The sequence below is a fragment of the Ochotona curzoniae genome, unplaced genomic scaffold (genome assembly GCF_017591425.1).
Source record: "Ochotona curzoniae isolate NIBS_2020 unplaced genomic scaffold, NIBS_Ocur_1.0 scaffold_3890, whole genome shotgun sequence".
NCBI lineage: Eukaryota > Metazoa > Chordata > Mammalia > Lagomorpha > Ochotonidae > Ochotona > Ochotona curzoniae.
This window is the reverse complement of record NW_024467115.1, coordinates 27,069,559-27,213,737: the sequence shown is the minus strand read 5'-3', so window position 1 is coordinate 27,213,737 and position 144,179 is coordinate 27,069,559.

Below are 144,179 nucleotides of genomic sequence, written 5' to 3'. Positions count from 1 at the left end.
TCTAACAGAATACAGCAAAGTGATGCCACTCCCTCAATTACATTCTGGGTATGTAAGAATCCAGCTTGCTGTCAGCTTGTCCCTCCACCTACCACCTTGCGGGCTTTGAAGAACTCCATTGAATCACAGAGCTGCAACACAATGAATTCTGTGGACGACCGGGGAGGCTATTTCTTGACAGTGACATGTCTTACACAAATGTATAAATCACCCTTACCTAGACTTCACCCACAGAAAGACTTTGATAGCTCCAAATACACTGTTCTAGTCTCTGGGACCTGCACTATTCTTTCATCAGAGATACCTGCTCTCTGCTGATCTCTTCTCTCCTTAGAAGCACAGCTCCCGTGGTGCCACATTGGAAATCCTTCCTTGTTCCCATGAGACCTAGTGACCTCCCAGGTGATCCCTACCAACACAATCTTATAGGAATAGGCTTTGATTCACATACTTTTGGTAATGGCTGCTACAGCTTCATCTTAAACAAATGAACAAAGGATTTTAAAAAGCACTGCTTGGTATATGCTTGCAATGAAAGAATCTCAACTGAACTTGAACTGCAGCAATGCAGCAAGGTGGAGGAATCCACCATGGGGGCAGGGTTTGGGGAGGGGTGGGGGGAATCCCAGTACCTATAAAACTGTGTCACATAATGCAATGTAATTAATAAAAAAAAAAGCACTGTGGATAAATGGGACAGATATATCACAAAACTTGAGGCAAAGTTTAATGGCCATGTGTTGAGAAAGGTGGAAACTTACTCCACGGGCTGGGAAGCCATTAAGGGAAAAATGCTGCTTGATTTTCTTCCTTTATCTTTAAAATCTTGTGATACCTTACCATGATTTTTCTTTCTACGTCTCTTCTCTCAAAAAAAAAAAAAAAAAACAGAACAGAACAGAAAAAAAAAAACAGGGTTCTCTGTTAGGAATTTTTATGCCAAAGGAGACAGGCACATCTTTTATCTCCAGATTTCTGTTGCAAACCTTCTTACTCAGTGGAATTTCTTAGATGATAGGAAAGCGGTTTGTTCTAATGAGACTGCTCTTGTTAGGTCTCTAGATAACATCAGGATATGATTACCAGAAAGACGGAAGCATTGTTAAAAGCTTGGAATTTTCATATGACTTTCTCCCCCTCCCTTACTCTCAACCTCTGGGGAGGGGAAAGGGCTTAGAGAGTCAGTGAATCACCAGCAACCGATCATTTCAACAATCATGTCTGCTAATGCAAACAATACATAAAATCTACAGATCAGAGATCTTTGAGGAACATTCAGTGGGAGAATGGGCTCAGATAGAACAGCAGAGTGACCTGAACTTTGCCCCACACTATAAGCAGACTTTTCCAATTGGCCAAAACCATGGTGTTACTGCCAGTTTATAACACACAGCCACTCACGTGAATTATTCAAATTGATAAGGGACTCCAGCCAAGTCAGCCAGAAGTGTGAACACCTGGTATCCACCACCTATAACAGTATCTGTACTAGGGGCTGAGTGATGAGTCTCAGCCTTTAACTTATGGGGATAGTGTCAGAGCTTAGCTGAATTACAGGATGACCAGTTGGTATCCAGCTTGAGGATTGGTTAGACACCATACACTCATACGCCTCTGAGGTTCAGCAGGTGAAAACAGTTGAAGATCAGGACGACACCCACTGCATCCACCCGTTTGCCTTCTTCAAGCAGCCCTCTTGGTAACACTACTGAATTCTTCATCCCAATCTCAAAAGACAGGAAGATGATTCTCTCACTGGCTGAAATGGAGTGCTCTCTCCAGGAAGAATCTCTATGGTGAGGGGACACAGAACGTTGTAATTTGACATGGCACCCTGGGACTCTGGGCTGCTGTCAGACTAGGGAAGCTAAGGCATCAGATTATCATATTGCCCTCATATCTACTAATTTACAGATATACATATCTGTATATGCATATGCATAGATATATATATATATAAACATTGTTTCTTTATTTGAAAGGGAAATAGGGAAGAGACAAAATGAAATTTCCCACCCTATGGCTTACTTTCCAAATACCTACAACAACCCAGGACAGGCCAGATTGAAATCAGAACCCAGGAACTCATTCTGGGTCTTCCATGTGGGTGGCGGAGACTCAGCCACTTGAGCCATTACATGTTAATCCGAAGGATGCACATCAGCAGAAAGCTGGCCTTAGGATTGAATCCAGGTTCCAGTCCAGGCTCCAGGCACTGGGGTGGGTATCTCAGGAATGCCCAATCCTGCACCCTCAGGTGTGTTATCTGATAGTGTAGTCAGCACGACAGAGCTGCTCAGGAAATCGCAGTTGAAAAATGAGAAGCATTATCTTTTTACTTTGATTAATACACTTTTAAGACTGTTACAATAAGAGTTCTTTGATCCTTTAATGAAAGTATTAATCAAAAAGATGTTTCTCTTCCATTTTCTTCAAAAGAATTAGCTGGAGAATGAAAGACTGAAGCTTTGCCTAGCATACACTAGTGATGGGTGTGAGCGATTCACTCCTCCCTATCATGAGTTCCTTAATAAAGATTAATCTCTTACCTTACGCCAGTATTTCCTAGAAGTTGAGCAGCAGGCATAGGTTCATTAAAGAGTCAATCACCTCTTGAATTACAAAGAATTGTTACTTCCCTTGAAGCTCCATGATGTGACTCAACCAGTCATAAATTTTCGCACTGCTAAAATGTCTTAGAGAGCTTGAAGTACTATTTTTTCTAAGAGGATGATATGCTTAGGTGCGTTAAACACACATTTTGTATTTTGAGTTTTTTAAACTCACCACCTGAAAGACGTTCCAGGCAAAATTACAACTTTAAAGAGAAGACAGAGGATAATATCACATCTTCTTAAAGCTATGATGTGCAAAGGCTGGCGTTTTCAAACTTGCTTGTTAAGGGTCAGCAGTTTTGTTCCCAGACTGAAACACCTACTAATCTCCTCACCTAGACTTTTCTTGTTTCCCTGGCTTATAGGAACAAGTTTTCTGAATCCTGTAACAATATCACTTTTCTTTTCTCCTCTCTGCACACACACATACAATACAGTCCTTTGCCAAAGTCCATGTCATTTACAAAGGCCTGAATATCAGGACTGGTGCTGGGTCTGGTGCGATTGCTCAATGGCCACATCCTCACATTGCAAGCGCTGAAAAGCTGTATGTACAACAATTTATGTTTGGGCTGCTCCACTTCCCTTCCGTCTTCCTGCCTAAGACTTGGGAAAATAGTAGAGGATGTCCCAAAGCCTTGAAACTCTGTACCCTCATGGGAGACTAGGAAGAAGCTCCTGGCTCCTGGCTTTGGATTGCTCAGTTCTGGTTGCTGTGGCCATTTAGTGAGTGAACCAGCGAATGGAAGATCTTTCTGTCTCTTCCTATCTCTGTAAATATGCCTTTCCAATAAAATATTAATTAAAAATGGGTTGACATTAAGTCTAACACATTTAAAAATTTATTCATTTTAATTGGAAAGGCAAAGTTACACAGAGAGACGAGACACAAAGAAATCTTCCATCCACCAATTCACTCCCCTATTGGCTGCAACAACTGGAGCTGGACTTATTGATAGCAAGATGTCAGGAGCTTACTCCAGGTGTCCCGTGTGAATGCAGGTGCCCAAGGACTTGAGCCATCCTGTACTGTTTCCCTGGGCCAATAGCAGGGAAGTGGATCAGAAGTGGAGAACTAGGGGCTTAAGAAGACACATATGGCGTGCGGGAGCATCAGGTGGAGACTTAGCTCGCTACATCACCTTGTAGGCCTTCATGCAAAGTATTTCCTCAAACTACGGTAATTACCTAAATCAAAACTTGTCTTGGCATAGAGCTTGGTAGTGGTGAATGGAAAATAAAAGGATAAATTAAAGAGTAATTAATCATTTTTTTTTTTTACTTCAGAAGTTTGATATTTCCTTTCTTTGCTTATCCTACTGCTAGACAATCATCTCATTCCTTCTGTTTTCACTTTCACCATGGTAATCATGATTAGATTGGGGACATTAATGGACCAAATGCTTTCAGAACTTGTCCTACTTATTGGGGTTAGTGTCATGCCTCAACAGACTAATCCGGCACCCTGTGGCACCAGCATCCTGCGTGAACATCAGTTCTTATCCTGGCTGAGTAGCAAGAGGCTCCTGGCTCCTGGCTTTGGATCAGCTTGGCTCTGGCTTTTGTGGCTATTTTATGAGTAAACCAACAGATGGAAGATCTATTCTTTGTAATTTCTACCTTTCAAACAAAAATAAATAAATCTCAAAAAAAACCCTTGCCTTATTTATCACTAGGAAAGGACTCTCTCCTGTACATAGCAATTAACAGTAAGTCTGACTTTATTCTTTTATTATCCCCCTACTTGGCTGGCTCTGATTAATTTGACAAGGTCATCTGATTGGCAAGTTTAAGCAGCAGAATAGGGAAGAAAGAGGTCACTAGGGGTATTTCAACTTTATGTGTACATGTTCCATTGACTTTTTGTTTCCACCATTCTAATTTCCCCAAGTCTGAAAGAACCTGAATTTGGCCATTTGAATTGCCAGGCTCCAGGACACAAGGACTTAGAATATCAATCTGGCACAGAGCCTGGTAGACATCTTGGTGGTTTTCTTTCTACTAATTCATGAAGTACAAGACTTTGAGAATGCTGCCAGCTGGAATGCAGTTGGCGATGCAGCTGTATGCTTTTGTTATGAATATGGGCCTCTACCTCTTTAAAATAGTTTCATAAAAGGAAAACAATTTTGCATGTACTGATTCTTTTCTCGAAAAATTCATTCATGAGGATAACAATCTTTTAAAAAAACCCTGCTGTTTACATAGACACACTACCAGAAAGCCCATTCATATGATGTTAAGTAAGAATTCTACTCCATGAATTACAACTTTAACTACGAAATACACGGCTTTCCATGACTTCTGTTCTGCCACTGCTCAACAGCAGAGGCCAAACTGTCAGCCCCATTTGGAAGTGTCAGTGATGCCCGGCCTGAAGTCTGGGCAGACAACATTACACCTGCTGAAGGGTGAAATACAGACTTAGTGAGAGGGGAATTAGCCCCGCAAGAGTTCAGGATGAAATAAAATAAAATCCACAGCAGGCAATCATATATTGTCCAGTGTTTTATATCACCAGAAGCAGAGTTCTGGGTATACTACATAAAGATTTGAAGTTTTCCAAGATTGCAATATTACCTCATTAAAGAGTTCCTCTTACTAGAATGGATTCTCTACACAATTACTGTAGGTTAAACAAAAGCTCCCTTTTTAAAAAAAACAAATTGTCTCTCCTTCTTCCTCTTCCCACCCATGTTTTGTGTGCTATGCTTACAAGGATAAATACCTTTCCCACCAGACTTGGAATGGGTGTGAAGAGGACTGTGCCTCATTATGGAGTATGTTTTATGGGGAAGAAGTAAATCAGGGCCACATATTAGGGAGTGCCCAGGGGCATACCCCTTGGCGAAGACCTTTAAAGACCTTTAAAGGGCAGTATTACATTCCATGACAGCATAAGCAGCAGGTGAATGATCTCACCATGAAAGGTCACTCGTGACTGGAACAATATTTCCTATTTCAGCACAGAATCCGATACCTTTTGACATATTTCCCTTCCTCAGGATGACATGACGTCTGTAAAATAAATCAGATGAATTTTCCCTGCTTTCCAAAGAATCTGCCCACTTCACAAAGGATACCTGTAGTCATCCTTGTTGCTGTTGCGGTTTCTAATGTCAGGTATTCAAAACTGGTATTCGTACTACTATGGGTTATTTTGAGATGTTACAATTAGAATTGCCAAGGACCCCAGATGCACCTCAATCTGATTCACTCCTTTAGAAAGACACCCACATGGGAAGGAAGATACCCACTTGAGGTCACACAGCAAGAAAAAGGTAAAATCCCAACCCCCCTACTGCCCAGCCTGCTGCAAAGTCCACATTTACAAGGTGGGCAGTAAACATGTATCAGAATGGCTAGGCAGTACCTGATGTGAAGTGCCTTATTTAGGTCTCTTACTTTAACAATCTGACCATGTCATGTCTTTTTTCTGCTTTGCCAACTTCCCAGTGGGTTCCCAATATCCTAAGTGTTCACCCAGATGCCATGGTGATGTATGGCAGGCCACTCTTTCTGTATTCTAAGTTTGACTGGCTTTCTGTTTACCAGCTCTACTCCTTGTCCCGGTGATCATGACCATATCACACCTAACATCCTGGCTAGGGAGCTCACAGCTGCTTTTCCACCTGCGGTTCTGTGATGGGATTTTGTCCGATGCTGTTGCAAGAGGGGAAGTAGCTGGAAGCAAATTTGTGAACTATCCCATTGCCTGGGTTTGGTGAAAGACACCAGGGTAAACTAAAAGGCTAACTTTTACAAAGCTGGTTTGAATCTTGTCATCTTTACACTCATTAAAAAACTTTAAAAAAAATGAGTTCCTTTTTTCAGAGGTAGTTTAGAACACTTATTTTTCCACAGTCACAATAGTTCTGCTACAGAAATCAATTTATCACAGTTTAAGAGAAGCATGTCAGTCTCTGGATGATTATTTAGCTAATATTCAGCAAGCCAACTACCTACTTTTTCCTCCATCACAGACTTGGCCTAGGTATATAATATGAATCCTGAAGTTTGAGAGAAAACAATCTCTGGGACTCTAGTCACAGCAGGTACAGGTGTGCTGTGTTTCCATTCTTAAGATGTACCCACATCGTAACGCTCTCCCTCCACCTAGTACACACATACACACACCACCACCACCACCACCGCAATGCATTTTATTCCACAAGATTAGAAACAGCCTTATTTTCACTTCAAGAAGAAATAGAGAGGACTATAGGAAAAGAAAATAATTTTAACATTTGGTTGACTGAAATTATTATTTCTTTCAATTGTTAGGAATAGTTAAAACAACCCTTAACAATGTCTAATTACAAGCCTGCATGCCAATCTGCAAGGTATTTGAATACCTAATGAAGCACTTCCGGGCCCTCTAACCCATGGTAGGGTCTCCTTGTATGACGGTCAGATTCAAAACAGTCAGTCAAGACTCCCTACAAAGACTCATCTCTTTTGAAGTATTTCTTGCAGGTCTTGGCTCTTCCCCACTAATAGCTCTGAAATTTAGTGTGCCTATTTGTAACATACGAATAATGCTAGTCTTGCTACGTTAAACCATTTGAAGAAGTAGAAAAATGCTTAAGAAGTAGAAAATGCTTGTAGCATTCCAGAAAAAAAAAAGATGGATTTAACGCTATTACACAAGAAAATATTACATCCTCATATTTCTCTACCTCTTCATGTGGAGCAGAAATGAAAGACAGACATGGACGATTTCTTTGGAAAAAACATTTACGACTCCAGCGAAGCATTGCTTTAAGGCTTCTTTTCACTCAAAAATGCCGACCAAAACGCTTTGCTTGTTGAACTGTGTATTTTTTACGCTATATATTATGACATCATTGTTTATTTTTGATATGTAAATGTCTATAAAAACAAGAACACAGACGTTCCTCCCAGTGTCTGCCATGGGCTTTTGTATAATAAAGATAAACATGGTGAAGCAGCAGCTCAAAGAAGAATGCTCTTATCAGAAGGAACACAGGCAGCGTGCTTCCTCACTGCGCAACACAACAAAGTTTCCCGACATTCTGCAAGTTAAATACAAATTTATTGAGGTTTCCCATTTCTTATTCAGAATTATACATGGCTTCCAAGAGAGAAGTGCATTTGTCAATGTGAGTCAAACAATTAATAACAAATGCTAATTTCCAGAATGTTCCTTTTGAAGCCCAGCCAGTGTTACAAAAGATAACTGGAGAATTACTTGTAAGGATAGGATTGTCAAAACTTTGGTTGGGATCTTATCCAACTGGACTTAAGTTCTTCAAAAGAGAAGATAAAAATTATATACCTCATTTATGAAAAAATGAGGTTTTAGCACAAGGCATGGGTGTTTGAGTGAGGAGAGCTTGAGTCAGGAGGACACAGTATTTTACTCAAGAAATAAAGGAATTCTAAGATCCCCTTTTCATCACATCATCCTGTGCCTAATTTACTCATCTCATTTTCACTACTACATATAATATTATAACATGCTAGGAAGTCGTAGAGGATTTGTCTCACAAAGACAACCACTTTACTCCAGGAAGATCCAAGCCTCTCTCCAGGGAGCAGTGCCTGCAAGTCTCCCAGCTGCTTCACTTCCAGTCTAATTCCCTGCTCGTGGCCTGGGAAAGAAATAGAGCATATTCCCAAAGCCTGGGGTCCCTGCACTCACATGGGAGACCTCAATAGGCTATTGGCTCCTGGCTTTAGATTGGCTCAGCTCTTTTCATTGTGGTCATGTGGAGAGTAAATCAGTGGATGGAAAGTCTGTGTCTCTCTTTCAGTGAATCTGTCTTTCCAATATCAATAAATGCATCTTGAACAAACCAACCTGTCTCGAGAAGCCTCCATTCAACATGTCCTTTTGTTCTGGTAATGGGAAGCAATGTAACCTTGGACAGAGACTCTGTAAGAATACAGTCTAATGAATGCTTTTTAATGAGTGTGTGTGTATGTAGGAATATTCTAATAAGTATACAGAATATGTTCTAACGGAATATTTTGAAATGTGTGAGGACATGTCTTAGGTTGTCAAAATGACAGAGGGTCTCTGCTATTCCGTCGCAGGTGGCAGATACCCTGTGTAAGGCAGTGTGCAGAGAGCACTTCTCAGGAACACCTGCCTCTCACATAACGTGGAACATCCCACGGGACACTGATGCTTGTAGACAGCAGTTTACAATCACCCTGGGTCATGATCCAACTCTACTCCAAACACAAAGAGAAATTATTTTTGCCAAGGTTTTAAGCTAACTTGTTTTTTTTTTTAATTCTATTAGTGTGTTTATTAAAGGAAGATTTGTTTCCCTTAAAGGTTTATAAAGGTTCATTTATCAATCCAGAAAATTGTATCAACTTTAGCAATGCCACAAGTGGTCCATGAATTGCCACAATAACTAAGTGTATCAGTTTTAATTTGTAGTTGTCACATTTATGGTGATTTTTACATACAGCTATCACTAGTTGACATCACTTATCCCCGAGTGATATCATCACCAAGTATCATAGGTTGAAATTTCATGTCATTTAATTCTATTTTTCCTTTTATTTTTCATTATATTCAAGTATAGGCTTGTGAATTATAACATCTATGAGTTGTGTTGGAGGATAACAGGAGAGGGTGCAGTGTGTTAAGCTGCCCCATGATGTCAACATTCCACAGGAGTATTAGTCTTTCTAGTTCCAGCCTGACCTAGCTTCAATAGCAATGGCTACTTAGGGAGTGACCCAGTGGGGAGGAGATTGTCCCTCCCTCCATCTCTGTATTTCTTTCAAATAAATAAATCTAAAAAATAAAAGAAAAAGAAAGTAGAATATTCTTTTTTTTGAAAGTAGAATATTCTTAAAGAGTGCTGAGTACAACAGGGATGAGATCTGGCAACAACAAAATGGTGCATCAGGAGACCTGGACTCCACTAACTCGGCCATTAATTGTGGAACTGGCAAAGTCACATTAATGTCTGGACCCCATTTGTATAACACATTTATTGTTGAGCACCAGTGTCTTAATTTTGATGCCAGTTTAGGTTTCAAACCATTAAATTCCCTTGAAAAAAGGAAAAACGTTGAGAAGGCTGGCAAATGTCAAGCACAAGGAATTGATGTGATCCAGTTCTGACACATGTGTTGAATGCATTTGAGCCACTGCTGTACACAACTGGACTACTGTGGGTAACTGCAAAACCTGAGAGCCCCCTGTCGGGATTTTAATACAGAAATGCAGAAATGGTTGAATATATAAACTTTGTATAAATCATTAAAATTATATATGTGGCAATTGAAATCTGACAAGCAAATTTTGTAAACATGGAGAGTACTAATATGCTAAATAGAGTTTGTGAATTAAAAATTTGAATTTATTATAGAAAATGTACCTATACAAACCTAGAAAGCAAAAGCTTTTGGCACTAAAACTCCTGGATTAACAAAAGAGTGTTAAGTTGTCAATTTTCCACAATTCCTATAGGAAGTATTTATTACTTACTCAGGAAGATCTGAATGCTGCTATCACAAGGTATTAACTCAGTGCCTTCAGCAACACAACTCCATTTTATAAAGTTTTATGTTCTAGGAAGTTCAGGATCAAGGTGCTACTTGAGGTTTTTTCTGGTGAGGACCCGCTTTCTTGGTGTATATTCCCACAAGAGATAGCCCCATCTATGAAAGTTCCTACTCATGAGAATTCTACCACTTGACCTAATCTACTTCCTAAAAACCCCATTTTCTCACATCATTCTATTGTGGTTATAATTTCAAAACACAAATTTGTGGAGTGTGGGGGGAGAGAATACAAAGCTTTGGTTTATAACATTGATTTTGTTCCCAGATTAAGTGGTGTTTAGCCAGAAAATTTTGACCTCAAAAATTCTTGGTTAAAACTGCTTTTATAATATTATAATTTTATTCAATTTATTTTATTTATCCATGTGAGGAATTACAGTTGACTATTTTTAATGCTTAGATAGTTGTAATGTCTTAAGGTAATAAGTGCTATAGATTAACAGTATAGGACTTACAGACTCAAAAGAAAAACAGAATTGACTTATATACTTCAACTCCAGTACTGGAGGTTGACGTTTTTAAAAAAAACAATGATCTTTCAGATGCATAGATTTCTGTTTTAGATTTGTTCTGTTTGTCTATTTCTCATAAATATGAATGCTGGGGAAAACCCCAGATACTAGTTAATAAAGGATTTATGTATATGACTTTGAAAATCAGTTAAAAGTTGAAATTTCTCAGATTTCTAAGAAATTCAAGGCACATGCATTATTACAGACTATAAAAGTCAATTAACAGTAATGAGAAGGCTCTTTACAACTTGGTTAAAAATCATTAAATTAAAATGTTAGTGCCAGTGTACCCCATATCTGTTCATCACTGACAAGCTGAAAGTGCAGTAGCCACACGCTACAGGATACGTGTCCTTAGGTCTCACCGCAGTCTAAGAGGCTGGAGCAGACCCGCACCCCCACTGCCGTCTTAGTGCTGGCTGTGATCGCTTCCCAGAGGTGCCCTGTGTTGCACCTCTCAGCCTAAGGTTGACCAAGCACCTCATTCCCCAGGTTTTGTTTCCTTATCATGTCCCCTGACTCATAAACTGAAACTACCATGGAGACAGAAGTTAGCAAATGTCAGAACTTGGAAAAAGGAAAAACAGGTCAGCCTTTGAACTATTGACCATCTTCTCTTGCCAGGAAAACAGACATACTTCCTGCTTTGCTGTTGTAGGTGCCTACCCAGGCCCTTATCCCTAGAAAGGTAAAGATGTGAATCAATGTACCCACGCTCCAGGTCCCTGCAAATCGCAAGAAAGACCTGTGGGAAGCAGGAGCATCTGGCCCAGGCATGCAGCCTCTCTGCAGTGAGTAATGCTGCTGCCTGGGACTGGTCTTCACACAGGGCTGCTATTCCCCGCCACCAGGTGTTCCAGGTCCCAACTGTTGTGTCAACCTAGTGCTGTGTTGTATGCTGTGTTGAACTACCTAATTCCCAAGTACAATTCTGCAACCACATTATGTGCTGAGGTGGAGTTCTGCCCGATGAGCATCCCTTAAAGGAGGCTCCACCTCCCATGGATGCTTTCTGACCCGTAACCAGATGTAGAATCAGACCAGACTTCTTCATCTGAGTTTGTGGGGTTTTTTTTCACCTTGAGAATACAATTAATATCTACCCTAATCTATTTCTAGGAAACGAAAAACATTTAAAATTTTTTTAAATACTAAATGAATGTAGTCATAGTGTGTCTTTTTTTTTTCTCCATCCAAATGCATAGAACATGATAAGGCTTGGCACATTACCACTGATCACTTCCATAAAGTTATGACAAGTACTGATCTTTCTATTGGCAAGCTTGTCATTGTCTAAAATTGGCTGGTAGTGATTTGACATACACATAAAAATCCCTAATCTGAAATTCATGGCTAATTAGTAAAGATGATTTGTTCAACTTTCAAATATAGAGTAACAAATATACTCTTTTGCAATGTGTAGTTGTTATAACTTCACAATTTAAAGCTCCCTATTAGATTCAATTTATTTAACTTCACATGTGGTTGCAAACGCTGGTGGGCCTGTAAAAAATGGTCAAGACAGACGGCAACCCCAGTTGCTTCTCTATTGGTTTGTTTGCATGCTGAATTAAAAAAAAAAAAGACATCATTACTCTGCGATTTAACAGTAGGTGGCTAATGGAAATGTTCTTCATGGCAGTAGCAGGCTAAAACAGTGGGAAGTAAAGGGTTGAGGGGGAGAGTTGGGGGAATAAAGGAAATGTGTTTACACTTGAAGATGTCATATGAAACAGCTGGAGCTGTGAGCCCTTCATACTGGAACTGGCATGTTCTTTAACTCTTCTACATCATTGCACGCTCTTTCACACTTAAAAATCTATTAATTTACAATTAGTTGTATTGATTTTCTAGTAGATTTGTAATTTCTGTAATAATTTACAGGGTGCTGAAGAAATTAACTGTGCCCCTTGGAAAGATAAGCATTACTGAAAAATTAGATCCCATCACGAGTTACTGACATCATCAAAGACTGGATTTTTTGGCTTTAAATTCTAATTACAGTAGAACTGATTGGAGAATTCCACCTATCAGAAGATATCCTTCTTTATCCTCTCCCTACCCATGTCCATAAGACTTAAAAATAATTTTAACCTGAGATTTAAGTAAGGAATATAGGGATTCCTCCTAGGCTTGAAAAGAAGAGGGGAAATTTTCTTGTAACAATCCATACTTGTGCAGAACTGTAATTTCCCCCATATTACAAGATCAAAAAATAATATTAGTTTAAAAAAAACCCTGCAAGGTGTACCATTTTTGACTCGTGGCTAAATCTACACCTTATGTATGCCAGGATCCCATACAGGTGCCAGTTTGTTTCCCAACTGCTCAGCTTCCCATCCAGCTCCCTGCTTATGGCTTGGAAAAGCAGGAGAGAATGGTCCAAAGTGTTGGGACTCTGCACACATGTGGGAGAACTGTAAGAAACCCCCCCGAGATTTCTGGGTTTTGGATCAGCTCAGCTCTGACCATTGTAGCCATCTGGGGATCTACCAGCAGATGGAAGATCTTTCTGTTTTTCTTTTTCTCTGTAAATCTGCCTTTCCAATAAAAATAAATAAATTTTTAAAGCCTACAAGTGTTCTGTAGCTCTTTTAAATTATTTCATTTTCTGTGAAAGTTTTAGCAAGTACTTGGATGCATCAGGCTGATACACAGGATGCATCTGTCCATGCCTGGAGAGGGTTAGTCCAGTGAGACAGGCAGGCTGATGAAGTGACGATACTGGCACAGATTCTTGAGGACTGAGGCAGGACCTCAGGGCTCTTAGTGGGAAAACACAACCTCTAGGAGAATGAATGAAACTATCATGAAAGTGTCTAGAAGGAGGTAATTTTGTCTGGAAAAGAAATAAGAATGGAGTTGCTTAGATTTTGTAAGGCAGAAAGCAATTGAGTTTCTAAATGTGTTTTCCTTTGTGAGAGTCGCTGTAATTTTCAGGATAATTTCTGACCATTCTATGAACCATTTCTGTCTTATGTTCTGTGTTATTTCTCCTCGTATTGGTTTTCTCATCACAAATATCTTTTTAAGGTGATTTCTCCTTTGAAGAGTAAAAAATGTCATAAAAGTATTATTAGGTGGTCAGAGAGTTAAGCCTGAGGTCTCAGTTCACACAGGGTCAAAATGTAGGAGCACTGTAGGCAAAATGCTCAGCAGCCATTATCCCATGGCTTAAGATGTCAGTGATTATCATAGGATATGGTGGATCCAATACCACGACCCCCCAATGCACTCAAGCTCAGGACAACATGGGACTGAAGTCTGGCTACAGCACAATCATGTGCAGTCTCAGATCAGTCACACTATCACCAAGCTCCTCAATGGAAACTGATGGGCTAGACTCAATGTCTACAATCCGTTCCAATTATATACTTCAACTCTCTGACTTCCACACTAGTTCAGGTTGGAGAACAAATGAGAACATCTGAGGTGACACAAGGGCTGTTGTGGTGACACTGAGCGTTCACAGACTCCTAGGAAAATGGGAGTGCTCCAACACTGACACATGTCATTGGCTCTCTTCTGGTTATGATGGCCACTATATCTTGTTCTGGGTTGTGATTCCATTTGTTTCTGCATGTATGTCTCTGTGTGCATTTGTACTCCAACTTTTATTTCTAAAAACTATTCACAGGTATACTGATTGAATCAGGTTAATCAGGTTTTTAAAGAACCATAGATGATGTTTTATCCATTTGGTTGCAATTTATTTTTAAAAGGTTTTTTATACTTAAAAGGAAAGACACACACATAGGAGTGAATGAGGGAGGGAGGGAGAGAGGTAGAAGGAGGAAAGGAAAGAAAGGGGAAGGGAGGGAGGGAGGAGAGAGAAAGAGATTGAGAGATCTATCCACTCATTCACTTCCCAACTCCCAGCGCAGTGCCAGGGTGAAGTAAGGAGCTCAGCATTCCCTCCCAATTTCCAACATGGGTGACAGAGAAGTAAGCACTCAGGCCACCAACTACATCCTCCAGGGAAGGTGTTAGCAAGAAGCAATATCAGAAGTGGAGGACTCAATGCTAAAATTGAAACTCAATATGGGATGCAATCATTCTAAGAAGTGGCTTAATCTACAGGTGCCATATGTTGGTCCTGATTTTAATTCCTTGCTAGGCTGTCTTTCTTTTGAACCCTAAATTCTGCAGGGCATTGATTGGTCAACAGTATGCTTCTTTTGAGCATTATCTGAATCAGAACAGGTGCTCAATAAACAAATCCAAGTAGTACTGGGAAGTCTAAGGCATAAATGGAAGGAAGTGGTGTTTGATATTTATAAAGACATCTAGCAATTTTTTTCTAAGAAAATAACTGGTTAAGTCAATTCCAAAAGGATGAATATCATATGTTCTTTCTGTATAACTCAATATTAATGTAAAATACAAAACAAACACACACACACATAAATATTCACCTAGATGAAATGTATAATGGAGACTGGCATATTGGGAAGTGGAAATACATCTCAATATGCGTCTCTACTCCCAAATAAAAGGAGGACTCTCAATGAAACTGCTAAATATCCCTTGACAATATGACGCTAGACTTTCTACCATTGACTTTACGATGATACACTTAAACAGCAGAATGTTGGACTTGTGACTGTTGCTGAAGAACTGTACTACTGCATCAATATGAGGGAAAATAATAGAGGGGGAATAGGGAGAGAGGAAGGGGAGATGGAGGAAGGAATCCCTCTACCTAGAAAACCAATTCATGGGATGTAATAATAAAAATAAATAAAATATTAAAAAAAACAGAAAAAATAAGACGAGGGGAAACTAACAATAAATATATTCAGTATCATAAACAAAAATAAAAACAGCAGATGCTGTAGTTATAGGAGCATTCAAATCTCGGGTCGTGGGCAAGTTTGTGTCAACTTCTATCTGACACACTATTTCCCAGCAGTGATGTCTATTCACTGTTCCTGAGAAGGCGTTCTGGGAGACTCCAAGTGTCACTGCATGCATAATTATGCTCATCTTTCTGCACGTCATGGAACTAAACACCCTCATCATTCAAATATTCTGCTGATCAGCCTTAGCATGAACAATATGAGTTGTTTGAATTACTGATCACAGATCTTCTTGAGGGACACTGAAAGAGAAGTGTCTGGAGCAAGGACTAGCTCAGTTGCTAAGACGTTGCCCCATGCTCTGTCGGAGTGCCTGGGTTCAATCCCTGGCTGCTCTGCCTGATTCCAGCTCCCTGCCGATGCAGACCCTGCGAAGCAGCAGTGTTAGTGCAGGCAGTTAAGATCTCTGCTGCCCAAGCAGGAGATCTAGATTCAGTTCCATGCTCCTGGTTTGGCCTGGCCGAGCCCTGGTGGTCTAGAGTATTTGGGGCATAATCTGCAGACAGGAATTCTCAGTCCGCTTTTTTACAACAATGACAAAGTTGAATTAAAAAAATAATCTGCATTAAAATATCTATATGAAGGAAAACATAAGCATTTTTTTCATTTATTTGTTGCTAAATATATTGCTAAAGTGATTTTTAGGACTTTTATGGCAAATAATGAAAATTAAATCAAATAACAACTAAATGCTTGGCATAAAAGCAAATTAGCAAAAACCACCTAGAGTCTAAAAATAGTCAACAAAGGCACGAGATTCTTGGTGTGCTTCTGATGGTCAATTTTGAGTCCTTACGAGGTCACCTCCCCTTTGCAGCCTCAGAGGGTTGAGTGAGATGATCTGCTAGGTTTCTGCTAGCTGTGAAACTCTGCAGTCTTCCTCACTTGAAGGATATCCACGAAGATGAGGAAGAGGAGAAAAACAAAACACAGGCAACAAGTTTAAAAGTAAAGCAGGAGCTCAACTTGGAAATGGAGACTGATTCTCCAGTGTGTTCAGACAGCCCATCAGTCATGATGGTCAGGTACTCCCAGAAAAAGCAGTGTTTTTTTAATTTTTTACTTCCCAAAGAGCTGAAAACAGATGCTTAGTATGAAAGAGCAGAATCACATAGCTATTGTGACTCTGACGCCGATGGAATCATGCTGCATGTCGGGGCTGCAACTCCTGCTCTTCTTTCCCTCCATAAGTCAGCAGTGACTGCTGATGTTTGCTGTCTTCATATATATATATATATTTTTTCTGTTAGGCCTTTCAGAATTTAACGGCTGGGCATAATTACCTAATTCAAATGAAAAAGCAAAACCCACCATGGCCCCAAAGTTATAAAACTCGCATCCTAGAAGAATCAGAAAAACGTCACCTTGGGATGAGTATAGCCTCACTCTCCTGTGTAAAGTCTAGATGTTGGTGAAACAGAAATGTGCTGCGGCCAGCAGGTGGTGCCGTGATGGTGTAGCATGCTAACCCTCTGCCTGATAGCACTGGCATCACATGACATGCGTCCAAGAGAGACAAGAACAGTGATTCTTCTGCTGACAAAGGAGCTGAGATCAAAGAAGCTAAGAGTGTTGGGTTAGGGTTTCCGGTTCTCTGGTGTAGCAGGTTTAGCTGCTGCTTGCAGCACCAGCATCCCATACAGGCACAGGTCTACATCCCAGCTGCTCCACTTCCCATCGAGCTTCCTGTTAATATATGTAGGAAAGAAGTGGAAGATGGCCTAAGTCTATGGCCTTCTGCACCCACATGGGAAACCTGGAAGGCACTTCTGGTTCCTCGCTTTCCAGCCCCAGTGGTTGCAGCCATTTGGAGAGTGAACCAGTGGACAGAAGATCCTTACCTCTGTCTCTACTTCTCTCTTTAACTCTGCCTTTCAAATAAACAAATAAAGAAGCATTTCAAAAGAGTTAGGTGATACCATTAGTCGATGATGTCAAACTGTTTTTTTCTAAAAAGTAAATTTTAAATGTTTTAATGGAAAATAACTTCAAAGCTGGTGAAAAGTTGCGAAAGTAAAATTCACCTAGTAGTTACTCCATTTGCTTTATCGTTTGCAGTTGTCTTCCTTCTGTAAACACAGGACTTCTATATGACGGTGCTTCTAGAACCATTGGAGGATATGACATACACCGTAGCTCCTTTTCTTAAACACTGCAGCGTTTTTGAGAATAGAGATATTTTCTTACATAACCACAGAAGAATTTTAACTGTAGCATTTCTAATACCACAGTTTCACTTAATCTGCTGTCTATATCCCAATTTTAAACATGGACTCCACAATATCCTTTATCACATTCCTGGCCCTCCTGTCTTCCCCAGGGGTGACAGGAACCCAGTTGCTTAGGCTACCATCAGTGCCATTGCAGGCAGAGAGCAGGAGTCAGCAACTGGAGCCAGCAAACGATATCAGGCATTGCAAAGTGATGATGCTGGTATCTTAACTGGGAGGCAAAACACCTGATCCCTCATGCTTTAATTTGACTTCTGAGCATGCACCTCCTTATTAAACTCAGGATGAAAAGGACCAAGAGTTACACTTGTGAATTAGAAAGCTGCATAAAAGTTACACCCGGAGAAGCCATTCTTGTTACTGTATCCCATCCTTCTGTTCTCTCTCACTCCTGTAAGTCAGTCACTTCATTGTTTTCTGGTCCAGCCTTCCTGATTTTATTTCTGTAGAGATAAGCAGAAATACAAATATTTTTTTGCCACTTACAACTTCTCTTATTTCTTACATCGAAGGTAGAATTTGTTCCTTTGTGTATCACAGGCTTCCTCAATACCTTGTTCTGAAAGCTGTTCCTATCCATGTCTCTGACCATTTCCCAGCTGCATGCACTCACCCCACTTTTTCCACTCCCTCTCTGTGCTTGGACTATCTTGGTAATTTCCACAGGTATGCAATTACAAATAATGCTGCAATGACTAAGCCATACGTACATATTTCGCTATTATTAGAGATGCGCTCACAAGATAAATCCTAAAAGTGAGATTGTTGAAGAATAAGTGACTTGCTGTGTACAAATAGGCCTAAGGCTATTTTTCCCTTTGAATACTCTACCTTGAGGTTGGAATGCAGAACGGTTAAATCATCTGATTGGACCCTGGCACAAAGAAGACGCTTGGGAACTGCTTGTCGGATGGAGCTTTAGGTCCGTCATTTATAAATGAAAAGGGCTGGACTGGATGATATCTAAGAAATCCCCCAATTCATATGAACTAGTTTGTATGTTAGGGCCTTAATCCTACTTTCACGTACATTGAAAACAGGAAAGGTTGTTATTTCTGCAGTCTTTCCCATGGCTACATTATTTGCAATACTACTTTGTAGTTTATTGCACTAAGAGGTAGACTCTTTCCTCCTACCCTTGGGTCTGGACAGGCCTTCTGACCGATTTTGGCAAACAGAAGGCAGGAGAAGTGACAACATTCCAGTTCCAAGTTTAGACCTCTCTGATTAAGGCCTTACATGCTTCTCCTCTTTTGAAACCTTGTCTCAGCAATGGGAAAAACCCTGACCAGCATGACAGGTGTCTGGAGCAGTGGGGCCCAATTTCACCTACAGGCTTTGGCCAAGTCATCTCCATAGAGGTGAGTGAGACTTCTCTTTGGGCAACAGGTCCCAACCAACCCAGGGGCTGAAGGCTGTGCGGTACAGCTGCCATCACATCAACTCCAGATCCCTGCTGATCACCAACCGCAGACTCATGAACAATAATCAGCAGTCATGACACATATGTTAGGACACTGAGCTGGAGACTTGCTACCCAGAACCTGAACACAAGAGTCATCGCATCATCCTGAAGACAATTCTGTCTGTATCTTCTAGAATGTGTCACAGGAATAAGGTTCCTCTTGGGCTCGTATTAAGGCATAGTAGGTTTAACCTCTTTTTGCAGCTCCAGTATCTCATACTATAATGTTGTTTCAAGCCCAGAATTCTCCACTTCTAGTCTAGACTTCCACTATGCACCTAGGAAGACAGTGGGAGATGGCTTATGTATTTGAATCCCTGACACCCATTTGAGAGGCCTGGTTTGAGTTCCTGGCTCCTGGCTTCAGGCTGGCACAGGACTGGCTTTTGGAGCCATTTGGGAGTGAATCAGTGGATGGAACATCTCCTTTCTCTCTGGTTCCTGCCACTCGACCTTTCAGATACATACACACATACACATATGCACATGCACGTGTAAATAGAAATCTGTCATTGTATTCCTCAGGCAAGGTGTTGGCCCTAGAAAGCTAAGGTAAATTACTTCCCAGAGCTCAGCAGATTAAGGCACTAGGTCCTGACTTTGATAGCTCTGGATTTGTATTAATCTGTGACATGTGACTGACAAATCCTTGAGCTACTAAATCCTTATATGTAAAGGAGGGAGGGTGCTGAATGTTCAAAGTCCTGTCCTAGTCTCACTTGCCAGCTGATGTTTTAATTTAACATGGTCAGGGCCTAAAGTTCTTGGAAGCTGACCAATGAATCCCAACCTTCAGTAAGTGATGTATTTTTTTTAAATATATAAAATTTTATTTTGACAATCTTTACATAGTTAATTAGGGTATGTATTTTTATCTAAAAGACAGAGTTACACCCAGAGAGAGAGGGAGAGAGAGAAGAAGAGAGAGATTAAATGAGATCTTCCATACCCTGATTCACTCCACAAACAGCTGCAATGACCAGAGCTGAGCCAATCCGAAGTTAGGAGCTTCTTCCAGGTCTCCTACATTGGGTGCAGGTGTTCAAGGACTTGAGCCATCCTCTATTGCTTTCCCAGGCCATAAGCTATATCAGAAATGGAGCAGCTGGGGTACGAACTGGCACCCAGTTAGGATGCTGGTACCGTAGATGGAGGCTTAGGCTGTCACCACATCACAGTACCAACCATGTGAATCCCAACTTTTAAAGGCAGTGAGAGGCAGCAAAATAGTGACTCAGGTGAGGAGTGTTATCCAAGTGAGAAGTTCCTCCGGTAAATACGAGCATCCACATATTCCTCTGAAGCCCAAGGGGACACTTCCCACTCATTCTCTGATTTTATTTTAAAGTAAAGAGGCCATGGCAAAAATGCATTCTACAGTTTTCCCCTTTGTAAGTGTTTCTGTTCAGTTACAGGCAGGCTATTAAAAATTTTTGCCCAGAGATAACAAGCCAAGCCAAAGGGAGGTCACACTCACTCACATTGCAGAAACTTGTGTGGCATTCGACAGAACATTTGAGTCTTGAAAAATCATGATAAAGAGATGTATTCTGTGTCTGAAAATGTGACTAGCATGAGCGAGCAATACTGCCTGCCAAGAACTATCAGAAAAATTCAAGTTTCATTGATCCCCCATTGGTGTGTGAGTACACTGACCATTGAAAACACCCTAACAAAATATATTTATAAAGCTGCCCTGTCTGTGAAGAAAACGTAATTGGGCATTAATCACACACAATTTTTAGTTTGAAACATTTTTTTTCTTTTATTTTCCCTTTAAAAAATACTGGTAAACATAAATTATCAGGTGTAATCACATCCCATTTTAATATATATGCCAAAGATTTCACACAACTGTCTCTCCTAGTTATCTTCAGACATACATCTAGACCCTGGTTCATGAGTTATTTATAATATAAGCCACTGGGTCACACAACGAGAGCCTTCCCAGTAGGAAGTTTTCCAGTTACTATGAGCTCTGAGTTCTTCTTTGGCCACATGTAACACCTGCATCAGCCAGGTGACTAAAGCAATGGCTGAGAAGTAGACAGTGCACTGTTACACTTGGAACACGTAGGAGGGGAAGGCATGGCCATTGCCCTAGCAGAGCTCGGGGTCTAGTTCCTTCTAGTTTCTTTTCTTTTTTTTTTTCTTTTTTTTTTTATTTATTGTTGCTTACATTGTATTATGTAGTACAGTTTTATAGGCGCTGGGGATTCCCCCCACCCCTCCCATACCCCTCCCCCCATGGTGGATTCCTCCACCTTGTTGCATAACCATAGTTCAAGTTCAGTTGAGATTCATTGCTTGCAAACACATGCCTAGCATAAAGTTCAGCGTCTTATTGTCCAGATAAGTTCAGTGGCCTCTTGGGGAGACCTTCTATGGTCTGAAGATAGGTCTAACAGAGTAAAGATCCGGTCAGTTAAAAGCCCCAACAAGGCCTCAGTATCAATATACAACATTATGGAATTAATTGACATAGTATTGGGTAAACAATATGTTAAAAATAATGTAAGTTCCATTCTTCGAAACATCTGGGTTGAGACAGTATCAATGACAGGTTCAAAAAATAACAAACAACCAAACAAAAAATTACAGGTTAAATCAAGGCAAACATGTGGTATCTAATCTTTTGGGATTCGCTCATTTCCCTTAGCATTATAGTTTCCAGTTGTGCCCATTTAGCCACAAAGAACTGCATTTTGTTTTTTTTAATAGCTGAGTAGTATTCCATGGAGTAGATGAACCAAAGCTTTCTTATCCAATCTTCTGCTGATGGGCATTTTGGTTGCTTCCATGTTTTTGCAATTACTGATTGTGCTGCAATGAACATAGGGATGCATGTTGGTTTGTCGTAAAACAGGTGTTTTGGATATATTCCTAGGAGTGCTATTGCTGGGTCATATGGTATGCTGATTTTGAGTTGTTTGAGTGTTCTCCAGACTGATTTCCATAGAGGCTGTACCAATTTGCAGCTCCACCAGCAGTGGAGTAGGGTTCCCTTTTCCCCCGCATCCTCGCCAGCAGGCGTCGTTGGTGTTCTTGTTTATGTGGGCCAATCTTACTGGTGTTAGGTGGTACCTCATCGATGTTTTAATTTGGATTTCCCTTATTGCTAGGGAGCTGGAACATTTTTTCATATGTTTGTTTGCCGTTTGCTTCACGGACCTCTCCCTGCGGTTCCCTGCTGTTCCTCTTTGCTGCTTCTGTAGCGTTCTATCCCTCTCTCACTGGACGCTCCCTCACAGCCTTCCTCCTACGTCGGCCATCTTAAAACCTCTCTCTAGTTTCTTTTCTAACCCTTGATGAGTCAAGGCACCCTGCTCAGTCCCTTGGTGAGTGAGAACAGTTCCATTTCAGGATACTTCTCAACCACTGCGACACCACTCATCAAAAGCCCTGTCAGCAAGCTTGCAAGAAAAGCATCGTGTTGGGATGAAGATGGATGCCAGCAAGGTGCCATCCATGTTGGTAGGAAAGCAAGTTCTGTTCAAGAATAAATATATCATTCAAGGGTGGTAACTGATAACTTTAGAAAAAGAGAAAGCCAACCTCATGGACCACACTCTTTAGGAAACCGAGGAATAGTTCTTGAGAGATGAAATGACTGTCTTCCTAAAATAGAGTTTTCCCAAGCTTTTTCTTGCTTTTCTACAAAACAGTCACTGCACATCCAGGTAAGATGCTTTCAGATGGCAGCCATGAGAGCCCGGCACATGGGCTCTGGCTCCCCAGCTGTGCCATGAGCTGACTCCGTCACCTGAACGGGCAAGGGTGGGATATCTGTGTGTAGCTCAGGGTTTAGCTAACATTTTCATCATTTAACTAATCATAACAACATTATAACTGATAATAACATTATTTGGGCCTTTAAAGGCCGTGTTGCTGTCACAAGCACTCAACATTACCATGGCAGAGCCACAGAAGATATGGAAACAAACAAGGGTGGCCTTTCTGCCTAAAGGTCCAATAAAACTTCATCAGAACAGATGGAACACGCACGATAGGGAAGAAGACAGTCATAGTTTGCCATTATCTACCCTAGTTCATTAATCACTAAAAAAATGCATGATTTAATTTGCTTCCATCTATCTGCTCTTATATCAAGTTTTTTTTATTTCCGGGGGAGTTTTCACAGAGGCCATGTCAGCATTTTCAAAGGTGTCTAGTCTCAGACAACAGAAGCAGTTTTCATGATTCCCGAGATCAACATTCTGGAGATGGACCCTGCAGATTGTTGGAGGGGGTTGGTGAACCAAACAGCCCTTGAGGCCAACTGAACAGCATAGCTACAGCTTGATAGCTCCTGTCTGCGTACGTCCAGTCCTAGCTCAGCTGCACTGCACCTGGTATTGAAATTATATACTTGCTCTTCGGAGCTATTTCAGACCAGCATATTTCTCCCTCAGTACTTCTTCCTCAGTCCTAGGGTGTGAATTTAGTAAACAAATCTCAGCATCCTATTAATAGACTTTCTTGTCAATGACTGATTTCTGGTAAGTTACTCCTCTTTTCCAAAGTTTGTGACTTTGCTGAAGATATATATATATATACGTATATATATACATATATATCTCTATATATATCCAATATATATATATCCTATATATATATATATTGGATAAGCCCATATCTGTCAATATATGCAATACATATGCTTCTTTCTTCTCTGCTACAGAGTGCTAAAAACCCCATGGAGACCCAGTGACCCAGCTTGTGACTGTTCAACCTAACAGGCAATGAGCCAGGGGAGGATAGCAAAAATCACACATGTACACCCATGTCAAGTTCATTACCTTAGTCCTGCCAGTGGAAGGAAAGGCATAAAAACCCCACAAAAAAAACCACAGCTCACAGCTAGCATGGCACGTGGCACAGGTTTGTGGCATCCCCTGCACAAGTGCACGCCCACTTTTTCTTTCCTGTTTCCCAACTCTTACTGGCTGGTCTCTGCCAGGACAGCTCAGGACACAGAGCCCACCCTTGGACCAAATGTATTTTTGGAAATTTTGAAACAAGCAGTTGTTAAATAGAGGTTTGGTAATAGATTCAAATTCAGCTGTAACCTGCTGCTCTGTTTTGCACTATTAAGTGCAGGAATACAGAAACATTTTAAGCAGCTTAGGGGTAAAAATAATGGAGAACTAGTGATTTGGGTAATTTACATATTTATAGCAGCCATGCAGATTTCTGTCAGGAAACAATGAAGCAAACAGAATTGTCAGTGATCAAATGCTGCCTGCCACTAAGCTAAACCCAGCAATTTACAGCTCAGCTCAGTTGCACCTTCAAAATTACTGCAAAAATGAAAACTAGAATATCAAGAATGTGCATTTTGGGCTCAAGTTATCAGCTTTAAAGCTCAATAAAATAAATGCATCTAAACCTGTGGCATTTCATCCACATAAAGAAGCACCATTGTAGAGGGTAACAGCACGACTGAAGAACACACGGATGGATGAGGAGGTTTCATGTGCAACCGTCTCAGGAATGTCTCCAATGTACAGGCACAAAGGCTTTAGTCCAAGGAATAGATCTCTGATGATATAATCTGAAGTATCAATGGGGGTGGAAAAGGTCCCCCTCCCATCTCATTCCACCCTCTCTGGGTCTTGGCTGATATCCCCACCATGTCACATATCAGTCAGTGGTCATCTGCCATTTCCAGTTTCCTCCTTATTCACATTATGTGGCTCGAAAGATGAGCTAAGTTTTCAAATTACCTGCCAGGCACAGTGCCCATGTGAATACAAAGATACTTCCAGCGTAAACAACATGGAAAACCATTCCCTTTACCGTTCTGTGATCTGTAGACAGGTTTCCCCTCCCCTCTTGAGAATTGCTTTGAAGTCTGGGAGAAACAATCAAAGAGATACTTTTTACCTTATGACAGAGACATAATTCAATCCAACTTACTTATAGAGGAAATTAGTTCACAGGGAACTTGTCTGTGAAGCCAGGGTGGGTGAGTGACACCTAGATCTCATTTTCAGTGTCATGGTCATGTTGCTTTATGAGAACTTTTCATGGCAATTCCTTGAAGGTTGAAGGCTGGAGCTGAGAAACCAGCCCAGGTTCAGGAGTGGAGACAGATCTAGACAACCATGTTCATTTATTGTCTAAATTTATGTAGTCAGCATCCAGTTTTGGGGTAAAAGGGTTTATAGATTTACTTTAACCTCAAGCATTAATTATTATTATTATCACTATTATAAAAGCAAAAACAGATGCCTGCTGTTCTGTTTATTACATGCAGATAACTTTGAATAATCTGTTAGCATGGAGCCATCTAATTCTCAGGCTACAATCCACAGCCCAACATTGGAAGCTTTTTTGTTATTATTATCACTAAAGTTAAGGCTATTCTCCCATGAAATGTCAAAGGAAATCTGTTGAAGCAATGTTAGGGAAAGATTCAGTGTTACTGGTTGCAAGACTTTGCTGAAGTCTTGCACTGCCTGCTGTTTGATTTATTCCTAAGGTCATTTAAAGATGCGGTATATTATGTGTACTCACTTCACACAATTGAAAGCACTGATTCCTGATATCCTACCCCAAATGACTTACACAGCATTTTTCCAAAGCCTTTCCCAGCAACAGTCCCTGATATCTGCCACTGACTGGGAAGTATTCTTCAAGAAGGGGCGGGGACTCCGAGTCCTTGTTGACTGCCATCAGCAGAGGAGTTTATTTTTCAGCTCTGGCCCTCATTATGCTGATGTCCCAGGGGTGTTCTGCATGGCAGAAAGCCTCTGTGGGGTTCTGAGTGTAGAAGGCTGAAGGACAGCCTGGTGAAGGCCCCTGAATTCAGCCCCTCACTTCATCGTACAGGGATAAGAGGACAGTAAGTCTATCTTTACAAGTGTAAGTAAAAATCAATGTGAAATCTAACTTCCAATCTGTGGATGAGCTGGAGGCCCTGCCAATATTGCCAGAGGGCAGAAAAGAAGTTAAATGGAATCAAAAGGGAGGAAAAAAATCAACAGAGAGACAAGGATAATCAAGACAGACATGTTCTCCAGAAATGCTTGTTCCTTCCCTTTTCATTAAAAGTATTTTCAAATTGTGGTCAATTTAATACAGGATGCTACATTAAGGCTTTCCCAGCAAATATTTGGGGACAGGATTTATAAGCCATTCATGGCCAATCTAAACATATTTTCCCACATGCTGAAAGCATTGTTGAGATACCAATGGAAACGGGTCCCACACTGCCCTCCAATTCCTCCTAGTCCACTAGGCTTTGCAGAATGGAGTTGTGCAAGAGACCTGTATGTAACTGTCTGCCTTTGGATTAATGAGAGCCATGTCACAGGATTAGAGACCTTGAGGTAGGGTAGGGTCTAGTGGAAATGCACAAGAAAATTGTCTGGTGAATCCATAAACTCATCTACAATTTGATAAATACCCTGGTTGGAAATCAATTTACTTCATAGGGCTTCCTGGTAGATTTCATTCATGTGAGAATTGGGAGATCTGTGGTAGGCCTTAGTTTTCATTTTCAATCTCACTCTTTTCCATATGGCCAGCAGCCACATACCAGAACTTTCACAATGATTAGCCCTAAACAGTGTAATTGGAAGTAATTGCATTTTTATCTTTGTTTCTCCATATTTTCTAAAATTTTTATGATGAATGCATATGACATTTGAACTAATGATACTAATAAAACCATGAAAAGTCTATGTTTAAATCACTGCACTCCTTGAGTATGGTACTAATACAGAATGCTTGCAAATGGGTGATATGAAAGCCTGGAAGAAAAAGGAAGAATTTCTCCCAACTAGGAGTACCTGATAATGGAAAGAGAAGTTTAGAATTGGTGGCTACAAGTAAGAAACAGCAACCAGAGTCCCAAGCCCTTTAGTGTAACTTGGAAAGACCATAAGTAATGATGAGAAAGGGAAGATACGTCCAGGTAAACAGGTGTGAGACAAGGCACAGACTCTAATGGCACAGGAACCTTGCAGGGGAAAAGGAATCAGAAATCTGCATGGCATCCTTGAACATTTGTAACAGATCCAAACAGGCACCGTGCCACTTAGTTCTTTAGAGACACTGGCGAAGTGCTAGCTGACTCACCCGTTCTTAATGCAAACTCAGGAACTGTTGTGTGTGGTCTAGTGACACACCTCACTAAAATGAAGCCCATGTCCATATAGTGGCTGTAATATGGAGATGGGCAGTCATGGAGTAGTGAGACATATGAGGGCATTTCAGGCAGCTATGGACTGCACATACCAGTGGTCCTCTAAGATGACAAGGGAGCAGAGAAATTCCACTATAATTTCTCTGAGCAATGCATTTCTCACGGGTTTGTGATGATGCTGGTATAAATAACCGACTGCATTGCTAGCAGTATAAAATGCAGCACATACATCACATTATGTACAATACAGTACATTAAGACTTGATAGTGATAATAAATGGCTGTGTTACTGGTCTGTGTATTTACTATACTCTATTTTTAATCATTATTTCAGAATGCACTCCTTCCAGTAATAAAACATTTACCACAAACATATACCATGCTATGCCAACAGTAGCGTCATGCATCCCACATGTATTATGTCTATTACTGCGCTTGATTTAATTTTGTGCTGTTTTATTCAGCATGGCCACTGGAGTAATAGGCTATCATAAAAAGCAAGTATTATACACTTGAGGCATACTGTAGTTGTACCATCTAGGTTTGTCTGCACAATGACAAAATTGCTAGGTGACATATTTCTCTGAACATATCCCTCCATGATGCACGAATGTGAATGAAGCTGCTCTGAAGAAGTAGCGAACCAATGTTGATGAATATTAGAAAGTTATTGACATGAAAGGATGGACTGAAGGTTGAGCAAGAGGCCCCAAGCAGGGCAGTACATAAGGTGAAGAATGGGAGAATTTCACAACATTGTGCATCATACATAAAGAAATCTGGAAAGACTTCTAGTGCCACCTTGGAAATTCACAATCACTATTAACATAGAATTTCTGCAAAACTATAAATCTAATCTTTGTTGAAATATCTTCTTCAGCTCCTCAGTACTTCCTATACTCACAAAAATACTTCAAAATCTTCACGAAAAATGTGAGCAAGAGAAGTTGATTGTGGTGCAAAACAATTTTGAAATCCATGCAATGTAAGGAGTCTGCTGAAGGGCAAAGAAACACAGTATGAAAAAAGTAGGCGTCAAGTTCAAAATAGTTTTGCACCAAAATAAAATGTTTTCTGATGCCATTTATTTTATAAAATTTTTGAAGTTCCTTTGTATAGGCCAGCAAGTCATATTCCATCTGTGGATCATTTCACCACATTGAAAATGATGACAACTTAAAAAACACCATTATCTATGCATCGCACTTAAATACACACAGGGTAGTATTTACTGATATTTAGTTCCCATTGTTACAATCAGAAGATGTCAAGTGCGTTAGAAATGGTATAGGATCAGCTTTTATTTGGTTTTATCATCACCATAAAGTATAACCTTCAGACAGTCAATCACATCAACATTTTATGTCTTCTTTACTCAGCTCTATAAGAAGGACCAGGATATTGACCTATCTTGTAATGCATTTTGCAAAATCAACATAAAGGTTTATATTAATGTTATTAATCAAATTAGCATTCAAATGACTAATAAGTAATTAGCCATGGAACACTGAATCCACTATAATTGTATGCTCAAAGATTTGTTACCTATCGTGAAGGCCTGACCTTAGAGAGGAAATGATTAGCCCCACTCTTCATCTTTGCATGTTATAGATGGCAAACAAGGCTGTAGCCTTAAAAGATCATTTTTGGATAATGATTCCTTAGGAGGCTTATAAAAGCTGTTACCTCACAAGTCAAATTATTACTGAACATAATGCATTTTCTTTAAAACTAGCTATATGAAATATCTTGTTCCATTTTGAATTTCTATATAAAACAGGTGGGCATGGCTTGGCTCAATCGCTAAGTGCTCATCTTGTAAGCGCCAGAATTCCATACGAGTGCTGCTTTGTGTTCTGGCTACTACACGCCACACCCAGCTCCATGCTTGTGGCCTGGGAAAGCAATGGAAGACAATCCAAAACCTCGGGACCCTGCATTTGCATGGGAGACCTGGAAGAAGCTCCTGGCTTCTGATTTTGAATCTGCTCCGCTCTGGCCATTGGCAGCAACTTGGGGAGTGAACCAGCAGATACATGATCTTTTTTGTCTTTCACTCCATAAATCTGATCTGTCTTTACAATAAAAATAATTCTTAAAAAAAAAAAAAACAGGGCCTGGTGTGGTGGCCTAGCCTAGTTCCTAGCTCCTGGCTTCAGATAGGTGCTGCACCAGCCATTGTGGTCACTTGGGGAGTGAACCACTGGACAGAAGATCTTCCTTTCTGTCTCTCCTCCTCTGTGTAGATCTGCCTTTCCAATAAAAATAAGTAACTCTTAAAAAAAAACCTGAACAAGTGGTGAGAGATTTATGGTAAAAATCACGTTGTGATGTGAGGGCTGTAAAAAAATCACTTTTAGGTTTGCTGAAGGAGATAAAAGAAAAAAAATATGAAGAAGAGAGTAAGGTATCATTTAGAGATTGGGTAAAAATGTAGTGGTCAAGCTTGGAATGGGAGATACAAAATACAAGATCAGAGACTATTTCCTACAAATAAAGTTATACAAAGAGAATTAAATCTTTTTATAAACATATATTATTAGTGACAACTCTAAGAAACCAGTCAACTTTTTAGTTTTATTTTCCCAAAGTGAGTGCAGATAATTTGATGCCATATTAATGCAAAGTCTAAGAAAAATAACATTCCCATGGTCTATGCTAAGTCAGAGAAACATTAAGTTAAATAAGGTTAAGCTTATTTCATTACCATATACTTCTCAGGGCAAAAGGATTTGCAAATGAGCTCGGTGAATTTCTAAGAGGAAGATATAGAGCAAGGACTTTTCAAAACTAAATCAAGCTCTGAACCTTCTAGGTGTGTGTTCTTTCACATTATACCTTGGGGGTGGTTTAAACTTCAACTGAATTCTACAAAATGGTTCTTATACTTAGGCATTTTTTTAAATCAACTACCATGCAGACTGTTGTAACAAGTGCTTAGCATCAAGTCTGAGAGACATGTGGAGTCATTTGGATCCAAAAGGATCAATTTTTCGCTTGATTGTTACATTAAGTTTTACGCTGAAAGTTACAACAAAAAAAAAGCAATAAAGCACTAGAAATTATTCAGGCCTTATGCCATCATGGGAAAAGAGTATTGATTGAGAAGTAGAAGCAATATTTGAGCCAGCGAAGAAGAGAGTGTGCCATTTTGGATGTCTGGCATATCATGAAGCATCACATAGGGGCTGAGAGTCTTTAGTACCCAGAAGCAGGTTTGTATGGCGAAGACAGAATTAGGTTACAGATCACTGGTAGGGGATTCTAAATGAAGTACAGAGGATCAACGGGAATAAATGAGCGGGAAGTTTGAAAATCAATATTCTATATACACAAGACACATCACGAAGTCTCAGCAATACTTAAATGTGAAATCAGTAGAATTTGATTCTTTCCCACTTCTTTGATAAGCAACCCAATCCTTAGACCCTGAGTTCTGGATGCGGGGCAAAAGATTTGTCACTACCCCAAACGTACTAGAAACTGTTACATAGAGTCTAAATACAATGAATTTATAAGATCCAGTATGGGGAAAATTACTTTAGAAAGAGCACAGAGGAAAAAAAAAAAACACGTGACCATGAACAAGTTCAGAAAGAACATAAGGAGAAGACAGCGTGGGCAAACTGCCATTGTTAATCCTCAAGAATGATATCTGATGAGCTCTCTTGTTTGTACAAAATTACCTTCTACCTCCTCATAATTAAGACAAATACAGTTTTAATAAATCACTTTTTCAATTAACTTTCATATGTCTATATGAACATGTGGGTCTGTACAGACACGGAACTGTAAATAAGCTGACATATGCTGAGTAAGCATTAAGGGCCAGATAGGATTTAGAGTTCTTTTTATAGAGAGTGACCTATTTAATATTTGAAACATTTCCATCATGTCGGTACCATCATTATTCCATTTGAATGATCCAAGACAAAGAGATGTTAAGACTTGCTCAGAGTGGCAAAATTAACAGTTGGGGAAGCTACAATTTGAACCCTTATCAATTCCCTCCTAAACTATTAATGCCTTTTCTTCTGTGTCTATGGAATTTTTTTTTCCAGAAAAATGTGGTTCTGGGCACCTACCCAGATTTAAACATAGTTATGTTTCTGAAAGAAATTCTTTTTCTCTAACAGAGAAAAATAGACTAGGCAAAGAATTCACAATAACTTCCTTGCTGGTTATTAATTACATCCTTTTAAAAATAACAAAATATGACAAGTGGTATTTGCATGTAATCTTGGGGTTCCCCAGCCTTGTTCCTTTTTTTAGACCTATCAGTCACAGGTTGGTGGTTGTGTCTGCCTATACCCCCAAATTATACTGATAACTGACAAAATAGTGAGGAAAGTAGTTTTAGTTATTTTTCAGTGTTACCCCTCACTTCATTTCAGCACATGAGCTGCTGACCCAACACTCATTAGCCACATTTCTCATCTTTCACCTGCTCCAACACTGCAGTCCAGGGCAGTCCTGTTCATGACCACGGCTGGTTTTACTCCCACAGCAATGCTCCTAACGGATGACCTGTGTGTATACTTTTGCACTTCCAGGAAAATGACAAAAGACAAAGCAGCAGAACTGGTTCATTTCCCAGCGAGCTCTTGCAAATCCCTTGCATGTTTCAGAGACTATATCATGGTTGATAAGCCTTTATCAACTAAGTATCAAGGAAATCATGATAATTGCTGTTCCCTGTGGGTTGTCTTGGTATACAGAAGCAATGTGTCACAAGTTTCCCCTCTTCTTTCATCACTGTTTATGGGGCCTGATGGGTATGGAAACAGTCCTCACTCTGCTCTAAGCCTATGGTTATGACATTGGCCTGGTACAAAGCTGTGCTGGCTCAGAGCAACAGCACACAGTTGTTGGTGGAGCTGCAAGGAACTGCAGGTGAGAGCTTTTCGTTCAAGACTTTATGAGGACCAGCTCTGTCCTAAAGGAGATGACGATGAGCAAAATGGGAACAGAGGATGCCTGCAAAGGCTCTCCGAGAAATGGGATTGTAAGATATGTCTACTTGGGTGTCAAAAAGATTGTATCATTGTTTCCAAAACATTCATTTCCCAAGGAGTTTGTGGAGAATCCTTATAGGCACAGATTTCAAAAAGTTTGTATCAAGGTAAGTTTCTTCCAACTCCATATTCCAGATTTTTGAAGCACCTTTGTAGATGTAGGTGTGCTTTGTCACTCACCTGCCCTCATGCTGCCCTATTCCAGCTCTCTCTGGAAACACTCAGTGGGATCTTTTCAGAATGTACATATAGTGTTCTCCAAGCCCATCCAAAACTCATCCAGGAAGGGGTTCAAATCAATAATGTTACAACTTTAATTTCTCCCTCGGTGATGCGAGCTTTTTTTGCAAATTATCTCTGGTTTTCAGAAATGCCTTTCATTCACTAGGCAGGTTTTGGAGAGGGAGAGATTTTCTAGGATATCTGAAAATCATTCTACATCAATAATCACAAAAATAGCTTGGTAATATAAATGACATTAAAGCTGATGTCTCTATTATTACGCAAGAATGCAAGCCCAACCTTATGTAATGGCTAAAATATTTTTTCCTAATTTTTTTTTATTAATTACATTGCATTATGTGACACAGTTTCATAGGCTCTGGGATTCCCCCAACAACTCCCCGTACCCTCCCCCCATGGTGGATTCCTCCACTCTGTTGCAGTATTACAGTTCAAATTCAGTCAAGATTCTTTCATTGCAAGCATATACCAAGCATAGAGACCAGCCTCTTATTGTCCAGATAAATTCAATGGTTTCTTGGGGAGACCATCTCTGGTCTGAAGGCAGAGCTGGCAGAATATCATCCGGATCAATTAAAAGCCACAACATAACATGAAAAAAATTAAAGAAATTAAATTTATTTACTTGAGAGAGAGAGACAAAGAAAGAGCTCCCAACAACGTACTTACTCCCTAAATGTTTGTGATACCTGGTGCTGTATAATGCCAAAGTTGGGGGCTGGGAGCTAAGAACCTGGTTCACATAACCCATGTGAGTGGAAAGATGAGTTACTTGGACCAACCAAGCCACCTCACAGGGACTGCATTATCAGGTAGACAAGATCAGCACTGAATCCAGGTACTCTGATATGTGATGAAGGCAACTCCATTAGCACCTTAACCATAAGCTTAAACACCTGTTCCCCAAATACAATTTACTAAAAAGTTGGCTATAAAATCATATACAGTATTCAAAGGACACAAAGATGCTGATTTTTTCACAGTGAGGTTGTTGGTGAGTCTGATAAACAGAATCGTGTATTTACGAGGAAGTGCCTGTCTAGGTACCAGCAGAGTACGATTCTGTCCTAAACGCATCCCTGCCAGGTCCTGTCTTACAAGGTGGCATCAATGACTGCCAGAAGGGGAACCCACCGGTTTGCTGGAGCCTAGGCTCTCTTCTTGCATGTCAGAGCTCACTGGTAGCATTCTGGTATAGCCGGATACTTGATAGTAGAAGTTTACTTATTTATTTATTTTTATTCCTTTGAAGAGCAGATGAATTGGCTGGAATGAATATAGCCTAACATTTCTTGGTGTAACTGTAGAAAATGCTAACCTGGCATACAAGTCAAAGTTCTGCGCGAACGCTTAGAGGCAGCCCCAGTGGGAGTGTTAGCACACGAGGAGAGTAGACCAGAGCCTGGCAAGCCAAAGGCTGGGCCTTCTTCTGCAATAGACCAGCCTCAGTCAATAACACCTTCCTGGAAATCCTGACAGCCAGCAGCTGGCATCCTAACCACTTTCCCTCTTGTTACTTTGTGATCCAAAATCCCACTCCCCAAGATCAGTCCTACTTCTGTGTATTCCAATGACTGTCTCCACAGTTGTTATGGGCTACAGGAAGGCAGGGGTCAGGCCTTCATCATCTTTCTCCTCATTTGCCTTCACCTTCCACACAGTGCAAATGTGTTGTAAATTGAATTTTAGGGTGCAGGAAAAAACATCCGAACATGATACATTGGTGTATTGATTCTTTTAAATGAAGGACACTTGGGGACCAGCAGATGCCAGATGAGGCTTTCCCCTCAAGTTCCCTTATCTAGTTAAAGTTGAGATCCAATGAAGAGAAACACAATTGTCTTTAATCTTATTGAAATTTCACCAACAAGTGAGATTATGCTTGTGTCCTGGAGGAAGAAACTAGAAAGCAAACACCATCCCCAGAACCTTGAAGAACTTTGTCCCAGGCTACTGTCTGTTCTTCACACGCATTCATTTCTTCTAAAAATAATTTACTTCTTCTGTAGTAGCTGTATTCTTCTGGCCATTTCCCTCTTCCCTATAAAATTGGATGTATACATTTTTAAGTTCTGTTGGACTATTGGAGCCTCATCTCCCTGTGATGCCCACACACGCGCAGATACATGTATGTTCCAACTCTCTTTTAATCTATTGCCATTTCATTAAAGCAGACACAAGTTTTTAGAGCAGGAAGACAGAAATTTCCTTTGCCCCATTCAGAAAACAAAAGACAAAACACTAATGTGATCTTTTGGGGGGGTGTATATCATACAGTGACAGGGTAATAAAGTCCCCCCAGAACCTTAGCTGCACAGACTCTCTGCAGAACAACTGGCTCACAGAGAAGCAGCAGAAATTGAATGAGACATTTGGGAAAACAAAGTTTGCTGAAGCACTAACCATGTGCTACCCAGTCTCTTGTGTCTTTACTCAACAGCTATTAATGCCTAATGCCATCTCCTTGTGGCTAGAACCCTATTTTTGAAAAACACTCTTTGAGGATACTGTTTCAAGTGTGCTTGAACTAGCATAGATGGTTTAGATATCTCTGTCCATTTGCAAAGGCTTTAACCTTGACAGAATCTGGTTGCAGTGGAAGTCTTAGTGGAATACTTGCATCTAATGTGGTCAGGGTCAATGCACTGGCCATCTATTTGCGGTTTTCATCCCCAGTGTTGAGGGATCATGATTTTTTTAAATGCTTATTGTCATCTATTAGAATGGCATAGAAAGAGAGAGAGAGAGAGAGAGAGAGAGAGAGAGATTGCAATCTCCCATCTGCTGGTTCACTCTCAAATGTCCGCAGCACCAAGGGACTAGGCCTGGGGACAAAGTTGAGAGCTTGGAGCTCGGCCCAGATGTGCCATGCAAAAGGCAGAGGTCCAAGCACCTGAACTATCACCCATTGCCTCTCAGGATGCATTAGCAGGAAACTAAACAGGATCTAAACAGGAGGCATCAGAACCCTATCGTGGCCTTGAGACACCATTTGTTATAGGAGGAAGGTGTCCCAGGCAGTGGTTTAACCCACCGGCCCACACACCCACCCTTATCATGTGATTTTCATAATTATTTGGGATGTATGATTGTCACTGAAATTAAGGCAGAGTAGTGAAATCAAGCCCTTCCTTTCTCTCCTTTGCTCCATTTCACAACATGTGGATTTGAGGAAGCAGCAATGGATGCCCTAGGATCCTGTGTCTGGGGTTCACTTTTCTGCCTTGGACTGTCTCCCTCACTCTGATTCCTTCTGACAAATGTGTCAGCACCTGATTCTACTTTCACTTCCAGTCTCATATTTCACTCTGGGAGCCTGATACGTGGCTAAACCCATCAAGAATAAATTTACAAGGATGCAAGCTACAGCGAGCCTTGAATATATGCCACTTAAAGGTCCATCGGGGCAACAAAAAAATCATCTCTAAGTCATTTTTTTGGAGCACTGTAACAAGGGCATTTTCCAGGGAAGGAAAATCATATTTTATTGTTGTACTTGTAGTGTTCACAGCTGTTAAGGACTCGGCTACCTCCAAATGACAATGTATTATGGAGAGCATCTTAGCATCTACAAGGAAAGGCAGGACCAGTGCTCAGAGCATGCCTGGGCTCCTTCCGACAGTTGTGCTTTACACTTAACAAAAGCTATTACTGTGTGTTTTGCTGCTGAAGGTAGGCAAGTATTTTTTTTTAACTACTCAAGTTTTACAGCAAATTTTTTCCTGCTAAATAATTTTTCTTAATGAGAAGTGAGATGAGAAAACTTCACTTTGCCTTCAGCAGCCTACTGAGGTGCTAATGCCCCCTGTGGCTGGCAGGCTAATGAAGCAAGACTTAATCCTTATGCAGAAAGAAGGGAGCAGATTCCTAGGACTCAGGGAAATAAATAATCTCTCTGTTACTCATTAGGCAGGTGATTTGGGGAAAAAATGGCCATCAGTTACTGTGTTGATAAAATGTTTTTTTTTTCTTGAGGATTAAATAAGATTGTATGTCTTGTATATGGTAAAATAAACTTCAAATAGTAATTACATGTAAATATAAAGCTGGCTGCCTAAATTGATTTGCACATTCAGAGCCTCCAACCTAAGTGGGGTCTGTGTTTGTAATAATAGTTGTGGGATTTCCCAAACTTAGCCTAGGTGGGAATATAAATTCTACTCAGTGGAGCTTTTCCCTCTGGAGTTTCCACAGCTGGACTTTTGGTATCTTTGAGTCACCGCATCAGAGTAAGTCTGAGAGCTACTTCATGAGGCGGGACACAAAGTTTCTTGCCTCGATGACCAAACAGTCTGTATGAAAAACATAGTGTTAGATGTTGATGCTGTGGTGCGGTGAGTTAAGCCACTTGTGGCAATGCCAACATTTCATTTCAAAGTGCTGGTTCAATTGTCAGAGGCTTCACTTCAGATGATGACCCTGGTTTTGGCATGAAGATGGAAGAAATTCCCTTCCCCTCTTTTGTGGATGGAAAGTCCTCTCTCTCTTTCTGACTTGTGAATAAATAAATAAATCATTAAAACCTTGTAGCAAATTGTGTATACAAGTCCACCAAAGGATGATGGGTTCAATAAAAGAATATGTGTGTAACTAACAGAATACCTTGAAACCTTTGAAAATCATGATTTGGAAGGATCTTCAATGTTGTGGAGAAAAACTCCTGAACTATGCATTGAGAAATTTTAGTTGGCTATTAAATTGCAATGAATGTTTACATTTTCTATAGATATATAAATGTAATTTTATGTCTCAAGTAATATTTGAAAGGGAAACATCAAACTAACTTCTATGCATGTATAAAAGAACAGATCTGCTTGATAAAGTTATTTTAAATGAATTATGAATTGAAGAGCAGGGTGAACAAAATCAAGCCACTTATCAGTACAATAGATGTATACTAAATGAGTAGATCAAATAGAGGTCTTAACAGATTTTGTGTTGCTCAGATCTTATCTGGTAGATGCTATCACGTTTTAAGAGGGAAGCTGAATGGAGTTCATCTAGAGAAAGGAAATGAACAGCAAGGTAACTTTGCATGCCATTTACTGCTTCTGACTGCCTTGTGGCTCTAGGTGCCGAGGTGTAAGGTTTATTATTATTATTATTATTATTATTATTATTATTATTATTATTGTTATTGTTAAGCAGTAAGTGACAGCAAAGTACAGTGACTAAGAACATGAGCTCTGGAGTCAGAGTCTGGCTTCATAGTTGATTACCAAATGCCTGAGACTAAGCCTATGATTTCTCTTTTCCTCAATTGCCTCTGTGATCGATTGATAAGACCACCCAGCTTTAGGCGTGGATGTGAGGAGAAAAAACATGGCTCCTACACAGAATGAGTGCTTCCATCAAGCACGTGGAGGAGCGCAAGTGATTGATGTGATGTAGGGAGTTTTTAAAAGAATCTCAGAAAGAGGTATCAGCATGAGGACAACAGATTCTGGACAGCATTCAAACATAACTTAAAGGAATTTCAGCACACGTGAGTGAACGGCCTATGCCTGCAAGGGGGACCAACCTAGATTTCACTTGTCCTGCTTCAGCCATGATCTCTCCCAGCCCATCTATTACCCAAGTTCTATGATAACTTCATTTTTACTTCATTAGTGACTAGATCCATCCATGGAGGGTGTTTTGGGGGGTGCCTAAGCATTTGAGATGTAAGAAGAAGTTGCTATTGACAGAGCCAACCAGGATAGAGCCTCCTGGGAAGCATAATGCTATGTGAAATGGTTAGATGTACAGGTGCCACCCTCTGATTTTTGTCAAAGCAAACAGAAATTCTGTCCAGGGAGTTTAACTTGTCTTAAGTAAACTAACGAAGCCTTGGTTTGATAAGCAAAATGTTAATACATGGACTACAAACAGCTTTAGAAAATAAATTGAGAAATTCACAATTGGTGAATTAAGATTACACTCTCTCAGGGGCCCAGCTTGATAGCCTAGTGGCTGAAATCCTCGCCTTGCATATGCTGGGATCCCATATGGGTGCTGGTTCTATTCCCAGTGGCCTTGCTTCTCATCCAGCTCCCTGCTTGTGGGTGGGAAGGCAGTTGGGAATGGCCCAAAGCCTTGGGGCCCTGCACCCAGCTGGCAGATCCAGAAGCTCCTGGCTCCCAGTTTTGTATTGGCTCAGCTCTGGTGATTGCGGCCACTTGGGGAGTGAATCATTGGATGGAATATCCTCTTCTCTGTCTCTCCTTCTCTCTGTATATCTAACTTTCCAATAAAAATAAAATAAATCCTAAAAAAGAGATTATGCTCTCCCAGACAGGAAGGTCAGCTTTTATATTCAAAAACCTGTTTTCTGAAAATAGACTAAGAATAAAGGAGTGGCAGCCACAAAGTCTTTCCCTTTGTTGTATTCACTGTTGTTTCCAGGACCTCCTTTAGAAAAAAAGCCTGACATAGTAACTGCTTCATGAATTATTATTGAATTGAGTGAAATAATGAAAGGAAGGAAGGATGGAGGGTAGGAGTGAAGAAGAGGACAGAGAAGGATGCTCTTTAGTATCATCCACTCATGGAGAGTATGACTCCTGTACCACCATCGCCTTAAGACTTGTCATGCAAGGTGACCAGACTCGCTCAGACATCTGTGCTGTGCATCTTGGTGACTAGATGGGGACGAACTGTTGTTTAAACACACATATCCCACAGATCCAGATTCAAAAGAGGGTTGGAGCCAGGAGAAAGGGGAAATGATACAGGCTCTGCCTCCCTCTCCAGCTATGTCTGAGAAAGCTCACAGGAGCCACTGTTTTCCTAGACACTCCATATTGTTTTGTTTTAATTTAAGATCTCTGTCATGGTGGTAATCACTGAGTATTTGCAACTTGATAAACGTTCATCTTGAATCTGGGGAAGAGAAAGCTTAAATGAATTCAGAAATAGATTTCTCCTTTTCAACTCTATTTTCTGGCACTGGATTTTATATTACCTGTCTGTCTTTAACACTCAGTTGAAGGATTGAAAACCTCTGCCTTCCTTTCTTCCCAAATAGAATTGTGCCTATTATATATTTAATGTCAGCATTCAGCCCCAAATCTATCTACAAATGAATTATGGCCAACAACAACCTTAAGATTCTATTATGTTCCTCTATACTCCAAGCCCCCAAAACAGACCACAAATGTATAAGCCAACTTTCAATATTTCAGATACCATGCACCTCTTGTCATAACTACGAATGCTGCATGTTTATCCTTTCCATTCATTCTTTTTCTTCCCTTCCCCTCCCCTCAAAAAGGATTTATTTATTTATTTATTTGAAAATCAGAGTTACAGAGAATGAAGAGAGATATATTCCATCCACTGGTTTGTTCCCCAAATGATTTCCGATTCAAGCAAATCTCCCCAAGCAGGACACCCGGGTCTACCAAGGGGGTGGGAGGAACCAAAATTCTTGGACCATTCATGAACTGGATTGGAAGTAAAACAGCCAAGACTAGAACTAGTGCCCACATATGATACTGGAGTCACAGCTGGCAGCTTTACCAGCTATCATACAACACTGGTCGCATTGGTTGTTGTTGTTTTTTTCTCCTTTCCTCCTTGATTCATCCAACCATGTTTTAATTTTGTAATTACACAAACAATACAGTAGTCTCCCTCCACCCTGCCCCTACTTATAGAGGGGAAGTATTCTAAGACCTCCAGTGGATGCCCGAAAACACAGGTAATCCTCTGTTTATACTTACACATACATCTCTGTGATAAACCTGAATGTATGAGTTACGCAGAGTAAGAGATAACAACTAACAGCAAACAGAACAATTACAAATACTTTCTCTAATAAAAGTTATGTGACTGTGCTCTTTCTCAAAATATCTTACAGTACAGACATCATAAGATGTGGGCATGTGCTTCAAGGATCAGCTTTGTGGCTTTCCTCTGGCATACCTTAATGTATAGTCACTACTCTTTAGAGTTATTTGAACCAAAGCACTGCTACATGGCGACAATAGATCTGGTAACTGAGAGGGGATAAGCCACTCATGGGTGGGTAGCACGTTTGTCAGGGATATACTGGACAATGGGATGAGTCATATCTCAGGAGTAACAAAGGAAGAGACAATATTTCATGGCATACAATTTAAAAATGATCTTGTTATTTCTAGAATTTTCTATCAAATACTTTTGGACCTTAGGTAATTGAAGTCACAGAAAATATGAGGAAGTTATCATAGAAATATTATTTGTTACAATAATTCCAGCCATATGGAAGCTAGGTAGAATATAAACATCTCCCTTTGATTGATTCCATTCTTTCTTTCCTGATATGATTATGGGGAAGCATTGAATTCATAGTCTTTCAATCTTTTAAAAATAACTACATACATAATTAAAATATATACCTTTATGGTAGGTTACTTTAAAAAGTGAAATATTAGTACATGTGTTACTTTATAAGTCTTTGCGTGTCATAGTATATATGTCCTAAAGGTACTCTTAGTTCCTTCAGATCATACAGAGCTGCAACATCCTTTGAGTAGGTCTATAGTTCTGTACCATGTGAGTACAGCCTAATGTACTATAATATTTGCTATATATTATATGTATTTGCTGTATATATATATATAATAGTAATCACTGAGGTTTGCAATATTTTAAAATTTTCTAATTTTATTGATTGCTTGAAAAGTAGTATGCACAAATGCATTAAGAGGTATAATTATGAGACAAATTGCCAGACCTGGATCATTGGGTCATAAAGCATATTTGCATTTTAATAGAAACTGCTAAATTTCCTCTCAGAGATGCTGTGCAAATAGTCATATTTATAATATTATCAAGTATTTATTTTTATTATTATTTTTAATAATCTTACTTTGTTGATTAGGGTACAAAGGGTCAAGGGCTACAGGGTGAATGTGGGTAATACCATTGCTTCCACACTAATATAATCATTTTTTTCCCTGTATCTGGGGTTAGGGGAGAAACAAAGGGAAAAGCCCCCCCCCACCCATCCATCCCAGATCCCCAAAAGGAGGCACACTCCAAGGGTCCTGCTCAAATAGTTTTGATAGTTCATCAGTTCTGGATTGCTGCCAATCTCGCAGTTCCAATCGCAATGAAACCTATTCAGAGTCCACTGGCTGACAGTCTCTTCATGGTTGAGGTTCTAAGATCAGCAGTTTAGTTGGAGGGATCCCCAAAGAAACTTCATCTGAGATGATTCCAGACCTGATTCTTGTGTGAGTTTGCTAGTACAGAGTCCAACACCGTCCGTCACACCAATCAGCTTATGCACATGCTGGTCATTGCGATTGCTGGGTCAGTTCGCTTTCCAGCCCTGTGTAGTCCAGCTCAGTCCCACCCACTTCATACTCTGTCCTCATGCAAACCAGTTGGAGCTGCAGCCTAGTTGGGGCGACTCCCCATAACCCCCACCAGTTCTGCCCCCTACCCTGGTTCCCATGCTTGCCAGTATGTACCACAGGCTTGTCCAGTCTGTCCCACATCCCATTTAGCTTTCGCAATGTCAGTGGGCATTGAAGCATAGTCCAACCCAACCAACCTACTATCCATCCCATACACCTACTGGCAGGTGCCTTTCTGTCTAGCCACCCCTGCCCCTGTCCTGGTTTTTGTGCTGTCCAGTGAGAGTGATAACCCCAAGGGAGGTGCCCACTATTTCCCTTCTAGGCCACACCCACTCCCAGATTATGCACTCTCCAGGTGGTTCTGGCATTTGATTTGACAGAATTAGCTCCCAGTGCCAGCCTCTGCTAGCTAATGCTGTGGCTAAGCCCAACCAACCCTCACCCATTCTAATTTTTGCAGGGACCAGTCAGAACAGTCAGCCCACCGTGGCCCTTCCCTTATCTAGCTCACATGAGGCCCACAGGTGTTATAGCCCTGCCTAGTCTGATCTGCCCCCATCTCAACTCATGCTTTCCAATGAAAGTAATTGTCCAGCAGGGGAGCCCACATTCTGACGGCTTTGCTCCCCCTGGTTATCACATGTGCTGTTTGGGTGCTGCAACCACATCTGATACAGCTCATAACACCTTGGCATTCCTTAAAGTGTACTGGTATGTGTCGCAACTGAACCTAGCTCGACCCACACTCTGTTCTGGTGCTCGGATTCGCCAGCGGGTGACATGAATAGGTTCAGCCTGGTCTGCCCCAACCCATGCCATGTGTATGCCAGTGGGATAATTTCCATGGCCTGTTCTGGGCTGTTTTCTACTGTGCTTCTTGCGCTTACCTGCAGGGACTATGTCCGGTCAGAGGAGTTGTCCAGGCTCCTCCATCACAAACTCTTCCAGTGCCAGATTTCACGCATACCGGTGGGTCCATGAGCCAGCTCTACTCAGTTCACCTCCTGTCCTAGCAGGAACAGTGGCTTTTCCTGACTGGCCTTCAACCCAATCTGGTTCTTACTGTTGGATGTTTCAACCCAGCCACAGCTCTTCCATACCCCCATACAGCTCACACAAAGTTCAGTAAGGGCTGAGACCTAGCCTAGTCTGTCCCACATCTACCCTGGTCCACCAACACCAGTTGGTGGAGTCTTGCCCAGCTTGGTGCTTCCAGCCCCAGTCCACACCTGTGCCAAGTAAGATTACAACCATATCCTGATCAGAATGCAGCCTCAATTCCAGCCCATACATTCCTTGGTGGGAAACCCACCCCAGCGAGGGTGTCCCCTTAGCTCCTCAACCGGGCCTAGTCCCAGCCTTAGATCACATGCAGGCCAGTGGTTGCTCTGACTCAGCTTGGCAGAGCCCCTCACTTGTTCTGGCCCCTTAGATGCTGTGGCTTAGCATCCCTGTCTCACGCAGATCAGTAGATGCAAGGGCCTACTTGGCATGACCTGTTCTCCAATCTGATTTCTGTTGTTTCTTGTGAGTTAAGGTTTATTTGGCCCTGCCCATTCTGCCCCATTCTGGTGGCAGCCCGGCCCACCCCACATCCTGTTTCAGGATGCACATTCAGGTGCTGCTGCCTTGGCCTGCCCTGACTGTTGAGTTCCTTTACCTATGAGTGATGACAGGAGGCATGGTCAAAACTAGCTTAGTCTATTGCAACCCCAGCTTGCAAGCTAAGCAGGGGGATTTGTATTTCCACAGGGTTGGGCCCACACAACCCCAGAGTCTACCCCCAGGCCAAGTTCTCTCACGTGCTGGATAGTGTCTTTTTTTTTTTTTTTAAAGATTTATTTTTATTATTTTTTATTGGAAAGGCAGATATACAGAGAGGAGAGACAGAGAGGAAGATCTTCCGTCTGATGATTCACTCCCCAAGTGAGCCGCAACGGGCCGATACTATGCCGATCCGAAGCCAGGAGCCTCTTCCGGGTCTCCCACGCGGGTGCAGGTTCCCAAAGCCTTGGGCCGTCCTCGACTGCTTTCCCGGGCCACAGGCAGGGAGCTGGAAGGGAAGCGGGGCTGCCGGGATTAGAACCGGCGCCCATATGGGATCCCGGGCGTGCAAGGCGAGGACTTAACCACTTGCGCCACCGCGCCGGGCCCCGGATAGTGTCTTGACCCTGCCAAATGTGACCACACCACCACTCCACCATCCAGTCCGGTAATGGTACCCAACACTGCCAAAGAGGCCCCATCCATAGCTTTTGTGTGGGCTGGTATGTGGCACTTACTGATGTTCTAGGCTAACAGCCCATCTCTGGATTCCTAATTGGGCTGATGAATCTGTCTAACCCAAATTATCTTCTGGATTCTTCCCTTCAAATCACCAGGTTTCAGTCCCCACACATGCCTGAAACTTTCACGACCCTGTCACTGGGAATCACCCAAAATTCACTTCCTACCTACAGTAAAACTGGCCTTAGTCATGGATGTCCCCAGGCAGCAACCACATATCTTAAAAACCCCAGAGTTTGTCGAAGAACGGCTAGCAGGCAAAGCCTGGCACCACTTGGTGTACTGGCTGCCCTGGGAGAGGCCAAGGACTCATTCACTGCCTTCCTGCAGTCTTTGGCATGAGTCCCCAGCATTGGGTCTGACCCAGCAGGGGCACCCCACACAGTTGCCACACTGCAGGGAGTAGCAGTTGCCCCCAGCCCCAAGGCCCGAACCTCAAGTACTTATTTTTATGCATCACTGCCAACACTGATACTTATTGATCTGCTTGTTACTTAGCTGAAAAAAGTATATCTCATTTGCATTACCTTCGTGATAAATTAGATCATTTGTACACACTTTAGTCATCCGTATTTCTGATGTTAATCTGACCATTACTATCTTGTACCATTGTTTAGTTTTATGATTTTATTTTGTACATTAAGAACGTTAATTTCTCAACTACACATGTAATGAATGTTTTCTCTCAATCTTAGACTACCTCTAAATTTGCTTATGCTATATTTTCTTGGATCAGAAAATTAATATTTTTATATTATAAAGGAGAACACATTGCAACTGGCTAGACAAAGTTTCTAAGCCACAATGCAGAGAGGTGAAATCCAGGAACAACACAGAAGATTGTCCTGTGTTAAGGTGATGAAGTTGGTACCCCAGGGAAGCCAAGATGACTGTATTGGAGGTCAGTTTATCAAACAGGAAAGAGCTGCACAGAGGCACAATTTCAGAGGCATACAGAGGGCTCTGTTTGAACATCCAGTTGAATGAATCCAAAACATGTGTTTGAGGAAACAGAATATGAAAAAAACATTACCCTAGAGGCTTAGAGCAAACAGTAACTAGAGCTAAGAGGCAACACCAGTGTGTGTTCTCAACGGCCAGATTACTGCTGGCTCATAACCACTTCGTAATTAGTAGCATGATTAGGATAGAATGGATAATTGCATATGATTCTTTCACCCAAAGTTATCTTATAAAGCTCAAGAATATTTCTATAAATATAGAAACACATCAGTGAAAAGGGCAAGATTTTAAAAGTGTACTATCTAAAAACAAATTATGTGGAATGTGAAGGTACAGGAAAGAAATGTGGTCCTTGAGTCGGATCAAAGTCAATCCATAAAACCTAAGAAATAACCAAAATTGCAGAATGTAGATAAGGACATTGAAGCTGTTGCCACAATGGTATTCCACATGTTCAAAAGGACTTGTCTATATTAAGTAGAGATAGGGAGAAGATTAAACTGACATATAATTTCTATAGCTTAAAAACAGGTATGCAGGGCCCGACGGTGTGGCCTAGTGGCTGGGGTCCTTGTCTTGAGCGCGCCGGAATCCCATATGGGTGCTGGTTCTAATCTCCACTTCCCATCCAGCTCCTTGCTTGTGGCCTGGGAAAGCAGTCAGGGACGGCCCAAAGCTTTGGGACCCTGCACCCACGTGGGATGCCCGGAAGAGGTTTCTGGATCCTAGCTTCAGATCAGCATAGCATCAGCATTGCACTCCCTTGGGGAGTGAATCATCAGACGGAAGATCTTCCTTTCTGTCTCTCCTCCTCTCTGTATATCTGACTTTCCAATAAATAAATAAACCTTAAAAACAAGAGAAAAAAAAACAGGTATGTAATGTGAAAACCATGGTGAATGGGATTAATGAAAGTTTAAGCATTACAGAAGAAAAAACAATAACAAACATGATGAGAGAATAATAAAAAGTTAGAAATGGAAGAAAAGGTGAATGAGTGCAAGGCATGAACACATGTCCATGAACATGAACATGTGGTTCAGATGAGGCGTGTGTCCCGTGGGTTCACGTGTTGCAGGCTTGGGCCTCAGTGCAGTAATTCACTTAAGAAGTGAAGCCCAGCAGAAGGTATTTATGTTACTGGAAGCACTCTCTCACTGATGGGATCAAGTAGTCCTCAGTGGACCCCGGTTATTTCCCACGAGAGTAGCTGTCTCAGCAGAGTGACACTGGCCCCTTTTCACTCTCAGGCTTCTTATCTGGCCATGTGATCCCTGCCTCTCCCGTGCATCCCCATCAGCAAGCCATCTGTCATAATGTGACATAGCTGATGGGGTTTCATCAGAGGCTAAACCAACAGTGTCATCTCATCTTGGACTTTCAGCAGTCCAAGCACCAGCCATTTAAACTTTGCTTCTTTATAATAACAAAAAAAAATCATCTTCAAGGACTTTGACATAGCAACAGAAAATACATGATTATATTTAGTGAACTGGGGACAATTTCAAATAACTATATATATTATGTATATTACATATATAATTTGAATACACAAAGGAAAACAAACAGTGGGGAACTAAAAAACCACATGTTTGAGGAAAAATGACTAAAATCTTTCCAAGTTTAGGACATATTTATAGTTTTACAGATTACAGATCCAACAAGGTCAAAAGTTCGCAGGCATTAAAATATATATGTCAAAAAGTTATACTAAGGTACATTAAATCAAAAGGCTTAAAGGAAAACATAAAACTTGAGGTTCTTAAAGCTGGAAATCCTGATCTACAAAAATTCATAAATTTTATTAGAGAAAATCTTTTTGTCATTCAGTTTGACAAAGATTTCCTAGGCAAAATACCAAAGGCATGATTCATAAAGGGAAAAAAAAACAAATTAAATTTCATTAAAAGAACTTATGCTTTGAGAGAAGAATAAAAAATAACCCAATATATGAGTTGTAGAAACTATAAATCATATATTGGATAAAATTTTTATCCAGATTTTATCAAAACCCTCAAAACTTGGTAATAAAGCAATCCTTCATAAAATGAGAAAGATAAAGAAAAATAGCTGAATATTGAGAAGAACCACTGAACTTAACCTCAGAAAATCAAAGAAGCAAACGCCATCTCAAGAGGTCTGACACAAATTTTTTGTGGAAATACGACAAAACTGAAGGAAGATGCCACTTGACAGAAGAAAGCAGAAAGAGATGTTAATGTAAGCAGCTGCTTAGCTCGGCTAGCTGCCAGCTGAGAGCCGCCATCTTCCCCAATCAAGACAGAGAGAAGTTGCCACGTGCTGTGCCACTGGCAGTTTTAGATAAAGACAACTTACACACACACACACATACACACACACACACACACACACACACACACACACACACACGATGACTTTGACTCCAGCCCAGGAAACTGACTGGGTTCTTGGTCTGGCTCCAAGAACCAAAAACAGAAGCCATGTGCCTCTCCACACCATTCCCCTCACCCCACCTCCCCAACAGCAGAGTGATATATTAGAATGGCTGTGGGCAGTCATACAGCTGAATTCTGTTCCATTGCTACCTGAGTGACCAGAGATGAGTCAGGGCAGCTTGCAGGACAGAGAACAGGCTCCTTGCTTCCTCTAACTGTGGGAGTTCTGAACACAAGCCATGAACCTGGGCTCATTCACACAATCCAGGTGGGTTACCCTCAGCTTCTCAGGGCTAGTACCAGCAGAAGTTCATAAAATTCCAGAGCTGAGCTGGGAAAGTTCTTTTCCCACTTCTAGGCCATGGTGCTGGGAACCCTGGGTACAAATGCCAGTAATACCCTTGCACAGCCTGTGATAACTGGGTGAAGTTTCACGTGTGTCTTGAAGAACTGGAAATGTTGATGTCAATATTATAATCTTGGTATTGTAACCTTTGGCATAATTCAACAGCACGATAGATCAAGTAGAGGAAAGACTTTTTGATCTGGAAGACAAGACTCTTGAAATAAACCAGACACAAAGAGCAAAAAAAAAAAAAAAAAAAAAACAAGAAGGAAGAAAGTCTACCTGAAAGATTGGGTACCAATGAACAATCATGTATCCATATTATAATGATTCCTGAAGAAGAGGTAAAAAAAATGGCACTGAAAACCTGCTAAATGAAATATTATGTAAAAATTCCCAGGTCTTGCAGGAGACAGGTACATGCAGGTACAGCAAGCTCATAAGACTCCAAGAAGACTCAGCCCAAAAACATTTTCTTCAAGGAATACTTTAGAAAAACTGTCAAAAATTAAAGACACGGAAAGAGCCCTAAGGACAAGAAGACGAAAGCATCGAGCTACATATAAAAGAAAACCATAAGATTAACCGCAGACTTCTCAGAATCTCCACAGTCCAGAAGAGTATGCAATAATATATTCAAGATCTTAAATAATTTCCAGCCAGTAATACTGTATCCAGTAAAGGTAACCTTTAGAAGTGAAAAAGAAATAAGGGATTTTCCAGTTAAGCAAAAACTGAGAGAATCTGCCACCACCAGACCAGTCTCACAAGAAAATCTATTCTTCTCTTCATACATCGGATCTGCCTTTCAAATTAAAATAAATCTTTAAAAAAAGGAGAAAATCCAAAGCGAGTCCTATATTTACGAGTAAACACTATGAAAACATGTGACACTGCTGAATTCACTAACAGATAAGGTAGAATCAATATGCATCAGCAAAATGACAGGTCTTAGTTCTTATCCATCAATACTAATTCTGAATACAACTGAATTAAATTCTACAGTCTTAAAGACTTGGGTTGGCTGAGCGATAAAAACAAAACACCAAGATCCCAGACTAAATGCTGTCAGCAATCAGCTCACTTCACTTCATAAGACAAGACACATAAACTGAAAGGGAAGGGCTGGAAAGAGATCTATATAGAGAGAATGAAATTAGATCCTCAACTTTCACCATATATAAAAATCAACCTAAAGTGAATCAAATAACTGAATTTAGTCGCAAAGACTATGACGTTGTTAGAAGAAAATGTAGAGGAGACTCTTCAAGACATTGGTGTAGGTGACGGTTTCTTGGATAATACCCCTCAAAGTCCGGATAACAAAAATAAAACTAGACAAATGGGATTATATAAAATTCAGGAACTTCTGCATAGCAAGGCAAACAATTAACAGAGTAAAGAGGAAGACAACAGAATCGGAAAATATTTTGCAAGATAGGTATCTCGTGTCAGAAATATATTGAAATCTTAACAACAAAATCAACCAACCCATTAAGAAATGGACCAAGAACCTCAATAGAGGATTCTCAACAGAAGGAACACAAATGATCACGAATACAAGAAAAAACATGATTAAAACCACAATGCGTTATCACCTCTCACGGCACTCTGTTAGCATGCCCTCTGTCTGAATGGCAGCCACAAATGCTGGTGAAAAGGTTGAGAAGGGAGCACTCTTAGACAGTGCTGGTAGGAATGTAAATTACTGCAGCCATTGTGGAAAACAATATGGAAATTCCTTAAAAAACAAGAAATAGACTGGCTATATAATCCAGCAATCCAATCATTATATATATATGTATATATATGAATATACACATATATGCTATATATGTATATATGAATATATTGTATATATATGCAATACATTCAGAATATATATACACATATAGTATATATATACATATATTCAGTATATATACACATATATATGGATACATATGTATTCAGTGTGTGTGTATATATATATACTGAAAACTCATGAATACATTGTATCAAAGAAATGCCACACCACCATGTGTACAACAGCAGACAGCATATAGAATCAACCAAAGTGGTCATCTTCAGATGAATTTGGTATATATTTATATAACCGCACATGCAGTGGGATACTCTTTGCTTATAAAAAAGAATGGTTGGAGTACTGATTGCTCCATTTCCAATTAGTTCCCTGCAAATGCATCTGAGAAAATCAGCAGAAGATGGCTCAAATGGTTGTGCTCCTGCTTCATGTGGGGGTCCAGAAGAAGCTCCTAGCTCCTGACTTTATAATAAAGGGAAAAACCCTTTAAAACCAGAAAGGAATGCCTATACATATCAGTATTGCTAGAAATACTGTTTTGTCAAATTCTATTTAATGTCTGCCGAAGCAATTCAGATAGGATAGCATGGTTTTAATAATCTGTAATAATTTATCACATAGGAGTAAATAGACTTTTCATTTGATGGTTTTCATAGGTTAACCCATATTCTTGTTGAATATGGGTTTTTTCTTTGTTGAACCCTCTATTAAACTTTTGAATGTAAATTAAAATATGTTGCTTCAAAATTCTTTTTAAAAAATGAAGGAAGCAGGCAAGGAAAGAGGGTGGGGCTCTGAGAGAATACTGTAGGAATCATTATATTTTTGGAATTCTACCTATGGAATACATAGAATCTGTTCTCTTTGTGCTAACATAACCTTAGCGTGAGAACTGATTTGTATTGTAGTAATTATTATGTGTTTGCTAAGAATTTAATGCATTAATAAGCTTAAAAACAAACGGCATGTAAAGTAAAAATAACATGGTCAGAAGAATTTGGATAAATGATACATGGATAGAGCATGAAAACAATAAAAGAAAATGCTCTACATTATTCATCATCAGAGGTAGCAACACCAAAAATCACAGCTGCCTGAATCCTGTGATGGTTATGAGACTGACTCTACCAAGGGTTGGCAAAGAGGCAGTGAAAACAAATGATAACTGAGTAACAGTTTGCTGTTTCATTAAAATTAAAAAAAAAATTCATATGGCCCACTTATTCTACATCTTGGTAATTTCTCTAAGTAATAAAAAGCTTTCGTCTAAATAAAAGGATGATTACAGAGCTTTCTTTGTTATAACGCTGACCTGGAATCCACCCAAATGTCTAACAACTGGTGAAAGAGAGAAGAGATGGTGGCATATCTATTTCTTTATGAAAATAAACCATCAAGGTATGTTTTCATGCAAATGAATTTCAAACAGTTATTCCATGTGAAGGAAAGCAGACAGTACACACTAATAGAAAGCAAACTGCAGAAAGCGCAAGCTATAGACAACAAATCAGTGGCTGGCTGGCCATGAGGGCTAGGAACAGCAAGGGGCACAGAGGCAATGACAAACTCTGGGAGGCACAGTTATGGTCTTTGTCTTAATTATTACTTTCTAGTCATCTATATATATGCAAATTCACTAAATATATATATATATATATATATATATATAACAAAACATGTATATCCTAATGCACATCTCAAATTTGTTACCTATTAGACATTTTAAAATAATTTCAGTGACATTATTTAAACTTCATATATATTTTTTCTTTCACGCACTATCTTCCATCTACTGGTCCACATTTCAGTTTTTAAAAAAATTTTGTGATACTGTTCCATAGGTTCTAGGATTCCACATCCCCGCCCCCTGTCCACCCCAAATACCCTCTCTGCACTGCTTTTCCCTATGTTACTGCAATAGTGCAGTCTTTAAGTCCATAATTCAGCTATTTAAACGTATCCTGACATTACAGAGAATATAAAGCCCAACATTGTAGAGTCGAGATATATTTAACAGTTTCACTGGCAGTTCATCTTTGATTCGGACGTAGAGAGGCATACTGCATTGTATCTTCACATCTTGATATGATAGTCTCAGATTTTTAAAAATTGATGTTGCTAATAGGCTGTATCAGCTATCTATTGCTGCAGAGCCAATGCCAGCCTAGCAGCTTAGGTGTGCTTTCTCACAGCCCTGTGTGTGAGAAGCTGTTGCTTCAGAGTAGGTTCTCTGTTTTGAGGGTTCGGGTAGCACAGCAGCCACACCATCCTTGGCTGGCTCAGCTGGAGGAAAGAAACTTCCGAGCTCATGAAAGCTGTTGGCAGAATTCACTTCCTTGGGAAGTTAGGGCTGAAAGTTCTAGGATCTTTTTCTCTTGAGCAGATCCCCCTCCCCCACTGCCCTAACAGTCCACCCACTGCTCCCGGTCATGTGGTCCTCTTCATAATCTGGTCACAGGGGTACAGCTTTTTTTTCTCTTGAGATCACCAGGAGAGATAGAGAGAATGAGTCTGCCGGGGAGATGGAGCCTTTTGTCACATGATATAACCAGGAATGCATGGCCATCATCTCCACCATGGTCTGTGGCATTGAAGCAGCTGCGCAGTGCCACCCACACTCAACAAGAGGAAGGCCCTCAAGGTGTGAACACCAGAGGCAGTGACCATGGATGGTGTCTATTCATCTCTAATAAACTTCAATGGTACTTCATTAAAAAAAAACAGGTTGCTTTTTATAGAAAGACAGAAAGACAGATGCCTGTTAGTAAGTTTTCCCTCCATCCTGAGTGTGCTTTGAGTAGTATTCTGTTTTAAATTTGTTTCTTTTTCCTTTCACTGCGTTGGCATTGAATTATACCAAATACAATTCTGGCATCTCTAGAGATGAACATATGGATTAAATCTTAAAAATCGAAGTCCCAGGTTATTACTTTCCAATATATTACAATGCATGAAGAATCAATGATACGTCATGATTGTCTCCCCGGGAAATACTTTTTTTCTTTAATATACCGTGGATTTCATTTCCAACTATTTTATTTAGGGTTTTTGCGTCTGAGTTCAGAAACAAGCTTGGACCACAGCTTGCTTTTTTACATGGCACTTCATTCTGTTTGGCTAGTCTTAAAGAATGAGTTGGAAAACTTTCTAACATTTTCTCCCCATTGGAATTGTTTATATAATATGGGAAATATTTGTTCTTTAAACATATAGTGGAATTTCCCCTTGAAACCAAGGCTTTTGTGCCTGCCCACAGAGGATAACAAAAGCCAGCACTGAATCAGGGCTCCTCAGCTGGGCAGCTCCCAATTGCCGTCTAATTACCACAACCACTGCCCCACAGCTCTTTCCCAGTACTTAGCATTGTTCTTGTACCTGAAGCAGTCCTGGAAAATTTCCCCTCAGTAATAATCCTTGTGCATAGTTGATCTGGATCTGCGTTAGTATTTTTTATTTATTTTTTTATTTTGCTATTTTTCCTTTTACTTCATTTCTCTGTGGATCTGAATCAACTTGTTTTTCAATTGTCTGTTCTTCAAAATTTCTGGCTTCCTAATGACACACTTAGTTGTCGACCAGGATGTTTAATTCTTACTAATCTTATTTTGCTATTTGAAGAAACAAATTAGGAGAAAGAAGAAAATGTTGTGCTGCAACTTTTGCCTTGACTCAGCCTTCAATTTTTATTGTTAGGAACAAAAGGGCTCAGTTTAACTTTGGTGATGAAATTTGGTTTATAAGTAAAAACCCTAAAACTTTGGATGTATATTTGCACTTACTGAATATTTACCAGCGTTATGTAATATTACGAAGGCTGTCTGAAAATTCCCTTGAGAGATAAACATAATAGTGGCAGTGCAGCACAGTTTTTGGAAGAAAATTGTTGGTATGAAGACTTAATTACCTGCACAGCTTATGACTCTCTACGCAGTTATTTGAGAAGCAGGGACACAGAGGGAAAGAGGTTGCAGCCAATGGTCATTTCCTAAACTCCTGCAATGGTTAGGCAGGAGCCAGAACAGTACATCCAATGCATTATGGAGAATAAGGATGGGTCGAATAAAACCCACACACACTGTGAAGGAAACAAGCATGGAGTTGAAAGTGTTTTCATTTGTTTGATATTCTTTCCTGTATTTTGGAGTAAATGGTTCACTGCGCCATGCCACAACTACTTTTGCTCTACAGAATTTGAAATTAGTTCAAATTAAATCTGTGCTGGAGGGATTATTTGATGGTGGGAGGCATTATGGTTCTTAGGCACACAGGCACCATCCTAGACACTGGAACACCACGTTCCCAGCCCGACACCACCAGCCCTTTCTGAAGCCACCGTCGCTGCAGGTGTGCTCAGCAGTGGCTTAAGTCTACTTGTGGGGCAATTGTGCTCCCTTTAATGTCCCACTGCAAAGCCAGGTAAAGGAGGCATCTTGGTGGATGCAAATGAAGGAAGCGTATTATATGCCTGCTGGTCTCCACCCAACCATGGACCAAAACTATATAAACGTGCTAAGCCTCACTGGAGAACAGTAGGCCATCTGCTGTCTTTGTCAGGAATAATCTTGGGCAAGATGCCTATCCCCACCTCTTGTCCCAAGACTCTATTCTAAATCAGGGAGGAATTCTACCATCATCTTCCAAGATGGTAAAAGGGAAAAAAGGACCAGAAGCAAACCACACATAATGTGGAAATAACATACTTCAGATGTAAACATGCCTTCTAAAGAAGCTGTAAAGAGACTAAAAGCTTAGAACTGGCTGGTCTCTATGATCTGTGCTTATTCAGTATCAGTTAGACATCTTGTGCTGCGGATTTAATAACACGGACAAAAAAGAAATCTTGAGGTTCTAACTTTGCAAGCAGCAAATAATTCACACAGATTTCCATATTTCATTGGCCTTCATTTTTAGTGATAGGACAATAAAGTTAGAATAAAAATATGCATTTGCAGCCAACTTACATCAATATGTCACATCCTTTTTACAAGCACTAAGCAGACTAAGAGCTGGTTATTTAAAGATTTTGATAGTAAGAGAGAAGAGACAGAATCAATTGATACCTTTAAAATTCACTGGATTTTCAAATAAAAATTTTTTAAAGGCTGCATCATCTTAGAAATGAAGGAAAGAAGACATGGAAATGACTTACTGAACAGGTTTGTTTATATAGGAAAAAGAGACTGCGGGCTCAAATGCATTATTGAGAGAAAAGGGAGATGTTTAGTATTGTATATATCCATATCTATATATACACACACATATATTAGTTACTTACATTTCTGAGAGTTTCATCTGTTTTTTTCTAGAAGGTTGGCTTTTAGGCCTGTGTCGTTACAGAATGATAACGCCAAATTACAGGATTCTGATTTGCTCTTAGGGGCAGCTCTGAACCCAGCTTAGAAATGGCACACTAATCCTTGGCTTTTTATTATAATTTTATTTTATTTTTAAGTAGCACTTACATTATAACAAAATGCCCCTTGTGTCTGCTAGACTCTGGTATAAATGAAGTGGAAATTAGATACACATGCGTGCATCTTACATTCAATCACGGAGAAAACCTTCATTCTTGTGTAAATTAAAATGATCCTCTGCACAGATGCAAAAGAACTCATCCAAGTAAAAACATTTACATGTAATTTACAGAATGTTTTCTCCCTTGGAAGCAATTGCTTCCTCCAGAATCATAAAAACCTACATTTTAAATGTTGACTAATGTTCAAAGACACTGAACCAAGCTAATAAACTGCAGAAATTGAAAGAGATCCAAATGGGAAAATGTACAATAACTATATATTTTGATCTTCTCAAGAAATGCTTATCTGGCAGTAATTTTAGGTACTGAATTAAGCAAATTATTTAAATTATAATTACTTGTCTTTTAAATTTTGCATCCTAATAATAGGGTGAAACACAGATACACATGATCTATATCTTTTAATGTGGATGCTCAAATTTTATAGCAAGGTTTTGCTTTGAGCATTTTCTTGGCCCTCACACTGGCGTGTGCACAGTAGTGAGTCAGCTGACACTAGAAGGCTGTTCTGCGGAACAAATACCCTGTGAGTACAGTGAGTGCTCTGCCTGGGCCATACAACACAGCCATGACAAGAACATTTTACTTAGAGCAGTAGGTGCTAGGATGACATGCCATTATTTCTTCCATTCCCTTGATTGTTGTTTATAATTAACAGAGTCCCATGGGACTCTGTCAGCATGGGCTAATCACTTAATCTTCCCCTCCCTTGCTTTTCTTTATCCATGGCATAAGGATAACAAATATACTCAGGTGTGGCTGTGAGAATAGACAAGATAATGTCTAATATTGTTATCTGAGAAAATGAGAGGGGTAGAGAATGGGCTAATTATATCTTAAGCTTAAGTAAAAGTAAGTTGTTGCTATGAGAAGAAATTTTAGCCCTAGGCTTTCGCAAATTAGAGGGGAGGGGGAAGGAAGGAGGGAGGAGAGGACAGTGTATGCACTGAAGAGTTGTCATTGACTTATAAATACATGCAAATTAGAAAAATAATCATTAAAGAAAACTCTTCATTTGAGCCCTGAACTCCAAGAGGACATTTTCATGTTTTGATTGATCAATGCCATATACAAAACCCTCCAGAGCAGCTATATAAAATGATGTGTCACTCTTCAAGGGCTTATTTCTCCATGGACCTGAGATCAAAGCCAAGTGCCCCAAGTGGTGGCAGTGGTGGGTACTGCTGTGGAAAGCTGTGTGCAGTCGAAGGAGGTAACTTTCTGAGACCCAGTCTCCCCAGAAGTCAGAAATTTGCCAGGAGATGTTTTGGCAGCTCCCTTGAGCTGTTGCTTTCTGCTGGGCTTTGATGGGAACGGATAGTGTGGAAGAGAAATGCAGACACAGCTGGCAGTGATGCCTGTGTGTTGTCTGGGAGAAGGTCTCTGACAAGCAAGAGTTAGGCTGGCACTTTGCTAGGAAAATCCAGTGCTGGAGAGACACCTCCCCAGTGTGAAGGCTTACAGCAGGATGACAGGGAAGCAGGGGCTCTGATTTTGATGCTGCAGAATGCTGGATGGTGTCCCCAGGGAGGATATGACAGGGCCACTGAAAAGCAGGAGGGCCTGATATTCCACTTATGTACCTGTGCCACAGCAAGTCCTGATGGGAAGCTTGGAAAAAAGCTTTATTTTGAACAGGGCAGCCCATAAATGAACCTGTTAAAACAACTCAGTTGCCCAAGTTACCCCTAGATAATGAAGAGTCCCTCCCTGTCATGCAGCCGCCCATCATGCTCTCACTGTGAATGCTCAAAGTTTCTGCCAAAAACAAAGATCTTGCTTTCCCATAATTGCTACAGAGCTGTCAGTTCTGAAAATAACTAGCCGAAGGGTTCTGTTGCTTGTTAGGGCCACTCCTGGGCTGTGATGGTAGAATTAGGTCATCCATATGGAAGAGGGTGCTCATCAGCCTACTTGCTGTGGCAGGTGCATGCGCTTCTTGGTTCATTGCAAACCTGTGTCAAGCTGCCGAAGTACAAGCTGCAAGGGCAGTATAAATCCAGAGAGTGTCTGCTGCATTCAGGCTGCAAACTGACATCTTTGCCAACAGATGAGAGGAGTGGAAATCAAGTCAAGGGTTATTTCAAAATCAAATATTTTTTTTTTCCCAGAGTCAAGTACAATTCCACAAGTGATACGTCATACATTTTTTAAAATTTCCATAGGAAATGTGTTCCTAGCATTCAAAGGAAAATGTGTCTTATTTAAAAACCCATACACAGGATTCAAAAACGTTTTCATCAAAGTAAACTGATCTATCAAATCCATTTTCCATAAACTTTCTGAAGTTCTCTCCTACTAAGAATCTGATCAACATTTTGATTCCTCTTCTATAATTGCCTTCAGAAAAGTCTTTGGTGACTGGGGGTGGGAGGCAGGATGCCGGCTCTTTAGAGCGGTAAAGAACATCTGATGTTTGAACCCACACGGGGAGTTGAGGTTGAGGTAGAGGTCTCTAGGCTCTTGAATGGGATTATCCTGGGGGTTCAGAGAAAGCTTCAGCACAAAACTACATTAACTACATTCTCTGGTTTTTGAAAATTCTTTAAGTAAGTCATTTTTTGTACTAAGCTATACCTTGTATATTAAAATGCTCACTGAGGGTGAGCATGGGATTCATGGTTAAGAAAATGATGTCAAATATTAGTATTCCTGGCACCCGAATATCTATGTTCAACTCCTGGCTTTAGGTCCTGACTCCAGCTTCCTGCTGATGCAGATGCTAGCATAAGGCCATGTTGACTCAACCAACTGTTTGGCCCACTCACACAAGACAACTATTTGGAGTTCCCAGTTCCCATGTGGCCTCTGCCAATCCTGGCCATTGTAGGTGTTTTGGAAATGAACTAGCAGATGAAAGCTCTCCCTCCAACTGTCTGAATTAGCTTCTCAAATAATACTAATTAAAATGAATCTATTAGAGGCACAATATGCAAGGGCACTTTTAGAAGATAATGAATGCCAGGGTTGGTAGGTCATGACTTTACCCACTATGCACAGGTTATACAAGTATTCTCATAGATAAATTGTATAATGGAGTCTAGCATGCTGGAAAGAGAAGATACCTTGCAGTATGTATCTCTACTCCTAAATAAGAGGAGGATTCCCAGTGAAATGGTTAAATAAGCTTCAATAATATACTAGATTTTCCATTTTTTGTCTACACCTACAATGCCATGATGTACTTAAACAGCAGAATGTTAAACTTGTAACTGTTACTAAATGAGTAGACTACTGTAATAAGATGAGGGAAAATGGTGGGAGGGGAAAGTCGGGAACGGGATTGTGGAAGAAAGGGGGCAATCCCTATGCCTACAAGACTGTAGCATGGAAAATAAATTTTACATAATTTTTAAAAAGTTAATAGAAAATGGAATCAAAGCATAAGTTTATTTTGGTGCTAGAAAATTTTGAAATCCTTGCACTGAATTTTCATAATATTTTCACAATACACACTTTCAATGAACTTTTTGAAGATCCCTCAACTTGCTCTCTAGCAATGGAGTGTAAATGAGTTTGTCAGATGTTTTCACCCAATACACCGGGGATCTGGAAGTACAGAAGGGGACAGAAGATTTATATGGTGAGTGAGTTGGGGGAGAGAGGTTTGCAGAGAAATAGTGAGAGGAGAGAGAGGAAGAAAGAGAGAAGGAGGGAGGGAAGGAGAGAGACTGATTACTATACTTGTAGAAGAGGAGATAAAATGAAGAGAAAAAGTGGCTCATACTTGAATTGTGTGGACAACCTAGATTTAGAGTCCCAGTTGCTTCCAGAGTGAAACAATACAACACAAACAAACAAACAAACAAACAAAAAAACTAACAGAATTTAAAAAGTCTCCTTCTTCCATATTTTGTTGGATTTTTTTAAAAGAGTGAATAAAATAACACATGTAAGACACTTGGCTTGAATGTGTCTTCTAAATATTCTGTAATGTTTTTATTCCATGCCTGTTTCCAACTTCATTCTTTTGCCTAGGATTTGTCCGTCTAAAAAGAAAACCCGGAAGAAGGAACAGTGGGGTGGTCCTGAGCTGGGGCAAACCAAAGTTCGTTTTCTATTACTTAAGGTTCCAGTGCATAAAACCAAACAAATCACCTCTAGCTGTCCAACACCATGAGTTAGAACAAGCTAATTTATATTTACATACAATGTTCCATCAGGGACCCAAAAATCCAGTTGGTTTCTAGGAGAACGTGCTTATTTGCACACCATTATTCTTTAAACATTTGCTGAGCGCTAGCTGGTAAATGGTCCTTTAGGACATGCATTTAGAAAAACAATCCCCTCATGCTTTTTGTTCACGGTTTTCAAAAGCCTCCGCTAATAACCACATTTCGATCAGATCTCTTCGTACAAATGAACCTCCCATCAAAGCTCTAAGGGCAACCCATGATATCATCTTTACCAATTGAAATTCTCCAGGCGGAATACCTACGTGCTGTAATTGGCACCTTTGAAACATCATTTTCCCATGGAAAGCTTTCGGAGTTGCTGCCAGCAAATGCAGCCTGGCAGGTCCAGGAAGGTGAGGTCTGAGCATGAATGCATCATTACCAGCATGGTTTTACCCAGGTGACAGCATTTCAGCTGCCTGCCAATCATGCCCATCGCTGGGCTTGCAGGAATCCACAGGCCCTAAGCTGGAGGCCTCAGCTTGTGCAGATACATAATTACTCGAGCTGAGGCTTTTCATGGAAAGGCAAAAGTCTTTATTAATATTGCCCGCCCAGAAGCAGTTGTGAAATCTGCAGCCTGGAGAGCCGAGCTGTGCACAGGAGGCCAGGCTGCTTGGCAAGCCGACAATCTTCATTCTACACATCTGATTTGTTGATCTGCAACTTCTTCCATTTCTGTGACAGGAAAAAGCCTTGGCGTGATATCACAGCAAAGAGTCAATAGCTATGCTCATCCATAAAATAAGTCCATCCCAGATAATGTGTATTTGTGAGTTGAAGACTCAGTGGGATATTTGTGTCTCAGCAACCACAGGTATTCGTTAAAAAAAAAAAAAAGTAAAAATTACTCCTTGTATTAGAGTTTTCCAGGAAAATAGGACAAATAAGATCTGTGTGTGTGTGTGTGTGTGTGTAATTGTAGACTGAATGTTACTGCATCTCAATTCAGTATGTTGAAATCCTGCTTTCACTGTGATGGTGTTAAGATGTGGGGTCTTAGGAAGACATCGAGGGTTCAGGATACAAGTCTCAGGAATGGGATCAGTTCCCTGACCAAAGAGGCCTGAGAGAGCTTTTTCACTCCTTCCCAACTGTGAGGACACACAGTCAGAAAATGGCCATTGATTTGCCTAGAAACCAAGTCTCCCCCTTGCTGCTATAATAACACAAAGGAAGATATATGCCTACACATATTCTCTCTCGTCCGCCCACCTCCTCCTTCCCAGAGACATAACGCTCACAAGCACACTGAGGAAGGCAGAGAAGGAAGAAGATTGTAAAGAACTGAATCTGTGATTGCAGGTTCCAAAATTCTGCAGGCAGCCATCTTGAGTCTCAGGCAGAGTCCCTTAGCTCTCAGGGACACCCAAGGCCTGTGTCTTAAGAACTTCGATAGACAGAACCAGGGCCAGACAACTGCGGAGGGTGGTCTACTTCACTGAATGTCTTTTCGTTCAAATGTTGTTAATTACAGCTAAAAATATCTTCAGAGCATCATCTAGACCACAATCCACCATAGCCAAGTTGACACATAAAAATTGATCATCGCACCGAACAAAAGAAATGTGTGAGATATAGTTTGAAATTGTATTTCTGTATTTCCTATATTGAACCTTTTGCGCCTCTATAATTGCATGTCTGTTAATTTGGTCTCTTTGTTGCAAGGTTTTTTCATGTTTACTGTCTGGCAGAGTATATGAGAACTGTCTATTACAGCTAAAATTCAATTGTAAGATTTCAGTTTGGCTTCAGTTCCTAAATTTTCATGGTTATTACATTTTAGGCTTTCCCTAAATGCTATTTTTAGCTCATATTATGCTATATTATTTGCTAAGATTTTGCTTACATTGTCTATTTTACCCTTCAAAATGATCCTCTATTGTGAAAAATATTGGTATTCTTATCAATGGATAAAAGAAACAGAGGTTAAGACTTATGGAAGAAAAAAGTCTTTATCAAGGGCCCACTATAAAAAAAAATGGATCTGGGTTCAAATGAAGCTTGTCTGCCTCCAAATCATAAAAAACTCTTAACTACAAACCCTAGTGTCTGTGAAAACTCCATTTCACATGATGAATGATGACTAAGTCAGCAGATTCTAGCACAATGATCTTTATCATTCTGACTGATCTTTGCAAGTCACAGAGAGGGGCAGTGATTGGTTGAAACAGCTGCTGAATCATCCATAATGACATAATTCAAATATCACACTCTTATAACAATGTTTCTGGAAATAAATAAGAAGAGATCACCCCTCAACGTGATTTGAAGTAGGCTGGCTCCAAACTAAGACGTCACTGAAGTTGACCACATCAGAGTTCTTTGACTGGTACAAGTGAGTGCTTTGTCTTCAGTGTTACAAAGTACTTGTTGTACGATTTACTTTCTTTTCAATCCTTTCTAGTCTTGAAGCAGTGGATAGGTAGTCATAGAAATATGTGTGCTGGATCAGAGGTTCTGAGCCCACAGGCTGAGCCAGCATCACATTAGATGTACGAAGGTGCAGATTTACGGACCATCGGCCTCAAGAACAAGATTCCTGGGTCTGCACTGAGACAGCTCCTGCTTTCAGCAAGTCCTTCTCACATCAATGTCCACTGATGCATTTTTGGAAACAGTGCACTAAAGGCTTGTGACTTAGCCATTCCAAAATAAAAGCATAGTGAGAGAAAGATTCTCAAGGACTCGGGGCATTCACAATTCCCCTTACCTTCTCTCCCTCACAATCTTGGGAGAAGAGAAGGCAGGTCTTAGTGAAAAATGCAAATGTTGGACCATTCAGTGAACATTACTAAGAATTTCAAGATGTGTACAGCACAGCCTTTAACAAAGCACAGAGATCTGGGCACAGTGGTCACACCTGCGCCCCTGTACTTTTTTTTGGCTTAGCGGATGCAAGACTCAACTGACAAGAAAAAGAAATGAGGAGGAAAATGAGAATTGCCTAACACCTCTAGAAGTGCTGAACTTGAAAGTTCACTAGGAATGCATGAGAATAGAGAGGAAATGAACTCACAGGGACAGAGCAGTAGGTGAAGTCACTGTCTTGCCATGACTTCCCCAGGTGAAGGCCACTGCGTGATTCTCAGCATCTGGAGTCCTGCTAAGAGTGTGCCTCTTCATTATATAGTTCACTTTTGAACAACATTATTTAGTATTGGGAGAAAATGCAATGTAAGTTACCGGAATAAGTAGGAGAAACAGTTAGTGGTGATATGTGAGAAATTAGTAGTCAAATTCACCTTTTATTCTGTTAATGATTCTAAAAATATTACTTAATATTCTTTGAAATAAAGGCCTTTAAAATTCAACTTTCAAATGTAATCTCAAACTTGTAAGGCAAGCGAATGAACCATCCACAGTCTATGCCCAACAAAAGGTTGGCATGGTGGTTAAAAGACACAATTAAGGGAATTCATTTGTTACGTTTAGGCATTTTCTCATTCAAGTGGCTTGGACCTCCCAGAAAACTCTTATCATGGCTTAGCATGATAATCAGGCCCTTTTCCACTCTTACCTAAATCCCACAGACTGAATTTGTTATTACAAACATGTACTATTGCTAACAACCATTCAAATTAAAGCAAAACCCATGTCAAATTTTATAAAATTTACTGCTTAAAGTTTCTATCCCGATCTTGTCCACACCCAGAAAATTATTGTTCAACATCCTCCAAGGTACTGATACTTTTATATTCCAATTATAAAAGCAATGAGAGCCTCTTCACAGATGACCATTTTCTTTGCAGAAGCACTTGTCATCTTTCTTTAGGGTCCAAATTAAGACAAAAAGTCTTGCCTTTGCTGTAGAGTCCACACCAAGCAGCAATGAATCTGCTGCCAAATGCCCCGGATCCCAGTGCCAGGTGTCTGGAGAGCCGGCTGCACTGAGCAAACACAGCAAGGGCGTCATTCCCCACGTAACAGCACGCTCTTCAGCACTCACACAAAAGCTTCAATTTAATGTGGGCTGTACAGCTAGCTTGACAATAAATACGAGAAAAGGTCATCTGAGATTGAACACCGCTTTTCAATAATGGGAACGATCTGATGCAACACATGGACATGTTCTTTCTTCACCCAAGAGAGCTAGAGACATTTTAGATCAATAATGGGATGAAGAAATCTAGTATCTAATATGAGATGGGTAAAGATCCTAAGAGTCAAATGTTTAATATTTGGGCAATGACTAAAATGAGAAGCAGCAAAGCAAATCAGAAAGCCAATCTCTGCATCCCAAGTGAAAATAAAAGGCCGCTCTTCTTGCTACGCACTGCCTGGACTTTTTTTTTTTTTTAGCAGTTAAGTAAGTGTAATATCTTGTTCACTAACAGCAGATGGAAGTGGAGATAAAGATTTCCACTCCATATTATGGTACCATTTTTTCCATGTAGAAACTTTTAATGATTTGTTTTCATCAGACACGTAATGAAAACCAATTCATTGACTCAATCCTGTCTTACTGCTAATTTGGGGTTTTTAAAATAGCATTAAAGATACATCGCAAAACCCTTTCTAACTTTCCAGAAGGTGTATATGTCCAGCAGTCTCTGTGGAAACTTTTTCAACTAGTTCAATTAATAAGGAAGAGGATAAATATAATGACAGTATTGAACATATTTTTACAAGGAAATGAAAACAATTTGAAAGTCATTTTAACTCACATGCTATATTTCATGTTATAAAACTAGAACCATTTACTAGAAAATTTCTACTTTTAACAAATAATCCATCGTAATAATTACTAACAACCACTAGTGTTAGTTGTGTACACAAAAATGTGTACATTGTATGGACATATTAAGAATTTTATTTGTATGTCTTATTTGTTTTCCTCTCACATAATTATATATGTAATATAGTCATACTATATATAATTAATTATAATATTAATTATAATAATATAATTATATAATATAATTATATATAATATATATATAATAATTTGGCTTATTGATTGTTGTACAAGACACTATCTTTATCCCTGAGGTTGATTGGCAGTTTGCAGATCTTCATTCTGACTTGGTTTTCTTTCTTCTTTCCCTAAGATGGCAGCAGTTGGTCCTGACTCATCCATTGATTCTCGTTATTTAGCCCTGGTAACTATTACGACCTTGAAGCAGCCAGATTGAGTACAGATGATGGGAAGGAAATTTTTTCCAACTTATCCCATCACGGACTAACCATAAAGTTAGCAAGTGCATGAGCTCTGTGTCAGTCTCCACAAATCCTCACTCCATCCCTCATCAAGGAAAAGCAGACTAGAGGTTAAGTCATGGGTTCAGGTGCATCTTGTACCTCCACATGGCCCTGTAATCATGAATGTGTTTTCTCATTCATAAGATGAGGATGATGGTCCCTGCCTCTTGTACTGGGACGCATGGGAACAGTAAAATAGTTAATGACATAATCTAGCAAATAGTGGAATCCCATTGAGGATTGCCTGTTCCCATTTGACAGAATAAAATCAGGTATGGGAGAAAGCTCATGCCTGTCTCATCACAGTGGATTATTCTAATTATTTAATTTGAGACATTTGATCTCTGCTAAAATTAACATACATACAAGATCTTTTTTTTCCTGAGAGCTAAAATCATCTCTCCAAAGAAAAACAGCTTCAGATTAAATTCACTGTATTAGAAACAAGAAGTTGGCCTCATGAAAATGTGGAACTTGGGAAGAAATACAGCTGGAGAAGAAAATCTAAGAGGAAACTAGAACACACTGACAGATTTGGTTTTTTTATTTTTTTTTTAAAGATTTATTTTTATTATTTTCTCATTGGAAAGGCGGATATACAGAGAGGAGAGACAGAGAGGAAGGTCTTCCATCCGATGATTCACTCCCCAAGTGAGCGCAATGGCCGATACTATGCCGATCCGAAGCCAGGAGCCTCTTTGCGGTCTTCCACGCGGGTGCAGGGTCCCAAAGCTTTGGGCCGTCCTTGACTGCTTTCCCAGGCCACAGGCAGGGAGCTGGAAGGGAAGCGGGGCTGCCGGGATTAGAACCGGCGCCCATATGGGATCCCGGGCGTGCAAGGCGAGGACCTTAACCACTTGCGCCACCGCGCCGGGCCCCAGATTTTTTTTTTTTTACCTTTTTACCATAATCAATTCATATGCTGATGACATATGCATACGTCCTATTTCTGTTGAAAATAAGGACATTGATATTATATAATGTGGGCTTTATGATCTTGATCATAACAGTGAGGGAAGATTTTATTATGTGGAGAGTATCAGTGAAGACAGAATTTCTGAGAATTTACTTTTGTACTCTGTATTATCTTTTACATATGAGAGAAGTCATGTAGTATTTGTCTATGCCTGGCTTATTTCACTTAGCCTACGCTCCAATTCTAATTTTGCTGCAAAAATGGTGATTTCATCCTTTGGGGGTAATATTTCATTGACATCAGCTCATACCACATGAACTGATTTTTGAATACGTCAAGTATGTCTTTTGCTAATATTACTTTCTTACCAGATGTCTCCTTCAGGACAAAGTGGGGAAAAGGTGAACACCTCAGGCTTCCAGAGTGTTCTACAAGAAAAGCAATAGCTCTTAGTGGTGTCTGTGGAGGAAATCACTACTCCATGCTACTGATTCTTGTTTTCCAACGAACCAAGAAGAAATAAAATTCCTAGCATTCACATCTTTGTGTCTCAACTTCTACAATTTTTATTTTGAGGACCTGCTGCATAATCTTTGAACTCAGTAAGCATTCTACAGATTTGTCTTGAGTGTCCATTTTGAACGTCAGTGGAGAAATGATCCTCGAAGAACAGACTAATAACAAACCTGAGATATGCGCAGTGTGAATGGATATTGGTTTTGTTCAATTCTGTCTTCACGCCTGAATGTACTTCTTTTGATGTTACTATTTCTAAAAGAGCCTACTGCTTTTAAAGGCAAATAAAACTGCAAAATTTGCATTTGTTTTCATATACTTCTTTCCCTGTAAAAAAAATTATTGGGTCTGGTGGAATGGGTCTCTGTCTTAATTTTTAAAATTACTTTAACATGGCTTTTTAAAAAAATGCGTAGATGCCTTTTGTGTTCGTCGTGAGTTGATCTAAGGTCACTCTGAGTATCTAGAATATGCTTGTGCATCTCATAGTTTGTTTTCTAACAAAGCAAACCTTCTAATGACCACATGGCACAGTCCAACATTTGCTGCATATTCACCATAACTGACAAGGAGTCATACATGCACATATTTTCGCTGTGATCCTCATTCTCAAACCATACCATACTTGTTTTACAAAGTGGGACTTTGCCCTCAAGGCAGCATGATCCAGTGGAGAAGTTATGGATGCTGGTTTATAAATCTGATTGGGTCACTCCCTCTCAGGTTATCCTTCAGCTTTTCATCCCTCACTCTTGCTGTCCCATCCCCTCCCATTCTCTGCCCCCTTACTCTCCTGTCTTGCAACTTCTGCTCTGGCTTGGGTGCCCTGTGAAGTCAGGTATCTTACCCTCATGGGTTACTGATGTCTTTCTCTAATTCATGGTCACAAGCATTTATGAAACACTTTTGTCAGGAAACTGGCATAGACAAGACATCTGCCTTTGTCTCAGAGACAAACCTTTGAGGGTCAGGACCTGAATTTGGTATTCGTGTAGGCAAAACATCTCCTAGAAGCCCTGGTGAACTTATATCACTGTAGAAATATCTTGCTGGAGAACTACAGGAATCTCACCTGCATGAGTGCTCCAGCCTTGGTTTAAGATCTGATGTTAGCTGCCACAGTAAGAACCTTTCATCTGCAAACTTGCAGCTTAGAGAATGTGCTTAGTCCTTCTGCAGTTGATGTATACATTCATTTATGTATCATTCTTAAACAGAGAATCCTTACTACATATTTCTGAGTAATTTCCAGGAGAAAAAAATGGAGTGAACATTTCTTTCTCCTTTGTTTTCTTAAATGGTCGCATCCTCCTACCCAGAGCAAAGCCATCGCCATCTGTTTCCTGTGATCGAATTACAAGTGGAATACACTGGTAATTCCTATTTCCAGCATTTGAAGGTCTATGACATGAAAATGCCTCAGCATATACTTCCAGGGGGTTTTTATTATTTTTTATTTTTTGGAACAATTTGGTACAACTTCCTGGGGCCAAGTTATTTGTTTGTGCAGAAATAAATTTCACTTAGAGGTGTTTAACTGACACAAATTGACACCTATTTTATATCTGTGCTCTGCCTGGCTTCCCAATACGCTTACTGTAGCCTATCTTAGGAAACCACGGATGAAATGTACTTAACAGCAAGCTAAATGCTTTTAAAAACAAACACTTGAGGGCCTTCTAAGGCAAATGTTGCTCAGTATGTAACTTGGTTTTTATATTTCTAGAGTACCACAGAGTAGCATCTTTTCCGTCATAGTTGATCTTCACCCTTTACCATCTGGGGAATTTGAACTCTATTTTTAGCCATTTCATGAGTTGCCCATTTAATGCATTTAAAAGAGAGTGCAGAGCAGATGTCTAAAACATTGAAGGTAATTAATTAAGTCCCACAATTTCCAGACTACACAAAAACAATTTGCCATTGCCTGTAAAATGGTATAATTGAGTATTATAAATGTTTCCAGACCAAGTCTTGCTATGAATTATTTAGTGCATCTGTCCTAATTAAAGACCTATTGGAAGATTAATGTCTCATAACCTGACAAACTACTTTACTTAGTAACAAATTATCCATATAATGACCTCAAACTAAATTTATATAACCCAAGAAGCCATCTGAAAGGACTCCCAGGAAGCTCCTGGGGAAGGAATTTTTCCTGCATAGTTAGCTTCCTCTGTCCATTATTCTTTACAGTTTGAATAGTCTTAAATGCAAAACAACCTGTGCCAAGGTGAGTTCTCACATGACATCTCTAGCTTTAGTTAACCTCTTGTAAAAATAAGCAATTCACATCACCTCTAATTCTCACGCTGCACTTGACACGAGGGATTTGCACTAAGGACAAAGTAAGTAAATGTGTCATATTAAGTGTGTGGCAGGAACGGAGACTCTTTTCTCATTCTCAGAGTAGGGTTAAGTTTTCAGAATACAACCACCCTAAAGAAAATAGACTTTCGTTTCCATAATTAAGCACACACCAAACATTTGGCCATCGATTTTGGGGGCTGGCTCTTGGGACTGTGTCCCAGCCAGGGCTGCGTTTTGATGAATTTTGTCAATGTGAGATACTGAGGACTTTAAACCTAAGTCAAACACAACACAGAACAGCCAGTCCTTCACTGGTTTTTGTAATCTCTGTGACACCACATTTTCAAATAGATGGTGGGCGGTGTGTCTGATGGGGAATAAAAAAGGAACTCCTTGGCCTTGGCTGATCACATCTGAAGGTGCAAAGTGGTCAGACGAGGGAAGAGTCGGGGCTGGCAAACATGGGAGTCATTCCCTTCCATCACAATTGCTTCAGCCTGACCATGCACACTTTAAGAAGGCAGTTTACAAATTATTTGTAGAGTTTTAAAAACTGCCTATGCTTCCCAGGGGATTTTCATATGTTTCAGCAAACTTGAAGATACCATGCTCTATATAAGCATGTTCATCAGGAATTGTATTTTAGAGCATAAAACACTTCAGGTTTATGGTAGGGAGTGCATTCACTTATTTTTAAAGTCTCATGTAATTCAGTGTCAAATCCCTCAGAAAAAACAATGCCACAATGCAACTTTTGAGAAAGGTAACAAGAGCTGATTATACACAAAATAGTAGCTAAGCACCCATTATGTTACACCTGTGTGTGCACACACCCACACATATGATAGAGACGACTGGCAAAGTATTCACTGTCATCGTCACAAAGCCAGGTTTGGTTTGTTCATAAATTATAGTTCACTTCTATCATTACAGGGAGATAAATATTCAGAAAAATATCCTGTTAACTTGGACCTCACGTGCATAAAATCATTGCTCTTTAGCATTCTCTCCATATAACTTTCTTTTCTACACATATTTTTCCATACTAGAAAATAATTTAACAGACATGTGTACTATATATTATAACAGATTAAAATCATTTATATTTCCAGAAAAAGAGTCCATCGGATCAAATTGGTAGGATGCTCTTTCTTCTTTTCAATCTAGAATATATTGAGTATTCTTTTAAAATAGCTTTAGCCAGAATCCACCTTATGCCAAAGTTTCTTAAGTTACATATGATGGGCATACTGACCCATTTGTAAGTTAGAGAAGTGCAACAGGGTGGCAAAAAGAGAAGGGTTTTATTCATAATATTTACATTCTGGGTAACAACAGCTCCTTAATGAAATTTAGCATTTAAGATAAAAATTCAAAGAAGACAGCTAAAATTGCTCATATATCAATCCATGACAATCTTACTAAACATCAGTGTGCTCTTTTTTTAAATGCACATAATGCAATCTTTCCTCATCGCGTATTGTATGTGCTGCCATTCTTGCACTGTGAGCCTCGTCTAGTGGTCTTGGTTTGGTGTATTCCTTCAGGAAATGGTTTCCTCTTGTAACAATTACACTGTGAGTGTGAAACTGAGGAAACCTGTGCTTCTCATGCAATTCAGTGTCAAATCCCTCAGAAACAACAATGCAAGAGGCTAGCTCTAATTAAGATCTCCTCTCAACTGTAGACAAGTTATAAATTGGCGTACAGAAATGTATGTACATGAAGGCTCACTTTCCAATCTACGTACACACTACCAAGCCTAGAGTCTTGGAGATTATTTATCAGGAAAAAAAAATCCGACTGCTAAGAAACAACATATTTTTAAATTGCTAGATATGATTATAGAAATAAAAAATGTGGTTCCTTTATTTAATAGTTATTAAAATTCTTAACACTTGTGCCTTTGATAAACTATCCAGAAGTAGAAGGTATATTTAAAAACCTTTGGAATGTATCAATTATCCCTAACATTCAAATAGAAGTTGGGAAAATGTACTAAGTTAATAGGATATCATTAGTCAAAAATCCATTTACTACCCAGAATAGTAATTCAACTTTTTATTCATCTGTTTGACATTGGTTTGGTGCTCAAAAGGGGTAGGTTTTGGCAACACACAATGCGACAGTTTTTCCCTTCTTTTGCTTTAGAATACCCCCTGAAGTAACCTGACGGCTTAGCTTTGCAAATATTTGTAATAATTACCTTGGTTGGAATCCGTAAGACTGCAGGACAGGCTTTCATTTGAAATCATTTCAGAAAATATCAGGAGCACATACACAGAAAACAATCTTTGAGGCTGTCATTCACACGTGCATTAATTCTGCCAACAATTACTGCATGTCAGACCCTAGAATGCCAAGGCAGCTAAACTTGATGTTGTGACAGGAAGTCACAAGTATACAAAGGTGCTTTGCCTATGCAGCTCAGAGTTAGATGACTACTAGGTCTAATCAGGTGGCTTGCTCGCAGGTCAATACAATGTTCATCTTTCTCCCTTTCTTCTTTCTCCTTCTTACACACACACACACACACACACACACACACACACACACCTGCATGTGCCCATGCAAACACATTCGGACACCTAGCCTTTACCCTAGGACAAAACTCAATACTCTAGAAACAAGTATCAAGACACCTACCGTGCAGTCTCTAGTTAACTGCTAAAGGAAAGAATGATGCTGGAAACACTGCTGTTAAAAGATGCCCAGCAGTGACTGAAACCAGCTTGGAAAGTTATCTATTTTACTCTCCTATTGGAACTTCTTCCGGGTCTCCCACATAGGTGCAGGGTCCCAAGGCTTAGGGCTGTCTTCAACTGCTTTCCCAGGCCACCAGCAGGGAGCTGGATGGGAAGTGGAGCTGCTGGGATTACAACTGGCGCCCATATGGGATCCTGGGGCGTTCAAGGCAAAGACCTTAGCTGCTAGGCCATGCCTCTGAGCCCCATCATGCCGGGTTTTGAGGAGGTCACAGGATGCCCTTTTGGAAGGAAGCAATAGCAGACCACTGAGAGACTAGTAGTATAGAAGGGTTCTAAAAAATCCAGGCAATGAAAACAGTTGTTTTGCAGGAATTTGTCTTAGGAAGTTTATTTATTTTTTAACCTGGCAGTATTTCTTTGCCTATATACTACACAGCACCTGAGGATGGTAAGACTCCACATGCTGTGAAATGGATGCACAAAAGTACACATTATAGCCATTTTTTCTCTCTGGAATCATTTGAATTTATTATATGAAAATAATATAAAGTAAAAACAGTAATAAAAAGGTTTATAGTAGCACACTCAAATAAATTAATTAAATAAAGCGGCTGTGACTTTAGGCTCTCCTCTGCCACAGTAACTTCCTTTCGTAATGTGGAATTGAGCAGTCTGGTTTTCAGATCTTTGCAAGGGCAGAGAAATCACAGTGGAACACCAGAAAGAAACAAGGAAACCATAACTTATCCACTTGGCAAACACAAATGCTCCATCAGCTAAGAGAGTAAAGCCAAGGATGAACCATAAAAGGGAAAACGTCAGGTCCTGTTCAGAACAATGACATGTATGTTACTTATAAGTGTGCATGGGGGAAAAGGCACTGGTAGAGAAATAAAAGGGAGACAGGAAGGACACCGCCAAGTGAAATTCTTACTCCATTCTCTTCATGTGTGACACACAACCTGCCACAATAATTTAAAAATGTGCTGGAAAGTGTTATGATCTAACTCCTTTCTTTGTCCTCTTTGCCACAATCCCTAAATCTACGGTTGCCCTGCTTTTGAGAAATGCTTTTCAATCAAGGACAACGAAGGAAACACATATAGCACAATGAGGAGTTTATCAAATAGTCTGGGTCAAGCTAAAAACCGATCACAAAAATGCTCTCCTTTGACAAATATGTCATTTTATGCAACAGTACAGATCTTAAAGTGGCTAATGTTATAAGAGACCCTGAAAGGCTGTTACGAGTTTGGCTTATCATAAAACCATTTCTACTTTTACGTGTAAATTCTATTTGGTAACAAAACAAATACTGTATTTGTTATTTTAGGCTAAATGTGTTGTATTACTATATTTGCTACCAGAAACTAAACCCTGTATAATGAGCAACTGCTCTTCCCCCAAATCCAGTTTTTCAAAATCCACCCTAACTCTGAGGATGAAAGCAAAACTTCTGGATGATTCCAGAGTCCATTAGGAGGTCTGGGGAGTGGGTGCAATTTCTCACACCAGGGCAAATCCTTTCAGGCTGGTGGAAATCATACATTTTTTGGGGGTGGGGAAGTTCAGTACTTAAGTCTGGCAACGAAGTGTATCACGAATTTTATCCACACACCTGACAATGCACTGGGAGGATGTTTACAAGTGAAAAAGGCAAAAAAATTGCAATACATCTAGACCACTAGAAAACTCTCCCTCTCTCTCTCTCTCTCTCTCTCTCTCTCTCTCTCTCTCTCTCACTCACACACACACACACACACACACACACACCAGCAAATAGGAAATCCCATTTTGATGTCTGTCAGTCCTATATAATGGGTTTGAACTGATTTTGCTGAACAACTGTTTAGAAATGAAGATGAAAGCTCAGTGTAATCTGCGGAAGGCTGCTTTCTGGCCCCAAATTGGACCTTTCTCTTCCTGAGCTGTCACATCCCTCATCAAGTACAGAGATGTGGCTGTTTATGCGCAGAGCTCTACGCCCAGCGGGCTGCACTCCGCTCCGTGAGGCTGAGTACCAGCTGCTGTCACAGAGCCAGCGAGGAATCTCTGCCCCAAGTTCACAAAAGGATGTCACTTCAGAGACTGTGCTTCCTGGGGATTTATTTTTGCCTGTTTTCCCATGGGTCTGAAGGGTGGATCATGGAAAGAAGGGTCAGGGCATGAAAGCAGACCCAGGGGAAGGAAGCCATGTTCATAACTCAGGATAAAAACTTGAGAGTGTAGAAATTTTTTTTCCCTGTCCTACAAAATCGACATTTCTTATTTACAATTGTCTGGTAATATGACAAGTGTTTCCATGCCCTCAATGTCAGATTCAAGTTGAGAGGCAATGCAAAGGAGTTTGCCTGTTCTGGATACAAACCTAGACTCTATGTACAAGCAGATATCTTGGCATAATGTAGAAAAAAATGGAGATTCTGCTTGGCAAGGTAATATTCAGAAGTAATCTCAGGCAGGCGGAAATGGAGAAGCAGTTATTCCCCCAAAGCCACTGACTTCCCATTGGCGCGGACAGCTGAGACAATCAGCACTGTTCTGCTAGAAAGCTGGTGACCTCATTTTTTTTTTTACTTTTTTTGTTAGTAACACTCTAAGATTTCAAGGTTGGCTTTGGCAATGTCAGCTTCCTTAAGTCCCATTAACTTTTCTTCTTCTTCTTTTTTTAAAGATTTATTTTTATTATTTTTTTTTATTGGAAAGGTGGATATACAGAGAGGAGAGACAGAGAGGAAGATCTTCCGTCCGATGATTCACTCCCCAAGTGACTACAACGGCCGATACTGTGCCGATCCGAAGCCAGGAGCCTCTTCCGGGTCTCCCATGTGGGTGCAGGGTCCCAAAGCTTTGGGCCGTCCTCGACTGTTTTCCTGGGCCACAGGCAGGGAGCTGGAAGGGAAGCGGGGCTGCCGGGATTAGAACCGGCGCCCATATGGGATCCCAGGCGTGCAAGGTGAGGATCTTAACCACTGAGCCACTGCGCCGGGCCCTTTTTCTTCTTTTTTTAAAGTTTTTATTTATTTTATTTTTTTAAAGATTTATTTATTTTTGTTACAAAGTCAGGTATACAGAGAGGAGGAGAGATAGAGAGGAAGATCTTCCATCCGATGATTCACTCCCCAAGTGAATGCAACGGCCGGTGCTGTGCCAATCCAGAGCCAGGATCCAGGAACTTCCAGGTCTTCCACACGGGTGCAGGGTTCCAAGGCTTTGGGCCATCTTCGACTACTTTCCCAGGCCACAAGCAGGGAGCTAGATGGGAGGTGCAGCTGCCAGGATTAGAACCAGTGCCCATATGGGATCCTGGCGTGTTCAAGGTGAGGACTTTAGCCACTAGGCCATGCTGCCGGGCCCTATTTTGTTTTTGATATTTTTTTTTTACCAATTTGATTAGGGTGCAAAGGGTTAAGGGCTAGAGGAAAGTGGGTGAGATGGTTGTTTTTACATTCTCTTCTTTTCATTACTGTATCTGGGGGAAGGGGAAAGACAAGGGGTGAAGCCACACCCCATCTCCCAACCACCCCTTGGTCCCTGCATGCTCTGAGGGTATAGCTAAAGTGATTTTGATAATTCAACAGTTCTGAATTGCTGATCTCACCATTCCAATCATGATGAAATCTCTCTAGAATTCACCGGCTGACACAGTACACTGTAGAGTCTCTGTTTGCCCAGGTATTCACTGCCAACTCTTGGCTGGGGTTCTCGATCGATGTGTTCAGTCCTCCATCCTCTGTTATGGTACCAGGTGTCCACTGCAGGCTGGTATTGCCATATCCTCCATGTGTATCTGGGTATGCTATGCACTGCTCCATCTAAGCCACTACAGAGGCCCAGTTCTGACACATGCACAATATGAGCAGACCATGGAACCTGTAATTCTCTCCATGGTTGGCTTCCTGAGTCCAACAGTTCAGTTGAGGGGATTCTCAAAGACACCTCACCTGGGGTGATCCCAGACTTGGTTCTTGAGTGTGCATATCAATGTAAGATCTGGCCTATTCTGTTGCCCAAAATCTACCTACAGGCAATTTGGGGATTGGGGGTAGACCAGGCTGGGAAGGGATAAAACACCTGCCTGGCCTGGCCTGTCCCCCATCCCAGCTCTCATATTCACCAGTGGGAATGGTGTCCCAGCAGGGGAACCACACATAGCTCCCATATCGGGTTCAGCCACTCTCTCCAGGGTCTCATGTGTAATGGTTGGTTGCTACGGCCCAGTCTGAAATGGCCTGTCTCACCTCAGAATTTGCCAGTGGGTGCTGCAACCTAGCCTGGTCAACCCCCAATTCTAGCTAATGTTGGTGGGGACTATTTCCTAGCCAGCCCAATCAGCCTTTAGTCCTGGCCCTCATGTGAATGGCGTTGCTGGCATTGCAACCTGACCTGCCATAGCCCACACACCATTCTGGCTCTTGGATTTACCAGTGGGTGATATGAACTAGTCTAACCTGAATTGTCCCAGACCTGGCTTAACCAGAGGTAAGTCCATGGGTGATATAACCTGGCTTGGCCTGATCTGCAATCACCTGCAGGGACGGTGTCCTGGCAGAGGAGTTCCCCAGGCTCCTTTATCAGAACCTCTCCCAATGCTAGATCTCACACACACCAGTGGATCCATGGGCCAAACTTACTCAGTACACCTCCTGTCCTAGCAGGATCAGTGGTGTGACTGGCTCACACTCTTTCTGATTCTTACTGTTGGGTGCCACGGCCCAGCCAAGCCTAGTCCACACCCAGACAGAGCTCACGCATGGCTCTTCAGGAGGAGACACCTGGCCCAGCTCATCCTACACCCTAGTTCTCAAGAGCACCATGAGTGCTGGAGTCTAGCCCAGTTCAGCATACCCAAGACCCAGTCCACACGCATGTCAAGGGACACTGTGCCATGTCCAGACCTGATCGTAGCCCCCACTCCATCCGCTGTGCTCACTAGTGGGAACCCACAACCCAGTCAGGGAGTCCCCTTACCTCTGTAATCAGACCTGTTCCCAGCCACTGATCTCGTGTGTGCTAGCGGTTGCTCTGACCCAGTTCGGCATAGCCCCTCACCTGTCCTGGCCTTTGCCTTGGGGTGCTGCAGACTGCCCTGGCATGGCTGCCTCCAGTCCCAACTCTCGCTGGTAGGTGTTAGAACCTGGTCCTACTTAGCCTGCTCCCATTCCTGGCTCATGCAAACCAGTAGGTGTGACAGCTCAGTCCAGTATGACCTTTACATCATCCTGGTTTCTGCACTTGCCAGTGGGGTATGGCTTCTTTGGCCCCATTCAATCCGCCCCTTTCCAAAACCAACTCACACACTTGCCCACAGATTGAGCTACCTGTCCAGCCTACCTGATACCTAGGCCTGGACCACAGTCTCACCAGCAGGAGCCATGACTCACCAGGGTAGTTTCCCAAGTTCCCCTGCTCAGGCCACTCACAGACCCAGGTCCCATGCATGCGAGCGGGTGCCAGGCCATTATCCATTATGGCCTGCCCCATCCGTCCCAACCTTTGTATAAGCTTGTGGATGTTGTGGCCTCGTCCACCCCACACCCTGCTTTGGGGTGCTCATGTGGGTGCTGCAGTCTGGACCTGCTCTGCTTGTTCCCAGTCCCAGTACCAGTGAGTGTCAGTGAGTTCCATTGTCACACCTAGCTTAGCCCATCAGCATCCCAACTCTTAAGCTATCCAATGGGACTTACAATTACATAGGGCCAGGCCCACCTATCCCCCACAGAATCCAACTCAGACCTGGTTCTCTCATGTGTTGGTTGGTGTCTTTCCCAGCCTAATGTGAACCACCCACTTTTCCAACACTCACCGTCAGGTATTGGGATCTAGCCCTGCCAGGCAGGTCACCAGCCCTAGCTTTCATGTGGGCTGGCGTGTGGTGATCAGCACTGCTCCATGCTAACAAGCCCAGCTCAAAACTCCCATGTGGACTGCTGTATCAGTCTGACCCGTAAAACACCAGGTCTCAGTCTTCTTGCTTACCTGCAAGTAGCTGCAAGACTTGTCATTGGGAGTCCTTGTAAAGTTATTCCTCACCTACACATATGGTGGCCTTTTCCAAGGAAGTCCCTCAACAGTCATTTCTCTTCTGGGTGTGAATCCATAAGTCATCGCTCACCCTCACCTCTGCAGTCCTCCAAATCCAAAATTCCAATCCCGCAAAGCACACTGGGTGGTGGCCTAAGGGTTGCACCTGGTGCTGTTGGCGTCCAGGCTGCCCGACCGGGCAATGTGCCCCCAGCCCCTACCTTTCCATGTGGCCAGGGGCCTGCGTGAGCTTTCTGCTTTACTTTCATAACTGTTGACCTCACACTGGAAAGGAAAATAATTAACTTTTACATAATCATACACATGTTTGCTACAGTTTATCTGCCATCCACATTTTCCAGGAATTACTATTGCTGCACATTGGGAAGGAAAAACAGGAATCAACTTCTCTAAGTATTTCATTTTCTGTCTGTAAATTGCATATGCCATCGAAGCCCTTCAGACACAAAAAAGTGACATCTGAGCTTTCGACATAACCAGCTCATAGAACAGAGAACACAATTTAATTGGAGGAATATATCTCTTGTTGCTTTCAGAAATCAGCTTCTGATGCGAGCTTCTCGTTTCTGATACTAATTTCTTCTACAGTTTTTCCAGGTACACATGAGGATATGAGCAGTCTGAGAAATTGCTAAAATCACTCATGCAGTCTGCACAGCTCCAGAGATACACAAATTTCATTCAAATTCCAAAGATTTCAAAGTGGTGTTTTATCAATATCTATAAATTAGGGTTTTTTTTTTTATATTTGACCTATTAAAAACCTGCAACAGTTTTTTGTTAACCAGGGTCACTGATTAAGACACTAGGTATTAGGAGTTGACCTGTATTCCTAGAAAAGATATTTTGAAGTCCTAATATATAAGAAAGTGACATTATTTGGAAATAGGTGGGGGAAGGCTGCAGGTGTAATCAAGTTAAGATGAAATTATCCTGCATTATGTCAGCTCTAATCCAATATCTCTGTGGTCTATCAGACAAAAGAAAAAAAAAAAACCAAAACAGAACACACAGAGAGAATGTCAGGTGATAACAGGCAGACTGGAGCGATGTATCGACAAGCCAAGGATGCCGAAAGTTCTAGGAGAAAGCTAGAAAGGATTTTGTGCTAGAGAGCCGAAAGAGACCACCATGCTGATGACACCCTCAACCTCACTCCAGATCTAAAACTGAGACAGAATGCTTTTCTTTCCCTTGAAGGTGGCCCAGTTGGGGTTCTTTCGGTAGCCCTGGAAAAGAAATACATAAAGTTGGACATCTTAAACAAATGAGAGTTAACTCACAATGTAGAAAACTGCATTTCTTACTTAGTGTCTGATAAAACAGTATCTAGTGTTTAAATCCAAGCAGCCAAAAATTATTTTCTGGTCCATGCTCATGTCATGATCTTAGATGCCAATAAGTGAAAACCAAAGTTTCAGGAGTTTGGTGAGGAGATTCAAAAAATGATGAAAGCAAAGAGGATCTAATTAATGTGCAACAACAAACCATGAAAGCCTACACTGGGATTGAGACGCAGGCTTAATGAAAGAAATGCTTTTAAGTATGCTGTGTTATTGATTAATTATCAACATTGTTTCCCTTGTTGGACAGCTATTAGTGAATCAACAGTAAATGAATATTTATAGAGTTTATTTCAAAATTGGGGAACTGTTTTATCTTTGAGCTACCAATGTGTTCCTTAATCATGTGTTACTTTCAAAGGAAAGTCAACATGTTCTGTTTATCTCTACCACACCGTTTCATAGAAGCAGCCTTTGCCCAAAGAAACAGACATCATCTTTTAACAGAGCTCAGTCAGAAATACTTTCATGTATCATTATTCAGTAAAGAAATTGATGTTGGTTGACATAAATTTGTTTTTGTTTGTTTTGTTCTCAAGTTGCATCCAATGGTAGGCCAAAGCTTTAGATGAAGGTTGAAACTAAGCAAGCCAAAGACTGCAACCTTCACCCAGGGAAGAAAACTTAGTGGAACAAGTAAGGTCACCTATGCCTTCAGCTCAGGGAGCAGACTGGAGTATCAGCAGGGTTCAGGGGAAAGTCCATCTCCCCATGTAATGAACATTCACTTTAATGAACTACAAACATAATGAATGGCCTTTCCTCACAAGTCACCTTCACACCTTCCCTGGCTCCACAGGAAAAAAAAAATAAACTGGAAGACTAAACAAACGTGCACCAACCAGCAGGATGTGCCAGCAACTTCTGCAGCTGGTGAGCACACCATCTTCTCAGACTCAGGTGCAAGGGACCTGCAGAAGCTAATGTGACGCAGGTGATCTTATCTGAGGGCATCCTCAGAGTCCCCATTGACTTTGAATACAGAATGTAAACATGTTGGGGGACAGAGATCAGGAGGCCTACTTAGTTCATGAAGGGAGGGTGTGTTGTTCCTCTCGCCAGATCCAACAACATCTGTCTGCAGGTGGTTTCATGAGTGGTTTGGAGCTTTCCAAGGACACTGTGACTTGATGGGACAAGGAGTGGATTCCTGAACTGTGAAACTGTGGGAATTTTGTGACTGCTTGCTAGACCATGGATCAGAAAATGTAGTTGTGAGTGGTTAAGTGCAGCTCCAGAAGCTTGGGGCTCTATGAATCCTGGGGAGTGTCATTGCGTAGGGATCCATTCTAATATTTTGAAGAATATTTACCATTTGTGTGTTCCCTGTGCTTCAGTGGTTGGGGTAGAGGCACTGTGGGCTTACCCAGGAAGTTGGTTCACCTTGGCAAGAAGTACCTGGGATTGTGAACACAACACTCAACACAATTATATTCTCCTCCTCTGCTGAACATAAAGTTTTACCACTCCAAACTTGAGTGCCACCCTGAATACTTGTCCCACATAGGAATTGTAGCCAGAGTTCTGTGGCCCCATCTAGACAACAGCTCCAGAAACATGCTTAACAGGCATTCCACTAACAAACAGAGGTACAGTTCAAAGAACAAAGGCTTCAGAGGATATGGTGCAATTGTTTCCTCCAAAATATTTAACAACAGACTCAGCAAGGCAGGAAAAAATCTGAGTTAGAAGGCAAAATATTAAAAAGGGACAAAGACAGAGGTAAAAATTAGAAACACCAAAGCAGTATCCAAGATCTGTGGCATACCATAAAATGAGCAAATACACCTGTGCGAGGAGTACCTGGAAGCAAGGGCAAGCAGGACAACTCAGAAAACTCAGACTTATTCAGTGAAATCATATATTTTCCCTAATCTGGAGGAACAGCATAGATCTACAAAAGTGAGGCACAACAACACAGGAAAGATCAACAATGATCAAGGAGGAAATTGAATCAATGGCTCACTGCTCAGTATTACCAAACTTTTAAAGAGATACTCCCAATTCTTCTTAAACTATACAACACAACTGAAGGGAATTCTCCCAAATTTCTTCTCTCAAATTTCTTCTATGAGACCAGCTCACTTCAATTCCCAAGCCAGAAAACCAACAAAGAAAGAGAAATATGGGCCAATATTTCAAATGAACGCAGATGCAAAAAATCCTTAACCATATACTAGCTAATAGAATCTAACCAGCAATTAAAAAGATCACCTACCTGGATCAAGTGGGAATTACACCATGGATCCAGGGATGGTTTAACACATGCAAATCAATGAATGTTATACATGGCATTGATAAATTGACAATGAAAAATCATATTATCACCCAATAGGTGCAGAGAAAGCATTTGGTAAGATACAATATCCTTTCATGATTAAAAAAAAACCCTTAAGCAATTTGGATATAGAAGGAATATACTTTAGCACAATGAAGGCAATGCATGACAAAACCACTGCCAGCATCATATCTCTTGGGGAAATTATGGAAGCATTTCCACTAAAGATGCAAAATCATGTAAGCATGGCCACTCTTGCCATTATCATTCAATATAGTTCTGGAAGTATTCATGAGAGCCGTTAGGTAAGAAAAAGACATCAAGGTGTAAAATTGGAAAGGGTGAAGTCAAACTCTTTCTGTTTGTAGATGATATGATGCTATACATAATGGAATCAAAACATTGCATTACAAAACTGCTGAAGCTCATAAGAAAGTTTGGCAAAATTGCAGAATGTAAAATCAACACAAAAAAGTCAACAGCATTTGTATATACAAAGCTCTGGCTTAGATGAAAGCCATGGCTGATAAAGATTCCTTTCATTCACAATAGCTACAAAATATGTAAATACCTTGGGATAAATATAACCAAAAGATGAAAGAAAACTGCAATGAAAAATTACAAAACATTAAAGAAAGAATTATAGGACCATGAAATTTACATGGAAACACAAGAAATTCAACTGTGCAAAAGAATTTGAAACAAAGAAATAAAACCAGAGACATCAAAACCAGATTTCAAGACATACGGCAAGATAGTTACAATCACAACAGCTTGGTACTTGCACAAAAATAAACATGTGGACCTTGGAACAGATTAGAAACCCCCCAAAAATTAACTAGATCTTAGACAATCAACTAATCCATGATGAGCCAAAATCACTCCTGGTAGAAAGGACAGTCTCTTCAATCAGTGATGGGAAAATTGAATCTCCACAGGCAGAGGTATGAAACAAGACTCCAACCTTATACTTTACACAAAAATAAACTCAGGACGGATAAAGGAACTATACCTAAGACATGAAACATCCAAAGTACTAGAGGAAAACTAAGGGTAAATCCTGCCGACACAGGCATAGGCAAAGACTTGGATAAGACCCCCAGAAGCACAGATGCAATGCCATCACGCTAAGGATCATCTGCACAGTAAATACTCAACGAAGTAAAGAGACAACTGAGAGAATCAGAAAAATTTTGCAAATTATGCTATCTTTTATATATATTCATCAAAAATATATATCCAAAGGATATAGGATTTATATGCAGAATATAAAAGGAGATCAAGAAACTCACTTATATGAAAAAAAACAACCCATTAACAAATGGGCTGGGCTGGCACAATGGCACAGTGGCTAAATCCTTACCTTGCATGTGCTGGGATCCCATATAGGTATTTGTTCATGTCTTAGCTGCTCTACTTCCCATCTAGCTTCTTGTCTGTGGCCTGGGAAAGTGGTAGAAGATGGTCAAAAGCCTTGGGACCTTGCACCCATGTGGGAGACCCAGAAGCAGCTCCTGGCTTTGAATTGGCTCAGCTCTGGCCTTCGTGGCCACTTGGGGAGTGAATCACTGGATAGAAGCTCTTTGTCTTTGTCTCTGCCTCTCTCTCTGCCTTTCCAATAAAAATAGCTAATACTCTTTAAAAATGGGCTAAGAATATAAATAGGTATATTTTAAATGATTTAAACAAATGGCTAAAACACATAAGCAAAGATGCTCAAGACCACTAGCCATTAGGAAAGTGCAAATAACTACAATGAGACTAGCTATAACCCAGTGAGAATGGCTATAAACAAACAAAACAATCTAAGCAATAGAAAATTTCAGGGAAGACATGTAGAAATAAGTAAAACAATGTACTTTCAGTGGCAATGTAGACTAGAATAACCATGTTGGAAGACTGTACGGAGATGATTCAGAAATTTCATAACTGATCTACCATATGACCAGCCCATCTCATTCCTGGGAATTTATCCAAAGAAAATTAAATCAGAATAGAAAAGCGGTATCTGCACTCCCATGTTGATAGCAGTTTAATTCACTAAGATATGGAATCAACCCAGATGTCCATGAATTGATAACTAGATAAACAAAATGATACATACATATACAATGGAATACTTTTCTTTTATAAAGAACGAACCCCCATCTTTTACAGCAATACAGACACAATCAGGACCCTTACGCTTAGCGAAAATAAGCTAGTCTCTAAAGACAGATATCATGAATTTTCTGACTCATGGTAATTAAGAGTATTAAAAAGGTAATAAATAAGTGAAATTGACATCTTGAGATCTGATTATACTTTATAACTGCTGTGTATATCCCTGAGGAACAGTGATATTTCTGCTCACTACTTGTTGAGTCCTCTATTAATTGCAAGATTAAGATTATAACAAAATTCAAAGTACGTCATTGCAAAAATTAAGAGAAACATAAGAAAGGGGGAGGGGCCAGAGTGGGATGGAGGGAGGGTAGGCAGTGTAAATAACTATGTTCTTCAAACCGTATATATGAAAAAAAAATGCAATGTGCCTGTTTGAGGTTTCAGACTTTCTCACCTCTTTTTCCTTTTTATCCATGTCTACATACTAGCACTGTACTTATTCATGTTCTTTAGCACATTCTCCCCATTAGAATGCAAATTGACTACATGGTTCACCGGCATCAAAGATTAGTGTCCAGCACTTGGTAGACATTCAATATACACCTATCAAATAAACTTCAGAGGGGGAAAAAAAAAATCCATGGCTTGCTTTCACTGTCAGACATGAAAAGTCCTTAGTGCGATTTCCCAATTTACAAACTTGAATGAATGGAGTTCTCAGCTGTGCTCATGTATTTCTAAAGTCCGACGGGAAAATTGGGCAGGAAGAAGAGCTGTTGAAGAATTACTTTTCTAGGCCACCCAATCAAACACATCTATCATCAAATGCACACTGTAAGCATTTTATCATTTTTTGAAAACTGATTCTCTCCAACAGCCAAAGCCACAGCTTGTTTAATTACTTTTGAAGCATTTACAAGTGCATAGCATCTAACGGCTTCATAAATCTACTAGGAGGATTAGGTGCCCCCAGTGCCTCTAAACTTAACACAATGCACTACGCTTTTCAAAGAGAAGAGAATGAGAAGGCCCAAATTAAACAATGTTTGCCAAAAGCTTCGCACATAACAACTCATGGAGATGCAGAGCAATGCTCGAAGAAGAACCAAGAGCTATTGTAGCCTCCGGGAAGTGTACGGCAAATTCCAACCTGGTCCATCAGCACAGTGTTGCTAACTGACCCATGGCAATTTGGTCAGGCATTCAGGTTCATTTAGGAAAGTCAGTATGGTAAATTGCCCCAATCAGAGGTAACTGGGGGCTACTTAGCCCCTTCATTACAACTAGATTACAAATATATGTTACAATCAGAGAAGTATACTTCCAGAAGTCTGCTGAGCCTTGCATTGCTTTGCCAGTCAATGGGCACAACAAGCTCTCTGAGAGCACACTGAATGGATGGCTCACCTTGAAGCATATATGGCAACATTTCTGACAGTGGCAGAGCTGCCTTTAATTAGATCAGGGATGGATCTAATTAAAGAAGGATTCAGACGAGAACAAAAGTTCTGTAGACTGTAAATACTATTGATAGGCATTGGCTCGAGGTGTGCTTGTCCTGTAAAGGCTTTAGTATCCCTATACCGCTTCATTGTGAACCAGCAATAAAATGAATTTGTACACATCATGCTGATAAAGTATTCCTTTCTACCTATTTGATAATTGTAGAAATTATAAACCAGCTCTTCTATAATGTTAATTCTGAATGAAGATATTTCAAATGCTTAGAAAAACTCTGGAAAGAGTTTTAAAGCCCATTTACATGCACATAGCATGACATAATTTGCAAGGAAGCATAGTGACTTCAGTAATAATTGAAGAAATGGGCCCCCAAAATAATGCATAGCATACACAGTGCATTACAAGGCAAATAAAGTGATTCAAATGAGATTGTGTGGCTGGTATCCTGGTTTCATGGTCCAATTGTATCTCAGTCCCTGCATGGCTAGGGCCATTCTGTAGTATCTGTCTGCTCTGTCTTAATAGCCAAAGGCAGGGACCTTCTGATTAGACCACTCATAGATACAAATTCATTATTCCTAATAAGGTCAGGCACAGTGGTGCAGCAGCTAATCCTCCCCACTGAGGTGTCGGCTTCCTATAAGGCCATCAGTTTGTGTCTTGGCTGCTCCACTTCCCATCCAGCTCTCTGATTATGGCCTGGGAAAGCAGTGGAGGATGACCCAAGTCCTTGGGACCCTTCACCTGTGTGTGGGACCCAGAAGAAGTTCCTGACTCCTACCTTTTAATGGGCTCAGCTCTGGCCATTGCAGCCATTTTGGGAGTGAACCAATGAATGGAAGATTTTTTCTCTTTCATTTCCCTATAAAATCTGCCTTTCAAATAAAAATAAGTAAATATGTTTAAAAAGGTAAAATAAAGCATAAGAAAAAAAATCATCTAGCTCATTAACCAGTATAGATGCATTTTGAAAATGTCGATGAAGGAACACCCCACCCAGGTTCTTTGCTTAAAAGGTAACAGGAGGGAGATAGGTTTCATCTGTTAAACTTCAGAAATTCAGACAAAGTTTTGTATTATTTGACTCAGCAACTAAACACAGGACATAAGGCTTGGTGGCCACACATATGCATTCTGGTGGCAATCCTCAAAGCCTCTGTAGAGGAATCATTTTTAAAGGTTAATTATTTTTACTTGAATGTTTGATTTTACAGGGAGAGAAGGAGAGAGGTTTTGTATCTGTGCTTCACTCCGCAAACGGTTCAAGAGCTACAGCTGAGCTGATCTGGAGATGGGAGCCAGAAGCTTCTTCCAGGTTTCCCACCTGGGAGCAGGATTCCAAAGACTCGGAATCATTTTTGAGAGTCTACTAGCAGTTCTAAAATTATTCATCTGCTCTAAATATCTCAATGTCCAGGAACAAAACATTTTGTATTTTTTTATTCTGAAACTGCATTCTATTTACTTGCTTTATAGTTTTGACGTCTCCACTTGTCCCCTTATAATGGGAGATATTTAAAGAGTAGAGTTGGGGTGAAATATTATTCGTCTCATCTGAGTCTTTGCTGTTAAGTTGGATATTAAGGCCATTTTCAGCTCATGTGAATCTTCATATGCTAAGCAGAAATCATCTGCTCTTTCCTTCTGGTCCAAATGAATCCCAGTGAATCTGAACATATTCTAAATTTTTTATAAAGCCTTAAGAATTGGAACTCTTAAGAAATTCTAAATCAATGTCTTTCCTGAGACCTGAAACTCTTAATAAAATTCTCACCAAGTTATCCTCAGAATAAAAACCAACAGTGATAAAAACACACACATTTGCAGCGATAAGTTCATTTTGGCATGTGGTATTTAGGCTTAATTCTGTTTCCTGGAAAGTCAAATTTCTCCTGAAAGCCCCTTTCAGATGTTTGAAGGCATTTTCTTATCTTAAATCTTGTCTTCTGAGCAAAACATGCCATCAGTGGTTCTGACAATACAAAACAAAAATCCTGCACCCTGTTTTTGCAGAACTCTGAATTACTATATGTCACAGTTACTTGCTTCAGTTAACTTGAATGTTCTATTTTAAATCATTAGCTAATCCAAAATCTTACCCATATTCAAAACGAACTTTAAAACCAACTTCACTTATTCAGCCACTCAATGATAAATAAAGTGTTTAGAACATATAATAAACATTAGCCAAGTACTTCACTGGGAGTACAGCAAATCGTTTTCTGGTCTTCTCTCAAATATTGTTTGGTTGCTAGAGTTTTCATCTTTTTTTTCTGTTTAAAATGAAACACTAACAATCAGCTTTATATTATTGAGAAAAATTTGGAAACTAATGTTTAAGTTGGGCATCGTTGTTACCCCAACTTGCTGGTGTTTCCTCTACATTATCAATAGCTGTTGGCACAGAGCAGGTGTGCCTACTGCTTAATCCGCTGGTTGAGATCTATGCAGTACATACTGAATTTTCCTTAAAGAGGGACACTTGGTATTAATTGCCATTATTATGCCTAACCCCGTCTCTCTCTCTCTCTCTCTTTTTTTAGTACCAAGAAATTCACTGTTGAAATTCTTCTGAATCAAAGATATTATTTTTTATCTCATGGGCACAGAATTCGCATCTATCACTCTCTCCCCAGAATCCCACAGATCTCTGCTGCCAGCAAAGGCCTCCTGCTGGAATGGATCCTTCACAGTACATTTCTTTCTGCTACCCCCAAAATGTGAATATTCTGTAGGTTTTTGCTGGTCTCTGAAGGTTTTTTTCAGCATAATCTTGGATAAACCTTGTTCTTCCCTGGTTTGTTCCCTTTTTACCTCCCAAAAAGCAGGTGATCCGGACTTACCAAGGGCGTTGTGTGTCCAGCCTCTTCATTCCTTCCTAAACTGTCCTCTCCTTTCACAGGGGGAAAACATCTTTCTTTTCAAATGTATCTTGTTCCCAGGTACTGATCACGCTGGCTTCTGTCTAGCTGTGGTGATCCGACGAGACGGACACTCAGAGTAGCACCACGGGAGAAGTTCATTTCACTCTCAAAGCCCGCTTCCACTGCGAAATCCTGCCATCTCTCCCCAGCCCAGACTCGGGTCTTCTAATCAATCTTAAATTGGGTAACATTAGAATCACCTGGAGAGTTTTTGTTTTTAAAAGATTCTGAATTTTTGGAAAGGTATGGTTACAGAGAGAGGAGCAGACACACACACACACACACACACACACACACACACACACACACACACACGCGTCTTCTGTCCACTGGCCTATTCTCCAAAAGCCTGCGTCAGGGTCAAAGCCAGGAGCCCAGAGCTCCATCTGAATCTGCCAAATGCAGGGACCCTAGCGCTTTTCAGCATTGCACTGCTTTCTCAGGTGCGTTAGAGGGTCGCTGCACTGGAAATGATTGACTGGGACTCCAACCAGTGTTTGTACGGGATGCTGTTGTCATTACATCTTAACCAGCCCTTTGGAGAGGTTTTAAAATGATGCCAATGTCTAGACTAGTTATTTGAAACCAGAATAAAATATGGTGCAGAACAGGTGCTTAATGAGCGTTTTTAAGCAATCAATGTACTCAACAGGAATAAGATTGAACTGCCCCCCCCAAAAAAAAGAAAGAAAAAAGCAATGATGGAATGTATGCTAAGCACATTCAAAACAGTTTTGATATTTGATATGTTCTTGTCCTCTGTGACAGTAAGTACTGTTAATGGTAATGGGATAATATTTATTCAACTTAAAGGGACTGTTACATGGAAAAATTCATTAATCAGAGTAAAGCATTGTAGCCACATGTACTCTTTACTAAAAGGTCACAGTCGTGATGGTAGGAATATGGGAAAGTAAAACTTTTCTTTTGCAGAAAATTAATGAAGCTTTTGGAAAGAAACTTTAATACAGAAAAAAAATTCTCATGTTCTACAAAAGGTAATTTATGTACAGAAAAAAATATCCGGATACAATTGATACATTTTGGATCTTCCCTATTTCTATTACTTTAATACTTCTTTGAAGATATACTTTTGGGGATGGCAGTCGTGCCGTTATGTGCTAAGCCTTCACCTATGATGTCAGTATTCTTTATAGACGCTGATTTGAGTAGCAACTGTTCTACTGTCCATCCCTGTCTCTGCTGTTGGGCTGGGAAATCACCAGAAGATGGCCCATCTCCTTGGGCCCATGCACCCAGGTGGGTGACCCAGATGAAGCTCCTGGGCTCTGGGATTCAGCCTAGCCCGGCCCCGGCTGTCGCTGTCATTTGAAGAATGAATCAGAAGATGAAAGTTCTGTCTCTCCCTCTCTCTGTCTCTCTGTAACTCTTTCAAATAATTATATAAATCACTGTTTAAGAAAAGAAGGAATGCGTGCTATTAACATCTGCTAGTGCCTGATCCGATCAAGGGTGGGTTCGTGATAAGTTTTATTCTTTTGGTGCTATATGAGAATTATTACAAAGTTTCCTCATAGTCTATATTAATTAACCTTCTGTTGTGGCTCACAGGTTCAAATTCTAGTTTGACCATTTGACCATTGAAGGAACCAGAGGTAACTGACAAGGGAGCCATCCTCAATCTACATCTTTCATAGAGCTTATCTTTCTCTTCCTTGAGTGGCTGTTTTTTTTGTTTTTTTGTTTTGTTTTGTTTTTTCTTAGAGTTCCTGTGACAGGGACTCAAGTGACAGTCCTATTACTGAGGCTTAGAGGAAAGAGGTCAGGAGAGAAATCTGCTGTTCAGGGCATCAATATATCTGGCTGGCTTGAGCAGATGTGACTGTCTGAGAGCATTGCTTCAAATTTGTCCATTATTTTAGAAGGAAACCGAAGGAGACATCAGAATCCGTACAATCTAACAAATCGTGAATTGAACTTTAGATACCCAGTCTGTTTTCTTCCTGATTCGTAACTAGTGAACCAGAAGTGAGTCACCTCTGTTAGTGTAGAAGAAACATGAAAAGGATGTTTTAAGGGCCTAGAATAAAGAGATGTGAAATGTGCATGACCCCTATGCTTTCAAATATTTCCAACAAGTTATTGGATTTGTGGTTTAATGAATGGATATTGGGGTGGGTTTGCATCAATAGAAAAGAATGTTGGTTCAGCAGGCAGAGGCAGTTCTTCGTCTATCTCATTATCTACACTCTCAAAACATCAGTTGTCTTCATTGCTCATTGCTAGAAACCAAACTGATAAAATCACTATGAGAATTAACCTACAGTATGAAGCAACTCCTTATGGGAGTATATAAATTAAAATGCAGGCTTACACTCACTCTACAGCCCTCACATCAATTTTCACAAAAACAATTCTGTGTTGATGGTATAGCTCACAGCTGATCACCTTGTTAGAAAATTACAGTATTGGAAATAAGTAGAAGTTGTTGAAGAAAGCAAATGCATGTTTATAATATAAAATGTAAATGCCAGTGGCTGAGCTTGTGGTCAGCCTGGGATAAAGTATGTTCTACGAGTTCCAGTCTGAGTCCCGGCTGCTTCACTTCTGATCCCATTGCTTCCTACTTGTGCCTCGGAAGGCTGTAGAAGTTAGCCCAAGGACTTGAGCCCCTGCAACCCGTGTGGAAGATCTAGGTGGAGTTTCATGGTCCAAACTGCAGCCTGACCCAGCCCTAGTCCTGGCTATTGTGACCATTTGTGAGGGGAGCCAGGAGATAGAAGACTTCTCTCTTGCTTTCTAACTCACTCCCAACTTTAGCTGGCAAATAAAAATCTTTGTTTTTAATAAAAGAAATGCTCAAGAAGCACTTTATTGTTGTTTTAAATTCGTTTAAATATTTTAAGTCTAACTGGAAAGATATGATCAATAGCTTTATCCACTTTGCCGCACTTTAAAGGATTATTGATAGCATTAATTACTTTACTGCCTTTAAATGTAAAAATTCAATATATCAGGTTTAGGGAGGGGTCAGTCAGTTACATCTCAGTTGTAACATACAATCTGTATGGCTATGGTATATAAATTATTTACAGAAGCTACACATGTAAACAAAGCTAAGTACTGTATTTACAGGAATCATCTATATGCCACATGGACAAATAATTGCATATGAAATAACACTGAGAATACTTATATAGCAAAGAACTGGCATTATATTTTTCTTCAAATGTCAAGCCTTTGCAAAATAGTTTATTAAACATAAGCCTATCTTAAATGTTTTACAATAAGGGAAATTTATTTCATTAGTCATTTTATTTTGAATTCTAAGTCACTGTTGGCTTTGATCTTGAAAAATAAAATATCTGAATAATACTAGAGCACAGCTGAGAAAAATGCCTTGTTGGCATGGAACACTTCATTTCCCACTTGAAGGTAAAATTCTTAAAAGATTTTTTTGATTTTTCTGAAAGGAGGGTTACAGATCTAGAAAGAGTGACACAGAGAGAGACTGAGAGAGATCTTCATCTGCTGGTTCTCTCCTGAAATGGCTGCAATGGCCCAATCTGAGCCAGTCTGAAGCCAAGAGCTTCCTCCGGATCTCTTCCGTGAGTGCAGGGGCTCACACCTTGGGCCATCTTCAGTTGCTTTTCTAGTACATTGGCAGGGAGTTGGATCAGAAGTGGAGTAGCTGGGTTTGGATGAATGCATATACAGGCTGCCAGGACCACAGGCAGTGGCTTTGACTTCAGTTCTATAGCACTAGCCCCCCAGGTAAACTTTTGCGATACAATTTTTTTTTTTGATTTTCTATTTTATTGTGATATCCAAAATAATAAGGCCTGGCTATGGCCATTGGCTCCTAGATTTTGAGATAGGGCAGACTCAAAGGGAGAACTGAGCTTATTTATTTGTTTATCAATACTCTGTAGAGAGGGCATATATTCTCAAATCTTAAAAAAAAAGAAACTCACGTCTGAAATATTTCTTGACTGTGGTTAAAAATATTTGGAACAATACGTGGCAGTGCTGAGTCAAGAGCAGATGGGAAATAATTACCTGGAGCTCGGTCACCAAAAAATGTAAGAGGAGATGACTACTGAGCTAGGGATACGGAATGCTGTGCGAACGCTCGGAGGCAGACGCGACCCACGGACAGGTCTTCACTACGAAGCTTCAAATACCATTCTGTCAAGCAGCTTAGCATTCAGAACACAGGACAATGCTATGATCATTAAAACCAGTACAACACAATATCTGGGATCACATATGTGAAGTGCTATTTTTATTTTTCTTATGGTGGAAGGGCCTCCTTGTTGAGATGGAATTATGGCAGAATTTCTGATACCATCATTTAAATATTGACCTTCTGTAACTGTGGGATCCTTTCATAAAAACAAGTCTCACATGGAATTCTATTTCCTTTAGTAAACAGAATGGAAGTTTAATTTTAGATAGAGTTCTGTTCTGATGAATTTAAAACCAGTTAAAATTCTCCCCAGCAACTCTTTGATTTTCTAAATGTATCATGCAATGTTTTACTTAAAAAACACAAAATAAAATAATGCGCCTCATTTGTTGTTCATAATATACTGCATTGACATGTTATCGTTTCATTAACTCATAGTGAGTACCCCGCATGTCACATTGTCTCTTCAAAGCCAGAAAACCATAACGCGTGCTGGGTTTCATATACATGCTTTGTCAGGTTTTTAAATTCACTGAAATAGCATTCATGCCACTGTTAGTGTCTTTGGGTTTTCATATAAAAGTAAAGGAATGCAAACTCAAGTTTAAACAAATGCATGAAAGTATACTTAGTAAAAATATCAGATGGATTATCGTGCTCTGAAATCATTCTATTTACTTTCTCTCATTTCATCACGGCACATCTTACATTACTAAAAGCACGGCACTCTTATCTTCAAACAAATGCCTTTGTCACTGCGTGCCAGAACCCAACTAAACATTCAATACAGCTGCATGCAGACCCTGTCTCCAAAAGCTACACAGCATTCCAAATATTTAACTCTTAGGGCTGACCTCTTGCCTGCAGCCAGAATCCTGTTCCAGCCTGAACGAAAGCCTCGGGTGATGGCTGTGTTCTTTCAGAGGTGAAGGTGTCTGGGAGCTTGCCTTCACCACTGGATAAAACATACGCAGTTGTGAGCCTGTTTTTCTCACACGCTGAGGCTTGCCTTGAACTAAACTGGATAATTAATCCTAAAGCTGCATACATCAGCAGTAACCTACCATTAGTGCTAAATCAGGATATTAGAAAAAATAAAACTAAATGTCCATTAGGCACTTTAGTGCCAACTTAATACAATACTAACAGTACTCAAAGATGACCTTGAGCATTACTTCTGAGTAAATCAAAACCTTTGCATATGAGCCATTCTTAGGAAAAAAGATATATGTATACATTTATGTACATAAAATTTCCTTTAGAATCAGAAGGCAAAATAGTAGCACAAACACTGAACAAAAAGAGCCTCCCTGATTTGAAATATCTATTTAATGCATTATGACATAGAGTGGAAATAAGAGAACTATTTTTGAAACAATGCCTTCAAAATTAGCATTTTTCCTCTTTCTGATTTTATCTGAGACATAAGCGACACCTGTAAATTCTTGTCTCAAAATTTAAGAATCACAGATGGGAAGGGTATTTTCTATTAAGGAACTATATGCTATGGTAGAACAGGAAAGCCTATTATAATAAAAAATTAATCATATAGCTTATGTCTTTGACATATCCCATACAACCAGAACAGAATTTCACATTACTGAGAAGGGGAGTTGGCCAATGACAGCCAGGTTTGGGGGCTATGGGAGTACAGCCTCCCAGCATGTACCTGTTTTATAGAAATCATGTGCCAAACCCCATCTAAAGGATTCAGAAATAGGCAAGATGTCTGACTTGGTATGAATAAAATGTTTCAAATCTAAATACCTAACAGAATCTGCATACTGAAGACAAACAGAATGACTCCAAAGTAGGAAATATAGATTAGTCACATTAAATCAGCTCTAGGTAATTTGAATTTTGAACTAAGGTGCTTGGTTGGGATCTGCATTTTGTCCTCACAATGCATGGGAATTGATGTCTGCAACATGGTGCCTGCAGCTACCTAAGTGGAGAGCAGGTGTTTTATCACACTTCAGGGTAAAGTCCTCAACTTGATAAACAAACAATATTTAACGGTCAAGAACTTGAGTTCCTGAGGTGGGCCATTCAAGTCTCATCTCCATAAATATTCAGTGAGTGTGCTTTAGTTCCCGTCTTTAAATTAAGGATATTGTAAATAACTGCCTGTCTCAACGAGCTGTTTATCAAGGCTTACAGGAATTAAGGAGTATGAAGTACTAAAACTCACCTGTAATGCATGCATGGGACACATTAGCTTCTTCAGAGTTGGAATTAAGTCATGAGTTAAGGCTTCTGGTTTGGGGGGCTGTGAATTATTACAGAATCCTAAGAAATTAAGAAATAACTTCATAGTTCATTTATGTTCTATCTTTAATTTCTTGGAACAGGAGGTGGAGGCAAGCGCACTGTGATTTGCTGAACTTTGGAATTGGTGCTGTATGCGTTGTGATAAAACGCCCAATAGTATAGAAATCCTCATGGGATTTTTCTTGTTTTCCTTTAAGTTTATCTCTGGTAAGATTTCATTAAGTATATTTTGTATTCTGGACACAAAATATCAGGTAATAAAAGCTCTGGGAAAAAACAATTTTGTGGACAAAAGGGAATAATTAGGGATCTTGCTAAATATGCCTGCTTTCCCACTGTCTCATGGGAATTCTGTGAACATAGCACTTTATACATCCTGTGGTCAAAAGACTGAAGCCCATAATACTGCTGTTCAGGTAATATTCTTTTGACTTTTCCTGCAAGAAGGAGCATTTTACAATTGATCTCTTGTATTTAGGAGTGTGTTTGAGCCACCAATTGCTGAACCTTGACATCAAGTCATCTATTTTACCAAGACACTAATAATGAGGTGATATTTTAAGGAACTTTTTTTATAGGGAATGCTCTTCTTTGACTGTTTAACAATCTTAGAATAAATGTATTTTGTTCTGCACAATATTATGTGCTTGCTGTATTTTAGCTGAAGCAGTTTTGTCTTAGAGTTAACTGGTTCCTTTAAAAGGAAACCCCCCCGATATTAGAGTCTCTGGAACTAGTCTTCCCTATAACTTGCACATTGATTTCCTCCTCCTGCTTTTTTTCTTTCATCTTTGTGATGATATATTTTCAGTTTATTTTATAATCTGCAGCTTAACCTTCCCCTACATAATGATTTCAACAAGTAGAAAAAGCCTCCTATGTATTGCTTTTTTGAGCTCTATGTATCTTCTACCACAAATCAAGGAAAATATATAATATTTGTCTTTGGGGATTGGCTTATTTCACCAAGCATAATGGTCTCCAATTGCATTCCTTTTATTATGAAAGACAGGGTTTCTTTCTTATGACTGAGTATTATTTCATTGTATACATATGCTGCATTTTCTTTATCCAGTCAGCAGGTAATGGACATCTGGATGGATCCCATATCTAAACTATTGTAAGTTGGGCTGCTAGAAACATGGCAGTACAGATAGACAGCTCTTTCATATACTGAGTATGATAGCTGGGTCATATGGAAGATGAATTTTCAGATCTTTGGGGAGTCATTATCTTACTCCCCTTATGGTTGTACTAATTTATATTCCCATAAACAGTGCATTAGGTACATTTTTTCTACATCCTTACTAGCATATAAAAGCATTATTCCTTAAAATTTATTCATTGGAGAGAGAAAAGGATTTCTGTTTCTCGCCAATGTAGACCCGAAGAGGTAATGATGCTAGATCCAGTAGCAAGGTTCCCTCAACCCACAAGGGTGATCTGGTTTCAATTCCTGGATTAAAGCTTTGGCCCTGGTGCTGGCCCATGCCTGGCTATTGTGAACATTTAAGGAATGAACTGATGGATGGAAGAACTCATTCACTCTTTTTCTCTCCCCCTCCCTCACCACACCCTTCAAATGAATAAGAAATAGTTACAAATTCTTATTCATTGTTTACTTCTTAGGAAAAAAGCTTTTTCTTGGAACTAATTCTAGGTTCATGGGAAATTTCCAAATAAGATTACCAATCTTCTCCCAGCATTAAGATCTGCAACAAGCAAACCAGGATATTGACATGGAGATGTTCCATAAACTTACATAGACTAACAGTTATGAATGTCTTGATGTGCCTGGATATGATTCTATGCAATTTTATTAAATGTGTGGCTTTGTGAAACCATGATGACAACCAAAATTCAAAACGCTTCCATCAGTTCAGACTCTGTGACTATGTTCCCAAATCCCCTAACACTTGCAAAACACACTTCTGATTTTTTCTTTCTATGATTTTTTTTTTAATTTCAAAAACATTATACAGGGCCCGGCATGATAGCGTAGCTGCTAAAGTCCTCAGCTTGAACATGCCAGGATCCCATATGGGCACTGGTTCTAATCCCTGTGGACCTGCTTCCGATCCAGCTCCCTGCTTGTGGCCTAGGAAAGCAGTCGAAGACGGCCCAGAACTTTTGGACCCTGTACCCTTGTGGGAGACTTGGAGGAAGCTCCTGGCTCCTGGCTTTGGATTGGCTCAGCTCCAGCCATTGCGGCCACTTGGGGAGTGAACCATTGAGGGAAGATTTTCTTCTCTGTCTCTTCCCCTATTTGTATATCCGCCTTTCCAATAAAAATAAATCTTCTAAAAAAATTACACAAAAGGTGCTATGCATTATGTAGTCTCTTTAAATTGATCCTTTTCACCCAGCTATCATGGGCATTGTGTATTTCACTTCTGGTTATTGCTGAGTAGTGGCCCATGCATGGTACAGATGTATCACAGTCAAACTGTTCACTGCCTGATGGATCACTGGTTTGTTTCTACCTTTCAGTTCTTGTAAATAAAGCTACTGTCCCTGTACTAGCTTTTACATGAGCACAGTTTTTTTTTAAACATATATGCCTTAAAACAGAGTTGGTTAGTATTGTAAATGCATTTCAGAGTGACTCAGCAATTTAAATCAATAATGTATAAATATTCCAGTTTCTCCTCATCCTACCCTACATTTGTTTTCAGCACTTTTTTTTTTCCTTTTCCAGTCATTCTTGTCATTTTGTAAGGAATGTGGTGTGATTTCATTGTAGCCTAAATATGTACCTCCCGGAAGGCAACAGATCAAAACTGAACAACTTTTTGCTTATTCGACATTTTTTTTATCACTCGTTGTTGAAACCTTTTGTTGTCTATTGTATCCATTTTCATAATTTTAGTTGTCAGATTGTAGGAGATCTGCATAAATTCTAGATCGAAGTCATCTAAGTCAGACTTGAACTTCATAGCTGGCTCCTGCCACTCCACAGTGTCTTTTCAAGGTCAGCAGGGTCTGTCATCAAGCAATAATGTTTTCTTCCTTTTTTTTTTTTGTTTTGAACAAAGCTTTTTATTTTTGATAACAAATTTAAGTTTTCCCTCCTGTAGGTTATACTTGTAGTTTGTCACCCAACCATAAATCTGGAAGATATTTTTACTAAATATTTTATACATTTAGGTTCTCTGTTTTAGTTTTTACACATTTTAATTAATTTGGTATAAGCATAAAGTTCATAACAAAGCCCATTTTTAAAGCTACAGATATCTGATTGCAGTAGTATCTATGTCAAAAAGACTAACAAAATATTGTGAAAGCACAAAATACATAGGATTTAGGAATGAAGCCAATTTCAAAGAAAACCAGTTAGCAACTGTTTTAAAAATAGACATGTCTGATTTTAACACTTTAGGTAGAATTTAACAATACAATGGCTATCTCCAGTTTAAAAGGTGATGTTGATATTTCAGTCCATATATGACACCTACATTTGTGACACCTACATATGTGACTTCTGTTAGTCTTAAATCCATAGGCAGTGCAAATATCTATCGTGCTGAGTTGCACACATTCATAGTCAGATTCTGGAGCAATGTCAAACATTATTGGAAGAAATAGTAATTCTCTCCCTGTCTCCTAAATCCACATGTACGGATCCCAGGATAAGAATCCTTGGTTTAGCAGAATGAATGGGTTTACTCTGTGGGGTTTTAGAGGTGGATAAGCTAGCACAAATAGATGACTATTTCCATAGCACAATGACATATGAGTAATATCTTAGCTTAAATCATAAAAGAGCAATATGGCAATTAGCTGTCCAAACATGTTTCTCTGCCACTTGATGAAGAAACACATTTTCTGCTCCAGAAAATATCCCCAACAGCCTGGGCAATCATTCACCAAGAAAACAATTGAGGGGACTGCAATGGACAATGGTTCGCAAGCTTCCCTAAGCCAGTGAATTCTTTTGCTTTGGAAAGAACGGTGTTGGACCCTCATCCCCAGATGTCATCGAAGAGGACCACAACTCAGCTGTCACTTGGGAAAACGTGCACTCCAGGCACTCTAATTCCAAGTGGCCCAGCCAAAGGAGCGAGAAAGTGGTTGTCACTTTTTCCTCCCTGTTTTCAAAAGCATGCAAAAGATGGCTGAGTGGTCACTAGCAGGGGACTGTGCTGTGTTCATCATTACATGTAAATTAATCTACTGAAAGGAGAGAGCACCAGCATTTAGTAGCACAAGCTTGTCAGATTTTGACAGCATTTTAGTTATGGGTTCAAGAGTAATTACTGGAATAAATCATCAATAGGTGGTGGCAATATTGATTTTGTGTCAGCACCTAAGTAAACTATCACCCAGCCTCTGTCTGAAGCCATGTTCCTTGTCTTCTGTGCTTTGTTTTTGAATTGCTATCCAAAAAAAAAAGGCTTTTTAGCTCCCATTCAAAATTACCTACTGAGGTGCTTTTCCCAGGAAACCTCACTGCCCAAACCATCTCTCCCTTCACTGCTCTCCTCCTGAGCAGTCTCCCTGGACCATTTTACCACACTCTCTTTAACGAGTGTGAAATGCTAATATAGATTGCTGTGATTTTCCAGTAAAGCGAAAGGAAAATGTGATTACTGGTCAGAGGGTTTCATATTAGCACTTGCTTCTGCTAATTTAAAAATAGGTTGGACTGTAGGAAAGCCAATTTCCTCCCTTAACATTAGTTTGTTCTGCTGCGCTTTGTTTAATGAATATTTTCTGGTCCAAACTAATATGAAGAGGAAAGCTCTAAGATCATTCTGTTCAATGCAAACTCAAAATCTAGCTGGATGCAAATAATTTTTGGAAACTAATTTAAATCTGATCATCAAACCAAAATAAAATATCTTGCATTGTTGTTTTTTTTTTAATTTTTATTTTTGTTCTGGCTGTCCAGCTCAAACACAAAATGGATTTGATGTTGCCAGCCTATTAAACATGAGACAGGTTAATTTGAATGGCAGGAACATTGAATCAAGATGATCTAAGCTTAACTAAGCTCAGATGGAGCAGCTTTTGTTTCATCCCAAGGAATGCCTCTCTGGGAGATAACAAAAGACAGATAGTGAAGCACAGCCTAAAAACCAAAAGCTTCTACATTTGTGGAACCACAGATTCTCTTATTTAGTTATCTCTTAAATTTTGATAAGGACTATAAATGTGCGTGTCTTAGAAAAATATCTTTTCTCATTTTCCTGTTATGTTTTGTATTTAAATGAGTGTTTATGATTTTTCTGGTTCAAAATTCAGACTCCCTCCCAATTTTCAGCTGTGATTTTGCCTCTGTTCACCCACATGTTTAAACCAAGCTCTCCTTCTGCTCGGCTCTATGCCCCAAATCCCTGTTCCAGGCACCAGTCCTGCATTCCACGCTCCTCACCATGCCATTGTTTCTACTTGTCTCTGAAACTTTTAGGAGCATCAAAGAAAACATAGGATTTTAATGATTAAAACATTTTAGCATTGTGTACCACTTACCTTTTATTAAGCTGCTATTTTTAAAAGATGTGTTTATTTGGAAGGCTGGCTGCTGAGCAAAGTAGACAAAGAAAGAGGGAGATAGAGAGAACCCCATCTGACAGTTTACTCTCCAAATGGTTGCAACATCCATATCTGTTTCAGGCTGAAGCCAGGAGCCAGTTAATCTACCTCCCTGGTTACTCCCACAACAGGCAGGGCCTTAAGTACTTGGGCATCTTCTGCTGCCTTTCCAGGCACTTTGTAGGAAGTTGGAGCGTAAGTATGAAAGCAGCTGAGATTGGAACTGGTACCATGATAGCAGGCACCAGCATTTCAAGCAGCAGCTTAACACACTGCAACACAATGTTGGCACCTGTTATCACCAGAACATTTTACTAACAAAGAAACAGAATATTAAGAAATTTAGTTAGATACTCAAGATCAAACATTTCACCAACAGCTGGGATATTCTTGAATTTTCATTTTCTACCTATATTCATTCTTGGACTACTACAGGTTAAAGCAAAACAAAACACTCTGGGGTAGCAATACAGCTCAACTGGCTAATTCTCCACCTTGCAACAACAGCAACCCATATAGCTGCTGGTTTGTATCCTGGCTACTCCACCTCCCATCCAGCAGCTTGCTTATGACCAGGGAAAGCAGTGAAGGATGGTCCAAGGCCTTGGGACTCTGCACCTGGAGAAGGCTCCTGGCTTTGGATTGACTCAGCTCTGGCTGTTACAGCCATTTGTGCAATGAACCAGTGGATCTTTTTCTCTCCTCTCTGTAAATACTCCTTTCTGGTAAAAATGAACAAATCTTTTTTAAAAAGCAAAAACAACAACTTCTTCGGTTATGAATGTTGTCACCTGTCTCAGCTCTTCACTCTTCCTGTTGAGTTCCCTTTCTTCTTCTCACATCAGGAACCCTCTGTCCCACGTCTAATTGTGGTTGGATTGCCATGAACATACCTGTATTGCACAGATAAATCCCCATACAACACATGTACTTATGGTTTTGAGTCTGTGCCTAGAAAGAATGGCTGACTTTGTAATAACATTGTATATTTCACTCCAGTACAGTGTCTTGAAGATGGTAAGCATTCAATAGCTGTTTGTAGAATGACTCAGTGCATATACATTTAGAAATCTCTGACATGCCATCAAAACATTTCCAAGCCTTCTCTAGGGAGTGTCAGGCTAATGTAAATGCGAGCAGAAAACTCAGCAAATGTCAACAGGCTAAAAATAATCACTTGGTCTATCAGTGTAGGAAATTTACATATACAGACATTTCCTTTGATGAATGCTAAAGCTCATGACGAAAAGGAACATGTATTTAGAAAAATGAAACATGATAACTAACACTGTGAAAAAGCACGCATTTGGGATCAAAGACCTGACTTCCCATCTCAGCTCTGTCACTTTCCTTAGAAAAGTTATTGAATATTTCCGAGCTTCGCTTTCCTTATTTTCAAAGAGCCTTAACAACCACCCCCCCCCCATGATTCTGATGAGACTCAGATGGGATAAGGCCTCCAGAGTGACTCTGGACTCCACAGGGGCACTGTGGACTCCTGTGTCACCTGCTTTTTTTCATATATCATGAGGACAACATTCAAGTTTTATCTTTGAAGAACAGACAAGTCACTGAATTGATGTAGATCTAAATGTCTCTGTAAACATAAGACAGATTTGGAAGCTTCTAAACCATACACTATTATAAAGATTTATTTGGGAATACTGATGTCTTCAAGCCTTCATCTGGCAGAAATAGGCTTCTGCCGAGTAGGATTCTTTCACAAACATGGAGACTTGAAAAACGGATGGGAGATAGAAATAAAACATGCTTATTTTTGTGAAAAATAAAATTCTTGCATCATTTTTTACACTAAACATTTTCATGAATTTAAGAATAATTTATTCTTATTTTTTTATTTCTAGAAAGAGAATAGATTTCATGTTATTTCACAGATGTAATTCTGATAACCATAATGCCCTCCCTCACGCATAAACGGGGACAGAAACTGGCACTTATGTGGGATCCCAGCACTTGAAGGAGGAGGATTAGCCAATTGAGCCATTGTGCCAGGCTCTCCTTTAACATTGTAGAAACATAATTTCAGTCTACACTATAAATACAGGCCCAATGCACCACTCTCATGATATTTAACAAATAAGAATGTATGTATATATACCACCTTCCTATAGGAATATACACATGACTAAAAACAGCAATCAAATCACGCGATCTCTGTTTCATTCCTATGCATTTTTAAAAAGTCCATACTAACTAGTACAGATCAGAGAGAACATACGCTATTTGTCTTTTGAGGACTAGCTCGGCACCGAGACAGAGAAGACAGCTTTCATCTGCTTGGTTACTTTTCACATGCCCAAAATGGTAGGGGGTTGGGAGTTGTCAAAGCACCAGAAACTCAATTCAAGTCTAACAAGTGGGTGGCAGAAACCCAGTTACTTGAGCCATCATTCCTGTCTGCCAGGGTCTACAGTAACAGAACGCTGACGTCGGTAGTTCAAACTCCTATCAACTCAGGCACTCTAACATGGAACACAGGTCTCCTAAGTAGTAGGGTAATATCCACTCCTACCATGAACTTTCATATGTCCGCACTTCACGTTTCTTCTGTACCAAAATAACTTTCATAAACTTTTTATGTACTGTCATAATTCACCAATCTAAATCCTCATCAGGCTCTAGTGAAAAGAAAAAAAAACAGATGTAATCCTTTTCAGCAGGAGTTCAGCATGGCAGGGAGGAAAGGCCCATGTGTAAGCAATCAAACACACACAAGGAGATGAATGGAAGTGCAGAAGTATGGGGGTGGGGGATGCTCAAACAGGTAGAAGCCAGAGAGGCTGGGAGAATTCCAGATGGTGTTTCAGAGGTTCTAACCATTGAGCTATTTAAAAAACAGATTTTAAAAGTCTATTGAAACCCTTTTCCACCTGCATAAAAATTTTGGAGCTGAATAACAAATAGTGTGATTTATTCCAGTCTGCAAGGATGGTCTTACATCTCACACTGAGTCCTCAGTGTTTGCATTGAATATTTTATTTATTTGAAAGGCAGAATGAGTGGGGCAGAGGGTAGGGTTCTACTTTTCAATGGCTACAACAGCCAGAGCCAGGGCTGACTCTGGGAGTCATGAGCTTCATTGAGGTCTCCCATGTGGGCAAACGGGCCCGAGGACCTGGGGCATCTTCTTCTGCTTTCCCAGAAGTATTTCCAGGGAGTTGGATCAGAAGAAAAGCAGCTAGGACATGAACTTGCAGCTACTTGGGATGCTGGTATGTCATATTCCACTATACCATCATATCAGCCACTGCTTTACAAGTGTTTCAAGATCTTTCTGTAGCCATGCTAACCACCTTTGTACTGTGACTCAGCCCCAACTTCCATATATTGGTCTGCTGTCTGTTCTCCTTACCCACACCAAGCAAATATGGCATACAGGCCATGTTTAATAGTTTTCTCTGTCAGCTGTCCCCGGGATATATCAACTTAGAAACAATAGCACAATCTACATTGGAAAGGTCTCAATCCTGTAGAATCAGGTGAATGAACTAACTCAGGAAAGTTGCACAAAAGGACAAAACATGCAGAGTTGACAGTTATTGCTTGGTGATCCAACAATACAAACAATAGAAAGAGCTGGGTGATCTGTCTCAGGCAGTATTTCATGGACATAAACGTATACTTCTCATTCAATTCTTAGAACACTATGGTATGAATATTATCAGAAATTCTGGATGAGAGGTAGACCCCAAAAGCAAGTGAAAAAGGATGTCTGACTACATAATCCATACACTTAAATATTAGCCATGACACATTGCACCTCCAGGTTCCTATCCATCTGCAACTTTACACTCTGTGTTTTTAGTTTTTTGGTATTTTCCACAACTTTTTAGTGGCCAATTCTTACATCTTTTCAGTGGTTTCATAGTTCTGAGACTCTTCTCTTCCACACTTGTGAAAATATACTAGAGTAAGGGATCTGGTCACTTAAATTTCTCTCAGATACTCTGTACTTAAGCATCTTAATTTTTTTTCTCACTATGTGAGTGAATCAAGTACTGTATTCTATGTATTTTAATGTTATGCATATTAGAATAATTAAATATCCCAAGTTGACCACTGCTTTGTGTTCACAGAGAGGGCAGTGACTGGGAGACAGGGAAGGAAAAAACCAAAACTAAAAACAAAACTACACATTGAACAAGGAGGGCCATTCAGTTCCACTGGTCTATCTGCTGGAAATCTCCTTTTGCCTCCTGTGTTTAGAGACTTTATAAACTCAGCCCTTGAGGGGGGGAAATGTACTTCACAGAACGACAAATGAGCTGAGATCCTGGAAAATGCACTGAAAAAGGAGATTCCGAAGGTATTACCCATACACCAGGAGAGTCTGGAGGCAAGAATGGTTCTGAGTTGGCCACTTCTGTGCATCCCTGGGGCATGAGTTACCTGCATCTCTGCTCTGACCTGCACTCAGTCAGCGAAGCACCCATGGCTGCAGTAATTCAGAACTTCATGTCTACTTGCCACACAATCCAGAAGGGAACAAGATATTTTTCCAGAAGTTGCCTCAGAAGCGCTTTGACTTTTTATGTCCTACTGACCTAAATTAAGCCATAAGTTTTTTTTTCTTAAACTGTTACTCAAATTATCCAGAAGAACAATGTAATTTGTTGCTGTGGGTCTGCGTTATCTTAGTCAATCACTACAGTCAGGAAAATGGGGTTATCATTAGTTGCTGAGTCTCCCATGTGCCCACCACTCAGCTAAGAATGATGCATCTTTCTGCAAAACAGGATCTGTGAAAAGGAGGTGCTGAGACATGGAGACTGAGCGAAGTGCACAAGCCACACCCACCCATGGAACAGGCACCACTTGTACACAGCAAGCGGATTAATAAGCAGGACGTACAAAGATACTGAATTACTGCTCCTGGTTACAAAAGCCTGTTTCTAGAAGAACACACTCAAACTTTCAACCTGTCTATTAGAATACTGCTCATGGTAAGTGCTAATATTTTTATGATACAAGCTAATATTGTTTGTGATACATACTTCCCTAAAGCAGGTGGAAGCGAAATTTTCCTCAGCCTCCTCTTTCCCACCCCAGTCTGCTTCTAATGTGCTGCTGCTTGGGACCAATCTGCTAGAATCCAGCTCACCTTGCGACACACAAAAAACAGGCTTGGAACTGCAGAAGAAATTTCAGAATAAACAGATGCCAAAAAGCCACGGAGCAAAATACAAAGCCACGGAACCCCACTCTCATAGATGACCGCATTCTTTCATAGAATACCTAAAGATGGTGAAAACATAGCTGGATGATTGTAATTGAAGGGTGCACGTGGGGGCTGGGATGAAGTAAGATGAGCTGCACAAAAAGGTTTCTCGGTGATTGTTTAAATGAAGTGGCAAAAGAACAAACTGATGTCGCATGGGAGAGTCTGGAATGGGGGCCAGAAGCCTTGCCTTTTCCCAAAGAAATCAAATAAAACTCGTCCAAACCCAACACTTATTCCACACTCCCACATCCTCTTGTCTCAGTGTACACTTGTCTTTCATTTCTGTGTCTAATGTAAAGGTCTACACTATCTACATTTGATTTCATATTCAAGGAGCACAGCTTAGTTGGACTTCCAATGGCCGAGTTCCCTACTGAATCAAACCAGGACCGACATTTCTTATTCACAGGCACAACTCTGATCTCAACAAGTGCTTTCCTCCCAGAGTAAGATAGCACACGTCTTTAAATATAGCTGGAATATCAAGCACGATCCTAAAGGCCAAACTGTATTGTCGAATTCTAGCCATATTTCACAAGGATGGAGACGATAAATACAGTGGTGAGAATGGAGCAGAGTGAGAGCCGATGATGCAATGCCTATGAAATAACCCAAGGGAATACAAATGAGTTCACAGACTGGTGTCCAAACCCCAACAATTTAACAGCTGTGTGCCTTCTCATCCCGATCCTTGTCTCATCACTCAGGCTCCTCCGATTTTTCTTATCACTCTGGTGATTTTGAGCCTCCTCCCTAAGATTGCCCTCTTTGAATAGATTCTTTTAGTGATTGCACTTGCTGTAACATCTTTGGAAAAACAAATGCTTCTTCAACACATTAACACTGCTTTGGGGAATGATTGTAACTACCTAAAAGAGACCAGTTGTGTGGTTGACTATAAACCACAACTCTTCCCTCCTATCAGTAAAATGAAGAGAAATAGAGAAGGAGACATTTCTATGTCGGCTTGACACTCTGTAACTCATAAGAAATGAGACCTCTATTTATTCATCTCTTCTGGTTGCATACATTTGTAAGCTGGCCGCTCTGTGGTTTATAAATTATGTTAAACTCTTACACTACTACTCAAAAATACAAATGTGTGTGTGTCTGTTAATATTGTAGAGTAAGACTTGGCTGCTGATAATACAAGGGAAATTTAACTAGGTTATAAATGTTAAAATGTAAAAGCAAAGGAACTCTTACTATTCATCTTCTCTACAATATTCAGACATTCATGAAATTGAAAGTTAATGTACCAGGGACTTTCATTATCTGACCCGTTCCATCTTATCTATTAGATTCTCAAAGCACTGGAGACAGAGGACCAATATGTCACCAACACAGGACTGCAAAGGTCACCAAAACAAAGCGTCAATAAAGCACTGTTTCTAAATTAAATTTCACAGTACTCAGCAGAAAATACATTCCGTGCGCTAAGAATATTTGTACAAATGCAACTGATGGCAAGCTACAACTTGAAGAAAACAGAAAAATATTTCTTGGTTTAAAAAACTGTATCAGTATTACAGACTTACCTGGAGAGGAAGAAGGAGCAGTCAAGCAGAGAGGAGGGTTGCAAACCCCCAGTGACAGCTCAGAAAAAAACAAGAGAGAGAGGATGAAGGGCGAGGAGGGAAGTGACAGAGAGGAGAGAGAGGGCAGGGACAATTTTATGTTATGGAATATTAGGGGAATTCTCCTAAAGGACTCTTGTCAGTAAAATCAATTGGAGTTAAGTACCCATTAAAAGACACAGAGATTCACATCTTTTTGCTTTACATGTCTTCCAATAAAAGGAGAAAAAATATTCGTTTAGATAATAATGGAAGTAAAATTAAGTATATCCATACTATCTTTGAAAATAATCTGATAAGTCTTGCACTGCGCAGGGGTGGAGGAGGGAGTACTCTTAACGAAGAGAAAAAAATTGTATTATAAAATTTGCTTTTACATCTAAAATATATGGCTCCATAACATTTGCTAGCAATTCTAACCCTGTATTCTGCTTTTTCCTTTTGATGACTAAATCAAGTTTCACCAGCCCTTTCCACCATATTGCACAATTCAACTTAATATATCTCAATAATTAGGACATTAGTCTGACACTTGAAATAAGTGAAAATAATTCAAATATGACTGATTGAAAAAAATCTGGTACAGGATCATTTCTTCTCAATTTTAATAAGGATAAGATTAAAATAAAGGAAGAAATAGATAATCTATAAGGGTCTTATTCCAGTGTCAATGGTTGCACAATGCCTAAAATGCTTTAGTCCCTTCAATTTTTTTTTAAAATCTGTTGAAAAACCCGGGTGTACAATTCAAGAATTGCTAACTTAGGTGGTCACCATTTCTTTAGGAATCACCTGTAGTGGTCAGCAGCTGCAGATGTTCTGAGCTATCCACCCATTTCCCTGTAACTGGCCTTGGGGATGGAGTTCTTGTGAGATGTTGTTAAAAAATAACTCTGTTTCCCTGAATGCAGGTCTGCCACGTTGGCCAAGCCTACAGGTCTGCTTTAAATTCAAATGGAATCTGAGGATCTTGACAGAAAGGACCCCAGAGAGGACTTGTCCAATTGACAGCAGAGAATCCAATAAGTCTTTTCATCTTAAGCCTTGAGATGATACGTTGGGAGGAAAAGAGGAAGGCGGAAGCAGAGGGAATGCTAATAACCTAAGCAGTTCTTGGTAGAACAGTCTGTTTTCAACTCCTCACCACTGGCATATTCTTCAATTTAATACTACCACTTTAAAACTAATAAATGTAACAGCTGCGCCAATGGGAAGAGGAAGGGATGCTGCACAATTTGACGAATTTTCATTAGATCATGCAATTTTGATTTTTCCATGAGAAATATATGTCGGTATGATTTTAAGGATTAACACAATTTGCATTCAACTTTGTTTTGTGACTTACAGTTTATTTAAATAGACAGTTGAGTCAGCTGGAGATACTTTAAATTCATCTTAAAACAGATAGAAAGAAGAAATTTGCTACTTTTTTACAGGAACCTCTTAAAACCCTTGCATATGCCACAGGGTTACGCTTTCTGGTTGGCAAAAACGTGTATAACTTTGTACTTCAGCTATTTATAGAGACAGAGACTGTGCATTCCTTGGAGAAAAGTGCTTTGTAAGGGTGAGCAGAGGTAACAATCCAAGCAAAATCTGCCAGGCAAGGGCCTGTTTAACATGTTTCCTGTTACTGTTCTCAGTGACTGCTATTACATTTAATTAGATCTTCCTGACAAAATCCATTACACAAAATCCTGACTTGGTGAAGAAATAATACACTCCGCTCATTCATAAGCTATTAATTATTTTGCTTTTAAGGAACTAGAACGTGATTTTTCTACCTGGTTTTTTCTTTGCTAAAGTCTAGAAGACTTAAAGGTAATGCTACAAAGTAAAAACAGAGGCAAATAAAAGGAGGTGGCAAACAAACCTGCCGTTAGTAGAAGCATCCTCCATTTTCTGAGACAGAAGAGTAACAGAAAGATTTGGGAGAGGCAGAGGAAGACAGAGTTAGTCTAACATCTCTCATGTCCTTTCTTTCCTTCTCCACAGCTACTGCTGAATGTTCATTCTTTGTGTTTCTCCTCCGATATCCACAGGTGACCTCTGAACAAAAGTTCTTTGACCTTGCTCTTGCAACCAGTCTACTCCAGCCAGCTCCCACAGTGAGCCTCCTGAAGTACAAATTCTATTGTATTTCTCCCTTGCTTAAATCTTTTCTAATGGTGTCCCATTGCCTGTGAAATAATGAATTCATACAAAGTCTGGCATCTAAGGTTTCCCATCACCTGGCATCCACCTAAGTGAACAATTTTAAACAGGGACCTAAACAGGGAACTGGATCTGAAGCAGAGCAGCTGAGCCACCAATTGGTGCCCATATGGGATGCAGGTGGCACAGGTGGCATCTTTACCTGCTACATCACAACTCTGGCTCCACTGCCCTCTTGATGTATATGTTCATACATATGTTATATAAACTCATTCATACACCATATATATCTATGTATTTACATATATTTATAATCATTAGCTATATTTTAGCAAAAGTGAGCAAATTTTTCAGAAAACACTTGAGAAAAAAGTTGCCTCCCATCTCGGTGGACCTATTTGTAAGATCAGATACAGAAATTCACAATCTGTAAGTGCATGGTTTGTTAGGAGCCGAGCATGACTCTATCTTGATTGTACAATAATACTGCTTCCAGAACTGGCAAATCATTCTTCAGAATTTGAAAGTCATGGAGGGGACTGGCGTCATGGCCTAGTGGCTAAAGTTCTTGCCTCGAATGTGCTGGGATCCTATATGGTCGCTGGTTCTAATCCCGACAGCCCCACTTCCGGTCCAGCTCCCAGCTTGTGGCCTGGGAAAGCAATCGAAGATGGCCCAAAGCTTTGGGACCCTGCACCCACATGGGACACCTGGAAGAGATTCCTGGTTCCTGGCTTCTGATTGGTGCAGCACCGGCCGTTGTAGTCACTTGGGGAGTGAATCTCTCGGTGGAAGAGCTTTCTCTCTGTCTCTCCTCCTCTTTGTTTATCTGACTTTGTAATAAAAAAATAAATAAATCTTTAAAAAAAAAAAGTCATGGAGGTTCCTCTTCACTTCTGAGTATAGTTCCCAGGTAACACACAGAAAGCTGCTGATGGCAGGGGCCCAGTAAATATACTGCATCCTCCAGACTTCACTTGAGCTTGACACATCCAGTGTACCCCAACTCTGAGTACAACAAGTGCATTTGGCCTACACTTGATTCTCTTAAGTTGCAAGTAAAGTGAGTGACCTCATAACAATGGCCCAAGATTAGATCAATAATTTCACATTCATCAAATTCATATTCTTCATGGGTTTTAGACTTTTATCATAGTTCCTTTAGTCTTTACACAGAAATACTAATGGTTTAGTCCGTCCTCTGCTGGCATGTCTAGTTGTAGCTATTCCCTGGAATATTGTAGTTACAGGATCTTTCGCTCCTCAGGATTTTTTTTTTTTTACTTTAAAGTCTTCATCTACTCTTAAATTTAAGGTCCCCTGGCCCAAACTGCATAAAATATTTCAAGTGTGGCCCAAACCCTGTTGTTTTGGAAGGGCAAAGCCATGGATTGCTTTGGGTTACTGGTTTTCCTAATGATTCAGAACATTTCTTTGGCATTTTAGGAAAAGAGCCTGCATGGTCCATTTATACAACTGATGAAGTTTAACTCAGTTCAACTCAAAAAATATAGATTGCACAAAGACCATGAGCTCAGCACTCTCATTACTATATTTAAGCAGTGGTTGAAACCTGTTACTTCATAAAGCTAACGGAGATTGAGGGATAGAAAATGAAATGCATTAGTTCTATGCAGGATTTGTAAAATCAACAAAGCCAACTTAGGTATCATGTGTGAGATCATAGAGGGTCAGAAGACAAAGACTTTCTCACATCTGTGCAGTATGGGTACCACTATATTCCTTGTAATTCCATCTTTTTGACATCCACCTGAATTTTCTTTTTCTTTTTTCTTTTTTTTTTTTGCCCAACTCTTTTAGAGACATTCCAATAAATTGGGCGTCTGAGTTTCTCATTTCGTTCTGCCTAAATTTATCACCCTTTCCATCCTCTTGTGTTCCCTGCCGCTTCCAGTCTTTCTTTCCCCTTGTTTTTCTCCTCCCTCCCCCATCCTTCCTTCCCATTTTAAAATTTTAAATATGAATAGAATTTTAAATATGAATAGAATATTTGTTTAACTTCTAAGTCATTATGTTGGCAGAAGTCCAACTTCGGGATCCTGAGTTATGGCTCCATCCAATCAAACAAATCAATCTCTGCACTCTGATTTAATTTGTCATAAATATCATCTGAAGTATCTACTTGGTCTAATTCCTTTAACTCAACATATTGCCCTGTATTTCTTCCCCTGTTCAAGGAACATGATCTGATTAGAATTTTGGTAAAAGAAGCCCATGGTCTACAGAGATCATTACAATGCCCTTGAAGGCATTGACATTAATAATTAGCTCCACTGGGCTCCTCTGGAGGTTCTGAGCAGCCGCCGAGGCTGCCATAAAATCTTGTGCTGCATGTTTGAAACCTGACCATGACATGGGGATATGCCAGCATCTTGAGCACAATCCTCATAGATGAAAACACATATAACAGTCGATAGAGCCATAATAATGACCCAGTAGCACATCCTTCCCCTGAGGCCTTAGTTAGAAATGTAGTAAGTCACAAATGAATGATGAATAAAGAAACAACTGGGTTCAGTTTTAAGAGTTTTCAACTATTTTTTTTTACACTGAAATTTAATACAAGCAATAAAGGAACTGGGCACTGGATCAAAAATATAAAAACAATTTCTTACCCCATTCTTATAATGCTCTGTTATTGGAGCCCATGACATTCTCTGGTGTAAATAAAGTGTGTGCAAGGAAGGTGACAAGCCATTAGTAGAATATTGTGTAGCATTAGAGATTCCCAAGAGTGATGCTGCCCTTTAAAATCAAATCTGCTGAGCTTGGCCAGACATTAGTCATACATATTCCCCTTGCAGCTTTTCATTTCGCAAATGATCATTGTAGTAATGCTAGCCATTGAGGATTATTTCACCACATTCTAGCAGGAGGGTCAAATGAGGTTAAGGTGGAAAGAGGGAAAAGGGACTAAACATTGTTTAATTTCCTAATCCCATGCATTGTAACTATTAATCTCCATAGGAACCTATTCACTGCAAGGAAGCAGGACACCGTTGCCCATCCCAGTGTGTACACCTGAATCTCTATTCCTCACATTAACCATAGTAATATCACAGTTATCAACGCACATGTTTAAAAGAGACTTGTGGCATATTCTGTTCGAGTTCTACGTTCTCTGAACAAAAATGTTACTATGGAAACCTTTACCATAAGGCAGGTGTAGTTCTGCAAAGGACTATGGGCTGTGAGATCAGGTTCCCATGGCAACATTTTTGTTCAAAGTCTGAAGAATCTTAAATACATATGCCAATACATATTATTACCCAGCAGGATACACAGGTGGGATTAATGAAGTTCAACATTTGCTCAAATAAAAGTTGTAATCACAGTGAAAATAAATGAATTATAACCAGTTCCTTGGCATAGCTTATACAAACAGAATTTGGAGTTTGACACTACCTCTACATGAATAAGTAAACATACGAAAAGTACTAATAGATTATTTTCTTTGCTAAATTCATAAGGCAGAATAGTCTTCATAAAAACATGTAATGTAAAAAAATTTGAAATCTATCTTTAACTCATTATTCACTGATGACTTTATATCACTCAAACTTACCAAAGGAAATAAAGATCACAGCATCCACCTGTAATAGAATTCAATATTATAGTGACCAAACAACTAGAGCAAAAAAGTCAGGTTGATTCATACACATTTTGTGCAGTTATGCTAATAGAATGTGCCACTTAGGATATTTATGATAATTGTACTTTCTAGAGCCTCAAAAGGTCCATATAAATATGCCATGAACCAAATTAAGAAAACCTTTCCCTTTCATCGTCTACAAATAATCTAGAGGACAAGAATCATTCACTATAATATTTTTCAGAATATAAAGAAGATATACTACAAAAGGCAAACCTAGTGTTACATGATATCTTATACTTGCAATGCATTTTAATTAATTAATTAATTAATTAATTAGCTTGTTTATACTAAGGGCAGAGCGAGAGAGAAAAAAAGATTTCAACCACTGTTTCACCCTTCCAATGGCCCATGCTTGCAATATTGTTAGGGTTGGGCTGGGCTAGGCTGGAGCTAGGAGTCTACGTTTGAGTAGAAACTCAAGCACTGGAGCCATCATCTGCTATCTTCTAAGGTGTGAATTAGCAGAAAGCTGCAATCAGAAGTAGAGACAGACCTCAAGCCAAGGCACTGTGGTAGGGATGCGGGCCTTCCAGCAGATGTCAGCTGATGTGACAAATGTTGGCTCCAAGTTTTTAAAATGAGGATTTTCTTTGTTATTACCATTTTATGCTTTTGAGCTTCATAAAATATCAAAATAAAATCACTGAACACCAGAGTACACTGAGCTTTGAGGACAAAGATGATGTCTGGTTCTGCAGGTGTGGCTGGAACAGGTAAGATCTTCAATAAATATGTACTGAAGGAATGGGTGAAGTGCATTAGCAATGTGGTTGACAAAGAACCTTAGGTTCTCAATCATGTCTTTAAAATGTTATAGAAATAACATTAGCATTCATTCAGGTGAAATTTTCCTGCTGTATTTTAAATTCACAGTTCCCATTAAAATGTGTCTCATCATCTTTTTTTTCCATTATTTTGCAATTCATATAGATTCTCAAACCTTTGACAGGTTTTGGACCTGGTTTTTCCTCCAGCTATTTTATCAAGTGGTTAATGATCTATAGCCAAACATTTAAACGCACCAGGAGAGCTGAGCAAATCAAGGGTCCCTGGGGACCTTTTCATAAAGAAAGAATTCATTTTTTAGAAGTGTAATGACCAATTCCTGTTTTGTGAGTGATTTTTACTATAGTGGGTGCTTTTACAGTAGTGTATCTGTAAATATTTGTGTTCTGAATCTTACCTTTCAAAACAACTTAAGCCCAATTTCATAGAATGTCTCAGTGCATCCCCTGGCCCCCAAAAGACACTGAAAACTTGAATTCTTAAAACATGATCAGAGTTATCAAATCAGTTTCCAAAATGTCACATATTAGAATGAAATTCTTGAGGCTGGTGCAATGACTCAGTTGGCCAGTCCTCCACTTGTAAGTTCTAGCAGCATCCCTCATGGGCACTGGTTCAGAACCTGGCTGCCCTAAGTCCAATTCCCTGCTGATGCTCCTATGTCTTTCTACACAGTTGAAGATTGCCCAAGTGTTTGGGCCTCTGTCAGACATTTGGGAAATCCAGATGAAGTTCCTCATTCCTGCTGCTGCCTGGCCAGTCCTGGACATTTCAAAGGAGGTCAATAGCAGACGGAAGATCTCTCTGTTTTTCCTTCTCTCTCAGCAGCTGTGCCTTTAAATAAAACTTTCCTAAGATATAAGAAAAGAACCAAATTGTCATTCTCAATCAAATCACATTCATGGCTTTTCATTCATTCATCTATGAGAAGTACTTTTCCTAGGTTTTCTTTAAGCTTAAGGCAGGAAGAAAGGGAGGCATGATAGCAAATTTGACAAATGCTTGCAAAGGCTGGAAATTCTACATCAGCCGAGCAACTCCTGATTCCCAAGGGCTGACACATAAATGACGTGATCCAAAGTCTTTCTGGAGAAAAATGGTGAAAGAGTTGAAACCTCATGTGGTGGCACAGCTACGAGAAAGCTGAAGTGGATGTGACGCTCCAAGCATGTTGTGGCCTGTCTGCCTTAACTGTAGCCACTTTGTTTATGCAAAGTGTAGAAATAAATACAAACATATTGTACTTTTTCTTAAATCACTGTGTTCTTTTTAAGTGTTCTATTAATCTGAAGAAATGATTGCTTAAATTCATATTCATTGTGCAAAATAATAATAATATCCAAGACGAGAATGATGAAGATACAAATAATGGCCCATCAGACTCAAAATCAGCAAGTGAAAAAAATGTAGCAGAAAAAAATTTTTTTTTTGGAAATTAATCACTATTAGTTCCATCTCAGTAAAGCATCACTCCATGTGCAAAACTAACTTTCTTAGTAGCCATGCAATTGATTGAGGGTGTTGAACACGGACCTTCATGGCTGTGTACCGAGGAATTCACCCTCACTTGCATGTTCATAGGTACAAATATCTAGATGTTGTGTTTAGTTCCAGGGACAGAAAGACAAAAACCGAGGCTTCTGCCTTCGTTTCTGTGAAGGGCCATGCTGTCTAGGAATGCAGGAGCGAGGAAATACCCACAGGAAACACGACGGGTGCGAAAAACAATCACGGCCTCCAAGAGCAAGAGACTGGAACCTACTCTTTGAATTTTGTAGCCACCAAATGAACAAAAGGCAATACCTTTCTTCAAGGCATTAACAAGTATACAGCAGGGTAACTTTCCCAATCATCTTCTGTTTTACTAGAAAACCTAAAGTGAAAATTGGGATCTGTCTCTGCTGTAGAACACACCGGAGCAGGATCTCAAGCTGATTACAGGCTGGTAGAATTGCATCAGCATCGATTTATAAGGCAGGAGCTCACAGCCTGTCAGTGTGGGGGCAGCTTGGTGCCTGCAGTGCTCGGCTCCCGTCTTTGATTCCTGGGTGATCCCATGGGAGTGTTGGTGTGTCGCCAGATTGACACTCGGGTTGTAACCCTGAAGCAGCAGAGCTTTCTGCAAAATGTGGGGGGAAGGGAAGGGAATTGAAAGAGTTAAGGGTGCCTCCCTGAATTAAAGCACTGATAAAGATGAAAGATCACCTAAGGACTGGTGCCTACACTGCAACATTTTGCTCCTAATCCTGCAAAGAGATTCGCCAAAACCACGCCACATTTAATATTTCACATCCAAAGAGGACTGTTGACTGTTTGCATGACATGAAAATTATGGGAAACAAGTACTTTGAAATCAAAATAAAACTAGCTCCCTGAAGTCAAATGGAATGATTAAGTCATTTTATTTTACATTTTTTTTTCTTGAAAGACATGTGGTTTGTTCTCTGTTCATTCATTCATAAAACTTCTATTTACCGAGTTTCTGCTATGTTCACAATAGTTAACCATACACCATGGAAAAATGTATTGGTTGAGAACTGTGGCTTCAACAAAACTCAACAAGAGAGAGAGAAAGAGATTGTAACACAAAAATAAGGTGCTTTTTTATTCAGGAAAATCTCTTGCTGTTTTGTAAGTAAATCACTTAGAAGACACGTTTCACCAGATTTCAGTTTGACAAAAGTGGTAATTTAGGCGGCCACAAAGTGATGCTGTTATGAAGCATGGCAATTTCAGGCGAGCCACTCAGAAAACATTTCTTGCCTGTGACCTTTCCACCAGCTAAGTGATAGAAGTCCCGCACAAGGCGCACAGATCAGGGTAACACCTCACAAATACCATTCAAGAGCAAACACTCTGTCGCCTAACTTGATTACATGGAAATTGGTTTTGTACAATACAAGTCTTCTTGTTCAGTCCACTATGGTCTCCTACAGTGCAACTTTCTTTACTGAGTTAATAGCCTAGAGATGGATTTTGAATTTCACACACATACACAAAAGCCTTATTACCGTTTGCATTTGTTCATGGCTGGCAAAAATTAGCCGGAGCTACCTCAATTCATTAAAACCAAAAAAATGAAACCGAACTGAGAAAAGCTCATTTTCTTAAAGCTCATTTAAAAGAGATTAAAGTTAATTATAACAGGATATTTCAACCTGTTAAAAAGAATTGTGTGCTTTGCTTTGCAGATATTCAGGAAAGCAGATATGATCATGATGTAATTTTAAGTTTTTAAACATTTGGATATTGGGGCTCAAACAAAAAAAGCTTGAATTTCAAAGGATGTTCCAATTTGAAATGAAGCAAACATTTTTGTGGAAGGAGAACATGATATAATGAATTAAAAGAAAAATACAGAAAAGTTCTGTGAAGGTTTTTTCAAAACTTTATGGAAAATAGAATTCAAAGCTAAGTCTGTGGGTTTCAAACACACGAAGGGTCTTTAAGAAGTTCATAGAAAATGTATCATAAAACAGCTGCGCATGGATTTCAATTGTTTTACACCAAAACAAACTTGTTTTTGAATGCTATTTTATGAGCCTTCTGCAATACCCTCATATGAAAACCAAATATCTCCAACTGAAAATATCAAAGGAATTATCATGTACCCTCAGTGGGTGCAGAAAGGATCTTAATCCCTGATAGTCTGAGTGACAGCTAACTTCCTGTCCATTTTGTCCAATCCACACATACCCCACCTCTGGCCCCTCCAGCTCTCTGGATTCCATTTCCTTTCTTTCTCTGGGTATCAGCAGACGGATAGAGGGGAAGTCTCTACCACAACTCTTCCATTTGGAGCTGCCTATTTCTCCTGTCTTTGTGTAGATTTTTATTCTAACCTCTTGAATTCTCAGTCTTTGCCTTATTTCTCAGGCTTGGGTATCATAGGAACAGATGTGGGAACTCCCATTTCAAGGGCCAAGGCGGAATCAAATTAGGATGATACATTCCGGCTATGCGTGTTGGAAAGGGTGAGACTGGGATTTGTAACTCCAGGCTTATCTGTCTTTAGTGTTAGCAAGAAAAAAAAAATGAGTGAAAATTAGCCAACCACAAGTAAATGTATTAAGGTGAACATGGGCCTTAAGTGGAGTAAGACATCAAATTGGCCACAGATGCAAAAGTCACAATGTATAGCTTTAATGCCACTTATTCTAGATTCCAGACTATGTCCCAATTCCTGACTTGGTCAGTAACGGGACACCTTGTTGTCTTTATCCAGCCATAGATAACTAAGCCAGTGATGACCTCTTTGGTTGTTCAATGGACACACATATGTTCAGCACAAACTCAGCCACTATTTTCCATTTTCCTAGATCCTAGAAGAAACATTGGACAAATGGAGAAATCATGCATGAGGACATTTGCTGGATTGAGTATACTGGCATTCATATTAATTGTCTTCTGCAAGTTCTCATTACAGATATGTACAGGGGCTTTTGAGTCCAACACTTTGATTTTGCATTTTTTATTAGCGACAAATGAGGGCTAAGTTTGGATATACATAAATACCTGTGAACTCGCCCCATAATGAAGGCATTGAGCATTTACACTACCCTCCAAAGTTTCCTCTTATCTTTTTATTCAAAAGACTGAAATTCTCAGTGTATTTTAATGAAAGAAACCATCACTTTCAGTATCTAAAAGACTCCTGGTTTGTAACATTGAACATGACATCACCTTCCATTGGAAGTTTCAAGAATTCAAGTCCCTTGTTATCCAGAGCTCAAGATTTGTTATTTTATCAAACAGGCAGGCATGTGTGTATAAGTTAATGTGCATGTGTGTGCGTGTGTGTGTTCACAAATACTGAATGCATGCACTTTCACAATACACCTTAATGTGATATGCATTAGAAACAACTGGTTTTCTTTTTTCTAGAAAAAAAAAAGTCTAATGCTTTTACCAAAGGAAATTTTGGGGAAGATTTCTTCTCACTGAGATGTCTCTTCTTATCACTGTATGGAAGCAACCTTTCTGGCACATTCTAGCTACAGGCGTTGAAACTCTATGATTAGAACTCCAAAGAGCCATTTGAATTATTATGTAAAGTAGTCAGCCAACAGCATGGGGTTGGAAGGACACTAACAGTGTCTAAACAATTAGCTCCTGTCACTCTTGCTGTGTGAAAATTGAATGATAGCACTCACACCAGGTGCACCAGGCCAAGGTGGGCTTGGGGATGCTGCCACCCACGCAGTCCCTGGGCAACACAGAAAAGCCAGGCTCCCATGAAACTGCAGTCATCCAGCCCAGTGCTTCACATGCAACCATCAGGCGTGGAGCAACTTTTTGTAAACAGACAAGCCTAAGAGAGACAAGTTTCATCCTTTTTATGTTAAGAGTGACAGTTGCCTTGCACTGCTTAGCAGACAACCTTAGCTGAATAATGTCAGGCTTGGACACCATGGTGCCTGTTCAATGCTGCTAATTTCATGAATCAGCTTCTTTCCTGGCCACGTGACAACTGGAAGAAGCATCAATCAATCAATCAATCACAATGTGCAGCAATCAGATGGAAGAACTGTTCTTCACCGTGTAGTTGTTAGATGTATAAAATGAACAGTTTGCTTGAACCTGAAATGAAATGCTTTCTGTTACTACTGAATGCGTTGCCTCTCCCGACAGCGGGTCGCCCATTTGTCTTGTGAATATTATTGCATTGCTACACTGTGCAAGGCATTGTGGGGCAGAGAACTATAAGCACAACATGGTGCAGCTCTCAGGAGGCTTACATCAGGGCAGAAATGCCCATGGTACTCTAGAGAACATTTAACCATGATGGTGATGAGAGAACAGAAATCTGCAGCAGAGACTCGGGCCACACGAAATGCAGGATGTACCAGCAAGGTCTCTGCTTTCATTGACCACTTGCACTTTGTAACCTGCTCAAACGTAATTGGGATACTGGGGTTGTCTTCACAGGTTTTGTCCACATGTCCTTTTCTGAACTACACCAGCAGTCCTTTAAGACTGTGGATAGTTTCATTTCTTATATTTCGGTATCAGCACATACAATGTGCTCTTACTGCTGCTGAATGGATGAATAGCAACTGTTAGGAGGTTTGGTGCATGGTTTGAGGCCAGCCCAGTCATAAAAGATTTGCAGAGTTGGTTAACAATTTCCCTAAGGTTCTTTCTTGAAAGAGGACTTTGTTTACTCCTTGCAGAATGAAAAATCATATTTCTCCTTATAAAATGAATATAACTTCAATGTATAGTACTGGAAATGCCCAGAAAATGACAAAAAATGAAATACTGTATTTTGTTATGCTCTGCACAAAACTACTGTCACCAAGGGTTTGGCTTACTCTTTTGCCTTTTTTAATGTGATACTATGGGATCATTATTGCTTACATACTCACTGTTTTACACTTAACATATATTGTGTGTATACTGAATGCCTCTTGAAAGAAATTTATACCTATTTAAAATTTATAAAGTAATGTTTTGAGAGACAGGGAAAGCAACAAATGAAGCAAATTAACGTATCTATTATTTCACATAGTTACATTTTTTTGGATGTTACAAGAGCAGCTAAAATCCACTTGTTTAACAAAAAATCCTCAACCCCATTATGATTTTGTTAACTGGAGTCCCAATTTTGTACAGAGATCTCTAGACTTGTTCTTAAAACATATGCTACAGTGTATCATTCCCTCCTTCCAGCATCCCCCTCCTTGTATCCAGGTTTTATTCTATGTTGAAACATTTGAATTCTCTTTTTTAGATCACACCCTCAAGAGATATTATACAATGTTTTTTGTACATCTGTTTTTTTTTTCTTTATTTTTGACATTCTTTACATAGTTAATTAGGGCAAAAAGGTTCAAGGGCTACAGGAAAGTGGGTAAGACTATTATTTCCACATTGTTTTTTTTTTTTTTTTTCATGTATCTGGGGTAAAGGGGAAGATAAAGGGAGACGCCCCACCCAGTCTTCCACCCATCCCAGGTCCCTGTTGTGGGGCATGTCCAAGGGTCTTGCTCAAGTGGTTTTGATGTACATCTGTTTTAACATATGTAATATGAACATAAAAAACATAGATTTACTTAATCAAAATGTTGATAGAATATCATATGAGTCCAGCTATTTATTCCTCCTTCTAGCACTTTTTATTGTTGTTGCTGCTCCACAAAGAAGAAGGGGTTGCTTCAGCTTAGCTTCTTTAGTCTTAAATCATAGTGGTCTCAGTTGTTTAATGATCTCCTTTAGAATGCAACTGATGCCAGATTAAATGCTCTGCCACAGGTTCTGTTTGGGGATAAATGGTGTGATGACCTAATGCTGTCCAAGATATTCAACCCCTACCTGACCCACTTGAAGACAGACTGCTGTATCAAGATGACTGCACTTTCATCTTGGAACTTTGAGTGGACACAAGGACTCAGTCCTAGATCCCTAACAGACACAGACCAGAAGTGAGGTAGTTTGGGAGAATTCCAGCATGTTCTTAAGCAAGCCTTAAAGCATGCCATTGTCTACTCTGTACTCGAAGAATCCCCCACCATGCCTCTGCAGCATCCAACAGCTATGAGAAGTAGTTTCCTCTGCCATGTCTGCCACAGGCACCACTTGCTGCAGAGTCCTTCCTGAACTCTGTGTCTATGTGAGGTACTGAGCAAGCCTGCCTTTGTGCCTCACTATTTCTTCATAGTGATGAGTCGCACGATGACATTTCACCCATGACAGACTATGCACAATGCTGGTTCCATGGGATTATAATGGGCATGAAATGGTCCTATTGTCTAATGGCATTAAAGGTGTTGTGATGTGTTAATCACGTAAGCACACAATAGCATTCCTGTTGTAAATAGGGCATATACACTTACAGGCAGTGCAGTATAGCTGGTAACGATAACAAGTGACTATGCTACTGGTTTATGTATTCGCTATACTATGTTCTATCATTTTTTAAAGTATGTTATAAAATAGTGTGTTGGGTTACACAGGCAGCAGCTGCATGTGTCACCTGCTACTGTCTCTCTTGAATGCATCAAGAGGCCTTGTCATCTGGCTTATATCCTCTGGGGGTCTTAATTACACTCTATGATGTTTGCACAGTGATGGCATGGACTAGCAGCTTATTTCTCCCAACATGTCCCCATGGTGGCTAACGCATGGCAGTGTGGCTTTGACTCTGTGCCATGACTTTCTGAATACTTGGATTTGATATTTTAGTTTTTCCCCCTAACAGAACATACCATCACATTTATTCTCACACTCCCAGTCCCCCACCTACACCTGTCTCACAGTAGGCCAACTCACTTATGGAGTGAATTGGCTGACCTATAAGGGTGGACATGGACCGGGGCACAGAAGGTGGATGTGGAAGCCTACTGCATGACCAGTGTCCCTACATTCCAACAATGGACATTGTCACTCCAGGGGTAGGCTATCTTGCCTTATAGCCCCCTTTGCAAGGTCTTGGGAGTCCCAAGGCAATTTTTGTAGTGTTCTTCTGAATCAGAGGCAGTCACCCCACACCTGGCCTCGGAGCCCAATTGTGGCTTTCTGTGCCAAATCTGGCACCTCTGGTGGAGCTTCATCCAGATGTTTTGCATGTCCTTAGCAAGGATCCTTCCCTTAGAACTCCTGTTTCCACGTTTTCTATTTCCTCTGCAATACTCATGGGAGAGCATAGAACATAGAACAGTCCCATTCTTGCCAACTGCAACTCCCTGTGGCCTATTAACTGCTAAACTCTGGTATATCCAGAGCCCTGTTGACTGGGAAAACAAAAATAGAAGAAGAAGAAGAGGCCAAAAGAAATTTGCATGGCAAAGGTACACAAATCAATTTTGGCATGCAAATTATTGTTTTTAGAAGAATAAAAGGCTGTAAATATTTTGAGAAGTGAGCCCCTAGTGCCTCTTAAGTATTCTAAACTGCACTGTGTGCTTCATAATTATGTAATATATAGAATACCAGCTGCTTTGAATGGTGCTCCGGGGGCTTGGATGTGATTGGAATGCTCTCCTTGCCCAGTGAGAGCCATAATCAAGCAAGCAACCGTAAAGCCAGATCCAATTGACATTGAGTTGCTGGATTCTAACATACTTTAAAACAGATGTGGAGTCTGTGTGGTATGGCTGCAAAGGAATATATTTTTGCCTAAAAATAACAGACTTAGCAAGTTGTGTACTTGTAAGGTGTGTTAATATTTATCATTTCATTAACATCTGTCCAAAAGGATACAAAGATTGAACATGGATATATGAGAATGTACTTAGCTATTACACCCTTAAATATTTATACCATTGGATTCAAATACACACACAAATTTAGTAAAAAGACAAAACTCTAGATGCTTCATTTCAGCCATGACAAAGAACAGGACACATTTGAGATTTTGTGAAAAAAAAATATATATGGCATAATGATTCCCATTAGGCCCCATGACTGACACAACTGGAGTCTTCTTTTTGAAGGCTTCATAAAAAATATAGGTTGAGTATTTATATTCTTAAAAAAAAATCTCTCCCAGTTTGCTACACCCTGAACAATCTGGCCTAAGTCAAAGTCTTAACTATAAAGATAAGAACAGAGGTACAAAGAACAGAGGTGGACACGTGATTTCTCTTTCTAGGAATACACACATGACCAAGGTCAACAATGAAGCAATAACTTAACAAAATGATTTTGAAAAGAAAGGGAGGTGAGAATGTGAAGTCATGTGGCCTTCACATTTAGACAAGTGTTGCCGACCTTCATCTTCCCCTTGAAAATTACTAGCATTCAGATCACAGAATTTCTTCTGCAATTCCTGGCTTAAAGAAAATGGAACCCTGAAGCTGTCTCCTTGGGCTGGAGCAAACAAAAGACTCCAGTGATTTCAAGAAGTCACTATGAGCTGTACTCCTGAAACCTCATAGGGCAAGTCACTAGGGCTTCATCGAGCTAAAACTGCTTGAAGACAGTGGCAGGCTGTCTGCACAGTGTCTCAGCTGGACGACTTACTGTGAGACCTTAAGCATTATTGACACTGCTGAGCCTCAGCTTTATCATATGTCAAATGGCAACGAAATTTATCTGGAAGATTTATTTCCTGGTGTAGAACTTGCATGGTCCTAACTTAAAACTTAAAAAAAAAAAGATTTTTAAAAAAATTCGAAAGAGTTACAGACAGAGGGAGAGACAGAGAAGACACTTCCATCCAATGGTTTATTTCTCAGATGCCTAGCTATGACAGCTAACACTGAACCAGGCTAAAGCCAGTAACTATGAGCTTCTTCTGGGTCTCTCAGGAGCCCAAGCACTTGGGCCACCTTCTGTTGCTTTTACCAGGCCATTAGTAAGAGGTGCATCGAAAATGGAGCAGCCAGGACACAGACCTGCACCCATACGAGGTACCCTGTAGTGCAGGCAGTGGTTTTATCGGTTGCACCTAATCCAAAAGTATTCTTTATTTATTTTAGAGGCACATAAAGGCAGGGAGGAAAAAGGAAGAGAGCAAAAGAGAGTGGGCTTTCTGACCTGCTGGTTCACTCCACACATTCCCAAAGTGACAATAGCTTGCCTGTGGCTGAGGATGGTAGCTGGAAATTTAATCAAGGTCTCCCATGTGGGTGTCCAGAAGTCCACACATTAGCAGGAAACTGGAATCTGGAGTAGAGCTGATACTTGAACCCAGACCCTTTGGAATGAGATGTGCAGTTCCTAAGCAGTATCTTAACGGCTAGGATAAATGCCTGCGCCAGTTCTTGCATTTTAAGTAGCAAAACACTCAAACAAGTTCAGTAATTGGCTATACTACAATTTTCCAGTTCAGTCAAAAATACTTCCAGGCGTGGCCAGCCAGCATGGCTAGACAAACTATGCGGCTTCAGTTCAACCTGCAGAAAGTTAAAGAAATTGCAGAGAACTTGCAATGGAAACACATTCCCAGCTGTTATGAATCTCCCTCCTTTTTTTCCCCTTATCTGTCTGGCCTCATGTAAGGTCCATGTCCTGACTTCAATGCAAGCAGAGGAATATGAAAGCGTACTCATTTTTACATAGAACAGACAAGGTGTGCTTGTCCCCTGGCTTAGTCATGTTCAATGATGCTAATAAAATAATACTTCAAACTGATCTTTGTTCTAGTGCCACACTTAATTACCTGTGGTATGAAGATGATTATACTAATAGGTAACCAAAGGCTGATATTAACAAGGGGAATAAAAACAATGACCACTGTGATTGGAAAATTTTAATATTTTACCAGCATATCAATTTACTTGTCATTTATATTCTTGACATGTATTACCCCAGGTACACTAAACAGGAGCCCCCTGCTTTGTCCTATTTAAAATGAATCTTCTGGGACAGGTGTTGGACTTAGTGGCTCAATCTTTGGTTAAGATGTTAAGTCCCATATCAGAGTGCCTACATTCAATTCCTTGTTCCAGCTCCCAAATTCAGCTTACACACACAAACACACGTAATCATACACTCACAGACATACATACACATACACACTGGCACATGCTATTACACACATGAACTAACCTGCATACACTGGCACACACACACAAACATATCACCCTGGCATTTGAAGGTACCAAAATGTGCAAGTCAACTTGCTGTCCCGACGCCCTATAACTTTTGCAGTCTCGTCATTTAAGCCCATAGTTTTCTCTCCATCCCTCCATTCCTATTACATCAGAGAACAGAGTCAATCAGAACATTTTCTCCCTAATAAAAATATTCTCATTGACAAATCCCACAAGTAGCTTCCTGGGCCACAGCAGCCTCTGACAATCTGGACCCATAACCATTGCACTTTCTGGAGGCAGTTCACATCTCAGAGTGCTTTGGTTGGAGTCTGGCTCTGCTCCTGACACCTGCTTCCTGCAAAGGTGCACCCTAACAGATAGCAAGTGATGACCTAGAAGCTGGGTTTCATCAACCCACCTGTGAGATTTAGACTGAGTTCCCAGCATGTTCCTCACTTGAGTTCCACCAGGTTTCTTCACCTGTCTGTTTTCTGCCTCCCTTTTTCTGAACATACTCACAGTCTCACTAATCTGTCTGGCAATGTGGTGCAACAAGGACTAACACACTTTTCACCCAGACTACTGCTGGTTCCCAGACACCTGAGCCCCAGTTTGGGACAAAAGGTCAACCTTACAATTTCATCAGCCTTTCTGGGAGACTCGTGGTGCCCTTTTAATAGCACTAGATTTATGGCACTGATACCTTTGATAATTATAGGAATACAAGGATATGATCTTAGCCAAAGCTCTTCTAGAAAAATACACAAAGAGCAGTTTCTTAAAGGAAATGATGAATATATTAATATATTAAGACATCAAATACATGGCTACCATCAATCCTCCCTTATCAAAGCTTTTAGATCCACAGATATAATAGCCACGGATTAAAAATACTCAGAACACTGGCATCTACACTGGACATGTACAGTATGTTCCTTCCCTCATTTTCTCCTCCAAAATACAACAATGACAAGCACTTCCATCCATTTGCTTTGTAAATATGTGCAATTTTAATGATCTCAGAGAACATTTAAAGTTTCAGGAGGATTTGCATAGGTTCTATGCAAAAAAAAAAATGCCTTTTTTCCATAAGAAACTTGAGCATCCACGAATTTCAGTATCTGTAGTAGGCCCTAGAAGCAAACCTGCTTCTACTAAGCAACAAGTGTACATGGAAGTATTGGTTTCTACATTTCATGTAGTTCACCATTGTTTCTCAAGCACACACTAAAAACTACTGGGAACCCCAATTCCAATGAGTGAATTTCACTGGGAGGGCAGTGGGGATTTTTCCCTCAAGGAACTCTCTGGCAATGTCTAGAGACAATTTTAACTACCACCTCTGGGGAAGGGGTGCCTTATCTCGAGGCTGGAGACACTCTGAAGCATCCTACAATGCATGGGACGCAGATTCAACTCCGCATGTCAGGAATGTCAGAATGCAGAAACACTGAGACAGATCTAGGCTGCTCTGAGCTTACTGCTGCTAACCTAAATCCCAAACTGAAGGTGAAGCCAGCATCTCCATAGCCGAATGCTGAGAAATGATGCGAGTAACATTTTCCACGTTGATTTTCTATTATTGCACCTGATTATGCATCGATTCTCTGAATTTGTTCTTTGATAATTAACAAACATTTTTAAATTACATGAAAATCAGTCAATTGTTTGACAATGCAAGGGCTACCTATGAAATACCGCTAGGTACATTTTATTTACAACATGCTAAATCCTTAGAACCAAGATTTTACTCCGTTGAAGGTGAATGGAAACACCAACTGCATCTCAGATTTGAAAGCTGGTGATTTAAAAGGTGACCTTACACACAAACTAAATTTTAAAAACCTCCTAAAGACATTATAGCTTGTTTTCCTGTTGACCTACCTCCACATTTTAGTACTTAGTGGTCCTGAACAAACAGTGGGAAAGTATAGCTGTGTGTCAAGAAGCCAAGTCCAAAAGCCTCAGGATCTGCCCTGCAAACCCCAGGCTTATCCTATGTCTATACATAACCTTGAGGGGCAGCAGCAAAAGTTTCATTTTGTTCTGGTGCTCAGACTCCAAACTAGACCCAATGGGATACAAAGATGCCCCAGTGAGAACCCCATTGTACACTTCTTCAGTTTTTTAAGAGCAAAAGCAACTATAGCAGAAGGGAATAGTTCTTGAGAACAGTGTCTCCATTTCATCTTTCCCCAGATTTAATCACCTAGGACTTGGAGAGCTGGCAGGTCTGGCTACCCTTTTGCAGGTTCTCTTTCACATATCAAAACCTGAGTTTAAAACCCGTATCAGCTGATGAAGACACAGAGGGTTCCAGGTCTGAGGACTCAGCATTCACTCGCCAGGGTAGTGGACCATGAGTGGGGGTGGTACTGAAACTAAATGAGGGAGATCACACTTTGCAGTTGTCACTGATGGTGTCTGACCAGAAAAAGGAAGTGTCACAGAAGTGCTGGTTGCTGATGGTAGAAAAGGGACTTGAGGAGGAAGGAAAAAGCAGCATAGTGGAGAAAGACACAGAAAAATCTCTGAATTCCTCATGGAACGCCAATTTCAGAGCAGCAAAGAAGAGTGACAACCTGTGCTTCCATCAGGGATAGCAGTAAAAAAGGGGAAAGGATGCTGGCTTGAAGAGGGCACCGATTAAGACACATAGAGACCCAATGGGCACATAAAGCACCTCCCCTGCCCCCAACTCCATCCCATAGCATGTCACCTGAAACCTCCACCTGTACTGGAGGAACCACCCCAGCTGCAGGGCTGCTGTGGGGTGGAGGAGGGACAGAGGAAGAAAGCAGTGATTCCAGTCCAGGTCGTCAGGAGCAAGGTGAAGGTGTGATGTTTCTTTTCATAGTTGAGTTAGCTATGTTCTGCTAGTGATGGTGAGAACCAATTTAAATATACTTTTTTTTTTAAAATTGATTACATTGCATTATGTGACACAGTTTTATAGGCACTGGGTTTCCCCCCTCCTCTCCCCAAACCCCACCCCTCTTCATGGTGGATTCCTCCACCTTGTTGCATTACCACAGTTCAGATTCAGTTGAGATTCTTTCATTGCAAGCATCTACCTAGCATAAAGTCCAGCATCTTATTGTCTAGATAAGTTCAGCAGTTTCTTGGGGAGACCATCTCTGGTCTGAAGGTAGAGCCAACAGAGTATCATCCCAATCAATTCAAAGCCCCGACATTACATCAGTAACAATTTATAATGTTATGGAATTAGTTGACCTGGTATTGAGTAACCAACATGTTAAAAGAGAGAAAAAAAAAGAGTGCAAGTTCTGAACCACATTCGTTGACTTCTACATTGACATTTCAATTATTAGTTTATATACAACTGGGTTCTATACACCTTAAAATGGCTATAGATTACTATTCAGCTGTCTCATGTCTATTTTAATTTTAGTATTTAGCAGTTTATAGCGTTGAAGCATGATTTTGCAGAACTTGGCTGTTTTTCGGGTAGTCTAACTCTATAAATATACTTTATTAATTCCAAATATCCAACCATGTGGACAGTGGCTACTGTCTTTGGATGACTTACATATTTCAAAAGGACAAAACGTAATTATCACTTAGAAAATCTTGAAATAAACTGTCTTGGAACAGGAACTTCATTTCCAGGACCTTGAAGTCTACTAAGCTGTGTTTAGAAATTTTGCTACTAAGGAGAATGAACATGATTTAAGTCAGTTGGGTCAGAGGTCTGGTTTTTCTTCCAGATTTGGTGCTGCTATATAGTCCTGCAGGTGGCAGAGAAAGTGTCTTATTTTCCTTAGACATTGTTATGCACAGTAGCTCTTAGAGGAAGCCTTTGATTCTCTATGAGTTCTAACATTTTGCTGGCATTCATAAGGTTCTGGGGCCGACCCCTCTGTGTAACTATTAACTCCATTTGTATTAGTTTGGGTTACAACCCATACCAAAGGGGGAAGTCATGGTTGTTGAGTTTCTTATTTTCAGGTTTTATATTTGATTTTCTTATACTATTATTGGAGGGAGTGTCATGTGTGTTATCTTCTAGACCCTAGCCATCAGGCTATCACCTCCTCATTTCTGGGCTTCATCGTCTAACATCAATTGAAAATTATGAGAGATTTTTCTCCCAAGCCATTGATGGAGGTATTTATTTGAGATCCAGTTTTAGAGAGAGTGAGAGAGAGGAAATCTTTTATCTTCCGATTCACTCCCCAAATGGCTCAGACAGAGATGGAGAAAGAGAGAGATCCGTTTATCTTCTTCTTTTTTTTTTTTTCTTTTTTTTTTATTTATTTATTTTTTTTTTATTGTTGCTTACATTGTATTATGTAGTACAGTTTTATAGGCGCTGATTGACTCCTCAAATGGCTCATCAGCCAGGACTGCCTAAGCCAAAGCCAAGAGCCCCGAACTGCATCCACGTTTCCCACATGGGTGGCACGGGAACTGGCATCTGTACCATGTTCTGGTGTCTTTTCAGGTCCATATGCAGGGAGCTGGTTCTGCAGCAGAGAAACAAGCAGTTGAACCAGCGGTATAATATGGGAATCCAGAATTGTAGGTGATGGCTTAACCGGCTACACCACTTGATTGTCAGATTTCTCTGAATCCTTTATCTGTCTATCAGTATTAATTACATTTAAAAAGAAAATGGTATGAGTCTGTATTTTTCCTGAGGAGTCTTTTCCTTGTAATTTCCCAGGTGGCATCAGCACTCCAGTGCCTGTTTCTATGAATTCCAAGTTCATTCTGCTCAGGGGACCCTGTGAAGAGTGGGGAGGAGGTGGAGAAAGTGTGCCCAGGTCCCAGCAGCTAAAGATCAAAAATACATCTTCCGACTGACTTTCTCGATGAGTGTAGAGATGCTCAGACTCTGGAAATACCACCTACACCAGAGGAATGAACACAGAGAAAATAATGTGCTCGTATACTGGAGAAATAAAACCAAAAACCTCATTTTGTCAGACGGCCAAAATGATAAGTTCAGGTCTCCAGGACATATCGGTGTTTCTGGTAATAAATGTCTGCTTTACTATAAGATGTTAAATTCTATTTTGTGCCATAACTCACCATCTATGCAATCCAAAAGCCATTAAAGTAACTCTGAACACCATAAACTTCACTTCTGTCTGTTTGTAACTGTAAGACAAAATTACCCGATGGGATTCTCATCTTCTTTCCAAAGAACTGCTTAACGTGAGTAAATGAGGCTTTTGTTTAGGTCGCATGCTTGCTAACAGGATTTGGATTGTTTTGTCACCATGGCTGTTTGCATGTCCCTGAATCTGTGGCGCTGTGTTCAAACTGCTGACACAAGTAACGCTGCTTCAAACCAATGATAAATGGGCTTCATATACAGCTTATAAACTACCATTAAAAGAACTATGAGAATTCGATACATTAGATCTTCAATTCATTTTTGCTTTAAACTGGGAAAATGCAATGACTGAAATTTTGCTTAAGAGTATGCTTTAAACAGGACATTTTTCCTAACAGACACAGTCCTAGGGATCCAAAATTAATTCTGAGAGTTCCTTGAAAATAGAAATCCCTCTTACTTTTAGACACATGACAGCTGAGCCAGCCTCCTGAAGGCCTCAGAAAATGCAGGCACACACTCAGGTAGAGCCATAGATGGTGAGCAACCTGAAGGTGGTGGACAGTCCCCTCCCATGGAACTGCCCTGTGTGATGCCAACTGCCCAGGGTGATGTCAAGTTAGGTTGCCCTACTTGGAGGTCCCAAGAGCAACTTTCCTTATGTCAAAAATCACTGAGGATGACTGAAAGATGAACAAGAATCAGATTTTAATTTCTATTTTTCCAGCTTCCACATTATTCCACTAAATATGACAAAATTGTCATCAAAATCAGTTGCATATTTACGTGAGTCAACCTTACCCCTAGGCTAAATGGTTCTGGTTACCATACATTGAACTGGACGGTGCAGTTTATTCTCCTGTGTTAACAAGCAGTATAACATGTGACCACACTGAATACTACAGGCTACAGCTAGAAAATGCAGGTATTTGTGTTTCTAAACATAGAATTAGTAGAGCAGACATACTGAGCAATGGGCTTTTTCAACTGTATTATAATCTTTTGGAATCACCACCATGTAAACACACTTCTAAAAATTCACAGCGAATGGAATTTAGAAGATACTTTTATTTTAGCACACCAAGTTTTGACTTTCATGTATATCAGGTGTCTTTCAAAAATTTGTGGAACATGCATATAGGGAAAAATATGCATCGATTTTACAAAAGATGCTTGCACCAAAATAAACACATTTTAATTCTTGTTTCCACAAACTTTCTGGAAGTATCTTTAGTCCATCATTAAGCAAATGTCCATCAGTAACCAAATGTCACGTGATCATATTACCTAGCAGAAGCCATAATGTTGTCTGTTGTTCAGGTGAGTGCATCCTGCAGAAACTCAATAGGCTAAGCCCTACAGTTTCACATTATAGACACAGCTTGAATATCTATGCCCTGATGTAAATACATGTGCATGAATGGTGAAAAAAAGTAACTTCCAAAAAGTCAAGTGAAATACAAAGTATTTTGAAACATGGGGTGTATAACCCTGTCTAAGGCTGTAGTGTTTCTCATCCTGCTCACCAGAAAAGATGGATTGCTTGAAACTTAATGCAATATGCAATATGGAGTTGGAGCAAATTGTTCAACTTTAAACACAGTACTATATGGTGAAACGAATAGTTATTTTTGGTAAATGAAATCTGTAAATTCATTAGCTAAATTCAAGAACCAATTGTTGTCTCTGAGTCTCATTCTCATTTATAAATAGTATCTGTATTAGTTGGCTCGGGGGTCAACATGAAAGTCCAGGCCCTGCATGATTTACAAACCACACAGATTTATTTCTCCTGCTTTGGGGAAGTCCAAGATCAGTTCCTGGAGACAACGCTCCTCCCTTGTAGACGGCAGAGAAAAAGAGAAGTGCCCTGACCCCATCATGAGGGTCCCACACTGGTGGCCTCGTCTACATTTCACCACTTCCCTACAGCCCTGTCATTCTGAGTTAGAACTTAAGCATGTGAGGGAGAGTCATAATTCAGTCCATTGCCCTCAGCATTGCTGGAAGGATGGCATGCTGCTTGGCAAGGAAGATGCTCAGAGACTGATTATGTAGGAAGTACAAGAAACACTAAGAATAAAGACAGATGTAAAAGAGAATTGGGCAAGAAGCCAGCAGTTAAGAAGAGAGATCTAGGTAACTGACGGAGGTCAAGCAAGTGTATAGAAATGAGACATTTGAAGTGCTAGACACCAGGACTTGGACCAGGGGTAGGGGGAAGGGCTTAGTCCTGCAATCAGATAGAAGTGGTTCTAAGGTTCGGGCAATGTGTCACAACAAGCAAACAATACCAATAACAGGATACTGCAACTGAAGCAAACGATATCTCGAACATTTTTACTCTGATAGGTACCAACAGTGGTAGGTTATAAATTGCAAAAATCACAATCAATGAGAGAAGGGGGAGAGGAAGAGAGAAAGAAAAATAGTTCATTTTAGTCTTCTCACTAATGAATGAAGAGCAGTCTGGATGTCTGGCCTCTATTCCTAAACTGGAGTGGATTTGCCTCGGTATCTCCAGCCATCAGTCATGCAGCATAGGTTATCAGACTTGCCAAAGCATCTCTCATTAGCATAGATACATCCTATTGATTCTGAGAGGCCTACAAAGGCTGCATATGTCACCACACTTTGTGGACTGCCTTCTAGTGGGTTCCATGCTAGCCACTACCTGTGGCTCTTCCTGTCCCCTCCCCTTGGTTGCATCCAACCCCTTCCACACAGTAAGTTTCCTGCTTGCTGTGATCCCCAAAAGCCCGAGACTCCACCTGATGCAGAAAATCTCAAGGATGAAACTAAGCATTAATGGATGACTGCCCAGTGGAAGTTCTGTAACTTATGCCCTTCCTTCTGAATGTCACAACTCAAAATGCATTGGCTACTTTGCATTTGTTACTTACTCCCATTGATAGTGCTAGATGACCCTGGGCCAGTGAATTGTGTTACTCCATCATTGTTCTATTTGTACTGTACTTCCTAAAAGTTTCCAGAGGGATGAACATTGGATGTAGTGACTGATCTGCTTGTTTAGATGCCTGTAGCCCGCAGCAGAGTACCTGGATTTGAGCCTTTGCTCCGTGCCTCATTCTAGGTTCTAGCAAATGTGCACATGGGGAGGTCAGATCTGGACATGACAAGTTTTTGGAAACTGAACCAACAGATTGGAGCTCAATTTCTCACTCTTGCTCTTTCTTTCTGTATGTGATGTGATGTGTGTGTGCGTGCATAATTTCTTGTCAAATGATAACTACAAAATGATATTTCTAGGAGTCAGATTCAGTTTTGCTGTATTTATTGAAAGCAGAGTCACATATTTTCATGATTGTCTCCAGGATTTAACGTAAAGCTGGGAAACAGAGGTTCAATGTTCAACACCATATGTTGACAATAAACTAATGTCAAGAATTTTTTCTTCTGCTTTTTTTCCTTGCTATAATACTAACTTCCATTACTATTAATTTTTCACAGGAGCATTGTTGAGTCCAGTTAATTGTTACAACTTCAATAAAAGAAACTGGATTTCCATGACTACCATGTGGCATCATGAAAAGAAATGGGTCGCATAAGTTGTATGTAAACATGGCTGAGGTCAGGTGGGGCATTGAGTGGCACTGACAAAGACACCCCTTGCCAAAACTTACATTGCATTTACTTACACACAGGCATTTACAAGCTGTCATTGTTCCTTTGTGTTGCAAATGGTCACTAATTATTATAACCAGAAACACAATAATAATCTAATTAGTAATTATTGCACAAGTGAATTTTAGAGATATTAAGGGGCAATACGTGGGTTAGAAAGTTTATCTGCAGTCGCCTCTCTTTCATATACAGCCCAAGGCCTTCAAAGTAAAGGTTTTCCCTGAATATTGTTAAACTCCAGAAATATGTATGTTTCAGGACCTTCAAGATTGCAAGTTTTTATTTATTTATTTTTCGATTTTACTGCAGGAAACACTGTTTTCACTCACCATGGGTAGTTACCTAATGTACCTTTTTAATCTCAGTCTCTTGTTTATACCAATTCTTTCTTTCTCATTTCACTCTAATCAAATATGCCATTCAAGGTCTAGAATTTTATAGCAACATAACGGCAGTTATTTATGTGCTGGGAGCAATTCGTTTTCTGAACAGCTGGCAAAGCAGTTTAATATCTCAGCCAATCATTTTGTTGTTGTTCTAAAAAAGCCAACATTTGATAGTGCCATTAAAGAGAAGCCTCAAAGTGTCAACCCAGGAAACAACATACTCTCTCTCTTTCCTTTAAGAATTCTTGATATTTCAGGCTTTTTAAATTGAGCCTTAAACCATTTTATTATTGTCCGATATAATTTACAGTGAGAGACAAAATTAGAGAAAGTTTTGGTGCTAGATTTCCTACAGGAAAACATTCGTTTAGGAAACAATTAATGATGAGCTTTCTTTGTGCTAAGGACTGGGAAAAACAATGATGAGGGAAGCTACAAAGACAGCTACAACATCACCAGGTGACAAGATCTTACAGGACAACTGTGAACTATGCCCGCCTGCCATCAATCCATTCATCCATCCATCCTTTACCTAAATGTCATCATGTGGCAAATGATTGTACTTAAGCAACTTCAACAATGAAGACAAAACAAACCTATGCCCATCATACTATGCTGAGTAGAACTAAAGGCTCTATGAGACCAGAAAGAAATTTGCTAAGCAAGAGGCACTTCAGTGAGAACTCAAATGATGAAGGGTCTACAAGAGTCAAAGAAACAGGTGCTTAAGAAACAGCTACAACAGACCTAGTGTGGTAGCTTAGTGTCTAAAATCCTATCCTTGCACAAGCTGGGATCCAATATGGGCACCGGTTCATGTACAAGCTGCTCCACTTCCCTTCTAGCTCCCTGCTTGTGGCTGCCTAAAGCAGGAGGAGAGGGCCAAGCTTGGGACCTGCATCCATGTGGGAGGATACAAGGGAAGAGTTGCTTGTCTGGCTTTATATAGCTCAGCGCTGGCCATTGAGACTATTGGGGAATAAACCAGCAGATGGAGGATCTTTCTGTCTCCTTTTCTCTCTGTAGATCTGACTTTCCAATCAAAGTAAATAAATCTTTGAAGAAAGAGCCACAGAGTCGAAGCAGGGAGTCTCAAAGAACACAGGAAAGCTGCCAATGGATGGCAGGCTCAGGCAGAAAACAAGTGTGGGTCTCAAAAGTTGGAGACACGTTAAGACGCAAGGCCTGGGTGTGGAAACTGGGTATTGAGTTTCTGGAGTTAGATTATGCTAGTCTACACCCTGACTTCCTGGTTAGGCAGTTTGGGGCAAACCACTTAATATATTTGTTAACTATCTCATCCACATCATTCATGCAAATGAGTAAACTCACATCATGGGGCTGTTCCAAAGTTTGCAGGGGATTATATCCAAAGCTCATGCTTCCTAGCACACTTTGAGAGTACATTCCATTAAATGTCATCATATACGATAAGGCACAGTCATGTAGACAATGGAAATTGCTGAAGATTTTTATCAAATGAATAGCAAAATAAAAGAACAAAAAAGGAGCATTAACAAACAGAACTTTAGAATGGTAAGTTTTTGACATGAAGGGAGATAGATGAAAAGAAATAACCAGAATCAGGGACTTTAGATAGGTTAATGGGTTCAGGTGAGAGATGAGATATTGGCCAAATACATGGAAGACAGAAGTATAGAAAATACTATGTATTTTGCAAGTGGAACGGCAAGAGCCATGTTTTTAAGATTTATTTATTGTTATTTTGAACTCAGATCTACAGAGAGGAGGAGAGACAGAGAAGTTCTGTTCACTGATTCACTCCCTAACTGACCACAATGGCCAGAATTGAGCTAATCCGAACCTAGAAGCCAAGAGTTTCTTCCAACTCTCCCATATGAGCAAAGGGTCCCAAGGCTTTGAGCCATCCTTAACTGCTCTCCCAGGCCACAGGCAGGGAGCTAGATGGGAAATGGGGCCACTGGAGCAGGAACCAGCACCCATATGGGATCCTGGCATGTGCAAGGCAAGGACTTGATCCTGTATGCTACCGTGCTGGATCCAAGAGCTTATACATTTCTTTACATTCAATTGAACAGAGCTTGATTACCATGTGTCTTGGTGAAGATCGCTTTTGGTCAAGCCTTTTGGGAGTTCTGTGCCCTTCTGGATGTTGTTTCCCATTTCTTTCTTTAAATTAGGGAAAATTTCCCTTATGATTTCATTAAATACATTTTTAAACCCAGTTTATCTTTCTGCACATTCTGGGACTTCCATAACTTTTAAATTTGACTTTTAATAGTGTCTTTCAATTCTTGAATACTTTTTTTAGGTTGACCCAGCTCTGCTTCCAGCTTTTTGTCTCCCCCTGATGACAGCAATTATCTTCCAATTCTGAGATTGTTTCTTCTGCTTCATTCATTCTATTTTGGAGACACTCCACTGTACTTTTAATTTGTTCCACTGTATTCTTTATTTCTGATATAACAATTGTCATTTGATTCATTTCCTTTGTGATATATTCCTTAAGTTCCTTGACTGTTGCATTACTTGTTTCTCATTGTTGATAAGAAGCTTTATAACAAATGCATAAAGTTTTATTAGTTTTAGTAAAAGCTGCTTATCTGTAATATACACCAAGTCAAGTAATGGCCAATCCCAGAAAATTTCTTCATGCCTCTTTTAACCAAATCATGTCTTCACTACCTGGACAATGCAGCATTCATGTGATATCTGTAACATTACAGGCATCTTGTTTGTTCTAAAACGTTCTGTAAGTAAAATCCTAGGGCTTTGCATGGTGGCCTAGTGGCTAAAGTCCTCGCCTTGTATGTGCTGGGCTCCCATATGGGTGCCAGTTCTAATCCCGGCAGCTCCACAAGCTCCCTGCTTGTGGCCAGGGAAAGCAGTGGAGGACAGCCAAAAGCTTTGGGACCCAGTATCCATATGGGAGACCTGGAATAGGTTCCTGGCTCCTTGTTTTCAACCAGTTCAGCTCCAGCCATTGTGGCCACTTGGGGTATGAATCATTGGATGGAAGATCTTCCTGTCTCTTCTCCTCTCTAAATATCTGCCTTTCCAATAAAAATAAATAAATCTTTTTAAAAAATTCTATGTAGGTTTTCTGCTTGCTGCTTTTCATTCTGTGTGGTTTGTGGGTTCTTTGTGCTGTGTGTACTTGATTTCCATCTTTGTGGTTGTCGAAAAGGATTTCATTGAATGAACACATCACACTTTATGTACTCACAATCTATTTTTTTTTTAAAGTAGGCTATGTTGAGTAACATTGTCCTTATGATTCTGGGACAACTCTTTTGTGGAAATATGTTCTCCTTTCCATTTTTTATTCCTGGATGTGGAGTCACTGAGTCACAGAGTAGGTGCATGGTGAACTTCATAATAATGATAAAATTGTTTTTCAAACTGGCTGTGCCGTTTTATACTCCCAAGGGCAGTTTATCAGAGCTCCAGTTGTTTTACATCCCTGCCAATATTTGGTGTTGTTAGTCTTTTTAATTTTAGACATGGAGTGTTTTCACAATGCCATTCATTTGGTTTTTATTTTCTGTCTCTTTGATGACCAATAATATTAAGCACTTTTCTACAATTATGGGCCACTTGTATAGTATTCTTTTGTTCAAGTGTTTTGGCCCAGTTTTATTGTGTTTTTAAAATGAGGCATTTTTGCCTTTGTACAACTATTATGGCAGTTATTTATATCAAATCCCATGGCAAACATATGTGAGCTGTTTCTCCCAGTATCTGTCTTGCCTCTTCATTCCTTAGTTATTATATCTTTCAACCAACATAAGGATCCAGTTTTCATAACACCCATTTTATCAAAATTTTCTATGATGATTTGTAATTCTATGTATTGTGGCACCTTTACAATTCCCAAGACCATGAGCATGGTCTCCTGTTTTCCTCCCGGAATCTTGATAGTTACAGCTTTTGTGCTTAAGCTTATTCATCTCAAATTAACTCCAGTGTACTGTACGAGCTATGGGGTCAGAGTTCTTTTTTTCCATATGGACTTTACTTGTGCCAGAAAATTGATGATTTTTTTCCTTTGGAAAGTTTGCTTCTGAGTAAGGAGTTTCTCATATTTTGCATCAAATAGATTCAGCTCTTTTGGCAATGGAACTCATGGGATTCATGGCTTGTTCCATCCCGATAGAACTAATATGGTGACAGAGCTGGGAGTGGGAGTAGGAGAAATCTCACACAAATACTCCAAAGACTCATGATGATCTCATTCATATTTCAGTCCTTTTATGGTGAATAATCAATTTTAAAATTTAAAAAGATGCATTCATCTAGTACGCTCCCAGGGTCATAAAATATTTTGCTCGATTTGTTCCATTTCATTGTTGTTTTGGGGATAAGTAGCTCTATTGAACTACACGCTTCACCATCTGAGAAGACCTGATACTAAAGTGGCTTCTAAATCCCTACTCCTATGTTAGACAGAGGTCTAGAACATTTATTACATTGTATAATCCTTGCAATAATCCTGCTAAATATGTATCCTTACCATTTAATGAGTAAAATGAAGCTTGGTAAATTTTATTTCCTAAAGAATTATAAAAATCTAAATTATACACACACACACACACATACACACACACAACAAAAGTCTTCTGGAAGGACTCAGAGCGCCAAAATTTTCCCAATAAAGGGAGATAGACACAGGCTGAGTTCTACCTTCTCCTTTCTGTTTTGCATGCAGTTGCAATGGCTGGAGCAGCAGCAACCACCCATAGCCATGAAGAAAGATGAGGATCCATTCAGAAAATAATCAAGACACCAATGTTAGTTATTACCCACCACTGCACGTTTCACTATGTAAAACCTAGAAATCTCACATCTTTATAAATATCTTTCTTATTTGAATTTATTGCCTTGGAAAAATAAAATGACTGTATGGCTTCTTTAATCCCATACTCCATTTTGTTCAATCATTTGCTTATCTATTCTGGTGCCAGTCTTCTGTGTTTCAGATTCCCATTTTCGTTGGATGCAGTTGAGAAAGTATATGTTGAAACCTAAAGGTGCTGGGATTGCAGTTACCCCTGCTGCCCCTTGTTTAATATCTGAAAACTGTTGCTTCAAGAGCACACACCACTCTCTACTCTGGCCTAATGTCCAAACCTGCGTAATTATGTCAAGCTTCTGGCACACAGGAAATATGCTTTTATGATATTGATTAATCCATTTGTTAGTGGCCCCCATTCCGTGCAGAACGTGACTTACCAGAGTGTAACAATTCCTCTTCCACACGTACTGCCCAAGCTATATTCAAAGATAGTGTCATCGGAAATTCAGATACCAAGTAAGGCCAAGAATGGCTCAAGCACTGCAAAATGCAATCCTTGACAATATAGAAGAAACTTTCAAAATTTCTTTTAAATATCTTCTGCTGCAGCTCATGGACATTCAAGTTTTTGCTTTGCTTCACCCTGCATGTGCACTGCACATTTATTTGAATTATCAAACATTAAATGGAGAAATGTACTCATGTGGTCAGTGCTCATAAATCGACCATGTTTTAAAGCATGAGGTACTTCAAAAGCACTGGGAAAGTAAGTTAAAATATGTTTACCTTGGGACAAAATATTTGAAATCCATGCAAAATTCTTTTTCATGATATCTATTTTTATGAAATTATTGAATACCTTGTGTATTTGTTTACATAGCATGAAAGTTATGCTTTCAAAAATAACTTAGTAATTTTTTGCATCCATTACAATTTTATGCATTTATATGGTAGTAGGGCTTTTTATAGAATTGCTTTAAATGTGTATGATGATCAGAAATTAAAAAAAAAAATGATACAACTTGGGCCCGGCATGGTAGCCTAGTGGCTAAAGTCTTTGCCTGACATGCACCAGGATGATATGGGCACAGGTTCATGTCTTGGCTCCTCCATTGCTTTTCCAGCTCTCTCATTTTGGCCTGGGAAAACAGTAGAGGACAGGCCAAAGCCTTGGAACCCTGCACCTGTGTGAGAGATGTGGAAGAAGCTCCTGACTCCTGGCTTCAGATCAGCTTAGCTCCAGCCATTGTAGCTACTTGAACAGTGAAACAGTGGATGAAACATCTTTCTCTTTGTTTCTTCTCTCTGTAAATCTGAATTTCCAATAAAAAAAAAATCTTTAGGGCTCGGCGCAATAGTGTAGTGGTTAGAGTCCTCACCTTGCATGTACTGGGATCCTATATGGGTGCCAGTTCTAATCCTGGAGGCCTTGCTTCCCATCCAGATCCCTGCTTGTGGCCAGGGAAAACAAGTCAAGAATGGCCCAAAGCCTTGGGACCCTGCACCCGTGTGGGAGACCTGGAAGAGATCCTGGCTCCTGGCTTCGGATTGGCTCAGCTCCAGCCGTTGCGCTCACTTGGGGAGTGAGCCAACGGACAGAAGATCTTCCTCTTTGTCTCTCCACCTCTCTGTATATTCGCCTTTCCAATAAAAAGAAAAAAAGAAATCTTTCAAAAAAGATACAACTTTTTGCAGTTTGTCCCAATACCACTTACGAGTAAACAGGCTAACTATAGGGATCACTACTGTTTATTGAATATTTCTAAAGTCCTAAACATATTCACACCTTATCACCTCTCTAAAAAGACACAAAAAATTGAGATCTATGCAAACTGTTTTCAGAATACATTTCTTTTTTCCCCATGAACTTCCATAGTCCAACTCCAACTGAGTTTGGAGCTAGAGAAGGGTGTGCGAAATAGGCATAGAAAGAAGAGAGACGGACCACTACAATTCCAAGATCATTGTGGACCATGCGAGAAAGCTGTCCACTTTATTTATACAGAAGCAGTACAAGGCTTTCTTTTAGGGTCAATTTCACATAGCTTCAGGGCGGCACAATTTACGACTTCCTGAGACATGAATGAAGGAGGATTCTACATTCCTTGCTTATTTTGGCTGGCCAGCCCCCCACCTGCTCTCCTTAAGTCTGGGCTCTATCCTTGGTGCCGCCTGTGACAACCAGGTCCCTATCTTGAATTATGTATGGGTTAAAAAGTCTGGGGCCCTGGTTTATGGGGATTGGGGTCATTGACATTAGGTGGTCATTAGGCCTGCAAGCTCAGCTTTTAGGGTCACAGTAACAGGATAGCTTTTAGGGTCCCAGTAGCTATATTTTTTGTCATAGCAGTTTCAGCCCATACTGTCATCACTTCCATTAGTTTATAAAATTCTTATCAAGCCATTTCCCAGAAGGCATGCTACATGTCTGGGTCAGATTTCAGGGCAATGGGTAGGCACACAATAAGGTGTCCAGAAACGGCATGGGTTTCATTGTACTCCTGTGCACAGTCAAATGCCCACTCACCAAGACATTATCAATAACATTAACTCCCAAGCTCACGTTGGTTGCAAAAGCCATCTCACAGGGGCAAACAACAATGCCTCAAGAGATTACAGAATTCTTAGTGGGGTGGCTGAGTGTCCATGCAAAATGGGGGTGAGACTTCATCAAGGTGGTCAGAGAGAAATCCGCCGGGTCCTGCCATGCAGCGGGAAGCTCCTCGGGCCCTGCCAAACCGGGGAGCTGTTCTCTTCACACCTTCATGTTATTCACACCTACTGCATGTACCCCAGCAATGAACTTTAAGAAGACACCACATTTTCGTGGATCTGTAAGTTTTTGTGCCAGCATAAACTTTTCCTTAACTTAATTTTAGTACCCTCATGTATGTACATACATTTAATTGAATTAACAAAATTCCGCACAGCATTCAGATTTCCTTGTTCTGCACTCAAACTCCTTTCGGTGTTTTAGAAACCCAGCCAATACACTACACTCGGTTGCTGTATCTCCCCAGGCCGGTCACGACAATGACAGCTGCTGAGAGTTTCTGTGCCGATGCCCTTGACAGCCTTCAAGTCTTCCGTTGTGTGCTCCTCAATTGGGATTTGTCTGGAGTTTCCCTCACAATTAGACTGGTCGTGAGGTTTAAAAAGAAAGACCATTGAAGTGAAGTTCCTTTTTATGACATCTCGTCAATGATCCCTGCCATCAACATAACTCATCGTTATTGGTGTTGATCTGAAGCATTTAGGTTCACGTGGCGTTTGTAAGCCTTCTCTACCGTGGAGGGACTGTTCTTCTGCCTGTTCTGCACTTCCAGCAGGAAAATACTACGTGCAGCCCACAATCAGGAACGGGTGCATAAGCTTGCCTTTTTGGACAGTAGAATCTTTGGAAAGTCATTTCAAATTCGTTGCATTTAGAAGGTGCCTATTCTTGACCCCTGTATTTATTTATTTATACAGCATGTACAAATAGATACTTATTTTATGCTTTGGGTTATTGTTGTAGTCTACTATTACTTGGTTTTCCTGTTCAAGTCTTTTCAATTTTGCCAAGGAGGCGCACTCCTACTTGGTTCTCATGTTTCTTTGACTTATCTCTGGCATTCAGCACTGGAGCTGCTTCTGGCTGTTGATGGTGATACTGACTTGGCACTACCAAGTGCTGTGGGCTCATCTCATGTATTTCCTGCCCCAGGCCTTGCATCAGCTATTTGTCACCCTACCTGATTGTTTTTGTGAAACAATGGAAATAGAAAACAAGATCTGGCATGAGATGTGTTTATAATTATTTGGATACTGTTTCTTCTGGGTTTTCACTGCTGACAAAGCAAGTAATTAGTAAATGACTGTATATCACTATCTCCCTTGCCCATGTAGCCGTATGTACTTACATTAAGATAAACATAATTTCATAAGCAACACCTGAAATTCTAATCAATTATCCAAGAGATCACCCAAACTTTCTACCATGCTTCTCTGTAAACTTTCATTTACCTCAACAGGGAAAAATAGGACTCCTACATTCCACTAATCATTTGATCAATTGTTCTATTTTAGTTGACCGGTGCAGTGTTTTCAAAGTGGGTAACCTTTTATCAAGTAGATTACAACAGTCATATAGAATTTCATTTGCATTTAATCTTACAGTTTCCAAAGTGACTTATATCAGCAAGTTGGAGTTATTCAGTTGGTTTCAAATACATTCCTTCCTCATTCTGCATTCCATCCTGAAATTCCTCAAGAACCTAAATGATTTCTTGTTCTGCATTTTTCAGAACTGATTCTTTGTGCTATAAGGTTTCTACAAACGCTTGATATTCTGAGCAGTACTGTATATATAATATATAAAATCTAATATAATATATGATATGAATGCATAAACTAATACAGTGATACAGCACGATCTAATATATAATATGATACTGTTTGTATTATTTATATTAATAATGCCTTTTTAATATAACAATTTTATATAATGATATAACTATTATATAATATATAAATACATTATTTATACAATACTGCTTATTGAATATATAATATATAATACAGTATAGCATACCATTTCATCCTTATTTAAAGTTGCCTCCTTTACTTCAGGGACTGTCAACCTCTGACAACCACTGGTGTGCTTATGAGCTCTGAGCTTTTTCCACAAGTCTTCTAACTGGAATCATGCTATTCAGTCTCTTCACTCCACTTCTTTCAGTCAATGATTGAATGTTGAGATTTGTCCTTATCTTCATTTAACCTATTCATTTTAATCCCTGTATACTATTCCACTGTATAGATAAGCCATAGTTTGTTCCTTAAAAGGCATTTTCCAGTTTTAGGGAGTATGAATGAAGTTTCTAGAAATATGTGTGTATCATTATTTTGTACTTAACTTCTTGGGCTGGTTGGGCAAACATGTAGGAACACAAATGCTGGATCTGACAGACTATCTAATTTTCAAGCAAGGGCCAAAATGTCTTGTGAAGTTGTCATGTCATTTTTCAGTTCACCAGCAACAAATGAAAGTTTTTATTGCTCTGTATCCTTGCAAATATTTGGTAATGTCAAGTTTGGAATTTTAGGTATCCTAAAAGATGTATTTTTATATTTTTTATCTTTAATTTGTCTTTCCCTAATGAGAATAACACCATACAGAACCTGCTTGAAGGAGGTTTTTCATAATACATGACCATAATTCCTCATGAATGTCTTTCTAAACAAGAAAAGTCTGGGTACTGACACAATCAACAGAATGCTAAAGAGAGATGATAATTTAAACATGTCGTATCGGATGGGAACATGGGATGGAAAAAAGAATTTAAGCAAAAAATCAAGGAAAGAGGTGAATGGTAAGATTCATTCACACTACATTAGTATTATTTATTCCATAATAGTAATACATGTATTAAAATAAACATATATGCTAACACTACAGCAATAAGTGTGTGGCATCTAGAATGGCACTCATTTTGCAACTCTTCAGGAGACCTCAAAATTTTCTAGAACAAAGAACTTATTTTAAAATTCATGCCCTAAAAAGTCTCTCAAAATTAAAAGCAGATATAGTATCTGTGATAATGTATAGCAACTATGATTATAAAGTTATAACACTCTCCCTATGCATATGATAGTGGCTTTTAATGGATCTTGAACTAAAATCTATAAAGGAAATAACGTTTGCAGCTTAGTATCAAGAATTTTTATACCACCATTAGCGAATAACTAATTTTCTTGTGCAACAATATTTTCCAAAGCTAGGCCAAACATTGCAAATACAGTCTTCCCCACTAGCACATTACCCTCGTAAAAGGGACTAGATTTCAGAATAACTTTGATAGCTTCAACTCTGACGAACATATACTTAATTACTCACAGTATTCTTTTCAGTGTAAGCACTTCATCTGAAAATTTTTGAAAATAAAAGATTTAGAATTGTAAATCTTCAGAGTAGACATCTGTCACTTCAGCGTCTGCCACTCCCAATAAATCCACACACGCAACTTCAGCTCCTTAATCGGGTATCAACTATTTCAGTGGACATCCTGGCACACTTCTTCAAATTACCGTATCACATTAAAAGAAAGGGCTTCTTAATCATTCA